The sequence below is a fragment of the Pseudonaja textilis genome, chromosome 1 (assembly GCF_049901715.1).
Source record: "Pseudonaja textilis isolate UNSWEBS1 chromosome 1, rPseTex1.2, whole genome shotgun sequence".
Lineage (NCBI taxonomy): Eukaryota > Metazoa > Chordata > Lepidosauria > Squamata > Elapidae > Pseudonaja > Pseudonaja textilis.
In genome coordinates this window covers 186,591,094-186,735,272 of record NC_141990.1, presented here as the reverse complement: position 1 = coordinate 186,735,272, position 144,179 = coordinate 186,591,094, and the positions used below count along the sequence as shown (strand labels likewise).

The 144,179-nt window shown below is 40.5% G+C and overlaps 2 long non-coding RNA genes across 2 annotated transcripts; both read left to right on the top strand.

Moving 5' to 3' along the window:
* Window positions 1–64,245: 64,245 nt before the first annotated feature.
* Window positions 64,246–113,683, top strand: LOC148127968 (uncharacterized). The gene is made up of 3 exons (XR_015740753.1): window positions 64,246–64,367; window positions 108,812–108,894; window positions 113,561–113,683. It is a non-coding gene; the product is annotated as an uncharacterized LOC148127968 (long non-coding RNA).
* Window positions 113,684–115,523: 1,840 nt separating this feature from the next.
* On the top strand, window positions 115,524–125,468 carry LOC148127967 (uncharacterized). Its single transcript, XR_015741254.1, has 3 exons — window positions 115,524–115,647; window positions 124,594–124,656; window positions 124,946–125,468. It is a non-coding gene; the product is annotated as an uncharacterized LOC148127967 (long non-coding RNA).
* The last annotated feature ends 18,711 nt before the right edge of the window (window positions 125,469–144,179 follow it).

Below are 144,179 nucleotides of genomic sequence, written 5' to 3'. Positions count from 1 at the left end.
TGAGGCAACTTTTATAAGTTAAGATGGTTGAGGTATCTAGTTCAGCGAGATAGGTGAGCGTGAGGTAGAGCTGCTATTTTGCTGGTGAGTAACTCCATTTTGGAAATATTTTCCTCAGCATTTTTTGCCTAGTACCTATTTCAATATTCTTTCAAGACCCAGCAAAACCTGTTTTATTTTCTAAGCTTTTCATTTCTGCAGCTTTACCCCTTGTTATTTTGATTTTCCCCCCATTGTTTATCAATTCCTAATAACTCTTGTGTGTGGTCAACCATTGGAACCTATAAATAAATTCTCTTGATAATATTTTATAGTGAACTGATTTGGAGAGAGATATAGAAACAGAGATATAAGATTCGTGCAATATGTATTGGAGCAAATGGTAAATATTAAATACATGCCTTAAAATTATGCCTTTATAAAGTTCTCATATTTGCACAGAAACAGCTTCAGGGAAACCAATAATCTGCAAACCAAAGTAGTCCTAAAATTCAAGAGGAAATAAAAAGAGGAAACCAAATGACTTTATGTCAATGAGATACTGATATCATTGACATAAAGCCATTTCGTTTTTCATGGCACATGAACTTTCAGGAAATCTAAACCATTAAAAAGAAATGTAACAATATTCCCTGTGAAAAAGTTATCCATTGAGGTCATAAAGGTCTTTCTTTACCGGGCTTTCTGTGGTTTTGACACCAACAGCAATAGATCTGTTGGTCACAGTAAGGAAGAGCCAACAGGTTTCCAATGGAGTCTTGAAACCTTGAAAGATTATGAAAATGAATCCCTTTTCAAAAGAAACCTATGATGGATGTCTGGCTTAGTTGTGATCACTCACAGGTCATCCCCTGCCTTTCTCGAAACTTTAACAAGAGGTTATTAAAGAAAATGCATTCATGGGGAAAGAAATCGGAAATGCATTTTCACTTCAGCAGAGATCAAATTGAAGCAACCCTCAGCCAGTCCCGGATCTTACATGTGCTTTGTGGTATCCTAAATGAGAACAACACCATTCCCTGCCACCTGGATCTCTCGGCAGTTGTCTAATGCCTCTGTTAAAATTCCGGTCAGCTTCTTCCAATCAAACCCTGGAAAGGAACAAGGTTCTCCAAATCCATGGGTAAAGTGGCAGTAAATTAGTGGCTTATGGATAAATATGTGCTCATCAGCACCCCGGTGGCAACAGTACAGAGATACAAACAAGCATTCCATTGGCACATTAACCCTTTCAACTCTCATCGGAAAGTTCTTCTAAATTTGACTTTTCTTTTCTATTTTTTAAAAAAAGAATACCAGGATGTGTGTGGAAGTAAAATAACGTCAATTTATTAATTTAAATGGCACTTTTGGTTACATAATGTTAACCGTAAACATAAGAAAATTAACAGTAATCACTCCTATGCATGCTCACTTTGGCTACTTCTTTTTAAAAAGACGTTTTCATAAGAAGAACCATCCCTAAGCATTCTGCCAATATTAATATAGTGGATACTTAGATGAGAGAGGAAAAAAAGGCAAAAATCACCCAGATCTCCTGCTTTTTTAATAGTTTTTTTAAACCAGAGTTTGACTTCAGATATAGAATATTTTAAATGGAAGACTCTCCACGTACTAAAAAGGAGCTGGACATTTTGCTTGCTTATGTTGTTTGTTGGGGAGAAAAACTTTCCAAGTTCATTCATCCAACTACTAGATAGGAATGTTTCCCCTGTTGTTGACTTTACTCATTCCCACTATCCAGAATTATTTGGGAAGCCTGCTTAAACAGATAAATTACAACTACCTTTTGATCTCAAGTACAGGAGCAGTGGAAGAGGCCTAGTTGGATATAAGTCATGGAATGAGGGTGACTTCCAAAGGCACTGAGGCTGAGCATTACTTCCACCAGCTCCAACCAAAATAGCCAATGGCTAGAGGGTTAAGTTCAGCAAGATCTGAAAGGTCAACAACTTCTTCACTTTAGTTCAGAACTCTCACCAAACATGTTCTTATTAGCAAATAATACATTTAATAGAAGAAACGCACATTGTACTCTATGCCAGGAAGAGTTCAGTATGGGGACCCATCTTTTCTTTAAAATAAATTAAAGAAAAATTTAAAGTGGTGGTGGAGCCAGTTTCATTCGGAACCCATTCCAACTCTTCTGAAAACCACCGTTGCATTTTTACACATAAACAACTACCATACTGCCTATGCTTTAGAGCCAGATGGAAATTTAGTGGGGCATGATGGAGAGCTGATTATGTTACGGGTAGTCGTTGACTGATGACCACAATTGAGCTCAAGATTTCTGTTGCTAAGTGAGACAGTTGTTGAGTGAATTTTACTCTATTTTATGACCTTCCTAACAACAGTGTTGTTAAGTGAGTCACTGCAGTTGTTCAGTTAGTAACATGGATGTTAAGTGAATCTGGCGTCCCCGTTTGCTTTGCTTGCCAAGTCCCCCAAAGTGATCACATGACACTGCATCTGTCATAAATATGAGTCAATTGTTAAGCATCTCCATTTTGATCACATGACCATAGGGATGCTGCAATGGTCATTTTACATGTGAAAAATGGTCATAAGTCACTTTTTTCAGTTCCTTTGTAACTTTGAAGGTCACTAAATGAACCGTTGTAAGTCAAGGACTCCCTGTATTTCACTCCCCATTGTCAAACTACCAAACCAAACACATCTTACTGAATGGAATGTTGACTTGGATTCATTATTTTTCACTGTTTTCCCTCAAAGAAGGCATGGAGGTCAAGGGATTTTATAAAGAGCATTTTCAGTAGACTCAATCGTAGCAATCCAGCTTGAATTTAATATTTCTAGCAAAATAATTTCATGCCGCTCAAAGTATGCTATTTTTAATAAGGAACATGCAGTCCAAATGGTGTTTTTTTCAGTTAGTGGGAACTTTTTTCTTTTTATAGCCGCTTAAAACAATTGAGGAGTGAGAGTAGGAATGTCAGTTAGAGAAGGAAGTATTCTATTTTCCTCATACTCTCCGATCCTAAGTTGGACAGCATCCTCAATTAGTTTTGAAGAACAAAAAACTAACAAAAATGGTGATAGTATTTATTCAAAGTAGTCTAGGAACTGGCCTATCTTCTGGCCATGGTTTTTTTTCTTTTTTCTTTGCAGTAATTCAGGATATAATTCCAATAAATAATCATAGTTTATTGTTGTTTTATAATAAAGACCAAGGCTGCCATCTATGTTTATGTTCTAAATCAGTATTTCTCAATCTTGGAAGAACTGATAGGAGAAATTTTGAGTATTTCAGAGAACTGGCCAATACCACCTCTGACTGGCCCCGCCCCATCTAGTCTCTGCCTCCTGAGTCCCAGCTGATCAGCTGGATCTTCTTTGGCTGCACTGCCCAGGAGAATCAGGTTAAAGCAGGTTAGTGGGGATGGAATGGAGATTTTACAGTATCCTTCCCCTGCCACACCCACCAAGCCACGCCCACAAAGCCACACCCACAGAACCAGTAGTGAACATTTTTGAATCCCACCTATTCTCAGAATTCCGCTGCCAGAGTTCTGGGAGTTGAAGTCCACCCATTTTCAAGTTGCCAAGGTCTTCCAAATCACCCTCAAAATCTATCCCAAAATGCCTTCTTGGAGTATCATTAAATTGTTCAGTATTCTCCAGGCATTTAACCGAGTAGATTTCAGATGATTCCTGAAACCATCAAACTCTGGAACTGCAAAAAGCACATCCTGCAAAACAAAATGAAATGTTTATTTGTATGCTTATCTTTCTCAAAGATTAAACTTGGTTTCTCTTAACTAAAATATGCTATTCCATTAACTGTACTGTTGTGGCACCAACAAAATTCACAATATGTAGATGTATTTGGTTGGGAGTTAATGGCTTGCAGCAAAAAGAAACAGGTTGCTCATAATGAGTTGCTATGGTTGCCTGAGGAACAATTGATTTCTTTTCCTCTCTCAGTTAACTATCTCTAAATTTTACGTGTATGGAAATTATTCTTTATTTGTCTCAACTGTTTCACTCAGCTTGCAGTGTTCAGTTTTCATCCTAAAGTCAATGTTCCAAGTAATATGCCCATTACAAACAGAACTGGGGCATATGGACATAATACTTTGAACATTGACACCTAATAAGGCAGAGTCCGTCATGAGTTCATGTTTTTCTCTCTCCTCTGTTTTCCCTGCTGCTCTTCTCTATATTTCATATACTTTGGATAATATGGTAAAGATTGAAGTCTCTGGGAATAGATTTGGTGTTTTCAGCCCCAGCAGCTGCACGGAATGCTGAATGCTAGCAAACACCACACCATATAGCTTCAACCATAACAACACAAGAGCACACAATAGATACAAACTCAAGGTTAACCGCACCAAGCTTGATTGCAAGAAATACGACTTCAGCAACAGAGTGATCAATGTCTGGAATACTCTACCCGACTCTGTAGTTTCTTCCCCAAACCCCAAAAACTTTAACCTTAGACTGTCTACTATTGACCTCACCCCTTTCCTAAGAGGTCTCTAGGGGGCGTGCATAAGCGCACCAACGTGCCTACCGTCCCTGTCCTATTGTTTCTTTTATTTTTCTTTTATTTTTCTTATATGTACCCATTTCATGTATTCATAACTATGTATACACTTATACTTATTATTTTGTAAACAATTGACAAATCAAATAAATAAATAAAATAAAATATACTTATTCACCAGAACAATAATCTGATTTATCTACAATGGAAAGGGAAGTGAATTGAATAGGGTTTATACTGTGCCTCAGTTTTGTAACTGAGGTTCACAAGAAGTTGGACAAGATACAGCTAGGGGTGGGCTTCAAAATTGTTTAGCAAAGGGTTCCCTGCCTGGTTGCTGGGTGGGCATGGCAATGGCGGGTGTGGCCTAATTGGCCTCCTGCATCATTGGGGGGTGGGGTGGCATTTTTGCCCTTCCCAGGCTCTGGAGGCTTTCTTAGAGCCTCTGGGAAGGTGAAAACACTCCAGAGGCTCTCTGGAAGCCGGAAATGGCCCCATTTCTGACCTTCCCGAATTTCCAGGAGACTGATTTTTTATCCTTCCAGAGCTTCCATGTGAGCCCTGCACTCACCTGTATCCAAAACAGGCCCTGTGGGGACTCTTGGGGTGAGGTGGGCAGGGCCAGCCAGGAGTGGGATTTGGGCATTGTTCAGACTGCACAGAATCCTAGCTAGGGGCTCTCCCAAACCCCTGTGAACCCCCAGCAGCCCACCCCTGGATACAACAATTGATAGGGAAGTATACATTTTGACTAAAATTCCCACATGGATAATAAAATAAATTCTGCTGTGTAGTATACTAACACAAATATTCTCTCTTTCTCTCTGATGGACTTGTATTCTACATGTCAACAGGTCTCATATGGGGGCCATTAACACTTGATTTAATTGAGACTAAAATGATAAAGCACTGAATTGTATTACTATTGTCTTGTTCTTCCCAATGTTAGATCTAGTTGTATACTAATTGTCAATATCTGGGAAGGCAATAAACACGGGAAGAGAGAGTAAGCAATTATGTTCTTCAGAAACTACCAATTCAGTAGGCATTATATACAGTGATATGATCCTAAACATTGATGCCCTCTGTCCACTTTTCTTTTTTTTTCATTTTCTCATAGCAAATAAAACCACCTCCCAAATCAGGGACTTTCAAATCAGCAGCCAGAGAAGAGAGATCAGTTGACTTTGGCAGAAGAAGAAGAAGAAGAAGAAGAAGAAGAAGAAGAAGAAGAAGAAGAAGAAGAAGAAGAAGAAGAAGAAGAAGAAGAAGAAGAAGAAGAAGAAGAAGAAGAAGAAGAAGAAGAAGAAGAAGAAGAAGAAGAAGAAGAAGAGGAGGAGGAGGAGGAGGAGGAGGAGGAGGAGGAGGAGGAGGAGGAGGAGGAGGAGGAGGAGGAAGAAGAGGAAGAAGAAGAAGAGGAAGGAGGAGAGGAAGAAGAAGAAGAAGAAGAAGAAGAAGAAGAAGAAGAAGAAGAAGAAGAAGAAGAAAGAAGAGAAGAGGAGGGGAGGAGGAGGAGGAGGAGGAGGAGGAGGAGGAGGAGGAGGAGGAGGAAGAGGAGGAAGAAGAAGAAGAAGAAGAAGAAGAAGAAGAAGAAGAAGAAGAAGAAGAAGAAGAAGAAGAAGCCTAAAATTTACTTAAGAATAGATGTCATTGTATAATGAAATCAAGTGGTTTTAGAAAAGAAATTTTTTTAAAAAAGTACACCTCGTGTAGGTGGTCCAGATTTCACTGATGTAAAACAAGCCTCCTTGCTGGAAACACATATTTGTAATCTTGCCATAGATAGCAATTAAAACATCTGTTGCTGGAAAGCAGGTGGTATAACACAGAGAAATGTCTCTGGAAGAAGAAAAGAAGGAAGGAAAGTATAATTATATACTTTTAATTTATATTTATAGTAAAACTTTGAAAGTGGCTTTGTATAATGAAAAGACATTTTTAGGTAAACACACATGGGTATAGTTTAACTTCCTGCTGGCACTATGAGAAAAGCTGTCTTAGATATGATCACCTGTCCATCCAATCTAATATTCTACCACACAATATTCAACATTTCCTACAAAAAAGCCAACAGCAAGGTATGATAATCACAATAGATGCTGCTCCCTGGTTAAGTCTTGTCAGAGACTGCCTGCCACTAAGCCTGAAGCTGTTTAGCTATCATGGCTCATAGCCACTGAGTTACCATATGGTAAGCCATCCAAATGAATGGATGGCTTCCATCCCATCCCCATTGCAATAAATTTCATGGATTTATGATACGACCTAACTTTCTGCAAAGACTTAACTGCTCTTTAGAAGGCCAGATCCTGAAGATGAAACTCAAATACTTTGGCCACCTAATGAGAAGGAAGGACTCACTGGAGAAGAGCCGGATGCTGGGAACGATTGAGGGCAATAGAAGAAGGGGACGACAGAGAATGAGGGGGCTGGATGGAGTCACTGAAGCAATAGGCGTGAGCTTAAATGGACTCAAGAAGATGGTAGAGGACAGGAAGGCCTGGAGGAACCTTGTCCATGAGGTCACAATGGGTCAGACATGACTTTGCAACTAATGACAACAACTTTCCGCAGGCCTCCCCAGGCAATAAGTTTGCAAGATTTTCCTCACATTGCCCCAATATTTTTTTCTTCTTTTAGGAAATTCTACACTTGTATACATGAGAACTTTTTGAAGCTATGATGTTGATTTACTCATTAAACCTTGTACGTACTCCTCGACTTACGTTTAGTGACCATTTAAAGTTAGAACAGCACTGAAAATGAGATGTATGACCATTGTTCACAGTTATGACCTTTGCAGCATCCCCATGGTCATGTGATCAAAATTCAGATGCTTGGCAAGTGGTTCATATTCATGATGGTTGCTGTGTCCCAAGGTCATGTGATCCTCTCTTGTGATCTTCAGACAAGCAAAATCAATGGGGAAGCCAGATTCACTTAAAAAACGAGTTACTAACTTATCAACTGCAGGGATTCACTTAACAGCTGTGGCAAGAACGGTGGTAACATGGGGCAAAACTCACTGAACCAATGTTTCACTCAGCAACAGAAATGGTGGGCTCAATTGTGGTCATAAGTCGAGGACTACCTGTATAAGTTCGTGCCATTTTAGACTTCAAAATCAAATCCTTACTTAGTCCCTCATATATTCATACAAGCAAGAGACTTTCTTTGATTTTTGTTTTAAATCATCCCTCTTGAGCTGTAAATGCCAGATTGCACACAAAAGTTAACGATTTTCTCTTCACTGAAATTAAAATATCTTTAATAATATTTCAAGGAAGAACAGCTTGTTCACATTTGATACGTATGGCAACCTAGCTGAAGATGCTGATTTACTGAAAACTTCCAGCAGTGGGGTCTATACACGTGACATACTGACAGTTGTGAATTCTTTTAAAATCGGTTTCTGTCTGTCATACCTATGTAGTTAGAAAATAACAAAGGGATAATAAAACTCAATTGTATATGCACAGTTTGAGATCTCTATTGACAGATCTTCACAGTGAAAGCTGCCATAAGAAAACCTGATTATGTAGCCCTCCGTTAAAAGATCTGAAAACCTTTCTTTTGTCTCTGCACTCTTACACAATTTCTATAATTCTCAGTCTCTTAAACAATTCTGAAGAGTGACAGAACCTCAATTGGTCCTCCTCTCATCAAATGATGGCAGTAGTGTTCAGGCGTTGACTATATAAGGAGAGAATTCCTACTGTTGCTTCTCTTAAAAATGCTATGCAGCTCCCTTTACAGTTTTGACGACTGCAACAAGTGGGGACCTGTATAGAAAAACAGGCTACAACACCTTCACACTGGGCAGGTCTGTATGGTGATTTAGGCCTATTGTGAAATCCTCCAACATTAGTCAGAAACGTGTAACAAGGAATGAGCAAGTTGAAAGATGAAATCAGATCCCAGAGAGCTGGTCTTTAGTCAAAATAACAAGCAATAAATAGAAACATCTATTTATTTTATTTATTTTTTTGATTTCTCAATCGTTTACAAGATAATAGGTATAAGTATATATATAATTATGAATACATGAAATGGATACATATAAGAAAAATAAAAAGAAACAAGAGGACAGGGACGGTAGACACGTTGGTGCGCTTATGCACGCCCCCTACAGACCTCTTAGGAAAGGGATGAGGTCAATAGTAGGCAGTCTAAGGTTAAAGTTTTTGGGGTTTGGGGACCACAGAGTCAAGTAGAGTATTCCAGACGTTGACCACTCTGTTGCTGATGTTGTATTTCCTGCAATCAAGTTTGGTGTGGTTAACCTTGAGTTTGTATCTATTGTTTGCTCTTGTGTTGTTACGGTTGAAGCTGAAGTATTCATTGACAGGTAAGTCATTGCAATGTATGATTTTATATACCATACTTAGATCAGACTGAAGATGGCATAATTCAAGGTTTTCTAGGTCTAGAATTTCAAGTCTGCTGGCATAAGGTATTCTACAACGAGTAGAGGAGTGGAGAACTCTTCTACTGAAATATTTCTGGACTTTCTCAACTGTGCTAATATCAAATACGTAATGTGGGTTCCAGACTGAGGAGCTGTATTCGAGTATTGGTCTAGCAAATGTTTTGTATGCTCTAGTTAATAGTGTGATATTACCAGAGAAAAAGCTACGTAGGATTAGGTTAACAACTCTTAATGCCTTTTTGGCTATGTAGTTACAGTGGGCTCTAGCACTTAGATCATTAGAGATGAGTATTCCAAGGTCCTTGACGGAGCTTGGATCATCAACAAGGTCTTGACTATTCACTTGACTATGTAGTTCAGGGTTGTCTAACTTGCGGCCCACAAGCTGGATGCGTCATGCATTGGCCATATCCACACCCAGTTTAGTGAAGGGGGAAAAAGTCCTGATACATCACATGATGTCATTGTGATGACATGAGTTTGACACCCCTGATCTAGTTACTGCTTGCTGTGTTTTCATTTTTTCCCCCTTCCATGAGATATTGAATGTGAATGACTCATTTCCCCAACCTGGTGCACTTCAGTTATATGACATCTACTTTCACATTTTAGAGTCAAAATGGCCAAGTATCTGGGGAGGGAGACTAGAACTTGTGAAGTAGATTCCTATTGCCAAACAAATCCTATTGTCCATTGTGCCTGCCCATCACCATTTCTACTGATTGCAATCATAGGAAGTGATGAGGATAGTCGGAGTTACGAGTGAAGGATTTGGAGGGCCTGCATTTGGCTTTCTTCGGAGAAGAGAAAGATGAACTGAACACTGATCACTGGATTCCAGAACAATGGAAAATACTTAACTTCTCAAAGCAAAGCAGAGAATTGTTTCCCCACTTAAATCAAAATGCATATTTAAATTATTTGGGCAAACCAAGAGGGAAAAAAAATCTTACAAATCCCTTTCCACATTTTCTGAGAGTAAAAATATAACCATAAAGAATGAAATCCTTTCAAGATACCCCAATAATTGTCTGAAACAATGGATTTTCTCAGTTAGCCTTTGGATCCCTGACTCCATACCTCCCTATGGACTGTGCTGACTCAGAGGAGATACTAAATAATAGAGATGCCTATTTGTAAAAGAGCAACTGTGTAAATATGGGGTGTGACTTGGCCACCATATGCATGAAAAGATCTAAGCAGGCTAGTGATATCCTAGAGGTGAACGTGATTGACAAAAGGCATACCTTTTTCAGATATGTATAATAAACAAACTGGTATCTGTGTTAACCAGCCTTTTGAGAAAGGCTCTAGATTTTTCTGCTCTCTACTGACCTAGAAGATACCCCACCACAATCGCTCCAATGGAAGGAACTTGCTCCAGACCTTGTTCTGCTAAGGGATTCTGGTGGGCAGGGTCAAGGAGAAGAGCCTACAGTATATATAACTGGATACCTAAGTCCAGTTTATACAGAGAGATTGAATCCTGTGATTAAGGTCCAACATACAACATCAAAATATGTTGGATAAGTTAACTTGAAATAAAGACAAAACAAAGCACAAAAGTCAGCAGTAGGCAAATAAAATAGGGCTTAATGACCAGAAGTACATAATTTGCTCTTTTTCCTTTACTCATCAGTTCACATTCATACTTCTCATGATAGCAAAATCTGTTTTCAAACATATATGAATAAAAAAAGTTTATCGATGGCTATAATCAAGGTGCTGTTTAATTAGAGAGTGAGGCTGGACAGCTCCTTAGGCGTCAACTTCAGGCATATTAAGATCATCAATGAAGTAAATTAATTTTTTTCATGCCTGGAGGAGCATAATTTCTGTGAGCTTTCTTTTCCAAGGAGCTTTCAAGAACACCTGCCAAGAGAATGGAAGATGCATGGGAATAATCACTGTGGTTCAGCTGTAGGAAGAGCTACGTGGGTCAAATAGGGCATGATTATCACATCAGCTCATTTATATACATTTCCACAAGATAATTACAAGCCTCCAAAGAGTGAAACACCCCAAAAGTACTTTAGGAAAATTATTTGATGCTTACAACTGGAATGGGGTAGAATGGCAGGTTTTAAAGATAGTCTGTCCATTGAGAAATGGCGATTTCCTCTCCAAAGAGTGTTCCTGTAACACCAGTTGAGGGGAAATAGCAATAGCAGTTGCAATAGCACTTAGACTTATATACAGCTTCATAGTGCTTTACAGTCCTCTCTAAGCAGTTTGCAGAGTCATCCTATTGCTCCCAACAATCTGGGTCCTCATTCTACCGACCTCAGAAGGATGGAAGGTTGAGTCAATCTTGAGCTGGTCAGGATCGAACTGCTGGCAGTCAGCAGAACTAGCCTGCAAAACTGCATTCTAACCACTATGCCATAATGGCTTCTTAGCCCTTAGTTAATGTGGTATGCTATGCTTTTGAAAGCATAAATCTTAGATTGCAGGTTCCACCCCCCACCAGCCCCCCAAGCAATATCTTTAGTTTCCTAAGAATGAACTCCTGGCTGAGTCTTCCACTTTTGGGGGTACAAGAGCTGATAACGTTAAAACAACCCTGTGGGGAATGTCTTTGCATCAGTTTCTTACTACCTGCTTTGTTAAAAAATGGTTTCAACCATGCTTTTGCCTTGTTAAGATTACTGCTTTCCAGTTAGTCTTGGCAAGAGTTAAGAGTAAGAGACTCGGTGGTGCAGTGGTTAGAGTGCAGTACTGCAAGGTACTTCTGCTGCAGCCAGCTGCCTGCAATTTGGCAGTTCGAATCTCACCAGGCTCAAGGTTGACTCAGTCTTCCATCCTTCAGAGGTGGGTAAAATGAGGACCCAGATTGTTGGGGGCAATATGCTGACTCTGTAAACTGCTTAGAGAGGGCTCTAAAGCACTCTAAAGCAGTATATAAGTGTCATGCCCCTGGTGGAGACTGACTCTGAGGAAGAGGAGGAACAGCCAACAGGGAGTGGAAGTGTGGCTCCAGAGGTGGTGGAGGAGGCTGGGGAAGGGCAGAGGCTGGCTGAGCAGTCAGAGGAGGACCCAGGCCCATCCCCTATCTATCCTAGGGCACGCAGGGAGGAGAGGATCAGGGAAAAATGTGGTCTACTCAGGAGGAGATGGCCATGATCCTCTTCATGGGTTGCAGGTGTAGATTTGCATAAGAGTTTGGACCTGCATGCTAACAGACGCTGGAGACAAATTAGTGTTTTATTCCTAAAGAAGGTTTATCTTGGTTGGCATTCTTCCAAAGGACTGTCCCTGGTTATCTTCCTGAAGTTGGCAATTATCTATCCTGGTCTGGATAAAGTTCCAGATAAAACTTTATTCAATGCGGTTTATTTTTGTTTTTTGTTTCATTATTAGCTGTTTGAATTTCAACTGTATTTCTTTCCTTTGGAATGTTATTTTGAAAATAGTTTACTCCTCCAGTGTGAACAATTAAACAGTGAAGCCAAGTTGAAGGCATTAAAGGACTTTTAGTTATGTTTTGGGTTTTGTTATATTTCTGATATACTCTGGGTCATCACAATAAGTCTAGGTGCTATTGCTATTGTTTATTGACAACTGCCTGGAGAAGTTCCTTCAGTTTACTTGGCAAGATTTATCAGGAGCAGTCATTGCCTTCTTCCTAGGGATGAAGGCCTGACCCTTAGGTTGGGGCCTAAGGTCACCCAGCTGGCTTTGTGCCTAAAGCAAGACTAGAACTCATGGTCTCTCAGTTTCTAGCCTGTCAAGCCACTATGCAGAACTGGTTGTTTTTAAAAAATTTTATCTGATCTTATTTGGTATGGGATTTTTTTTTTCAGGAGCAGATTTTTCATCAGGATTTTTTTTTAATGGGAGGAGTGGTCACTTAGGGCTATATGATCATGAGAAAAGCAGGACCAGAGATTTTGGGATTTTTTTAGCATAGTGGCAGGATCCATGTCTTTGATTTGTGTCTTTGACTGGAGAACCCTGAAACATAACAGATATTGTGTTATTGATGGGGACCTCCACAACTAAATATGTACTTTTACTCATCTGATAACTTGGTCAATGACTGTTGATATGATGAGCATTTTTCCAACTGTATTATTTCCCACCAAAATAGTTGACCAGGCCTTCTCCAAAAGGAAATTTACAAAATGCCTTAAGCAAATAGGTTTTAGCTGCATGAATCAACATGATCTGATCCTACAGCTGAGGCACAGAACTGTGTGAACTTTTGAGACAAGATAAAAGATAAATGTTGTACCTCTAAAAATGTACTTTCACAAATCTAAATCAATATATTGTTTTTAATGTCTCAATTCCAATGGCAGAAAGTAAATTTATACAATAAGATTAAACAAATGGAAACATGTAATGGTTACACAGATCTGATGCTTGTCACAATTTAATTTGTTATAACAATGAATGATTTTTGACATTGTAAAGTTCAGAAGCTAAGTAGCTGATTTAGCAAGATTACATTATAAAGCATTTGTAACTCATTGTGATAGAATACTGCATTTTGTTGTCACTTATAATCCAGTGAAATGTAAGATAAGTATTATTGCAATGTCTATATTCATATTTTCAAATATTAATGACATGCTATAAACTAAGTTACAGTGGTACTCTATATGATTATGTTGAATAATTTAACATGGACACAAATAATGAAAAATGATGTATCAGATTGCCTTTGCCAATAAACTGGATTGAAATTTCTATCCAAGGAGATCAGAATTAAAATTGGGAGTTTGAGTAAATATGGCAGCAATAGTATGATTCAGAGAAAAGCTCCTATTTCTTTTTAAAATGAACTTGCTTATAGGGTTTAATGTTTACCTCCCCAGGTAGTTCATTCACACCTCTGAAAACAGGTGCATCAATAGCAAAATGAAATATGAAGTAAGCTTGCGTAGGAGATAACACTAGAATCCGGTAGGCAAGAAAAAGAGATAGCTCTCTCTATAAATGGAAAAATAAAGTATAGCTCCATAATGGATTGTGATTTTTATAAGCCCTGGAAATACCTGAGGAGGCAGACAGAAAAATGTGCATTCCTGAAGTGAAAGGTACCTGCTGAATAATGAATGCAGCCCATTGCTTCAAATGAACATATTCTAGCTGTGTCTACAATGTTTGTATGAATGTTGTTAGAGAGTTGGATATGGTTCACATTTAGATGTGAATTCACAAGGTGTGCACTTGAAGAGACTCTAATGTGAATATAGGTAGTCTTTATTCTTTATTGGCCAAATGTGATTGGACACACAAGGAATTTGTCTTGGTGCAAATGTACATCAAAGTGTACATCAAAGAAAAGATACATTTGTCAAGAGTCAAGAATCATAAGGTACAACACTTAATAATAGTCATAGGGTACAATAAGCAATCAAATCATACTAGGAAACAGTCAATATAGATCATAAGGATGCAAGCAACAAAGTTACCTGTAGGTAGTCCTCAAATTATGACCACAATTTATCCCCAAATTTCTGTTGCTAAGCAAGACATTTGTTAAGTGAATTTTGCCTCATTTTACAACCTTTCTTGCCAAAGTTGTTAAGTGAATCACGGCAGTTGTTCAATTAGTAAATCAGTTACATGAAACTGGTTTCCTCATTGATTTTGCTTGTCAGAAGGTCTCAAAAGATGATCCCATGACCCCAGAACACAGTAACCATCATAAATATGAGTCAGTTGCCGAGCATCCAAATTTTTTTCATGTGACCATGGGGATGCTACAAAAATCATAAGTGTGAAAAACGGTCGTAACTCACTTTTTTCGGTGTTGTTGTAACTTCAAACAGTCATTCAATGAACTATATTTGGCCAAGGAGTACATGTGATGGAGTTTGGCTAAAAAGTGTGAAAAATGTGGGTATTAAGGAAAAGAGAGAACAACTGCATGTATTGGAGGGAAAAAGAGACACACAAGTGAATCCGCTTATAGAAAATTACTTGGGGGAAAAATGTATAAATATTGAAAAAGTGGACAAAAAGGCAGATATTCAGAGAATGTTTCAGGAATACGTATACCAGATTTTGTGGAGATGGTGCTGTGTGATAGAAAAATGGCACAGAATGAACTTAACCTCGGAAAAATGAGAACCTGAATGAAATTGAACTTGGCAGATATGCCTATCCTTAATGTGTACACAGTATGTGAATATATTTCTGCTCAAATTGCAAAAATAAAAGCATTGCTAAGAAATTTTAATCAAATGAGGACATTAATTAATTGTGACATTGGGTGCAGTTTCTACATGAGTGATTAATGGATATTGTATATAATGTTGGGTAGGTTAATTAACTTATCTTTGTTTAGTTTAACCAGTTGGAAAATGGGCATAATATTATTCCATTGTATCACAGGAATTAGGTGAGATTAGAGCTTTGGAACACCAAGTCACAAATTTCATTTAAGGAGAAAATATTTTACTGTGACATAAAATACAGGTGCATATGCAGACACACACATATACATATACATACATACATATACATACACACACACACATATATATATTAAGAAATGTATATTTATTTATTTATTTATTTATTTATTTATTTATTTCTGAGGTTTTTCTGAGATTGACTTTAAAAATACCAGAACTATCGCCAAAACTCAATACTTCAACAACAGAATAATCAGGGAAGCCATAGAGGTAGAAAAACGCCCACACAGCATGAATAAACGAGATGATACCTCCCGCCTACCAGCCAGTTGGAAACCCACCCTCATTAACAAACTAGTACCTAACATGAAGAATGACATCAGACCCACACCCACGAAGGCCACACAAGATGCTACCATCACACTTCCACGTAGAAAGCAGATTCACACCCACACAGATGATGAGACACGACCACGGACCAGAAGCTGTACCGCAGCTGCATCACTACCTGCTTCAAACCCCTCCGACCCATACATGAAGCGAACTGACACCCAACATGAAGATGTGGCACAACCACGAATGCGAAGCCAAACAACAGGATCACAGCTCAACCAGCTCAAATAACCCGACAATTAAGACTAATCCCCAGCCAATCAGAACAGCCAAGCCCCCCAAACCTGAACCAATGAGAACACACCCCCACCCAATCAGAACACAGCCAAGCCCCCACCCAGTCAAGCTGCACTCCCACTGGCAGTTAAAAAGAAAAAACAGCTCAAGCTCACATTACTCCAAGAAGCACAAAGCCGAAGACACAAGCCTGAAGATGACGAATGAGATTTCGTCGAAACGTCGCCAAAATACTTCTAATTTTACGCGGGAGAAAACCCGAATAACCAAAGATCCACATACAAATACCTGGTTGTGACCCAGTCCAACAAAATTAAAGCTGAATTTCTTGCAATTTTGGAATGCCTTTGAATGCTGTTTTGTTTATAATGTATTAAAATGTCTGACGTATAGCAGGGATCACCAACTTTTTGGACCTCAGGGATCACCAAACTCATAATTTTAAATCTCGTGGATTAGAGACCCTGGGAAAATCCCCAAAAAAGTCTGCAAGAAAATTCCCCACCCTGTTTTCCTACTGACCGATCATTCGTTATTTGGGATCACAGGATACTGTCTCCAGCTCCGTTCTCGGCAGGGGGTGGGGGGGAGACACTTTTGGCTTCATGCAAGGAAAGCAGCAGAAGCAGCAGAAGTCTTTCTTTCTCTCCCCCAAACTCTGCTAGAAATAAGTCTTTGTGAGACTTGTTGCGCTGGTGCAGCCTCTTGGAGCAGGATGCCTTGCAGGGTCCCAAAGAGTCATTTCTGGTGGAGTTTGGGGGAAAGAAAGAAAGACTTTTGTTGCTTTCCTTGTGTACAGCCAAAAGCAGAAGAAAGAAGTGGAAAGAAGCAGCCCAGTGGCCAGGCCAGGCCTGTGGGACAAGTGGGGCAAGTTCCCCCCTCCATCCTTTCCCCCCTCCCCTCACTACCTTATGTTGTTTGTAATGCAAACGATGCAAGCCTTGTGTTTCCATGGGTCATAAAGGCGGTGCACCCTTGTGTTCCCGCACAGCCTGGATTAATTGCTTTGGGGGATGCTTTGGGGGTGACATTTCTCTGCGGACCACCAAAATTTTCTCATGGACCAGCAGTGGTCCCCAGCCCACTGGTTGGTGACCACTAGCATATAGGATGTGAATAAGTAGGAATCACCAAGAAAGCTGAGAAGTTAGTAACATCCAAATGTATGCTACATAGTTTATATATGTTAGAGTTATATCTCATCTATCATGCCCCTGTCAGAATATGATTCTGAGGGCAAGGCCGAGCAGCTGACAAGGAGTGGGAGTATGGCTCCGTTGGCTATTGAAGAAACTGGGGAAGGGCAAAGGCCAGCTGGGCAGAGCAGGGGAGAGGTAGAGCAAGGCAGAGGGAATTCAGAGCCCCACCCAGCCCCACTGCTTCTTCATCCTAGGGCATGCAGGGAGGAATGGAGAAGGAAGTAACGTGAGTTGCATGGCTTACGGTGGGAGGAAAGGGCCTTGATTCCTTTGATTAGCTGCAGCTGGGAACACAGTATTTAAAAAGGGAAGCTGTGCACAGCAAAGTTGTTGGATTATCTGGTATTGTTGAGGCTTATCTGGGTTCCTGGCGTCTTCCCAACTGTGTGTGTTTTGCTGGGCTTTCAAGTCTGCAATTCCTTCTCCTGCCCTGTCAAATTAATTGCTGCAGCGTGGTTTGTGTGGATTTTTATTTAGAGTTTGTATGTACTTTGTTTTCGGATTGAATTTCCTCCACTTAAAGACTGTTCTTAGGAGAGTTTTTCTCCAGCTGAAGGTAACCTGAACATTGGGGGCAAAGTTGGAGGCATTAAAGGGACACTTCTTGCTTATTTGACTGTGTTGCCTTTGTGCCACGCCCCAGGTCATCACATCACTGTACCTCCAGAATTTCTAAGTGTACACATTAAAACTTCCTCTTTCAAGAACAGTCTGACTAGGTGAAAATCCCTCTGTGACTGAGATTCTATAACTTAACTACTGGATAACCATGATTATCAATTATGCTAGGAGAAATTTACAAATGGTAAACAGTTTAGATCAGGGGTTGCCAACCTTTTGGATCTCAGGGACCACCAAACTCATACTTTTAAATCCCGAGGACCACTAATACAATTTTTTTTAAAGCTAATATATTTAATATAATTTTTTTATGTTAAATATAAATTTAACATAATACAGAAGCCTGATGATGGCAGATGAGATTCTGCCGAAATGTTGCTACAACTTTAAAAGCACAACTACAATGACGTGGGAAAATACCCGAACAAAGCTGAATACCATACATGTAACTACCCGCAAAAACTTAACACTTACACACACACTTACTTATTTAATTGTAACAAAAATGTAAATGCTTAATGATAACAAAATAAAACGTTCCAGGCTGGAAGCCTCCCCTCACCTGGCACCTTCCAAAGAGAGAGAAGAGCGGGCGGTGTGTGTGTGTGTGTGTCTGAGCTGACGGGCTCTTAATAAAAAAGAATTGTAGATTCTTTTTTGTGCAAGGAGGTAGCTAGAACATATTTGAAAAATATTAGAAATTTGAATCTATCCTTATTTACCACAATTGACGCTGGTATGTGTTAGTCGTTGCCAATTTCTGAATTATTTTAGAAAGAGAACCAAGGAAGAGAATTTTTGATTAATCAGATCCATTTTTCTAGAATTTTTTGTGATTTACATTTCCAGATTGTTTTCTCCTCTGTCCTTCTTGCCTTTAAATTTTGATTTTACATTATTATAGCTAGTGTCTGTCTGTCTATGTATGTATGTATGTATGTATGTATGGTATATGATATACACACGTATATCATATACAAAACCAAATATGCAAGAAATAAATAAGAAACAAAGAAGCAAGTTAACCTTTTTGTACTTAGCAAAAGTTTAGATCTATTGAATTTACATCTAAGACATTGTAAGCTAACAGACTACAAATAAATAAGTCTATGTGAAAACAAAGAGCATTAATATTCATGCCATCCAAAGTCCCACTGCAATTTGCCATAAAATTGTAATAGCTCTCACAAAGGCAACTGAAAGCCATCGTGAAATGACCAAACTGCTCCAAGCCTGGTAATGATCATCAGACATTTGCAAGCCAAACAACACACTCCAAGTTCCTCAGAATGTTCAATATTGCAATGAAAAACTCCAACTGTAGTTCAAATATGTCTTCACTCTAAGTGTATTGGATCATTTACCTTAACAATGTGAACGTGTTCTCATTATCATGCTCAACTTGATTAGTGTATAGTCTAACATTTAAAAGTGCACTTCAGATGGAAGAATGTATGAATGCATGATTGGTTTCTAATAAATTGAGCAACCTCTTAATGAACTGTGAGGGATCTTACCAGAACCGGTGTACAGGCACAGAGAAAAGGGACATTTTATACACACGCGCACACACAAACACCCGCCACACCATTTTTGGTGTCCTGTGTTCTCCATTGTCTAACGTTGAACTAACTTCTTTGGATACTAGAGAGCAAAGAATCTACAATAGGTTTCCATACAGTACTGAGAATTGGAGGAAGGGTATATATTTAAAAAGATAAATTTATCTATCAACATTCTAGTGTTGTGTCTATCACCTATACAACTCTGCAGAGCTATGTAGGCAATAGACACAACAATAGAAAGTTGATGGTTTAAATGCATTTATTTCAAATTTCAAATTTATTTCAAATTTATTTCAAAATATTTTCTACTTAAAAGAAAAATTATCCTATGTTGGTCTATGACCTCTCTGCCTATATTTTAATACATAATAAAAGCACTTCACCCCTAAACCAAGACAAAGCAAAAAAAGTTATATGTTTAGAAAACAGTAGAAAACTCCAACATTCAGAGAAGCAACCTCTTTATGCAATGTTCTCACAGCACCCAAAATACTTATTATGATATTAGTTGGGTGGCCTCAGTTTGACTGCTCTGCAGGTGGATAGATTTTAACTCTCAGAATTATCAGCTAGTTGGCAAAATCTGGATTATTGTACAGAGTCTCAAGATTTTTGAAAGTTTAGTTTAGTTTACTTTAGCTTATTGTCACTGCACCTCATACAACGAAATTAAATGACATCTTCTTTGTACATTATAACTATAAAAATAAAACACAAACACACATCCTTAGCATTCTATACAATTGAATTGAAAACCCCTGATATTGGATTAATATTGCACTATAGAGTAGAATTCAATATAATTACTGCTCTGGAATAGAAGCTGTTTTCCAGCCTATTTGTCCTTGTTTATACACTGCTCAAAAAAATAAAGGGAATACAAAAATAAGACATCCTAGATCTGAATGAATGAAATATTCTTATTAAATACTTTGTTCATTACATAGTTGAATGTGCTGACAACAAAATCACACAAAAATTATCAACGGAAATCAAATTTAGCAACCCATGGAGGTCTGGATTTGGAGTTACACTCAAAATTAAAGTGGAAAAAAACACTACAGGCTGATCCAACTTTGATGTAATTTCCGTAAAACAAGTCAAAATGAGGCTCAGTAGTGTGTGTGGCCTCCACGTGCCTGTATGACCTCCCTACAATGCCTGGGCATGCTCCTGATGAGGTGGTGGATGGTCTCCTGAGGGATCTCCTCCCACACCTGGACTAAAGCATACCCCAACTCCTGGACAGTCTGTGGTGCAACGTGGCGTTGGTGGATGGAGCGAGACACGATGTCCCAGATGTGCTCAATTGGATTCAGGTCTGGGGAACGGGCGGGCCAGTCCATAGCATCAATGCCTTCATCTTGCAGGAACTGCTGACACACTCCAGCCACATGAGGTCTAGCATTGTCTTGCAATAGGAGGAACCCAGGGCCAACCGCACCAGCATATGGTCTCACAAGGGGTCTGAGGATCTCATCTCAGTACCTAATGGCAGTCAGGCTACCTCTGGCGAGCACATGGAGGGCTGTGCGGCCCTCTAAAGAAATGCCACCCTGCACCATTACTGACCCACTGCCAAACCGGTCATGCTGGAGGATGTTGCAGGCAGCAGAATGTTCTCCACAGCATCTCCAGACCCTGTCATGTCTGTCACATGTGCTCAGTGTGAACTTGCTTTCATCTGTGAAGAGCACAGGCCCCAGTGGCAAATTTGCCAATCTTGGTGTTCTCTGGCAAATGCCAAACATCTTGCACGGTGTTGGGCTGTAAGCACAACCCCCACCTGTGGACGTCGGGCCCTCATACCACCCTCATGGAGTCTGTTTCTGACCGTATGAGCAGCCACATGCACATTTGTGGCCCGCTGGAGGTCATTTTGCAGGGCTCTGGCAGTGCTCCTCCTGTCCCTCCTTGCACAAAGGCAGAGGTAGCGGTCCTGATGCTGGGTTGTTGCCCTCCTACGGCCTCCTCCACGTCTCCTGATGTATTGGCCTGTCTCCTGGTAGTGCCTCCATGCTCTGGACACTACGCTGACAGACACAGCTAACTGCCTATGCTTTCCACCTGTTGTCTATTCCATTTGCACAACAGCATGTGAAACTGATTGTCAATCAGTTTTGCTACCTAAGTGGACAGTTTGACTTCACAGAAGTGTGGTTGACTTGGAGTTACATTGTGTTGTTTAAGTGTTCCCTTTATTTTTTTGAGCAGTGTATTATCCTGTACCGTCTGCCAGATGGTAACAGTTCAAAAGAAAGGGTGCCCAAGACGAGATGGATCTTTAAGAATGTTTTGAACTTTCTTAAGGCTGCTGGAGCTATAAAGCTCCTCCAAAGAGGGAAGAGGGCAACCAATCATCCTCTGGGCAATGATGTTAACCCTCTGGAGCTCTGTCCTATCTGCCCCTGTGCAATTGATAAACCTACACATTTGCCAGATGTACCTTCTGTATCTATCATAGCATGCCACTCTTCACATCCATGAATTCAAGACCTTCAAAGTAACCACAGGTGTTTCTTCTGCACAACCCAAATATTTGAGCATTCTGAGGACCAGATATACCCTGGGCTGGGGTGCGATTCAGATTTTGTACCAACCGATTCTGTGGGTGTGACTAGGTGGGCATGACTAGGTGGGTGTGACCATGTGACTGGGTAGGCGTAGCTTCTAACTTTTGGCAAAAAAAACCACCCCATTTTTTGTGCCTTCTGGGCCTCAGGGAAGCCTCCTGGGGAGGCATTTTTGCTCCCAGGAAGCTTCCCTGGGGCTCAGGAAGAAAAAAAATAACTGAGCATGGGGGGGGGGCATGCAGCAACCTCCTGCACTCCATTCTGGGGCCTCCTGTGCCTCAGGGGAGCCTCCTGGGGGGGTGTTTTTGCTCCCAGGAGGCTTCTCTGGGGCTCAGGAAGGAAAAAAAATGGAGGGGACAGGGGGCCTCCATTTTTTCCCCTTCCTGGGCCTCAGGGAAGCCTCCTGGGTGAAGCAATAAGTAAGTGAGGGAATCCCGACACAGCTGATCATAGGAACAGCTGATCATTGGGAGGGAAAAAAATACCTTAAGGAGTGATTGGATGGGAAGAAGGCAGTCAGCTCAGGCATACGCGCAATGTTGCACATGCATACTAAGGACTGACTGGGTGGGGAAGGGAGGGAGGGCAGAGAGGGGTGGGGCCAGCCAGGGACATGATTTGTCGGTTCTCTGAACTGCGCAGAATCATAACAACCAGTTCTATAGAACCGGTTCGAACTGGTAGAATCCCACCCCTGATGGCTGAGGAGGTTCCTTTCAAGAAGCAAGTCAGGCACAGGGTGGGCATCTCCACAGACTGTATCTTTTTAATTCAGTTACTGAGCTGGGGTATAGCAGGGGGATAAAGGCAAAATGACCCTCACTATGCTTGCACTTGCAGGAAGGGTGGAGAATGCTTGGGTCACTAGGGGGTACTATTGTTGCACAGGAGAAGCAGATACTTAGAAGGAGGGGGAGAATTTAAGTGGAAGTTATGGTGCATTTGCCTTAACGGGTCAAGAATGCTCCTGATAGACTAAGAACAAAGGCAAGTTACATAACTATCTACCTAAGCTGTCATTCAATCTCAGACTATGACTTGAAGGGAGAACAGGAGAGATGAGGACTGGAGCATTTCTGTAGTCTTCTGGCTTTAGGCCAGCCCTGCAAAAAGCAGGCAGGATTCAACTGGGAGGCAAATGACAGGAGCCTTATTAAGACAATCGACACATTAATTTTAGGAACATTTTTGTGGTTATTTGACTGCAGGGAGCTTTTGCCCTTCCATTCATAAAAAAAAAACAAAAAGCAGTTTTACTTTCCGACACCTGCCTGGGCAGCCTTTTGCTTTTGAGGATCCAGAGTTATTCTTCTCAGGTTTCCAGAAGATGCTTTAATGATGCAGCAGCTCTGCTTTGTTCACAGAATGTTACTGTGGATCCGGACACCACTGTTGTTTTTTTTCCCCCTCTGGGGTAGCACTCCTGGAGTGTGGGTTGGCAGGCTATGGACTTCAGCTGGTGAGCCACAAGGAGGTTCCATCCTTGGGGGGTTTTGGGGGAACAATTTTTCGGTGGGACGTTAATATCAGGATGTCCTACCTTTAGGCTGGGTCCTGTTTATTAAACGTCCCTTCAGTCAAATTGATTTCCCGGGGGGGGGACCCCGCTGCCGGGTAGCAGCTAATTCTGGAGTATAGGTTAGAGTTTTTCTCACCACTTTACCACAATCTCTTAAAGAAAAAATACAAGGGCTTTTGACAGATTATATGAACTTTTACCTCAAAGACTGTAAAGTGACAAAATAGGTGGTAATCTAGGGTCAGTGTTTCCTCTGTTTCCTGAAGGCCTTGGGCTTTTGCTTAAAATCCCTTTTTCCATCCATCAGCTCAAGTTTTATGGTGGGAATAGTATATTGTTGTTGGCCTTCTGCTTCCTGACCTGCTTCTTATTGTGTGATATATTTTTACAGTTCCGTCTCCATTCAGGGTTTTGATTATGTCGGAGTGGCAGATTACTTTATTTGTGTTTTCTCCGCTTGGGGCACACAGTTGTAATACTGTAACCTACTCCAGAGTCAGTGTTCTTCTTACATAAGCAATTCATTGGAGATGCATTAGAGCCATTCTTCCACAGACAGATACGTTATTCAGTTAGCTTTTCATCTCTGCTGCAATATTTAAAATGTTTTCTTTCCCTTTTATAATACTTTGGTGGTAGCAGATGGGGCCCAGGTCTCCCACTTGGGGCCCCATGTTGATAATGGTATCATTATAAGCACAATCCCAGAATGGTGATGTGAGGGGCTAGTGGTGGCGGACCATTCCCAAACTCCATTCATTAGATGAATGTTCCAAACAACTCCAAGGGGGCAGTAGAGTAGTTTCTTCCCAAGAAGCCTAAACTCAATGTTAAATAGGGGACGGGGGTTTAAATTGGGAGCAAGGGTGGATGGATTGGAGGAGGAGGAGGAAGGGGAAAGGGAAGAGTAGGAGGAGGAGGAGGAGGAGGAGGAGGAGGAGGAGGAGGAGGAGGAGGAGGAGGAGAAGGAGAAGGAGAAGGAGAAGGAGAAGAAAAATCCTTTCTGGTTAATATACTGTATTCCATTTTAACATTTTCCTAAAATTATATAAAAGATACACATACACAGGTACAAGAGTAAAAACTACTTTTAAATAATAGGAATCCTACTCTAAAGAGTAAAAAAACATTTCTTTTCCATGCACTGGTTTTTAGCTCTGGAACAGCAGAAGTATTGATTGGACAACTTATAATATGGTGAGTGCTTTGGCTCATGTTCCATACTAGTGTACTGTAGAACAAAGCTTCTTCACTTTCTGGATGCTCCAGATGCACTGGGCTTTATAAGCAGTAAGAAAAATTGAAAAGACCATCCACCCTGCCTAACTCTATCCAATCTTTCTGTGGAGCTTTTTTATTTTATTTTTATGTTGTTATTCTTGTTGTTTGTCTGTATCAAGGGAAGGGTAAGCATTCAGTGAGACACCAATTCTTTGAGAGGAAATTTCCAAAAGTTACTCTCAGAAAAAAACATGAAAGAATTCTCTTTATCTCCATATGTCACCTTCTTTGAGATGTAAATTGACAGGGAATTAGAATGGCTAATAAGTGTACAGCTCTAGATTAGGGATAGAATAGAATAGAATAGAATAGAATAGAATAGAATAGAATAGAATAGAATAGAATAGAATAGAATAGAATAGCTTTATTGTCACTTTGAATGTATATTAATCGCCATACACTAAAATGAAATTACGTTGCATACAGCTAGCATACTTCATCTATAGATTCACCCTCTTTGTCTCTACTTCTTGATTCCAATTTAAAATAACCTTAAGGAGTTCCTTGCTCCAAGATGAAGACTAGATCAGTTACCACTAGCTGAAGCCCATTCATTTCAAAGCATATTAAATATAATCAGCTGTCTTTGCCTCTTGTTAATCTTTTCTGGACTCTGGACACAACTGCTAAATAAGAATAAACACAACTTTTCCCCAGTTTCAGGTATGGCAGAAATGCACCCTCTTTTCAGTTCAAATAGAATAGACTAAAAGAGCAGTAATGCTATATAGTGCTTATTAACAGTACAATATTGAAATGTTTAATCCATTTCAATGACCTCTGTTGTGAGGACAAAAACACAGCTGTTCTATTCCAGAACAATGGAAATAAGGGGGAAAAAACATTTTAATGAATGCATTCACTGTCGAAGGTATTTGCTGCCTTCATTATTTACTGCTTTCAAAAGTCAAGGAAGGCAAGATATATGTTGAGAAGAAAGCAAAACGTAGCCAGCAGTTTTCACTAGACTCTAGCTAGTCCCTTCCTACCTTTTGACTTTTTCTTTCTCTTTTCTTCTTCAAATGAGCTTTGCCAAAAACTACCCCAAACCTTCATGGGTTTTCTATAATATCCAAGGGAGAGGGGAGATGACAATGAATAATGTGGGGGAGGTGGAAACTGCCTTGAAAAAAACTAAATCGTACCAGGAAAAAAAAAATTGACATTTTAGATTTTAAATGTTACACAGTTTTTATAAAGCTTCAGTCAATTTATTTTATTTATTCTAATGAAGAGCATTACAACTGCTTTACTGCACTGAAGCAAAGCATCGATCACACCATTAATCACACCTTGTGAATAGTCACAAATCAAGTCCTAACAGCAAGCACTGAATCAGGAGCAATGAAGCATAAACTCCTTCACAATTTATGATCTCTCCAATTGCATCTTTTCAACCATTAAATTGCAAGATACCATAAATTTTTATCTTCTTCACTTCAGTCACATTATTGATTCTGCCTTGTGAAATATAGAATAGCTGTAAATTCCCGGCGATTGAATTAAATTTAGAGTCTCAACTTCAAGAAAAGAAACTGAACACACGGCCATGGCTGTTAATTTACACAGAGGAACAAATGATAGAAACATTAAAATTTAAATGGGCAGCAGGGATTTCTGAGAGCTATTATTCTGTCAATCGTGGCTCATGCCAACCTTGAGGGTTTTCTTTTAGCCAAATAAGAAATGGCAGGAAAACTCAATGGGATCAGAAGTGACTTCGTGTAAGGAAGGCGTCTTGGCATCAACTGTTTGCTTTATGAGCAAATGTCTCACTGCAAATAATTTGTTTACATTGACCCCCACCTAACACTGCTCACTTCAGTCGCAATTGCTTAGGAAAGATTTGATTCTCAATATACACACAAGTCATAAATTTGGTCTAAACCAGCCAGCGGTGATCGGACTTCAACCCCTGGACTTCATGCAGACTCTGAAAAACTTGGGTGCGGTCCACAGAAAACTTGTCCTAGTTGTCTCTCAATTCAATTGTTTTAAAGCAGGAGAAGAGGAAAATTAGTAAACATAAGGGGCTTGACTTTATTATTTAAGAATCTAAAATTAACTCCTCCCACCATTTAAAGGCAAAATGTGTCCCTTGAAAAACTTGCGTGACCTTCATTTCTGGCAGTGAGGAAGGGAGGAAAATATCGATCTGGTATAATCGTCCTTTTGAATGAATTGAAAAAGATAGGAGCTACATAAAAGGCATTCATCAGGAGTTATGTTTAGCATTTGGAAATTAAAATACAGTACTGTTGGGTTATAATATTAGAGGTTTGCATTATTTGGGGAATATATATGAAATATGAGTATTTTGGGTTCACACAAAGTAAAATTGGAACAACAAGAAGTAATAATATACTTCTCAAAATAGGTGAGGTGAATCTCAGAAAAGATATAACATGGACCTCCAGAGCCAGGGCAAAGTGTGGCAGCATTTTTTGTCAGGGAAAAGAAAAGTATTGGCACTTTTATATGGTCCATGCAGTGGTGGGATTCAGCCAGTTTGCACCACTTCCGGAGAACCGGTTGTTAATTTTCTGAGCAGTTTGGCAAGCTGGTTGTTGGAAGAAATCATTAGGGCAGAGAACCAGTTGTTAAATTATTTGAATCCCACCATTGGGTCCGTGGCATTGTCAGCATCATTCTTCTTCACCTTCATATTTTAAAAAAATCAGAGGGCCATCTCCCTATTTTCCATAATAACAGAAACAACTGCTTAGTCATGGTAAAATAAGTGACGTGGAAGACCTGCTGCCCCTTCAGCCTATATTTGTGTTCATTCTTTGACCATTTAATGTCTTCTTTTAATTATTCTAAGATGTATTAAAATAAAAAGCCTTTAATAAAGTCTTTCATCCAAACCTCCTGAGCAAACTCATCTGATTAAGGCAGGGGTGTCAAATTCTATGTTGTCATGGAGGTGTCATGCAATGTATCGGGACTTGCCCCTCCTTCGCTAAACTAGCCATGGGTGTGGCTAGCACATGATATATTCACCCCACAGACCAGGAGTTTGACAGCCCTGGATTAAGGTAAGGAAACAAGAAGTTTTGTGGATTGACAATTGGTTAGAAAATAGGAAACAAAGTAGGAATAAATGGACAGTTATCATACCAAGACATACCTGGATGTGCCTTAGGAGAACAGCTATGGGGGCCCTGGTTTTTAAATTTGTATGCAAGTTATTGGAGCAGGAAGCGGCCCTGTTTGTTGATTATTACCAATTTTTTTCATGGTAAAGTGGAGAAGATTGTACAAAACTTTCAAAGGATTTCTGCAAATGGGGTGAACAGCTTCCAAATGGCAAATCACTTCAATATAAAAAACTGTAAAATTATGCCTGGTTCCATAGATTCATGAGTTGCTAGAAACTTACCCATAAATGGATCTTGGCATCATAGTGGACAACTCAGTGAAAATCTCAACTCAATGTGCAACACAGAATGGAAAATGAGATGAGACTATGGTCTGATCCAGTACAGCTCTCGCTCTGAGAGAGAGAGAGAGAGAGAGAGAGATCCTGATGTTGGCTATAACCTTTATTCCACTCAAATTGTTCTGTGCTTTGGTCCATTCAGTAGATTTATCATTGCTTCCCCTTCCCTTAAATCCATTAATCATTCTAATTAGGAAAGTGCATGAACCAGGCAAAGAGGAACACTTAGATCTCTCATTGCTTTTAGCAGGAAAAAAAAGTTCAAAATGCAGTTAAATTTCTCACCTACATCTATCAACTTTCGGCCAAAGTAGTCCTTGGCTAAGATGCGAGAACCACCAAGAATTACAATAATTATTAGCTCCTTAGGGTTTTCCCCAGTTATTATTATTGAATTATTTGAAATACCAAAATAACCCTTGTAGCAAATATTGAATTGGAACAAATAGCTCTCAGAACATCCACAATCATATCTTTGAAAGAAAAGAACCTTATTTCTTGCAAGTCTGCCCTCGGTTACAATATAGCCAATAATTACCCAATCCAACTTTTCCTACAGGATCTATATACTGTGGGAGAAACATGCTAAGATTTGTTCAGAGGCAAACAGAAAGAGATCGCTGTGCTCATATTTCCTTCTCAACTTGTTACTTCAGAAAAGACTGTAATTAACTGTAAGTGCTACCTCATCTGCCCACATATCACCATTTTAATTTTTTTTAAACTGTCAGCCGTATCAATCATAACAAAATACTTCCTCTAAATAAAAATGGCCAGAAGCTCCAAGAAAGCAAACACATTTTCAGGAGAGAGTACATCAGCATACAATACAGACAACTTCAGTGTCTAAAGCACTTCATTAGCGTTGGGAGAAATATCCATTTGGTTCAGTTCCAAGCTGGGAGAAAGACACTGGAAACACTGGAAAGATGGTTTAATGATGAACAAAACCACCAAGCACGTATGATTCTGGATAGGTGACTTAAGAGTGAGGGGTTTTTATACCTTCTCTTGGGCTTTGAACTTGAGCTTCCTGTCCCTGCGCAAGAACATGTATTCTATTGGCTGTTGTAGGGGTCATAGCTGCCTCTTTAGGTTGTCTGAGCTCCCAGGTTTGATTGAAGTTTGGCAGATACCATGAAGGGGCTTGTTGGGAAATTCCTATTATGGCTGAGGGCTAATCCTAGTTTTGTTGGATCTTGGGTGAGGGAATTTGCTTATCAGTAGAGCTAGCTATCTCTTTATCTCTTAAGTGCTGACATCTGCTGTGGGCTATTTAAAAAGGTGAGAGCTACTTTCCAAGAGCATGTTTCTCCATTTCTCATCCAGGAAAATATATTCATTCTTTTTTTTAAATTTCTCAAAATAGTTCATTCTTCTAGAAGAGGGGTGGGTTTTTACATTAGATTACTTTGCACAGGTAGACCTCAGCTTACAGCATTTATTTATAGACCATTCAAAGTTACAATGGGATTGAAAAAAAGTGACTTACAACCAGTCCTCCCACTTACAACCATTGCAAACTTTGATCAAACTTTGGGCATTGGCACCCAGCCTGTATTTATAATGGTTGCAGCATCCCAGGGTCATGTGATCACCATTTGCGACCTCCCCAGCTGGTTTCTGACAAGCAAAGTCCATGGGGGAATCCAGCTTTGCTTAATGACTGCATGATTCTGGTCCCAACTATGGTTATAAATTGAGAATTACCTGTAGCTCAAAGGAAGCAAGAATCCTTTAGGACAGGGCTCTCCAACCTTGGCAACTTTGTGGACTTCAACTCCCAGAAATCCTCAGCTCCCAATTCTGGGAGTTGAAGTCCACAAGTCTTAAAGTTGCCAAGGTTGGAGAGCCCTGCTTTAGGAAGATCATTTTTCAGGACCCCTCTTAGGGCGAAGGCTTAGCCATGGGAGCTGCTACTTCAAGTGAGGACGTCTTGAGACCATCTTAAAAGTTAGCAATGAAATATATTTGTACGCTTGCCTGGCCAGATGCTGCTCATGGAACTAGGTAGGAAGAAATACATAATGCTTTATTTGGGATGACAAAACGTTCAGCAACTCCAAAGGACAAATAAAATCTTGGCTGTGGAGAGAGAGAATGTTGCCAATTTAAGGCTGCTTTTTCTCTTCCTTCCTTCTTTCCCTCTCCTTTTTATTGCAGAAAATTTCGCCCATCCCTTAAATCTGTTGTCACTTTGAGGACTCAATTATCTGGCCATTTAATCTGTTCTTTTATGCTGCCCTATCTTTTTTTTATTATCATATTTCTCCTTTGGATGCATATATACGTTTATGGTGATCATAGATTTGGTTTATCTTTCTTCCAAAGGGGTGTAATGTTCTGTTTTGCTTAGAACTATTACTGTTATAATAGAATGAAAAATGTCTATGGGGATTCTCAATCATCCAGGTCATGGTTGTCCCTAAGGTGCTTTTCAAAAGGCAACTGGACTTTCTTGGGGGAGGGGGTTTCTTTCTTTGAAAATGTTTCGCTTCTTATCTAAGAACTGGAGGTGCTTCTTGGATGAGAAGCGAAATGTTTGCAACGGAGGAAAAAACCAAGAAAGTCCAGTTGCCTTTTGAAGAGCAGCAGCAACTTGAGAACAAAGGGTGAAAAAAGAAAAACAGAGATACTGCTGTGGGAAGAGAGAAGTGGGAGCAGTGGGCATCTGAAATGGATTTCTCACCTTCAGCATCATCCAGGGGTGGGATTCTACCAGTTCTGTCCACCTCTGTAGAACCAGTAACTCTGAAAAGCAGCAAACAGAGAGCATACATAGAACTGGTTCTACGTCTGCTGCTGTTTTGGCCCACCCGCCCGCCTGGGCTCTTACCTGTCCTTTATTTCCTGCTTTTTCAACCTCCGCTGCTTTGTGCGGCACAGCTGCAGTTGAAAAAGCAGGGAAAAAGTGCTTTTTCAATTGCTGCGCACCTGCGCACAGCGCTGCTCAGCTGTCCAGGCAGCTAGATGACGATGATACACACACACACACACACACACACACGCAAAACGTAAAATCACTGAATCGATAGTTACACCGGTCAGATCTCACCCCTGGCATCATCCCACAGTTACTTGAGATGTGTCCAGCTGTAGTGCGTGAGACAGATGCACTACAGATGCAGAAGGACCACCCCGTGAATAATAGTAATGGGAAGAACCAGGGATGGGAGGAGGAGTGGAAGGAATTATTCTATGATAGCTTTTGCAGCAGTTGAACGCAGAGGAAGCACTCAATATTTGTTGCTCCTCCAAACTTAATGTGCTATTGTCCCACAATTCTCCAGGAAGGAATAACATTTGGATGTTTCACTTTACATGAGCAAAAATACTTTCTATTAGCTGAAAGCTCTGGCCAGCGGTATTCTTCAGCTCATTGTCTTGTTCCAGTATCAGGTTATATAAAAGCTGTGTTCAGGCATTGCCAAAGAGCACTGGATTCATGCATGAGTAGCAGGATATGATCTTCTCTACTCCTTCCTCCCTCCCTTCCTCCCTCCCTCTCTCCCTCCTTTTCTCTTCTGAGTAGTATGATAGGATCTCCTCTCCTCCTTTCCTCCCTTTCTCCCTCCCTCCCTCCTTTTCTTCCTTTCTCTTCCCAGCAGGGGGTAGGTAGCTGATTGGGGGAGGGAGCAAGGGATTACAGGAATGGCTAGGAAGCTGTCCAGGAACATTGAAAACGAGGATTGTGTGTCCAACAGTAGCACGGCAGCTGCGCCAAAGCAGCAGCAGCTCAGCAGCCCTGAAACAGCTACAATTTCCCAAATGTCATTCCCTCAGGAGTATTGGGTTACAGCATTCTGTAAATTAGCCCATTTGAGGTACTTTGGCTTAAAAATTGTTGCTCTGTGCTGCAATGTTTCAGCTAATTGAAGATTAGGTTAAATAAGATTATTGTCATATCAGGAGAAGACGAGACGGCCTAGAGGTCAGAGGTTCTCAGACTGGTCTTGTGGTGCGAGAGTCATAACCTTGCCCTGAACATCAAAGAGACCAAAGAATTGATTATAGACTTCAGATGATGCAAAGCAGAGCCTCTCCCACTATATATCAATGGAGATTGTGTGGAAAGAGTTCATAGTTTTAAATTTATAGGAACTCATATTTCCAACAACCTTACTTGGTCGGTCCACACTATGGCCACTGCAAAGAAGGCCCAACAGCACCTGCGCTTTCTGAGGCTGCTGAAAAAGAGTGGTCTGGGTGAGAAGTTGCTGGTTACTTTTTACCATTCTACCATCGAGAGCATTTTGGCATACTGTGATGCTCTGTAGTGGATAAGAAGATGCTCCAGAGAATTATAAACACAGCACAAAAAAATCATTGGTTGCTCTGTTTCTTCTTTGGAAGAGATTGCGAAGACCAGACTCCTCTCTAGAGCACTAAAAATCTCCCCAGACCGTTCTCATCCTGGTTATTCATATTTAGAACCGTTACCATCAGGGAGATGCTATAGGTGTCTTAAAATGAGGACTAATAGACTGAGAAACAGTTTCTTTTCCAAGGCAGTAGTTGCCTTGAATCAAACAATGCATATGTGATTTAGCCCTATGTATATAGTGGCATTTTTAAACTACCTAACTTACTATATGTTTTAGACAGGTTTTAGACTAGGCTTTTAATTATTATTATTATTTTAATTTTTAAATACTCTGTAGTGTGATTGTGATGTGGTGTTTGGGGCACTGTGCTGGAGTAGCTTTCAAATTTCATTGTATTTGTAGAATGCAATGACAGTAAAAGTATTCTATTCTACTCTATTACAGACATGAGACTTTTAGTAGTATATAGATTATGTATCTTGGCTTCTATGCGTGCTATATAACGTTGAAATCTCTGTATGTGAGTTTCCACTAAATATGAAACTAGTTCCTGAACAGTAATATAGTTGACTGATGTAGAAAACTTTGATGACCATGGAACCACATTTTCTAATGAGATGTCCTAGACATGATTTATATTTAGCACTTATATAGCCTAGTCAGTGGTGTTTTTTTTGTAGCACCAAGTAAGCCTATTGATAAGACTTATCGTGATCTTCAACACTTTCCCCAGCTATGATGTCTGATGTAATTCAGTGATATCTAATAAACAGAATTTGCATTAGCACATTTCTTTTTATAATATAATTTCCATTGCACTGTGTTTCTAGTATTGTAACACTGCCTGAATAATCAGTAACACTTCAACTTATAATGCATTCTATGTCCTCCATGATCTAGTCATAATTATCCAAAAATGTGCTGCTTCTATCACTACTAACTGTACTGGATTGGCCTACCTGAACATCTGGTTCAATTTCAATGCATAGAATTTTCTCATTTTGTAATTTTTTTTTCAGAGAGAGAGAGAGAAGGAGGGAGGGAGGGAGAGGGAGAGGGAGAGGGAGAGAGAGAGATTGTCTACTGGGAAGAAAATATTATTGTTTGCATTCCTTTGATCTGCCTTCTAATCCCATGCAGTAATCAATTCTCTGGAAAACAGATCAAAGGAATGTCCTTTAAAAAAACACACACAACAATCCGTTCTTAGGATGTGCATGAAATTCTCTATATTTGAATATTGGTCAATATTGCAGGTTTTAATGTAGGATTTCATTTAAAAACAAGCACACAAATGAAAATCCATGTGGTTATTTTTTCTTATTCACAACTTTCTCATACACAGAGTTATGTCTGGCCCTAAGGAAGGTGGCAAGCCTACTTCGAAAACCACTGTGAAGAAAGTTTCAGGGACTTGCTCAGAGTCAACACTGATTTAAAGGCACCAAAATCAAAACAAAAAAAACCCAAAACCCAAATACCACAAGCATTTATATTTAAGCAAACCAATTCAAAATACAATTTTAGACCTTTCTTCCTCCTGCCCCCACCAAAACTATTTAAAAAAAAAAAAAGCTTGGCTCCTCCTAATGCAAGGGGTTGTAATCTTTAAAAAGCGGGATAAATTTCTTCAGACTATTCAGTCAGAGTCTATAAGGCAGTTTATTAGTCCTGTCTGCAAATGCTCGCAACATCATGGCCATCATCCTGAAGTTTTCAGAACACAATCTGATGACACCCCTGCTGAGTAACATATTTGACAAACAACAGCCTGCATCCGATCGACACTGACAATTCCTATGATCCCCCATCCTAGTGGAAATTTGATGGCCACTGGGCTATCTACAGGCTATCTGCCGACTGACTCGGAGAAGAGAAAGGCACGTGGGGCATTATTTCCCAGCAAGAGTAGGATTTCGGCCTCCAGATCTAGAGCGGGAAAGTGATGAGCCAGGTGCTGTAGGTGAGGCGTGCTACTTATGACCTCAGGTGTTGCGATCTGACTGCGGCCATTTGGTATCCCATCTCATTCAAATACGGGCAGTAGTGGGAACGGGAACTTCCATTCAATGACTCTATGCAGAGGCCAGTAGCTCTCCTCCCCACTGTGCTTCTTGGTCCTTGGTCCTTGGTTAATACAGTGAAGGGAAGTTTGTCCTGTTGCACCTCAAAGAGGTCAAAGAATGTGGGTCTGGCCAGGGTGCAGATGCTTTGAGTGTCTATCTGCACGTATATTTTAATGGCATCTTCAGGGCGTCCTTTTGGGTACACTTTGGGAAGACACGAACAAGGGCATGGTGAGTCGGCGTGCAGTGCTGTGCAGTTGACACTCATCCTCAGTTTTGGTTGTGGTTTAGCAGTCTGCTGAGGAGCCCTGTCTGCTTCTGTGTTACATTGAGGCTCCTTGTCCGAAGGACAGTTACAAGATATCTGCGATGGCGGCTTGGCTTCTGGATGCAATGTGGTCGGGTGTTGGACACTATTGCATAAGTCACATTGCACCTTGGCTGTGCAGTACTTGGATGGATGTTTGGATTCACAAGACTTGTAGCAGTATTGGTACTCCCTTAGTAACTCTTCACTGGGTCAGTGATTTCGCTGCAAAGCCAGTGCAGCTGTTCAGCGAGTGACGAGTGTGGTGCATAGGACAAAACTGCATTCTCCTTGTGTTCAGAGATCTAAATTGGGTTGTATCTGATGAGTCCTCTCCCCAACTCTGTGTGGATGAGGAGTCGAGGTCGGTTTTATGGACAACCATGAAGGGTCTTTCCCTGGTAGTGTGCATAGGGCCTGAGGGTGATATATGGTCGCTGTTGTATCTTCTGTCATTAGGAGGGCTAACAGCTCTGAGTCCACGGGCCTGGTGTGTGTTGCACACTGTCGCCTGGTGGGCCATGAATTCTTCAAGAAGTGTGAAGGGAATAAAGCGGTGGCGACTCTTGGCCATGAAGGTGTCAGTCAACTGGAGCCACTTTTCAAGTAGTACCTGTGAAAGTTTTTGAACAATTTTGTTCTGCCTGTCAACGTGATCGAGACAGGCGAGTCCCAGTAAGTTGGGATCCCATTGTGTCATTCTCAGCTGGACAAGTATGTTAGCAAGGTCTATGATTCGGTGAGGCTTGTCGATAGGAATTTTAGGGAAACTGTTGAGGCTATCCAAGAGTGTTGCTTCTACATCCTCAGAAGCACCATAGAGTTCGTCAAGCCTTTTCCATAATAACCGTAGGGCAGTGGCTGGGTCGTCTAAGTGGGATGCCAAAAGTGCCCTCGGTATGTCGACAGATCTAGTACGGCCCTAGCCATGATATCCAGTGTCTGATTATTTCATCAGGGTTCAGGCGTGCCGCCTAAATGGGGTGCAGGAAAAGTTTCTTCCATACTAGATACTCGCTGCCTGGCTTGTCAGAGAACCTGCGAACTCTGTTGGTGTGCAAATTTAGCTTTCCACTCTGTATAGCCAAGTTTCTCCCGTAATCTTCAGCATTTGCTGAGTTGGGGGAAGGTATTGATGTAGAAGGTTCTTCCCCTGGATTCTCGTAGGGTGGGTTCAGGTTGTAAGTCAACGATGGGTTGTAATCTTCCTTCCAGTACTTACAGAGGATGGTGTTATCCCATACTGGGGACGATGGTCGAGCGCCACACTGCTGTGTAGGCTGAGAAAGATTACCTAGTGGTGTCTGGGAGCAGATTGGTATTGAGGTTGTGGCAGGAACACTGCTACCTGTGGATTGAGTGTGGCAATTGTCGTTGATGGCATGTCAACTCGTCAAGAAGTCGTTGTAGGCACAGGTGGGCTACGTTGCTCGGCCAGCAGGGCGTGAGACATTGCAGTAGGGTTGCTGGTGCTGGGAAGAGAATCTCAGACTGTAGTACGTACAACATCAGTTGGGGAAGGTTTACTGTTGGTAGGAAGTGAATCTTGTACTTTAGGTCGTACAATGTCAGTTGCATAACTGACGTGTAAAGTCTGTGGTTGAGATTTATCCCTGTGCTTCCCTGGTTGTGGGAGACTGCTAGGCAACTGAGGTGGTTCCATCTGCTCATTTCAAAGTGACTGCTGCTCATCCACGTAGGCCTTGACCCGTGTATCTGGGCTCTCTTCTCCCTACTTGTCGAGGTCGAAGTTGAGGGAGGCAGCGTTGGCTGCCTTCTACCATGCTGCGGCCCATGCTGTTTTCACTGCTGTCTCTCTTTGTCGTTCGAGTAACTTGACTTGGGCCTGAGTTTTGGCTATTTCTGCCTGTTTTGCCATTTCTGCTTGTTGATTGGCCAGAGCTTTGGCCATTTCTGCCTGTTATTTGGCCATTTCTGCTTGTTGATTGGCCATTTCAGTTTTCTGCCATATCACCTCTGTCGTAATACGTAAATCTGCCTCTGCTGCTGCAGCTTCAACTTGGGCTTCTACAGCTCTTTCAGTATAACTTGCTACTTTGGAGGCCCTAGATGCGCCACTGCAATGGAAGGATGCTCTGGAAAGATGGTGAGAGCTGGCAGCAAAGAATTGGCGTGAGACACTAGAACCTGCCTGTGAACTAGTCAATTTGGGATGGAACGTTTATTGGAAGTAAAAACCTACATTAACTGTACAGTGTACCTGTGTGCTGTGTGTGTATTATTCAACATTACTCTCACTACATCTCCCTGTATGCGCTCATTCTCCTAATGGGGAATTACCTCAACAACCTTTAACTTTTACCATGATGCCTTCGCTTAAGGGGGCAGCTCATAATTCCTAAGTAACTAACCAATTCCCATAGACTGGCTGGGACAGCACAATTACTAACTTTAAAAATCACTTAGAAACAAAACAAAAACAAACTATTTATACTTTGGAAAAGGAGGTTTATTTAAGTATGTGAATTATTTAAAGAAGAACCACTCTCAAAACTGGGCTGTTTAAAAGTCCTCACATTTCAGTTATTAGCATGTGGATGTGATTCACAACCATTTAGTTTAATTTCTGGATTATGTCTTTTTTTTTTGGTTCTGGGAGGAAAACTATTTGATCACAAGATCTCTAAAATCACAAAATCATCTAAAATGATTATAACTTTTATATATAACTTCTATGTTTATTCAGAAATGATCACGACATTTTAAAAAAGGAAAAAAAGAAGTTTGCAGAAACCTTTTATGTACAATAAACATTTGGCTGCTTTTTGCTGCAGTGACTTTAAGAAGATATTTTTGTACATTTCTGCATAGGCATAATATTTCACCTCTTATACAATCATCTGGGTATGAAATTATGAGAGGGTGGCATATGAATTTAATCAGTCAGTCAATCAATCAATAAAATGATAGTAAGGAGACTTTGGCAGCATAAAGGAGATGTACAATTTGCTTAATAGCAGGGACTTAGGAGAGGTCCACACACTCTGAACCACAATGGAAACACTGACTTCATGTTATCCTTGAAGGAAATGCTACTTCAAGATATGGGCTCCATTGTATAGTGTCAATTGAATGAAACAATACAGTCTCCACGTGCTACTCAACTAGCCCCACACATGTATAGAACCACAAACCAATCTTTATTTTTAAAAAAGTTTTATAATGTTTGTATTCAATAGACTGTTTCCTTACACCACTTATTGGTCCTGTTTGCATGATATGCATGTTTGGTTAGTGGTAACAAGTTAGTATGACTTGCAAACAGAAAACCCAGGGAGTTTGTTTAAAGTGATTCCTACTTCCCATAGGCAAGATTATTGGCTGTGGACTACTTCACTTTTTCTCTTCTGAAAATAAGATGATGCGCTAGAGAGGCCACATGAAAAAGCAGCCTCTCTAGGCATTCTACTTCTGCTATTCTTTTGGTTTTCACCCACTTACCCCAAAGAGTAATTACAGGTAGATATGGGAGCAGAAATTTGTAGGTGTAAGGTCTAATTTCTATTGGCATATTATTCTGTTCATGAAAGAGGGAATTACTAGATTGTCCAAAGCAGGTTACTGTGTTGGCAATAACTATTTATTATTCTCAGAGCCAGTTCAAATGTAGTTTGTCAGATTTTTCTCTATTGCATGCTATCTTAAAACGCTTGCTTATTCTGTATTCTTTTTGCCTTCAGTGAGATTTATGCGAATAACAGCATCAAGCTCTTCCAGAACTAAACTGTCACAGGATGTATGTCTGCCTTGTTTCTTGAATCACAAATGCTCAGGCCTGCTGTGATGATAATGAAGTCCCTTCACCACAGCTTGAGCACTCTCCAAATCACATCTCAGGAAGAGCATCAGACTTTAGTTCCTACCACAGTAGTTGGCTACCTGTATCATGTTGTTTTCTGAACTGGCGTGATGGTTTTTGACTTCCACCGGCCTTGCTCCAAGCAGTAAGGGACATATTTGTCAAAAAACATGCTTAAACTTGTTCTTTCAGGCTGTGTTTTGTGAATTTTGCTCCAGCGGGTGACAACAATAGCATCCCTTCCCTCTCTTCCCCCGCCCCTTAATGAATTTCTTTTCTTAAACACATTAAGAGGCAGGAGAATTATGAAAAAGACATGGTGGAGCAAGAAGGCTATTTCATAAATTAAAACGTGACTCTGGTTTTTTACACACACACACACAGACAGACACACACACCCTCTTCTGATCTTCTTCTTGGACTTGCATTGTTGTTAATGGACCAGTTTCAAGTGATTTAATTGCTTATTACTACAGTCAGGGGCATCTACATCAAGTTGAGATTTTATCAAAATGGTAATATTTTTATGTCATGTTTAAAAATTTCCCCAGCTTTTCCCCTCCTCTATTTCCTTTTTTGTTGTAGTTTTGTGTTTTAACTTTTTTATTTTTTTCCAACTTCATAACATTCTTTTTTTTAAAAATGACAACAATACTGTTGCATGGAAATTGTGATGCAAAAACATAAAGGAAGGAGTTTGTATTGCAACATGGCCGTGCACATTTTGGCATTTGAACCTCCTCCCCCCAAGGATACCAAGGGCTGCTGTCCTTAAAGTACTCTGTAAGTCACAGCATTTGGGTCACAACATCATTGCCTGCATGTCGTCAGGTTGGCATCATTACTGTTGCTCATGATGTTCATTAAACATTAATAAGTCTGAAAGATTCTAGTTGATTATCCTTTTCAATCTGACTTTTATTCCTAAGCTTTTATTTCTTACATCTGAACGCAGGTTCCATCTTCAACATCCTTTTTCACCAGTGTTCATCCCTAGGATCTAGAGCACCCTGAATAGAGTTAAATAATTCCTATAAATGTCATAGACAAGACCGCACAACAATCCTGGAAACAGGTCTTATGATAAGTCAGGCAACAGGTTCATCTAATCTAGAGATAAGAAATATCAGATTCCCTGGCCTTCCTGATTTGTTTTTGCTTTTTCATCGTTATTTTTAATTTTAAAAAAAGGAATAAATGGAAATCTGGTGTGCTGCAAGAAAGGCTCCAGCTATCAAGAGTCTGTTTATTTCTATAGCGAACACTTCTGTGGTCCAAACAGGTATTATGGTGCCCACATGTTAAATTTCGTTTGCTCCTCTCCCTCCCATTCATGTGTATGTCTTGTACACACAGTTCCACTTTTATCTTTTTCCTGGCTGTTCTGAATTTTGTTTCTTGACTCTTTTCTCTTTGGGGCAGATCCATTCTTTTCCAGATATCCCAAATGTTGATTCCTTTGCTGACTCCAAGCTGTCTACTAAAAGCCACATTATAGATTCCCTTAAACTCTAATTCTATTTACCTTAACATTTCTGATAATCCTCTTTCCTCTGATTCTGAGTTCTTCCAGTTACAGACTTTTGCAACAAAACCCTGCATTAACTTACTTTTCCTAATAATGTGATTGCCCCAATTTTCTTACTTTCAAAATCTAAAATTGCCAGTTGGGTTACACCTGTTTCTTCTCCACATATAGCTCATTGTCCAGAACTATTCATTGTTCCAGCTCAACTATAAACAATGTTGGTAGGGAATTTGTAGCCTTTGAGTTCAAACTCAACTACCATGACCCATTTTGTGGGATGCTGAGACATGCAGTACAGTGTTTTCTGAAACACATTGTTAAACTCTTTAACCTCGGGAGGGATAATCATTCAATGAAATCAGACCTATGCCTGAATTCCAAAAGAAATCTTCTCAGAACTCACATTATTTCAATGTTAATAAAAGTGTAATACAACAAAGCACAGGATATGTTAGGTCTGCATCAGTCAATTTTGACATTCTATGATAGTATTTATCACTCTGGTGTACAAAAGGAGTGCTGCAATTCATCCTTTATTGAGTACTTTAATTTAAAAGCAACAATAGAGCCCTGAGGATCTAGCAACAGGAAGTATTTTAGGAGTGGGCTAATAAAATCTGATTTAAAAGAGGTTTGGGTAAAATTAGGTCAAGTAAGTCTTTTCAATTTAAACAAAGCATCTCGGTTCTGGTAATTTGCTCACCTGTTGCTGTATCCATTGTAAAGAAAGGTTGGGGGTGCTGTCATGAATAAAGGAGACATTGTAATCAATGACAATTAATACAAAGAAATCATACAAAATTATTCTGCTTTCTGCTGCTCCCACTTCCATATCTGAAGCATGATCTTTTCACTTTTCCACAGTATTCATTTATAGAAACATTTCCTATATGTAAAAAGCTAAGTGGATATTAAGGAGACTAGATTAACATATAATTCAGCAACAAATGTTCTATTTTATTATTCCTTTTAAACTCAAACCTATCGCTGCACATTAGTCTAGTGTTCTATTCTTTTCTAGGATAAGAAAGATACATACAGCTAACAGTCGCATATTTTTAATCCAGTGAAGTCAGAGAAATATGATTGCTTTTCTTTTAATACTGTATGGGTTATATAGAAAACTCCCACTCTCACCCTTTTGCGGTGTTTTCTTTTGTTTCACAACAACTGTATTACAAACAGCTTTCTCCAAGCTGGTGCCCTCTTGAGGAATAGAGCTCTCACTGAGTTAAAGTAACCATGTACTATAGTTGAATTGTAATATAATACAGTACACAAGATGTTCACTGTGTCTAACATACTTGTAGAAAAAGTCAGCATTCAAAGCATTCAGAAGTTGTTGGTGTTCCTATACTGGAAATTTTTAAGAGGAAATTGGATGATCATTTGTCTGAAATGGTATAGGGTTTCCTGCCTGAGCCTGGGGTTGGACTAGAAGACCTCCAAAGTCCCTTCCAACTCTGTTGCTACATATAAACTCCAGGGATGTATCCCAATGTATGTAAAATCAGCAAGATCATCATCAGAAGGTCATGCCAGCTTTCCTGCTAAAGCAAGCAGGCACCTATATTGAAATATAAGAAATATAAGATGCTGGAGGCAGATGGTCACTTTAGTGACAATGGCAAAATCAGGGTCTTCACTGTGTGGGGGAGAAGATAATGGCAAACCACACCTGTATTTCACCAGGAAAATCACACGGATCGACCTTGTAAAACGAGTGACAATGTCATGCCCAATTACGACAGATGGCAGTCCACATTCGACTGAAGAAAACCTGAGGATCTTTCAGATTACTCATGGTGTTCATGAAAAAGCTAGAGAAAAGCCTTTGGGAGTCTAGTTGCTGATATTTTTCTGCAGGCAAGGAAAATCCCAAGCTGCAAAGACTGAAAAATCGTAGGAATATGGAACATAAGAAGCATGAATATGGGAAAGATCAACATAGTAAAAAGTGAAATGAATCAATTACACGTTGATGTTTTATGCATCAGGAAGTTGAAATGAATTGGAATTGGACACTTTCATATACAGTCGAAGAACGTACTGTTTATTACTCAGGACACAAAAGAAGAAACTCTGATGCTTTCATAGTCAAGATGGATACATCAAGGACAATAGCAGGTGTTATTCAGTCAATGACTAAATATTACTAATTAGACTTTAATATGATGATTACCCAAATGTACGTTCTAGCCATTGATGTTCCAATTCACAAGATTGTCAAATGTTTAAGCAGTTTCCATGCAAATGTTGTTATATCACCAGGAATTTATCATCTGGGATATATCACCTGGAGTTTATCAAGCAATATTGACTTTTTGTGCATGAGGCAGATACAAATAACTATTGCACAACATTGGGAAGGCAATTTCATATCTGACTTTGAGCAGTGGATTGTAGATATCTGCTGTTTTTCATGCTAACCTGGGGATGGGGGTAATTTGTTTGCACAGAGGGCACTGACCTTTCAGCAATTTGGTCAAACGTGAAGTGTGCTTTTTATGATTTGAAAAATTCACTTCAACAGTCCAACAGAAAAATTCTTTTTGGGGTCTATTGCAGTGGCCCTCAATCTTTTGGGCACCAAGGGCCGGTTCAGTGGAGAGAGGTTTTTCCACAGACTGGGGGAGGCGTGGTTTCATGTACTGCTTGCATCCCATGGATGGGGTTTCACTTATTTCCACATCCCAGTTTCTAGCACACCATGGCTCAGTGATGGCCCATGGACTGGGGGTTGGGGACCCCTGGTCTATTGAACTCAACAACCTAAAAACATTTTTTAAAGAGAGAGAGTACCTTTAAAGAAATATGTCTGCATAGGCTTTGAGTATGACCACTGATATTTACTTATTGGTTAGAGATTAATGTTATGATGAACAAGCGGAACTGCTGTAAGGTGAAAGAATTTTGTAGGAATGCCTGCTACGAGACAAAGTTTCTTTCTCCCCGTGCAAGACATTGCTCCATTGAAGTCATTATATAAAAAATATTAATTGATTAAGATATTATAACAAACATAACTTACCAGTTCCAGGTGTACTGACAGATCTTTAACAACCTGCTATCTTTAATGCCGGCAATATAGGAATACTAAAACAGGGACAATTTATGTATCCTTAGCTTCAACCGGTATGGCAAATTATACTCTTATTATTTATTTATTTGATTTATCAATCGCTTACAAGATAATAGGTATAAGGTATAGGTATAATAGGTATAGGTAGGTATAATACGTATGAATACAGGAAATAGGTACGAATAAATGGGGACAATAGGACAGGGATGGTAGGCACAATTGTGCACTTATGCACGCTTCCCCCTTCTCATTTTTTTTGTGCGCTTCATGAAAGAACAATTGCTTCTTTGGTTTATTTTTATTTTTCTTACCTCTTCTAGCATTTCTAGCAACAAAGTTGGTGTGTCAGACAATCGTAGTTCTTACTGCACAACGTATGCCATTTAAGCAGAAGAGAAGAGAAGTGGGGATGGGAATGGAATGCAATGGCAAATAGAAAGCCAATCCTAACCTTGGGAAAGATTTGAAAGGAGAAAAATATTGTTGTGTAGTACTTTGCAAAAACATTTGGTTATCACACTGCAACCTACTAGAAACATACTAAAAACAAAATACAGGCTTTCTTTAATATTTCCTTTTGGGGTTGCACTAAAAAAAAAAAAAGGAAAAATAACCCCGAGGCTTTTTCATTCTTCAGAAATGTGCAAACCTGTGTTATAGGAATGGCTAGTTAAATATTAATGTGTAAAAGCAAAAGGTTGGAGTGTGTTTATTTTGTACTGTGCTAAGAAGAGTTGGAAGTCAATGTTCCCCTTTTCTTTCTTTTTCTTTTTCCCCTTATATCTGACATCACCTTTCTCTGCTCTCTTTCCTTCCCTCAGTTTCCTATTTTTTCTTCTTCCTATGCAAAGGATAAATGATTAAAAAGAAAGAAACCTGCATGAGAGACCAGAAAAGCCGACTGTTATGAATCAATTTAAGATAGGGCATTCTTTCTTGGCGGCTTCTGTCATTCTCACATGAGAATCTTAAAGACAGGCGGATGTTTAAACCCAGGGAAACTAGGGCTTAAATTTAGCTCATGCCAATTCCTTTTTTTTCCTGTCTCAGCAGGTGGCAGCACCTGGCCATTGCTAATCTTTGGGGACTGAAAACTACGCAGAAGCAAAAAAAAAAAAAAAAAGGAAAAGCTGGCAGTAGTGCTAGGTCACCAGGGAATCTCTGGCTGGAGATAGACTGAGAAGGTAAAACACAACTTGCAAAGAAGGCAAGAAGGAACCATTTTGGTTCTGCTGCCAAGAAAAATGCATGAATTCCCTCGCTGTCTAGCTTGACTCAAGGCAATGATTGTCTTAAAAGACTTTTTTTTTTTTAACACGTAGGCTTACTGGCCAAAACTATTTAAAATCCATAAAGCTATTTTAATGTCCAGAAGGGCTTTAACCTAAAACTTTCATAAAGCTGCATTCCTAAATACATTTCTAGAGATGAAAATCCCAGGTAACATAATGAATGTGCCTAAGATTGCACTGCACTTATTTCATTGTTATTTATTTTGTAGTTTTGCTTTTCTCAAGCAGTTTTTAATGATACCGTTGCTTTAAGAAAGATTTGCCATCTTCTATGCACCTTAGTTTTTTTTTTAATTTTAAATTGCAAAGGAATTCCTTTGCAAATTGCATGAATTCCTATATGCATCAAACACAAAGGGTTAATGGTCTTGATTTCTGTTATCCTCAATAACATGCTTAGTATTTTGATTAAATATAATTACCATATGAGCAAATTTTTGGCACACAAGCCACGGGAACAAATAGTGACTTCTTTCCACTATGGAAGCTATTAAAATAGACAACAGGAATAAAATCTGGGTTTCATCGAGAGTTTCCCTTAAAATTAAATTATGAGAATAGGGAGAATGGGATGAAATAGACCACTGGCTTGGGGGATTGTCAAGGAGTGTACTGTTCACATTCTTGACCTTTGCTTCAGCAGTAACCTCAGAAATTCAGAATAGTTCTGCTTCTTCCAAGTGGAGAAAAACTATCTCCTTAATTCTATCTTCTTGAACTTTCCTTAGGACAAAACCCCTTCTGAGCTAGATTGTATGTCTATGTTGTGTCTTTATATTTGGTAGTATATCTCATAGGGGCGTGTGTGTGTGTGAGAGAGAGGGGGGGGGTATTCAGCAGGTTCTGACCAGTTCTGGAGGACTAGTAGCGCAAATTTTAAGTAGTCCATAGAACCGGCAAATGCCATCTGTAACTGGAGATTTTATAGTATCCTTCTCCTGCCGCGTCCACCAAGCCACGCCCACAGAACCGGTAGTAAAAAAATTTGAATCCTACCACTGGTGTGTGTGTGTGTTTGAGAGAGAGAGAGAGAGAGAGACAGAGACAGAGACAGAGAGGCAGAGGGAGAGGGAGAGAGACACAGACACAGACAGAGACAGAGAGAAAAGAGGGAGGGGGAGAGAGAGAGACAAACAGATGGAGAGAGACAGAGGGAGAGAGACAGAGAGAGGAAAAGAGAGAGAGGGAAGGTAGATAGATATTATATTTCTAACACATAAACAGAAACTAGTAATGTATGAAGAAAGATGTTGGAAGCTATATTCCCCATTCTATCCAATCACTCCATTCAGAATGAGTCACATGTTACATTTTCATGTAAATTTTCTTCAGGCTGCAAATAGAAGTTTTTTGGGGGGGAAATCATTCTAGTTGATCCAACTATAGATCTTTTTTCTATGGACATCCAACAATAGAAAAAAATGATGACTCATGCCCAGAAATGTAAGAAGTACGTATATGATCCCCAAGGACCTTCATCAAAACCTCCAGAAAAACTAACATGACTTTGTAATTACACAAAATAATAAACCATACTATAAAGCATAAAATGAACAGATATTATGAATTAATCACACTTAAGTAATTACAACCCATATGGCTTGTTAAACTCAATCTGTTACTTGCAGCCACCTATTAGATCCTGTAAATTCAAGGTTATAACAATTCGTTCCCCACTACCTCCAACTACTATGCAATCACATTATTTTGTGAAAGAGAAACTGTAAAACTCATTTTGGGAAAGGAGGAGCACTCAGTCTTTGCCTTTAACACATACAATAATTATTATTGTTTTTGCCTTCCATAACATGTGACATGAATATGTGCGAAATTTTCCATCACATTTAGGAAGAGTACAACATATGCAGGTGAATTTAAAAAAAAAAAAACAGCACAAGTGATGAGAAACCATATAATTTATCTTGGATAATCTTCCATATCACATTAATTAATAACTACTGGTCCCTACCATCATGAATGCAAGATCAGATTTAAGTAATGGGATAGTAAAGAACATAAAACAAATTTAATGCGGAATACAGATTAACACATGATCCCTACATTATCCCTAATATGTAGCTGTTAGTGAAATTGGGAATTGAAGAATTAAACCAAAGTTTCCCATTAAACAGATATATGATGATGTTATCAATTATATGTTCATTCTAAAGGCATAGAATGAAAACAGCAACAACAATATGGAGAGTTGTATTTGATAACTCCAAATCTACCACCACACTGAATGAGGTGGCCATTCAGGAGGCAGGTGCTAAAAGACAAATGTGGAAGTGAATTTGGAGTAGAGAGCTGTGCGTGCCACACACACTTCTCTTGACCCACTAAATTCACTTGTTAGCCTCAGATCTGTTGCAGGCAGGATGCTGGTGCATTGTTAGCTCTGAAGTAAGATTCCACTTTAAACCCAATTGAATGAGTAAATAAGCACAATCCAAGTGTCTTGGATGAGCACTAGAAAGAGCAAGAGTTAAAAACCAAGATTGGTTTGAATCCAGTTACAGGCATGAACAGATGAGTGGGGAGAAGACTTTGCTTCCAAAGCAGATATAGATTTTATGACTCAAAAATGGGGTAGGTTGTAACTTTGGGAATGATGGAAAAGAGGATCTCTCAAAATTGGGTGAAGGCACTATCTAGGACAGACGCTAAGAAAGAGAAAATGGAGGTTTAAATTTACTTCTGCCATCTTCACTACACACATCAAATCCAATCTCTTGCCTAAAAAAATCCTCACTGCAATACGTAGAACAGAATGGTTTGGTGTTAAAAAAGAATGCTCCATCATAACTGACCAGACATATATAAAAGATTTGTATGCTGAAAAATTCCAAGGGGTCCAAATTAGTTGAATAGCGTGTCCATTTTTAATAACTTACTCTAACATATGGTTTTGTCTTCCAGAGAATTTTGAGTATTGCAATTCTAAGCAATTGGAATAGGAACCTTTCAAGTTGAATTTTTGGGAAATTCACAGAAAATTATATATCTTTAATGAAATAAATGATGAAAAATTAAAGTGAAATTTAAGTAATGTGTGGTTATATTGTATGGATACAAGCAAGAGATTGCCTTTACAGAAATAGATTGACCTAATCATCTATGGAACCATATTTGTGTGTTTTAGAATAAAACATTTCTCTCTTGCTTTCAGACTCTTAAAATGTGGTCATCAGCAACTCAGCTATGAGAATAAAAACAAACCACTCTATCAGTGCATTCTAATGTAACAAGGTCACTTTGTCCTTGCATTGAAGTGTCCTTGAGTCATCTGAGGGGAGATACAATTATTAGACAGCCAATGATTGCCAAATCTTATCCATTAATTAAATAAAATCTAAGCAAATTTCCTGGAATCATCTCAAAGGAGATATACTGTAATTAGTAGATAGCTATTATTGTTTCTGCCTACTAATTAAATAATGGAAACAGACTTGCAAATGCAGTTATTGGGATTTTTTTTCTCCTCCATTATGATATGTATATAGTAATTTGTTTGGAAGAGTATCTGTTGATTCAAAATACTTGAAGGACACAGGCTTCAAGTTAGCCAGGGTTGGCAGGAGAGATAGTTAGGGAGGTTCTTCTGATTTTCTTCCCCAACCAAATTTTCTTGTGAGAAATTTTTCCCATGGAAATGAAATTTATACATCAATTTGGGTGGAGGCTGTACTGAAGAACTGGAGAACTTTGTATCCCATCCAGACATAGATCTGTGGCCTCCTCCTTCCCACATCTTCTTTTCCCACTTTCTGAGGTTGGTCAGCAACTTTTGGTGTTAGTAGGAGAACAGGATGGGAGTGAAATCCCAGTTGAGCAATGTGTGTTCGGGAAAAAAAACACTTGAATTTATTCCCCTTATGCTACACATAGTTTTTCTGTCTCTCTTTTTATTCTCTCTACCTATTTCTAAGCCAACTTCTGCTTTTTCCAATATTTCCCAGCCATTGCTTCTCAGGCTAAAATAGCAATAGCCCTTAGACTTATATACCGCTTCACAGTGCTTTACAGCCCTCTCTGAGTGGTTTACAGAGTCAGCCTGTTGCCCCCAACAATCCGGGCCCTCATTTTACCTACCTCAGAAGGATGGAAGGCTGAGTCAACCTTGAGCCTGGTCAGATTTGATCTGCCAAATTGCTGGCAGCCGGCAGGCAGCAGAATTAGCTCTTAGTACTGCACTCTAACCACTGTGCCACCGGGGCAAAATGCTTCTCTCTCTCCTCTTTCTCTTTTCCTTGTGCATTCGTGTCCTTCCCTTGATGCCCCACAGCTTTTTATATCTTTTTAAAATACCGAGTTTCATTACTTGCCTCTCTACTCTTTGAGACAAATCCCCTCCCTTCTACAGGTCTCCAATTCAGATTGCCTTATGAATTCTGTATGACAAGCGGCTTCCTAATAAAAGTCCTTTAATGCCTTCAACTTGGCTTCACTGTTTTATTGTTCACAGTGGAGGAGTAAACTATTTTCAAAATAACATTTCAAAGGCAAGAAACACAGTTCAAATTCAAAGAGCCGATAGCGAAGCAAAAACCAAAACCAAACCGCACTGAAAAAAGTTCCACAACAGACCAGGATAGATGATTGCCAACTTCAGGAAGATAACCAGGTACAGTCCATTGGAATAACGCCAATCAAGATAAACCTTCTTTACGAATAAAACACTAATTTGTCTCCGGCCTCTGTTAGCACGCAGGTCCAAACTCTTATGCAAATCTCACATCTGCAACCCATGAAGAGGATCCTCCAAAGTAGACCACGTTTGTTTTGTTTGAGCAATGAGAGGCTGAACCAGAGCATGAGTGCAACAATACTTTATTTTACAATAAAGGGCTGACCGTGCTTGCCAAGCCTGGAACTGGCTCGCAGCAATCAGCAACCGGTTGGACCCCGCAGCCTGCATTTATAGCTGGCTGCTGGGGAGAGCCAACCAATGGGAATGGGGGAATAACGCCCACGTAAAGTGAGTGGACCTGAGTGAGAACTCCTTGAGTCCTCAGGACATAACACCCCTTCCCCCAGATGCGAACATGCATAGTCCTTGAGGTAGACGGGGTTTGTGTTGGCGCCGGAACAGCGCAACTCGGGAACATTGTCTGTCTGTTCGGTACCAGCCTGTGATGGTCGAGCCGGCATAGTGTCGCCAACACTCTCTCTGGACTGGGCATCCTCGGGAAACACCGGGTTGGTTACTGGGGTCGAGCTCTCGTGGGTTGGATCAGGCTGGTCAACTCTCTGGGCGCTGTTGTCCGAGTTTGGGCTGACTGGGCGACCGCTGGTGCAGACTGGTCGCTGGAGTGCGATGTGGCTGGGCGGCGGATGAGGCGGCTCCCCTTCGACTGGAGACTCTGGACTCTTGTTGGCAAGGGTGCTGAGGCGCCTTCTAAGCTGGTCTATATGTCTCCTCCAGACGCGACCATCCTCCAGCCTGACTCTATACGATCTCGGCCCGGTGATGGCGATGACCTCGCCAGGAATCCAAAGTGGGTCCCCGGCGAAATTCCTTGCGAATATCGGTTCCTGTAACAAAAATTGTCTAACCCCGACATAGAAGCGAGGGAGAGTCAGGGCAGTATTGTGGGTGCAATCTGTCCAATACAGTCCTCAGGCGCCGGCCCATCAGAAGTTCCGCTGGGGACTTATTGGTGACTGCACAGGGGGTTGAGTGTTGGCTCATCAGGAACCGTGCGAGTTTGTGGTGCCAGTCATCCCTGCCAAACCTAGCGAGGGCCTCTTTGGTGGTCCTGATGGCCCTTTCAGCCAACCCATTACTGGCAGGGTGAAATGGGGCTGTGAAAATGTGGCGAATGCCCAGGTTGGCAGCAAAACGGCTGAATTCTACTGATGCGAACTGTGGGCCATTATCGGAGACAATGGAGTCGGGTAGTCCATGTGTAACGAACAGGCGTGTTAACACGTTGGTGATTGCTAGTGTGGTGGTCGTGGATAGCTGCGCCACGTCTATCCATTTGGAATAAGCGTCCACGACCACTAGGAACATCTTTCCATGCACGGGGCCTGCCAGATCGATATGGATTCTAGACCAAGGGCGTTGGCGCTCTCCCATCTGGTAGGGGTGGCGATAGGGGAGCAGGACGGGATTCCTGGCAAATGCTGCAGGAACTTACCCAATGACAATGTCCTCGTCTAGACCCGGCCACCACACGTAGCTGCGTGCTAACGCCTTCATTCTCACAATGCCGGGTGTCCTGGTGCAACGCTCCAGGACTCGGGTGCAGCGAGGTCGGAATGACCACTCGAGTGCCCCACAGTAGACAACCCTGCAAACTGGACAGCTCCTGCATGCGAGTCTTAAAGGGTGCGAATTTGTTATCGACGTTGCCTCCCGGCCACCCCCTCCTTACCCAGTCGAGCACCTGGGCGAGCGTTTGGTCTGCCTTGGTTTTAGCGGCGATGTCAAGGGCGGTGATGGGCAGGTCCAACTGGGTGATTTCAAAAATGGCGTTGACAGGAGCTGGGTCTTCAGCCGGAGCGGGTAAGGGGCAGCGACTGAGAGCGTCGGCGTGGGATAGAGTTTTGCCCGGGCGGTGAATAAGTTTGTATGAATAGGCCGCTAGGAAAAGTGTCCACCTTGTCATTCTAGGGGAAAGGACTTGAGGTGTCTGTTTGTCGCCGGCCAGTAGGCCCAGGAGGGGCTTATGGTCGGTGACCAGTTCAAGAAATGGCCAAAAGGAATTCGTGAAACTTTTTCACGGCTGCAACAGCTGCTAGGGCTTCCTTGTCTATTTGGCTGTAATTCGCTCCGTGGCCGAGAGCGTCCTGGAGAAAAAGGCGATGGGGGCCTCGGCGCCATTGGGGAGTCTGTGACTAAGGACCGCCCCAATTCCAAAAGGGGATGCGTCTGCTGCCAGTACTAAAGGAAGGTTGGGGTCGAATTGGATGAGCACTGCCTCTGACGTAAGTAGTGATTTGATGGCGTTAAACGCCTGGTCTTCTTTGTGCCCCCAGTGCCACGGTGACTTTTTGTCTAGTAATCTGTGTAGGGGTTCGGCTACTGAGGCTTTATGGGGCAAGAAGGATGCATAAAAGTTTAGGAGCCCCAAGAAAGCTTGTAGCTCCGTTTTGGAGGTCGGTGTGGGAGTTTCGTGGATCGCCCTAACCTTGGACTCCAGGGGTGAATGCCAGAGGCATCAATTTTATAACCCAGAAAGTCCACCTGTCTAGTGGCAATGGCACATTTTTCTTTTTTAACCTGAGGCCATGCTGTCTGAACCTCTCTAACACTGCTCGCACTCTCTGGAAGAGTTGGGGTCTGTCCTGGCCGAGACCAAGATGTCGTCAAGTAGGGTACTACACCAGGGAGGCCCTGTAAAATCCGCTCCATGAGGGACTGAAAAATACCGGGGCAACACTTACGCCAAATTGGAGACACTTGCATCGGAAGGCACCCCTGTGAGTGACGATGGTCTGAAGTTCCGCTTGTTTGGTTATCAACAGGGAACTGTTGATATGCTTGAGACATGTCCAATTTAGCAAAAATACTGCCCGGTTCGAATGTGTGCAATAAGTGCTGAATGACGGGCACAGGGTAGGCGCTAACTTGTAAATATTTATTGATTGTTGTCTTGTAGTCCGAGCAAATTCTCAGGCTACCATCTTTTTGAGGGGTGTGACAATGGGCGTCTCCCACTTGGCGAAATCTGTTGGCTCAATGACCCCTTGTTTTAGTAGTTTATCCAATTCAGCGTCTAGTTTTGGTCGAATAGCAAATGGAACTCTACGTGGTTTTAATCTGATTGGGACTGCCTGGGGGTCAACGGTGAACGAGATGGGGGTTCCATTATAACACCCCAGCTCCTCGCTGAACACATCTGCGTAGTCAGCGAATAAGGAGTCAGTGTCTGAGGTTGAGACAGCATGGACTCCTGTTAACCCTAGGCCGAGGTGGGGAAACCAATGGAGCCCCAATAAGGTGGGTAGATTGCCGTTAACTACCACTAGAGGTAGGTGGCCTTTAAAAGCTCTAAAACTGACAAAGAACTTGCCTCTGCCGATCACGGGAATGGCCTTCCCTGGTAGTCCTTCAGACCGAACTGGCATCTCTGAAGCCGGGTAGTAGATAGGCTGGGGTGGAGTCTCTTGAGGGTGTTCCACGAGATTATTGAGAGTGCTGACCCTGTGTCAACCTCCATGTGGCACGGTTTACCTTCTAGGGAAACGGAGAGAGAAATTTTACTAACAGTGTGGCAAGTACGCCTGGCAAGGCGGTGCGTGCGACAGTTTAATACTTGCCTCTGAGGTCCCGAGTGCGAGGACGGGGTCTGTGTGCAGCGCTTTGGGGGCTTGGCAGACTCTCGCAATGTGCCCCTCTTATGGCAGTTGTTGCAAACGGCTCCTTTAAACTTGCAGGTGGCCCTTTGATGTGATCCCCCACAGGCTAGGCACAGAGTGATGTGCTTGGGTGGACCGGTGTATTCTTGTTTGGCCCCTACCTGCGACCGTCTGTCATTGGTGAGGCGATGGACATCGTTCTCATCGTTGTGGGCTTCCTCCGCTTCCACCTCTTCGGAATGGACTGGGAACGATGCTAGCTTGGTGCTTGGGCCCTGAATTTCGGTGGCTGAGTTCGTTGCTAGCTCGGCTGCTAGGGCCTCCTCTACCGCTTGCGCGAGGTTGAGGTCTTTTTTAGCTAGCAGTCGCCTCTGTAGGTGGAGATCCTTGACCCCACAAACTAATTGATCGAGGAGCATGTCCTCCAGGTATGTTCCAAACCCGCAGTGCAGGGCTGCTGTTCTGAGGCGGCCATATATTGGTTGATGGTCTCCTTACTTGATTGCTTCCTCATTCGGAACGTGAACCTCCTGGCGATTTGTGAAGGCCTGGGAGCGTAGTGGTTTGTGAGGATCTCAAGCAACTCGGACCACGGAACGTTTTCAATTCTCTCGGCGCCACGAGTGCTGCAGCGGTATCGTAAGCGGTGGCTCCGCAGTAGATTAGGAAATAGGATTTTTCCGATGCTCTCCCGCATCCGCCAGGCCGACCGCATTGATGTAATGATTGAAATGGTTCTTATACGATTCCCACTTCTCTTCGTCTGGTTTAAACGCCGGGAATACTGGATTGGAACTCATGGTGCTGGAACGGCTGGGCTACCTGCGGAAAAAATCTCTCTGGGACTACGAGCGCTGTGAGTTACTAGTGATATCAGCTCTGGAGAGGTTTTTTGCTACCCTCTCTTTCTCTCTCTCTGGGTTACCACGTTGGCTGCTAGCCGTTGGAGGTGTCTTGATTCGCGCCAAAAAAGTGGGCGTTAGTGACTCTCTACAGCCCTGTGCTGTGATTCCTACCGGCTCGAAATTCAAATGACACCCGTTTGAATTTCGCGCCAAATGCAGAGCGGCTGCGGCTCAGCGCTTCACTTTCCCCGTAGCGGGGCTAACAAGCGGCTACAGACGCTTCTAACTATTTGACTCAGACCGCTTTCTCTGGCTGCAGATCTGCGTTTGCTCTTTTTGATCGCTCGTTTCGTTAGCTGACCGCTCTCTCTGGCTGCGGATCAGCGTTTCCCTTGTCGCCAGCCGATCGCTCTCTCTGGGCTGTGGATCGGTGGCTAGTGACTCAGCGGTTGCAAGGTGCTTCTGGTAGCCATCCCATCCTCGTCGCCAGTGTTTTGTTTGAGCAATGAGAGGCTGAACCAGAGCATGAGTGCAACAATACTTTATTTTACAATAAAGGGCTGACCGTGCTTGCCAAGCCTGGAACTGGCTCGCAGCAATCAGCAACCGGTTGGACCCCGCAGCCTGCATTTATAGCTGGCTGCTGGGGAGAGCCAACCAATGGGAATGGGGGAATAACGCCCACGTAAAGTGAGTGGACCTGAGTGAGAACTCCTTGAGTCCTCAGGACATAACAACGTTTTTCCCTGATCCTCTCCTCCCTGCGTGCCCTAGGATGGATAGGGGATGGGCCTGGGTCCGGCCTCTGCCCTTCCCCAGCCTCCTCCCCCACCTCTGGAGCCACACTTCCACTCCCTGTTGGCAGTTCCTCTTCTTCCTCAGAGTCAGTCTCCACCAGGAGCATGACAATACCCTTAGCACTCCTTGGTTTTAAAAAATATATATTAATAATTTAAATTATGGCATAGTAATTATAGTAATTGCTTCTGTGGAAAAGAGTATTATTGTTTTACCCTGATATGATTGAAATAAAAAATGTCTGATCCTATAAATCTGAAAATCCACAGGCATCAGCAAAAGGAAGCAATAATTCCATCTGCACTAAAATTCTATTTTAAAAAGCCTTAAAGCAGAAATGTGGATGCCTAGCACTGGAGGAAAATTATTCTGATTAATTTGGGTTTTTAAATACCCTTGATCTATCGTTATTTCTTTTTACCTGAAAAGATAACATTTTATTCCCTATTTAATGCTGTTTTATTCCCTATTTAATGCTGTTTAGAAGAATCCAGTTTCCTGTTATCACCCACTTCATCATTAACAGTTTGTTGTTTAGAAGTGAACAAAGACACTTCTGCAAGAGCAGCTGTGCAATATCTATTTTCTTTTAAAATTATTTTCAGCATTGCTGAACTAAGCTCAAACTGAGCCTCCTGTGCCTGTTTGTATTCATCTCTAACTCTCCCAAACCACCCTGCCCTTTGCAGCCTGCATTTCTCAGACTTGAATCATTCACAATAGCCTTCTTTCAGCTGGCAGAATCCCTTGCGAGTAAACACAGTTTAATCACTTTTCTGGGGAAATTGATGAGAAGCAGAAGAAAACACTGCATATTATAATGCAATGTAATTCCAGCTACCCAACTAGTTTGAAATGTGACCAGGATCTGCCAGATAATGAAAAGATGTCCCCCGTTTCCTTCCCCCCATTTATTTATTTATTTATTTATTTATTTATTTTGTCAAACACAATATAATAGAAATAAGGATAAACATAAGTTTAAATACAAGAAATAGGAACTAATAATTGGGGACAACAGGACAGGGACAGTAGGCACAATTGTGCGCTTATGCACGCCCCTTACAGACCTCTTAGGAACGGGGTGAGGTCAATAGAGGTTACTTTGAGGGTACAGGAGTGGGGGTTTGAGCAGGTGACACCAGAATCAGGTGAGTTCCAGACATTGAGCACTCGGTTGCTGAAATCATACTTCCTGCAATCAAGTTTGGAGTGGTTTACATTAAGTTTATATCTGTTGTGTGCTCTTGTGTTGTTGTGGTTAAGGCTGAAATATTCATTAACTGGTTAGACGTTGTAACATATGATTTTATGTTCTATGCTTAAGTCCAGTCTTAGCTGGCAATCTCAAGGTTGTCTAAGCCTAGAATCTCAAGTCTGGTGGTGTAGGGTATTCTGTTGCGAACAGAGGAAGGTAGTACTCTTCTTGTAAAATACTTCTGGACTCGCTCAGTTGTATTAATGCCTGATATACAGTGTGGATTCCAGACTGTGGATCTGTATTCAAGTAGCAAAGATTATGTATGACCTAGTTTGCAAATCAGTATTACCAGAAGAGAAGCTCGTTGTATAGGGCTTTCTTACTTAGACTGTGCAAAAGCACATGGACCAAGTAATTTAATTTACAAGAATGGATTCATACGCTCACACACCACTGCACAGACAATTCAAAGGAGAAAGGGGGATCTGGAACACATAGAGGTGTCCATGTAACCAGTGACTTCTTAAAGAAGCTCTTCACTGACTTAGGTAGCAGCTACATCCCAGGGGAATACAGATTAGATTTGTCTTCATAATTACTTATTTACTGGGGACCATTCTGTAGTAACCTATCTCACAGCCTTTTCATACCAACTACCTTTCTTGAAAGGACCCATTGAAATTGTGAAGTAAACTTTTTTTGCGGGGCGGGATATTGGTACAAAGAGCAGGTGCCATAGTAGAAACGGCCCTGTTCTAGATGATAATTTCTCACAGGAAATTATCTTCATCCCATGGGATGCAGAGCATGCTTCTTCTTCTGGATCTAATGGGGTGGGTAAACATCCTTGGGGAGAGACAATCCCATAACCCGGCCCCAAGCCATGGAGAGCTTTAAAGATGATTACCAGCACCTTGAATTGTACTCAGAAGCAGACCAAGACCAATAACTAGCTTAGAAAGTAGAAGTGTCACGTGTGCTAAATGACTAACACCCATAATTGCTCACATCACCAAATTTTGCGTCAGTTTTGCAACCTTCCAAATACTTTTTGAGGGCAGCCTCATGTAGAGTGTTTTCGAGTCCTAAAACATGAAGCTACCTGTCTTACTAGGGCTCAGCTCAAAGTTGTTGTTCCCCATCTAGACTTCAAAACCCTCCAGACACTGAGACAAGAAGATCAATTTTTCCTGTCAAATCAGGGTTCTTTTATACAAGACAGCAATTCTTTTAAATTCAGGTGTTGTTTTTTTCTCCCCAGATGAATATCTACAATCCTGACAGTATTTTTAATTGCATGAATCATAAAGAACCCATGCAGTTGACCAACATATTGTCATAGTTTGATTTCATAGCAATATAGGTTCTGGCACATAGGTTCGTGCAGTTAGGAGATGCTTCATTAATTAATCCATCCATCCATCCATCCATCCATCCATCCATCCATCCATTCATTCATAACAGCTCCGGTGGCCTAGAGGTGGAGCTCTTGCCTCATAATCAGGAGGCTGTGAGTTCAATCCTAGGTAAAGGCTAATATTTGGAATAGACTCTCCTGCTAGAGCAGAGAGTTGGACAAGACTCCAAGATCCCTTCCAACTCTGTTATTCTAGGAATTCATTCATAGGAAGCATGGTTGTGCAGTGGTTAGAATGCAGTACTGCAGCTAATGCAGCTCACTGCCAGGAGTTTGATTCTGATTGGCTCAAGGTTGACTCAGCTTTCTATCTTTCTGAGGTCAGTAAAATGAGGACCCAGATTGTTTGGGGGCAATACGCTGATTTTGAAAACTGCTTAGAGAGGGCTGCAAAAGCACTGTGAAGCAGTATATAAGTCTACGTGCTATTGCTATTCAATTATTTACTTTTGGAGATACAGGTACAGATGGAGGTGGGTGATTTATTAGAGTTTCCTTGGTTTGAGAGAGTTGATAGAGGTTTGGTTCTTCCACTTTAATTCCTTTGCTTCCCAACAGAAATGAGCAAGAAACTTTGGGAAATTTGCCTGAAATATATAGTAAAGAATTGAAATACTTGATTGTAAATGTATTAACAGAGGCTAGGATTATATTTGCTAAAAATTGAAAAAATGAGAAAATACCATCACAGGAGGAAATCATTAAGAAAATATTGAAATGTGCTGAAATGAGTAAATTGACATTTGAAATCAGAGAACAAGATGATAAACAATTTTATAAAATTTGGGATCTATTCTATCAATGGTTAGACAATAAAACATGGTAATGAAATATATAGATTCTTAGAAAATAGTAACTATATAAAGATGTATTCTTTTCTTATTATATCTACAAAATGATTGTAGAATAGATTTGAGATGATAATATAGTACTGTCATAAAACAAATTAAGTAAAATATGGATTATTTCATAAAACATAAATGAATAAAAATATAGTCAAATGATTGATTAACAATGATATTAAAGTATTTAGTATTTGATTGAAAATATGAGAATATACAATGCAATTGTAATTGAAGACTATGAAATGGAAGCAGAAAACAATTTGTAAACCAACCGACACACTGTATGTATATATATATGGAAGATGGCTTGATGTTTTTATGTTTTGTTTGTCTATGTTTGTCTTCAAAACCAATAAAAATTTAAAAAAGAAAGAAAGAAAGAAAGAAAGAAAGAAAGAAAGAAAGAAAGAAAGAAAGAAAGAAAGAAGAAGCTACATCATTGATGCTTCATGCTTGCTACCAAATGTTAAGCACTTGATTTGGAGAAGATCTGGAACCTGCCCTTAGAGCAGAGGAACAACCTGAAGGTGTGTTCAAGCAACTACATTGAAAAGGCTTCCAGAAACAACTGTTTTTTTTTTATGATTGACGGTTTTAATGCTTTTTTAAAAATGTTTTTATGTTGCAAACTGACCAGAGTAATTGAATATGAGATGAATGGCAAATAAATTTCATAATAAATAAAGAAATAAAAGCTTCTGAGAGATACAGGCATTCTTATCACAATCCTTAACTGCAACTAACCAAATAAAATCTCAGTGGTTATTTCTAGATTAAATGGACCATCATAAATGCCGCATGAGTTGAACTAATGTACCTGCCCATTGATCCCTCTTTTCTAAAGTGGTTTATAAAAAAGAAAACATACCCTAGCTTTTTACTTAGTTCTAATGAGGCTAGGATAGATAGCCCTCTGACAAATAACCTGAGGGGTTTTTTTAAAATCATATTTTTAATAAAAAGTGATAAGATACCCTCAGACTGGTGAGTACTAAATTTCAGCCAGCAGCTGCTAGGACCTTCTCCCATGTTGCTCTTCCCAAACTTTCACCTGGCTTGCCATGCAACCTGGAAATTACAATAATTGCAAAGACATTTTGAGGAGAAAGGATCAGCTTTATGCAATGGAGTAAATACCCAAAGCACTCATCTCACCAAGAAAGCACGGCGTGATTTTTGCCCCCTAAGTAGACATTAAAAAGGAACTAATAATTTACTGAGTTGTGGTCTATCTGGTCTTATTTGTTCCAAACTGCCTGGATTCAACACAATAAATACACATGGGAAAAGAAAAGATACTGTGAAATCCCCGACAGCTGACAAACAAACAGACAAACAAACAAAGACAAGAAACACCTGGATTTCCAAGAGGCCTCTTTGGTGTTAGTTGGTGGTGAAAGTACAATCTTGAAAACCGCCAGAGTAAATTCCCAGGCAGACTTCAAACCTGTCAATTAAGATCAGCCTCTCTGAAAATATGTCTCTCCCACATCCCACATCTGGACTGGCTTGCTTCTTCTCACATAAAACTCAACTCCTGCATCCCGCCTGCCTGCATCCCACAGATCATCTCATTCACATAAACAGCTGTGGGAAGCTATTCCCCTCCTAGAAGAATGAAATATTTTGAGAAATATTTTAAAAGGCAGGAAAAAAATATTTCCCCTAAAAGAGAATCACTCTGGAGCTGAAGGTCTTTTGTTTTGTAGATAGGATGGTCCAATTTTTCTCAATGGGCACAAAATATCTGCTGGGAGGAGGGACTTAAGGGAGACAGAAACTCAGAGCCCCAGCTCCCGCCTTCCAGCAGATATTTTGTGCCCATTGAGAAAGATTGAACCAGCCTATCTACAAAACAAAAGACCTTCAGCTCCAGAGTGATGGGATGAAGACATGACCCTTTAGGACATAATAGGATTAACCCACTACCATCTAGCAGCAGAGCTCACCATATTGCACGATCTCCTAAGGACATTGCATCAGCTCCAAACTTCAACCAAACTTGGGAGCTCAGACAACAGAGCCAGCTATGACCCCTATAACAGCCAATAGAATACATGTTCTTGCACAGGAACAGGAAGCTCAAGTTCAAAGCCCAAGAGAAGGTATAAAACCCCCTCACTCTCAATTCCATGTGGTCAGCTGCACCAGAACCCTGTGCATGATGCTTCTGCTTCATCATTAAACCATCTTTCCAATCAGCCTCCATGTTTCCAGTGTTTTTCTCCTGGCTTGGAACTGAACTAGCTGGATATTTCTTGCAATACAGTCTTATTTGTGGAACTCCTTTTTTGCAACATCCTGTCCCCACTGCCACCTTATGAAATTTACTCCCACAGTTTATGTTCTATTTATTATGTTCATTATAAATTGTGGAGCTGGATGCTTTCAAATAAATCCCCATACCCAAGGTACGCAGGTTATACATTGCCTTTTGATGACATTAGTTTTTCCCTAGGTCATAGTGCGAGCTTCTCTTCTCCACTGTTTCTTCAGCTTCATTGGAGAAATTTGTTGACATAGGAACTGACATCCAGCTTGGATAAATCTTTTTTGCTTTCATCTTTCATGATAGACTGGATGTTACTAGATCTTTCATCTTGCCCTCAATTCTCTTCTTCTCCCTCAGTCTTCTTGTTCATCCTTGAGTTTCATCTCCTTCACCTTTAAGATGAGTTGTGGTGACGCAGTGATTAGAATGTAGTATTGCAGGCTGACTCGGTCCACAGCCTGTAGTTTGACCCTGACAGGCTCAAGGTTGACTTAATCTTCCATCCTTCCGAGGTGGGTAAAATAAGGAGCCAGATTGTTGGGGACAATATGCCAATTCTGTAAACCTCTCAGAGAGTGTTGTAAAACACTATGGAGCAGTATATAAGTTTAAGTGCTATTGCTATTAAAATTAACCTTTGTCTGCTGAGATTTTTGACTTTCATAAAAGGATTTACATTAGTAGTTTTCTTCTAGATCATTTCCCATGATTTTCAAAGCTTGGGTTAATTATTACTATAAATCCACTGTCCTGATACTTTGCTAGTATATCTGTCCCCATTAGCTGCTGAAAGGTGGGAAACATTTGCCTTCACCTAATTGTAATGATCTTTTCTCCTCCTTAAATTTCTCAAGACGTTATCCCCCGTTCTCACATGTTCTCCCTGTACAGGTGAAACTTGAAAAATTAGAATATCATGCAAAAGTTCATTTATTTCAGTAATGCAACTTAAAAGGTGAAACTAATATATGAGATAGACTCATTACATGCAAAGCAAGACAGTTCAAGCCGTGATTTGTCATAATTGTGATGATTATGGCTTACAGCTCATGAAAACCCCAAATCCACAATCTCAGAAAATTAGAATATTACATGCAATCAATAAAACAAGGATTGTACATAGAACAACATCGGACCTCTGAAAAGTATAAGCATGTATATGTACTCAGTACTTGGTTTGGGCCCCTTTTGCAGGAATTACTGCCTCAATGCGGCATGGCGTGGAAGCTATCAGCCTGTGGCACTGCTGAGGTGTTATGGAAGACCAGGATGCTTCAGTAGCAGCCTTCAGCTCTTCTGCATTGTTCGGTCTCATGTCTCTCATCTTTCTCTTGGCAATGCCCCATAGATTCTCTATGGGATTCAGGTCCAGGCGAGTTTGCTGGCCAATCAAGCACAGTAATCCCACGGTCATTGAACCAGGTTTTGGTGCTTTTGGCAGTGTGGGCAGGTGCCAAGTCCTGCTGGAAAATGAAGTCAACATCCCCATAAAGCTCATCTGTGGAAGAAAACATGAAGTGCTCCAAAATCTCCTGGTAGACAGTTGCGTTGACCCTGGACTTTATGAAGCACAGTGGACCAACACCAGCAGATGACATGGCTCCCTAAATCAACACAGACTGTGGAAACTTCACACTGGACTTCCAGCATCTTGCAGTGTGTGCCTCTCCATTCTTCCTCCAGACTCTGGGTCCTTGGTTTTCAAATTAGATGCAAAAGTTGCTCTCATCAGAAAAGAGGACTTTGGACCACTGAGCAACAGACCAGTTCTGTTGTTCCTTAGCCCAGGTAAGATGCTTCTGACGTTGTTTGTTGTTCAGGAGCGGCTTGACAAGATGAATACGACATTTGAAGCCCATGTCCGGGATCCGTCTGTGTTTGGTGGCTCTTGATGCACTGACTCCAGCCTCAGTCAACTCCTTGTGAAAGTCCCCAATACTTTTGAATGGCCTTTTCCTGACAATCCTTTCCTGGCTGCGGTCATCCCTACTGCTTGTGCACCTTTTTCTTCCACACTTTTCCCTTCCACATAACTTTCTATTAATGTGCTTTGATACAGCACGTTGGGAACATCCAACTTCTTTTGCATTTACCTTTTGAGGCTTTCCCTCCTTATGGGGGGTGTCAATGATGGTTTTCTGGACAACTGTCAGGTCAGCAGTCTTTCCCATGATTGTGATTCCTACCGAACCTGACTGAGAGACCATTTAAAGGCTCAGGAACCCTTTGCAGGTGTTATGACTTCATTAGCTGATTAGAGTGGGACACTTTGAGCCTAGAATATTGAACCTTTTCACAATATTCTAATTTTCTGAGATTGTGGATTTGGGGTTTTCATGAGCTGTAAGCCATAATCATCTCAATTATGGTACATCATGGCTTGAACTATCTTGGTTTTTATGTAATGCGTCTATCTCATATATTAGGTTCACCTTTTAAATTGCATTACTGAAATAAATGAACTTTTGCACAATATTCTGATTTTTTGAGTTTCACCTGTATGTACATTGATCTTTTGGCTTATACTATGATATAATTAATCCTGCAACTTTCCACTCATTTGGCAAAGTTCACCCACTTATGCTTTCTTACATGGGGGTATATAATATGCAGAGAGAGAGAGAGCACTTTATTTCTAAAAGAAAATATTATCTAGCACTTTCTTTATAATGATAGAAAATGTCTCACACTATGATAAAAAGGGAAGAAAACAATTTTCTTATTTGAAAAGAAGTTTGAGCTGTTACTGTATTTCTTTTATACATTTTAGTTGTTGTTTTTGTTCTTCAATAACAGCCTATGAGAAAGATCCAAGACAATTGGTTTGTCTTCTTGTTTTTAAATAAAACATACTATGTTTTTCTTTGCAAATGTATACTGTAAAGCTGTTTAGGAAGAACTGTTATTTGCTGATAAATATAATAGAAGCAGGACAACAAATTAGTATTGTTCCTTCTTATCCATTAAGAGCTGGTGGAGATACAAAACCTGTGACAAACAATGAAGTACAGATAGTCCTTGACTCATGACCACAAAAGACCCCCAAATTTGGCTGTGTCTAAGTGAGACATTTGTCAAGTGAGTTTTGCCCCATTTTACAACCTTTCTTGATACTGTTAAGTGAATCACTGCAGTTGATAAGTTACCAACCTGGTTGTTAAGTGAATTTGCTTCCCTATTGTCTTTGCTTGTCAGAAAGTTGCAAAAAGTGATGGCATGACCCCTGGACACTGCAACAGTCATAAGTATGAGCCAGTTGCCAAGCATCTGAATTTTGATCACATAACTGCAAAGGTTGTAACTGTGAAAAATGGTCATAAGTCACTTTTTTCAGTGCCATTGTAACTGTGAACCAAGGATCTTCAAACTTGGGAATTTTAAGACTTGTGGACTTCAACTCCCAGAATTCCTGAGCTAAGATGACTGGAGGATGAATTCTGGGAGTTGAAGTCCACAAGTCTTAAAGCTGTCAAGTTTGAAGACTCCCACTGTGAATAAATGAATAAATGAACAATTGTAAGCCAAGGACTAACTGTATTAACTGAAGCAGGACAAAATGCCTAGTGTTGTTTCTTATCAGTTAAGACTGATGGAGATACAAAACCTTCAGCAAAACATGAAATAGAGATCTAATGATGGATTCTTGGATTCTTCCCTGTACAGTTCTTTATGATAGCTCTGGGCTTTGTATGATGCAATCCTTTTCCCCTTAGCTCAGAATGAAGCTCTTTACTCTGAAATTGTTTCTTTATGGCAGAGGTCTCCAAACTTAGCAACTTTAAGACTTGTGGACTTCAATGCTGGCTGGAGAATTCTGGGAGTTGAGGTCCACAAGTCTTAAAGTTGGTAAGTGTGAGAACCCCTGCTCTATGGTTTAAGGCAAAAAGGCCGAAACCCAAGACAGAAGATTTTCACTGAACGTCTGTAAAGATTCACAGTCATCCAGGTCATGATAGTCCCAAAGGTGCTTTTTCGGGAGGCCATTGGACTTTCTTGAAAAGACATTTCACTTCTCATCCAAGAAGCTTCTTCAGCTCTGACAAGATCGTGGGGAATGGTATCCTGTGGGACATTTTCATTGAAATGAATGTTTGGAGAAAGGACTTCCAGATGATACACCAGGTAAAGCAATGGGATAGGAGTGTGTGGGGGTGGGGGTGGGAGAGGGATGATATTGTACAAGAATCTTGATTGTGATTAGTTAAATAAGGGATCAGCTGGAAACTAAATAGGCAATATCACTGCTCCTGGAACAGAATGGTTTATGCTGCTACTATACGTTTCCTGTTTATACTCTGTAAAACTTAAGCAATTACTACCTCACCTACATGAACTATGTTTTTTCCATGTGACAAACCAATCCTGCTCATTCTCAGTATCCTCTGATTTGTCTCTCATTAGTGCAGGGGTCTTCAAACTTGACAACTTTAAGACTTGTGGACTTCAACTCCCAGAATTCCTCCTCCAGTCATGTTCGCTCAGGAATTCTGGGAGTTGAAGTCCACAAGTCTTAAACTTGCCAAGTTTGAAGACCCTTGAATTAATGCGGCATCCATATTTTCATGAAGCTCGGCCTGAAAATGATTCTTGACTCTTTCCAAGCTTATTTGGTGCCTTAAAAATCCTAACACCCCCCCCTCCCTTGCACACCGGGCTTCGTGTCAGGCTTCTCGTATCTCACATCCAGCAAGGAGCATTATCAGCATCACAATAGTGGGTTGGCAGCTGTGCTTCCTGGAACCTAGGAAAGTTCGTCCTGTGTTCAGCAGACACACCTTAGCTATGGTCTGCCATCTGCCTTGTTATCAGGCAAGCAGACAGCCGCGGGAGACAGAGACAGCTGTTTCCTACAATGCGGAAAACATCAGGACTCCCTTAAAGGCTTTGTGAGGGTAAACAGTTTCAGCAAAGGGTTGCAAATTTCCTTCTTCGATTGCTATTATGCGTTGCACTGACACAAAATAAGGTGTGTTCAGTAGGGATGGATTTTTTGCTCAGTGCAGTTCTAGAACAGTTATTTCTTTGTTTTAGCAGAATGCCCATTAAGGGGAGTAAGAAACTACTAATTTCTGGAACCAAGAGATCTTGGTAGATGCTGCAATGATATCTGCATTTAATTTATGTTGACAAGCAAAGAAACAAAGGCACCCGTTGTTCTTGCCTGTAACATATTAAGTTTCATGCAGTTTTATGTACTCCTGATATTAGAAAAATCTAGATAAACTTGTATTTTAAGAAAGGATGTTGTCACCAATTGTTGTCACCTTAACCAATACCATGCAAGTCTACTAAGAAGGCAAAATAGACAAAGGTACACATAGAGCTTGTGACCTGTGTGCACCATGTTTGTGTTTGTGCATCATATTTTCGAGCTCCATGTTGAACTATTAATGTGCTAGCACGTTTATTTCTTCATGAGTGAACAAATAATACCAATATTTATCTATTTCATATATAAAGCTACCCACAGTTATTTAGTTCATATATAAAGCAAGCCACCCACACCAACATTTATTTCATATATAAAGCCACCCATAATCTTTTTTTATAATTTTATTGTTGAACAACAAACAGAAAAAAAAACATTAAAAAGAATGAATGCGGTGCATATATAACAAAAAATACAAATTTACATATGTACATAAATATTAATCATCTTTGCTAGAGTTACTCCTTTCTTTTTTTAAACCAGTGGTAAAACTTCTCCCAAATTCTGTAATAATCAGAGTCAGTCTTAACTTTTAATTCTTGAGTTATTCTATCCATTTCAGCTCATGACCAAATTTTTCTAATTGTTTCCATCTCTTCTGGCATATCATTTCCTTTCCATCTCTGGGCAAGAGCTAGTCTCATGGCAGTGGTGACATGGATTATTAAATATATTATCTCTTTATTATATTTCCCCACATTGATTCCTAATAAGAAAATTTCAGGTCTGAACTCTATTTTAATTTTACACATCTCTTCTAACCAGTTTCTGATTTTCAGCCAATATGTTTGGGCTTTTTCACATTTCCACCATACATGGTAATATGTTCCAATTTCTTTACTGCATTTCAGCATTTAGGAGATAATTTTGGATAAATTTTTGCTAGTTTTGATGGCAGGATGTGCCATCGATAAAACATTTTTAGTAAATGTTCTTTATATGATACTGCCAGGGTAATTTTCCTATTTCTGTCCCATAAAATTTGCTAATCTTCCAAATTTATATCCAAAATCTTTCATCCAGGCCTGCATCGTTTCTTTCACCTTTTCTTCTTCCAATTTACATTCCAATAGTACTTGAAATTTTTTTAATCAATTTCTCGTCCGCTCCTAATAATATTTTATCTAATTCTGTTTTCCGTTTACTAATACACCATTCTTTCATATCTTTACTATACCTTGATTGTAATTGTAAGTAGGCCAAGCCACCCATAATCTTTGAGCTCCATGTTGAACTACTAATGTACTAATACTTTTATTTGCTCATAACACCAACATTTATTTATTTCATATATAAAACCACCCAAGCATAAAAAAGTAATTTGTCCAGTTTAGTCACTTCAGTTCCTGAATTAAAAGAATAACTAGGGCCAATTGTGTGAGTAATTCATTAAACCAAGCCTCCCTTACTTAAATCTCATGAAGTTTAGCTCCCTTAATCATTGTCAACTTTTTATCACAGAGATTCTACAGGCACATCATGATGTCTTCAAAAGAATTTTCTGAAATCTAATGACTTCTAAATTTACAGTTAGAGACCAGTTTTTTTTAAAGAATAAATTCCCAAAATAAGACAAAAACAAGGACAATATAGTGTAAATGTGGGATTTGCTGGAGAGTAATAAATAGCCATGCCTCACTGTAAGCCCTATAAGGCAGACCAGCCTAGGAAACCTGCAAGGCCTCATACAGACCTAGAGCTACTTTTATTAGAATAGTAGTAGTTAGATAATGTTACAGATTTAATGTGCTTCTTCCCTTCTTCTTTTATATTAATGAGAATTAGGTGGAGGGCCTCTGAGGTGTTTCACAAATCCCTTTCTTGGCTGGGCTCAAGTTTCATTTATTGTTGCCTTGGTAGAAAATCTTTCCTTTGTTCTTCAAGAACATCCTCTTTATTTAACATAGATACTAAGAAGAGCACCGATCTTTATCTCAATATTACCAAAAAGCATGAGCATCCATGTTCTGGAAAAGTTCTCCAAATTCTAAAGAAAATGTATGAAAGGATAAGCAAAAACATGAATTTTCCAGGTTTTCTTACATCTGACAGAAACTAACCACTATACTATGATACAATTTTCATACCCGCTATCAACTGTGAAAGTGGGAATCTCATAATTTGGAGACATTTTGCTATCTCAGGATCTGGATGATTTATTATTGAAGGAAGTATGAAATCTGTGTTATTATCAAAGAATTCTACAAGACAATATCAGGTCATCTGTTCATCAGCTGGCGCACAAGTGGGTCACACAGCAAAACAAGCAAATCTATAAACATTACAAGCAAATATGTAAGAAAATGGATGACGAAGTTTGTTCTTTGCTTGGGTTATTTAATAAACAGTGTGGTATATTTTGGGCAGTTGGTCCACCATCATCTATAAATCAAAATTTCATTACACATAGGAATAATTACAGTTCATATCATTTTTTTAAACCAGCAGGTGATGCCCATTGACCCAAATTTAATTTAATTTTAAATGGCAGAATCTGCATTAAAGCTAAATTTAGCAAGATCTTTGTATTTACACATGAGGCTTTCCAATATTGAAATGGTTTTTTTTAAAATTGAGAGTATTTTAGTAATTCAAAACTATGTCTACTTTTTAACATTTATGACATAGTGTGAAAACACATAGGCTTATCCATCATGTAAAAAAATTGTTAATCACTGCTGGCTGTTTCCATTAAGAACTGGAAATACCAAGGATTGAGCTAATGAGTTGGCCTTAAGGAACTGGGATTGACAATTACCTGCTAAGGTCTATCAAACAGCCAGGGAGCAAAATCCTGATCCTTTTCTATCTTAAGGCAACCCTAAAGAGAAAGACTCTCTTTAGTTTACCTCAGCTCCTAGTAATTTCATGGAATTATAATCATCCTGGGAACAAAATTGAAGTGGTCTTTTCAAGTTCCCCATCTAGCCTACAAGCCTGATATTCCCTTGGGGTTGGGGGGGGGGGGGGGGGGGGGGGGGGGGGGGGGGGGGGGGGGGGGGGGGGGGGGGGGGGGGGGGGGTTGGGGGGGGGGGGGGGGTGGGGGTGGGGGGGGGGGGTTGGGGGGGGCTTGGTTGGGGGGGGGGGGGGGGGGGGGGGGGGGGGGGGGGGGGGGGGGGGGGGGGGGGGGGGGGGGGGGGGGGGGGGGGGGGGGGGGGGGGGTGGGGGGGGGGGGGGGGGGGGGGGGGGGGGGGGGGGGGGGAGGGGGGGGGGTTGGGTTTTTTTTTGTGGTGGGGGGGGGTGTTTGGTTTTTGTGGTTTGTGTGATCCCTATACAAATATCAGCCAGATCCAATTGTACTTAGCTTTAAAAGAAGAGGTATGGTTGAATAGATACTGCCATCTAGCTAGGCCTTGGTGAGAAATAATAGTTTTATTTAATTCAAAAATTCTTACTAGAATGCTCCATAAATTAGTGACAACTGCTTCTGGCAATAATTAGCCCTTCAAAATTAGAAATGTCAAAGCAGTTAATAATCAGGGCATACTAATGCATCTATGAAAAGTTGTAATATTTTAAGAAAGATAAAAATCAGTGACTCACAACAGGCTTCTTCAAACTTTGCAGTGTCATAAATGCCAACATTTCACATAAGGTTGGCCTTTCTCATAACCCTGATACCACAAATTCAGAATCTTCTCTAAATCATACAATTTGCTAAAGCTAAATTGAAAATCTTCAGAAATATTGTGGCTGTGGAATGTAAAACTGATGGGGGAAAAACTTCCCTATTTTACAAAGGATGCCATAATGTGATGATGAAAACTTTTTAATATTAAACTTCATTTTTAATATTACTGATTTGTTAATTAAAACCATTTTAAAGAGACATCAGCTCCTTAATTTAATTTAAATCAATTTATTTAAGTATCAGCTGCGTTGCAAAATTCCCTGGTTTCACTTCTGCGAAGGCACAGTTGATAGAATTTTGTTTCAGAATCCTACTGAACTAAATAGGCATATAAAAATTGGGATTTTTGTTTCCATCCATAAGCCACAATAATACCGGCCAAGTTCTATTGTAAAGAATCAGTAGAAGTTAAATTCCTCACTAGGTGCACTTTCGGTACAATTGAAAATTTAGACTTAGTAATGTATTAAATTTATATATCGCCCATCTCACTATCGACTTTCCTCCTGCTGTGCCTGGACAAATTGAAGGTCTGCAAAACCTAGTCAGGATTCTACTTTTCTAATGCATGCGAAGACTTACATCTGATTAATAGGTTCCAGGTTTTTCTTTCCACTATAATAACTGAATAAGCAGTCCTTTCCAGGAAGAGTAGGAACAATGTAAATTTTTTAACTTAGCTTAATGAATACAAACATTTAATGACCATGTCATATGATCTAGGCCAAATCAGTTAGATAGCTCACTCAATTGACACTGGTTAATGACCAAAATACTTGGTAACGCTCCCATTCTTACACTTGAGAGGTGTTAGCTAGATGCCTTCATGTAAGCCACCTGCTAAAAACATGCTATGGAAAACAAGCAGTTTCTTCACTACCTTCTCCTTTTTGGGCGAGAATAAAGTGGGTAGATAATAATCACCACGTTAAGGAGCTGGTGAGAAGGCCTTCTTCTAAACAGTTTACTGCCGGTGCCTTATGCAAACTTGATCCTACAGCAAATATCCTGAGAGAAAAAGCATTTTCCAATTATCGTTCTCTTTAGGAAGGAATAATAACATCAGTTCTAGCAGCACTAATGTACCTTAAAAGCAGAAGGTGCCATAATACAAACTGCAATTTGTACGAGTTAAATTGCAAAGCCGTCTATAGTAATATCTGCTCACTTTTCATAGCAACATTTTGTAGATCCGGGACAGATCACAGAGAACCTGCTGTCTCTTTATAACCTACATTTTTAATAGGCCCTTTAAACATTTGGACATACATATACCCGCATTTAAATAGCATTCTTTTCAGCTGGTAAATGTAATTATCTACAATCTGAAGTCAAAGAAAAAGAATGGAAATTGACTGAATCAAAATATTCTGTCACCACGATACATAAGCAACCCAAGCATCTTTTCAACAAATGAAATTGTCCTTTATTTTATGCTTTTAGAAATACATTAGGGTAATTGCTCTGCAACAAATTACCTTCTGTGCTGTAAGCTTGACTACAACATCTTTAGCACGGACATCAATTGTGCAGATTGTCATGATCTTCTGACAATCTCCTGGGTGAGTTCCCCTACCAGCCTGTTTATAAGGGCGTTCAGTTGAGCAATATGTAAAATAATTATATTTCAATGGAGATATTACACTGAAAAGGAGAAGCCCGATTATGTGTCAAGTGCTAAATGGAACCGTTCTGGGAACAAGGCCTTCATATTGGTGCCTTTAATCAGTGTAAATAATTTTTTCAAACTAATCACAGTATTGCTGCCTCATAATCACAATTTGCTTGCTTAATAATAAACATATATTTTTCAGTACTGGCCACTATTTTTATTTAAAAATGAATTAAGGACTAGCATCTGGGTTTGTCTTCGGGTCCAATAAAACAGTATTATGAAGAATTCCAGGAGAAACACAAAGATAATGTCATAATCAGATAACACTAGAATAGCCCTGCGTTTTTTAAAATGTCTTTCTCCTCCACCCTCAAAGAAAGAAACTGGTGCTCAGCCATTATTTTGTTTTACATCTACTTAATGCACAATTGCCTGGCCTAGAGTTTACATTTTATATTCAAAATTAATGGAAACAGATTAATGAATTGAGGAGCAAGGGCTTGTGCAGAAATCCAACCGACTGTTCTGATGGATGCCAAATTTTGAGAGTTATAATGTGTTCAGACATATGTGTAAGGAGAGAGGTATAAGAAAATCCCATTGCTTTTTTCTGAAGGTCCAAACAACATTAAATGGCAAGGTTCATATAAATGTATGAGACTTATACAAATTTGTCATACATTTCTTTACGCATTTACTGTTGCATTTTTTATCCCATCATTATTATTTTTTGTCAAGACCGCATATAAACTAACTGTCGTGATTAAATAGGTTGCTTTTGAAGGACAGAAGGAAGATCCACTACCAAGGCAATGTCAGAAGAATGAGATGAGCCCACTCTAAGAAAGTGAAAATACCTCAAATAGACTCCTTTAAATTCTTATGCAAGACCTTCATAGGCTCCTGTTTATTATAGCTGCTGCTCCGATAAAAGTAGCTTTAGGTGTGCACCATGCCTGTTTTTTGTTTGTCTACCTAATAAGACCCCCTCCTACTGTTTCTGAAGGGTCTGGAGGCTGGGCAAGAACATACCCCATTCTTGTTGATATCCACAGCCTCCAAAAATCGCACAAGAATGGGGTGTGATTTTTGAAAATAGTTATTGGTGTTGATGAACAGTGCCATGTCATCAGGGTGTGTCACCTCTGACATGCATTTCAAAGCTTCGCTGTCATTGCACTAAGGATTTTTCACTGTATTGTCAGTCATGAGGCACATTATTAAAAGTTGATTTAAAATATTTTCTAATGCCAAATTAGGGAATTGCCTCTCAAAAGGTTGTGAAGTGAGATCCCCATAGTTGATAGCTTGGGTGAGGATCTGGCCTTCTAGTTCTTCTTCCACTAATATAGACAAATATCTTAAGATCAGTGCACTATATACTGTATATGTAAGAAAAAAGTCCCAAGGATGTTATGACTTAGTTCAAAACGCTTTCACGCATAAAACATGGGAATCCCAACACCTCCCTTAAATATCCTCAAACTAATTGGGGATAATGGGAATTGTAGCTGTAGACATCTTGAACTGAGGTTGGGGCTAAATTGGGAAAGCTGTCACAATCCTGAATTAGTTCCTAAGGAGAAGGCCTATGTGAACACAGGACTTTGTCATATATTATAGGCAGAAAAAGATACAGAATACAGGAGAGGTTACATTGCCACAAACTAACATCAAGAGCTATGCAGAGTATTTTTTAGATTAAGAAGCCAGATAGATAATTATTGAGCCCTATACATAATTAATAATGGAACCTTCTATTAAAGATATTGGATTTTAGCTTTGAAGGGCAAAAACCTAATTTCTCTTTCTATTTTGCCATAATTACTTTTGAGATGGGAAAATCCTGACCCTGGAAAGCCCCCGGGAAGAGGGTCTAGTGAGACAGGAAGAAGAGTAGTCAAATAATGCCGACCCAACTTATCCAGAAACAGGGATTTATTTGTTCGTTTGTTTATGAGAAGGGAACAAGTGCCTTTATACTATTGCCCTACTAGTTATTTAATTGCTGGGTTCTTGACTTATCAACCTGCTATAAATTCTTGCTACTATGGGTACCCATATTGGCCCCTTAGTTTCCATTGACATGTAATACACTAATTCGAGTCATCAATTTCAATCAGATCTAAGTTTGACTTACTTGGTCTGGATTCTACCCAGATACTTATAAACTACAATTATAATTCATTATTCAAGGATGATAATGATACAGCCTTGTAGATAAGTACATAAATTCAAATGTTGGATATTAAGCCCCTTTTGTTCTTAGTTTTTTTTCCTGAGAGATCTATTCAGCATTGTTTTAAAAATCTTTTTTTTAAAAAAAAAATCTCTTTTTAAGCTTATTTTGACAAAGCAAATGCTTGTTTGTACTTTTAAATCTTGATCAGTCCTTTTAGATGCTCTAAAGTCTAGTATCTTCCTGTGTCTTTGCCCTAATGGAAATACCCTGCAAGTGAACTCAGTATTTTCAGGCCCACTCAAATGGACATTCCTCCCACCATTAGGCTGTTCTGCCAGCAACTGACCTCAGTTAGAAAACACTCCCCATATTTACTCATCAGAATGCCCTGAAGTGGAACTTGCAACAACATTGAAGTAAAGCCAGGAATTAATTACATGCATATTAATTTTCCCAAGTAAGATTATTAGTAAAAGGTGGGACTTGCGATCCCCTTTGCAGAGTGATGTGCTTCTCTTTCACATCCCAGTCAGCCCTCTCCTCCATCACCACTTCTGTTCCTCTTCCCCACCTGTTTCTCCATCACTCTCCCAGCAGTCAGTCAGCATTTTTTGGTTGCCGACATATTTAGTCATTACTGAGTTGTTGGAGAGGAGTTCTCTCTGCACTCATTCCTGAACATCAAAAATAAAATGCATTCTCAATTTTATTGCATCCAAAGCAAACGGCTCTACTTCCACTAATGCATACTGAAGACAACTCCTCATTGAGCAAAACCTGGCAATAATTTGCCCCAGCAAATCATGCCTCAAAACGTTATTTAAGACCAGCTTTACCCTACCATGATATGGTTTTTGTAGTTAACTTGCAGTGTGAGGCACATACCATTCTCTAGGTCAGGAAAATCATTTACCTCTAGTGAGAGAATCCAGGAGTTTTTATTCTTTTGCACAACCCCAATAAGCATTGCGTCACAAATGAAGATGGCATGGATACCACCCAGGATGGAATGAATGCAAATCTTGGCCAGTCTCAGTATGCACTGTTTACAGTACAAATAGCAGGAATAATACTTTCTCCTTTCTCCCCTACAAATTACTTTTGTGGGATTTGGTTTCTTCTTGATACTTTAACTGTCTTGGATGTGGCCAAGGCAGCTTTTGCACAGCCAATATGTACACCAGTTGCAAAGTTTCCTGAATAATGACTTCCTGTGCTTAGTCATTCAACACCTGGACTGCTTCAATGTGCTCTATATGAGGCTACCCTTGAAGTCCATTTGAAAGCTTCAGCTGATGCAAAATGCAGCAACAAGAGCATTCTTTGGGGCCCTTAGGATGGCCCTTATGACATCTCTGCTCCATGAACTTCACCGGCTACCGGTCTGCTTTCAAGTACAGTTCAAGCAGAGGTGGGATTCAGCAGGTTCTGACCAGTTCTGGAGAACCGGTAGCAGAAATTTTGAGTAGTTCGGAGAAGCGGCAAATACCACCTCTGACTGGAGATTTTACAGTATCCTTCCCTTGCCAAACCCACCAAACCACGCCCACAGAACCGGTAATAAAATATTGAATCCCACCACTGAGTTCAATGCATTGGTTTTGAACTTTAAAGCTCTTAATGGCATAGATCAAAGCTACTAATACCTGCCTCATCTCACTAGGACAAGTATGACCTACTCATACCAGCAGAGAGGGCCCATTTCAGATTCCATTGGTCAAAGGACTCTGACTATTGGGATGCAGAAGAGGAGATTCTAGGGGTCAGATCCCCATCTTTCTATTTTTCTGCAAGAGCCTGAAGTCCTGGCTCTGCCAATTGGCCTGGGGATCAAATAGGAGAATTCCACCCTAGAGGTGGCTGCTAGATTGATGGCAGAGTCCACTTCCCTTCCCTCTTGTTGTTTGCTCTCTACCTATCCATCTTTTTGATTACATATTGATGCATTATTCTCGTTGTGTCCCTTTATCATTGTTTGTTTTATTGCTCTGTTCTTTTACTTCTGTTTACACTCCTTTTATTTTCTTCCTTTTTATTACTGTAAGCTGCTAAATAAATGAAGAAGGGAGAGGAGAGGAGAGGAGAGGATGAAGTAGAATGTCCTTTGCTGCTCAAGAGGGGGTCTAAATCACTATCTGCCTAGGATCATTTTATCTGGATAGAACAAGATGTTGATGACCCCTCTGATTATATGATCAGCTCCTCCACAGACAGGCTTTGAAATGCCATCATTCTTTAGAAATGCTTAGCTTTTATTGCAGCAATCCTGACTGCCAGCATCAAAACAAAAAAAAATAATAATAACGTGGATCACTCTAATAGCAAAGGAGATCTTCTGTGTGCGGGTTATATGTTGCAGGCTTTTAAAGCCACTTTTAGCTTCTTCCAAAGCTGTATGGGCATTGGCATTGCGGTATGTCTTTCACAGTTTTTATAGAAGCAAGTGCCCAGATTTCCCAGGGTTAAGTCAGTGAAAGTAAGCTGAGCTGACAGCTATCGTGCTTCTGCCTGCAGAGAGGCACTGGATACTATTTTATTTGCAGACTCAATAGCCTCTGCAGAAGTGTTTGCTTACTGGACATCCTGAGAGTTGAGTTCCAAAACCTCTGGGTAAAGGTTGAGCAAGCTGCTCTACTGCATGCCAACATGTCTCTGCATGACTGCTTTGCCATTTTGATACATTCAGCACTTATTTTCTTACCAGTGCAGGATAGTCTAGGCAAAAAAGTTATTGCCTTTGTGAATCTTGAAAGATCCATAGAAAGAAAGAAAGAAAGAAAGAAAGAAAGAAAGAAAGAAAGAAAGAAAGAAAGAAAGAAAGAAAGAAAGAAAGAAAGAAAGAAAGAAAGAAAGAAGGAAAGAAAGAAAGAAAGAAAGAAAGAAAGAAAGTGTTCTGGACTAGCAGGCTCGAAAGCCTGCAACTCTGATTGGCCCGCGAATAGCAGATCGTGGTTGGTCACCGCACACTGATTCGATTGGCTAGTAAATGGGCTGCCGCGATTGGCCCTTCCAAGAGCGGCAAACTCAAATCGCTTTCATTGGCTGCCTAGCTGCAGCCAGCCCTATATAAGGGGCTGCTGCGGCTGGGATTCTTCGCTCAGATCTGAAGTCACTAATAAAGAGCTGTTGTTGTTATCTGAGTCTTGCCTCCATTTCTGAACCATCCTCCCAGATCTAACACTGGCGATGAGGATGGGATTCGGAGGCAACGAAGTCTACTGGAATTGAGTTAGCTGAAGGAGCACGTGGCTGACAGAGCGCAACAACGGCAACATGGCCAGCAGAGCTATACCACCCGCCCCATTCGATCCAGCTAGCGAGGACTGGGACTCATATATGGACAGGTTTCAAATGTTCCTAGAGTCCAACAACCTAAAAGATGCCACGCCCAGCAAGAAACAAGCCATTTTTCTAACCCATTGTGGACCAGCCATTTTTAAGATGGCTAAAGCATTAGCGAAACCAGCTGAAGTTAAAACGATGGATTGGGACACCCTTGCTCCCATCCTGTGCAACCATTACGCCCCAGCCGTAACAACTCTCATTCGCAGACACGAGTTCTATCAGAGGGACCAGCGTGAAGGTGAGAGTGTTGGAGATTTCGTGGCAGACCTGAGGAACCTGGGCGGTTTATGTGGCTTCGCCAATCTCGAAGAAACCATGAGAGACCGAATCGTCCTTGGCCTTAGAAATCCAACTGTCCAGAGCAAGATCATGGCCAAGGGAGACATCTCACTTGCAGATTCCATAGCAGATGCCACCGCAGCTGAAGCCACTCGTAAATCAGCAGCACGAATGCACCGAACCAGCGGAACCAACCGCCAACCCACCAATGATGCTGGGAAACTTTCAGACAAGTACACATCGACCACCCATCATGAAGATGTCGAGTCATCCTCAGACAGTGAGGAGGAAGAAGTCCACAGACTCCGATCAGAACATGAGCAACGGGACCAGTGGGGTCATAAACCCAACTACCAATGCGCTGGATGCGGGGGAAACCATCCTCGATCCGAATGCAGATTCTTAGACACCATGTGTCGTTTTTGCAAAAAACGAGGGCATATTGCGAAAGTATGCAGAAACAAAAGAAATTCCAGTCCCAGACGGAGAGGAAGCAGCCCAAAAAGGAATGATGGCAACTCCACCACACAGAGGGACCGCCCTAGCAACCAGTGGAACCAGTACAGCAGACCCCGAAGGTTTAATGGCACGCCCAGACGAGAAGAGGCTCATCAAACCATCACCATCGGCCATGCTTCATCGCTAGATGCTAAAAAAATCCATGTAAAGGTCACCATCGAAAATAAACCTCGCATCATGGAAGTCGACTCTGCGTCCTCACTATCCATGGTATCCTGGAAAACGCTCAAGCAACTGATTCCCAACATCCGCCACCAAGACCTCAGCAGTCAGAGACTCATATTGAAAGATTATCAAGTTAACCGGATTCCAGTCGCAGGTACCCGCCATTTCCAGGTCTCTTTCAAAGGACATAATGCAATTCTACCACTCACCATTGTAGACAGAGACCGGCCAAGTCTAATGGGCCTTCAGTGGTTTACACCATTAGGAATCGAAATGGCTGCCATCCATCATACTGAAGACGATGACTGGGAGGCAGCCCTCGTCCACGATTTCCGAGAAGTGTTCAGCGAAAACTTAGGCAAGTACAAGGGGTCCCCTATTTCGTTTAATCTTCACCCCGACATTGCACCCATTCGCCTAAAGCCACGCTGAGTTCCTTTTGCTCTCAAATCCAAAATTGACGAGCAACTGGACAAATTAATTGCACAAGGCGTGTTAGAGCCCATTGACCACGCTCGATGGGAGACACCAATTGTCACCCCCATAAAGCCTGACGGGTCCTTGAGAATCTGTGGTGACTACAAGGCCACCCTCAATCACGCGCTGCAGCAGAGCGCCTATCTGGTACCAGTCGTTCAGCATCTCCTGCATTCACTTGGGGGTGGCAGAATATTCGCAAAATTAGATCTGGCCCAAGCGTATCAACAGCTGCCAGTTGATTCCGAAACTGCAGAAGCCCAAACTATAGTCACACATCATGGTGCATTCAAATGCAACAGGCTCCAGTTTGGAGTAAGCGTAGCCCCAGGCATCTTTCAAAGCCTGATGGAGAGACTATTACAAGGCATAAAAGGGGTCGTGCCCTATTTTGATGACGTACTAATAGCAGCCCCAACAAAAAGTCAATTAGAGAAACGCCTCAGAACAGTCCTACAAAGGTTCAAAGATGCTGGCCTCAAGGTTAAGAAGGAAAAGTGCCAGCTATGCACAGAAAGGGTGGAGTTTCTTGGCTACCTTCTTGACAAAGAACGAATCCACCCTACAGAAAAGAAATTGGCAGCTATCAAAAATGCCCCAAGACCCAAAAACAAAACTGACCTCCAAGCCTTCCTGGGACTTATTAACTTTTATAACATTTTCCTACCCCAGAAGGCAACTGTTGCTGAGCCCCTTCATAGACTACTCGATAAAAGGGCCTCCTGGATTTGGCGACGTCGGGAGGAACATGCCTTCCAGCAAGTAAAAGACCTCCTTACCTCTGATGCAGTGCTAATTCAATATAATGAGACACTCCCTTTGACTGTTACTTGTGATGCCTCACCATTTGGGGTGGGGGCCATCCTGAGCCACGTTCTACCAAACGGCTCAGAGGCACCAATTGCATTTTTTTCAAGAACTCTGTCAAAAACAGAAAGAAACTATAGCCACCTAGATAAGGAAGCCCTTGCTATTGTCTCTGCGATTAAAAGGTTTCATGAATATGTATATGGGAGACCATTTTCTAGTATCACGGATCATAAGCCATTACTTGGCATTCTGGCGGGCGACAAACCTACCCCACACATTCTCTCCCCCAGAATGACGCGATGGTCGGAATTCCTAGCTGCCTACGACTAAAATATCGCCCGGGGAAGTCTATTCCTCATGCTGATGCCTTGAGCCGCTCGCCACTACCCGAGCCACAGGAAGACCCAGCTCCCACGCTCCCAGTACTACAAATCGAGACAATTCCCTCACCTCCACTAACGGCCCAGGACATGGTCTTTGAAACCAAAAGAGACTCTTGTTTGGCACGAGTTCTTGGCTGGGTGGAGAGGGGATGGCCAGAATACGAACCCAAGGAAACCTTTAAGCCATTCAAAAACAGACAGACAGAACTTTTCTCACAAAGAGAGTGCGTTTTATGGGGAGACCGAGTTGTCATACCAACTAAACTACAAAAAAAAGTCCTGCAAATGCTACATGATGGACACCCAGGCATCGTGCATATGAAAGCACTGGCAAGAAGTTACGCCTGGTGGCCAGGTATGGACAAACAAATTGAATCCTGGGTCGCCTCTTGTAACAGATGCTAGGAAAACCACTCAGCCCCACCAAAAGCTCCACCAGCAGAATGGGAAACACCCAGGGGTCCTTGGTCACGCATTCATATTGACTTTGCGGGACCTACTAGAGGCCACACTTTCCTAATAACTGTAGATGCGTATTCTAACTGGCTCGAGGTCAATAAAATGAAAACAATCACTGCAGAGGCAGTCATCAAGAAATTGAACAGACTCTTTGCAACACACGGCCTACCTGATGTCCTGGTCTCTGACAATGGGCCCCAATTTACTGCCTTAGCCTTTGAACAATACCTAGCTGAACGGGGCATCCGACACGCACTCACATCGCCAGCTCATCCAGTGGCGAATGGTAGGGCTGAACGAATGGTTCAGTTCACAAAGAAAACCCTACAGAAAATGGAACAAGGTAATATCCACGATAAAGTCACTAGAATGCTGCTTCTTCAACACATCACACCTAACAGCATGACTAACAAGAGCCCAGCTGAACTCCTGATGGCCAGGAAACTCAGATCGCCTCTAGACCGCTTGCACCCTGCCTACACCCCGGAAAAGCCCCTGGGTTCCAGCAGCAAGCATCGCACCTTTAAGGTAGGAGACCTTGTATTTGCAAAAAAAATTCTGGGGATCCCCTCTGGATTCCTGCTCAAATAACTCAAGTCACGGGTCCCCGCTCCTACTGTCTACTGACCACTGATGGCAGAGCGTGGAAACGCCACATTGACCAGCTACGCTCCAGACTGACCACAACTTCCATCCCTGACCCCAGCCTCGACACCGGGGGGTGGGAGGGGAAGCCGTGAGCCTGGAAATAGAACCAACACCTGTTTATTCAGAACTAACACCGAGATCACCACACCATAGCTTGCAATGCTCACCAGCTGTAGTTGAACCTGGGCAGACAAACACTTCACCAAGAAGCAGCAGCCAAGCAGGTTCAGCGAGCCCGGGGAGCCATAGCAGTAGCAACGAAGCTGGGGACTCAATCACCCTGGGGGCATCAGAGGAGAGCCCCAACCATGGCACCGGTTCACCGTTCCTGCTAGATCCAACAAACAATCCATCTGAACCCGAATTTGAACATGGACAATTGGAATTGCGTAAGTCGGGTAGACAGGTCCGAAGACCTGCCTACCTGCGAGACTATATAACTCCACCCCTTAAATGGAACCGGGAGGGGTATTTCGGACTAGCAGGCTCGAAAGCCTGCAACTCTGATTGGCCCACGAATAGCAGATCGTGATTGGTCACTGCAGACTGATCCGATTGGCTAGTAAACGGGCTGCCGCAATTGGCCCTGCCAAGAGCGGCAAACTCAAATCGCTTTCATTGGCTACCTAACCGCAGCCAGCCCTATATAAGGGGCTGCTGCGGCTGGGATTCTTCGCTCAGATCTGAAGTCACTAATAAAGAGCTGTTGTTGCTATCTGAGTCTTGTCTCCGTTCTTGAACCATCCTCCCAGATCTGACAGGAAGAAAGAAAGAAAAAGAAAGTGTTAGTGTTTGGGGATAAACCCCCTAGCTGAGTGCACAGCAGCAGTCAAGCCAGGCAGCAAAATGAGAGAGAGGCTGGGCCCTAGAGTATACACACACTTGAGACAAAAACACTGTTTGTGGTTGTAAATAGATATTTAATTCACACAGAGTAAGAAGAGTCATTCAGTCCATATGTCAGTATCCAGTTTATCAATCCAGTTATCAAGTCCTTTAAACAGTAAATACAATGTCTTTATCTGCTTGTAATCTTCTTGTTCTGATACCTTCCTCTCAAGTACTAACGCTGAATCCACAGCTCACCAGTAAACAGTCCTTGTGTTCAGGTGAAATGGTATCTGGCACAGTAGCCTCCAAAGTAAGTAGATAGACGTTCCAACAACAGTAGGCAACAGACCAGGAACAGTAACCAGGTGCATCCAGAAGCCGGACTCAGACAGTTGCATCCAGAAGCCGGGCTCATACAGTTGCATCCAGAAGCCGGGCTCATACAGTTGCATCCAGAAGCCGGGCTACACGCTTCCTCCTACCTATATGGCTGCCTGCAACCGCACCCACAATGACATTGCAGTTTCTTGTGCTTAAAGCTACATAGCACTTAATCCTAGGTTTACATATTTATTCAACCCAAACCAGTTGGAGTATTCATATACCCAACATTCTCCCCTTTTGGGTGATATAAATATGTAATGCCTTCACAATCTGAACCCATATTTTTGACAACTCTGTAGATGCTTAATGGCACCTTGGGCTTTAGTAAAATGATCAGCTACATTGTCCTCCAACGTACAGTATTCCAGCTGTATCAATTTACTCTGTACAGATTCTCTTACATTAAGATACCTCAAATCTGTATGTTTACTTCTCGTTTTAACTGCAATACTAGTGGCCATTTTAATTGCTGCCTGATTATCTTCATGTACAACTATAGGGTAATTTACAGTTATACCCATATCCTTCAACATTTGTTTGTACATAATCAACTCAGTACACAATAAAGATAAACAGGAGAATTCTGCCTCCATAGTAGACAAACTTATATGCTGTTGCCTTATAGACTTCCAGCCTATTAATGTCTTACCCAGCATTATGGCTGTTCCTGAAGTCGACTTTCTAGTATCTCTATCTGCTGCAAAACTAGCATCTGCATAAGCACTCAATATGAGATCACCTTCTGGTTCTAAATACAGTGCATGGTGTAATGTACCTTTAAGATATCTTAGGATTCTTTTCAATGCTATCCAGTGACATTGAAGTGGGTCATTATTGTGCCGTGCCAGCTGATTAATACTAAAAGCAATATCTGGCCTTGACCAATTGCTAATATATGATAAGCTACCAATCAAGGATTGATACAGTTCCTTATCACTTTTGGGACTTTGTGTATCCATTTTGCAAATATCCTGACTCATTGGAGTCTTTACAGGCTTACAAAGTTCCATTTTATAATCCATTAGCAATTTAGATATCTTATCTTCTTGAGATATCCTAAACCCTTTCTGTGTTCTCAGTATATTTAAACCTAGATATCTCTTTATCTCACCTAATTGCTTGATTTTTACTTTCTTGGCTAATGATGATATTATTTCATTTGCTTCATCATTAGTCTTAGTTATCAGAGCAATATCATCAGTAAACAACAATAATAATGATATCTTCCCATTCTTTTCTCTCTTAAATAGACATGGGTCGGCTAAACCAGATTTAAATCCTATATTGGTCAGTTCCTTCACAATATACTGGTTCCATTCATAGCCCGATTGTTTAAGACCATAGAGGCTCTTTTTTAACAACCAACAATCATTATCATTATTATTGTCTCCTTTAAATCCATTAGGCCTTTTCATATACACAGTATGTCTTAGTGGAGCATGCAAGTAAGCAGTTTCACATCTAAATGGTTAACTATATATTTCTTGCTTGCTGCCCACACTAAGGCTGCCCTTAAAGTTGCTGCTTTCAGACTAGGTGCAAATACTTCATCATAGTCATTTGCACTTTGTCTAAAACCTTGGGCTACTAACCTTGCCTTATGGATTGTGTTTCCATCCTTATCTGTTTTTATTTTAAAAATCCATCTGCAGCCAATGGGTTTTTCATTACTAGGTAATCTCACATTTTCATATACCTTCATATCCTTCAGAGACTTCAATTCTTTATTAATTGCTGCATACCATTTTTCTTTCTCTTTAGAAGGATATCTTTTAATCTCATCCACAGTACTTGGGATTCTATTTTCCTGGCACACTGTGTTAGCCTGGTATCTATCAGGCGGTCTAGAAATACGTGTAGTCCTTCTGGGTATTACTGGGCTTGGTTGAGTTACTACCTGCTCCTCATCTTGCTGAGCTATTTCTTCCTTTTCTTCTTCTATGGGCACTATCTCTTCCTGTACTTCTCGCTTTACATTTTTCTTAAAGTTACAGGGATACTTAATGGGATTTCTGTATGATTCAATAATCACCTCGTTATTGCTATCCTGCTCTAACTTATCCCATCCTACGTGTTTCCAGAAATTGGGCATTGGCACCACATAACACTCTAGATGTGCCTTTCTCCCAAAATCTATATGCCCTATGGTTAGCTTGGTAACCAACGAAGAAAAAATTGTTTAGCTCTGTGTTGCCCTTTACGCCTGAGTTGTGTATGGATATGCACCCATGCTGGTGCACCAAAGTGTGCAGGTAACTCAAATCAGGCTTCCTGCCATGCCACATGGTGAATGGTATTTCACCAGTGGTTGAGTTAACCACATTATTTAATAAATGATTAGCACACATTGTGGCCTCCCCCCACAAAGAATCAGGTAACCCAGAATCAGTTAACATAGTACGGGTCATCGCCTGCAATGTTTGGCCTCTTCTCTCTATATATGCATTGTGCTGTGGTCTGTATGGTGCAGATCTCTTATGAGCTATTCCAGCTGCCTTTAATCTATTCTGGAATTTGCTATTGACAAATTCCGTGCCATTATCTGTCACCAAGGTTATCAGTTGCCGTTTGCTTTTCCTTTCTGCAAACTTTAACCAGTTGAAGAAGTGTTGATATGTTTCAGTTTTGCTTTTCATTAAGTAGCAAAACCCATATCTAGAGTAATGGTCCATAATGCTCAGTATATATCGAGCACCCCCCATACTGGGTTTCTTAGGACCAATAATGTCTGCAAATACTACTTCTAAAGGTTCTTTAGTTTTAAAACCATTTAGCCTATTTGCAGGCAATATTTTACTCTTATCTTCACAACAGACATTACAACGCAAATACTTATCACAGGGCTTTAACCTTATTCCTTCAGATAACTCAACTGTACGTTTTAGCATTTTAAAATTTACATGCCCCAAACGTCTATGCAATAAATGGATACATTCATCATGAGGCTTGGTATTGTTAAATACAGTTTGTGCCTCCCCTTTCTTACTATCATGTAAGACATATAATGCTCCATTTAAAGCTGCAGTTACCTTTTTGCCATCTCTTTCCAGTGTGCACTTATTATTTTTCATATCACAATTGCCAAACATGGCCAGTTCAAAGGATTTCTTTGGCTTCTTTAAATTCTGGCGTTTTCCTTTCTTGCAGAATCTTGCCAAATGTCCTCTGCCTCCACAATTAAAACACTTTTAATTGTGTATGCCGTTGAAGATAACTTCTCTTCTTCTGGGTGCTTTACCTTACACAGCTGGTTTCTCTCAAGCTTTGAAGATAATTTCTCTTCATTAGGCTTATCTTCCCTCAGCTGTTCACGGTCACTCCTTTCCTGGCTTCCTCTAATAACCTGCCGGTTATATCAGTTACTGATAAACTGTCTTTTGGCAATACTTCCAATGCAGTCACAAAATCATCATAGCTTCGATCCAGAGAAGACAGTATAATGTATACTTGTTGCAACTCATTAAATACAAGCTCTTTTTCTTGCAGTTGTTGAAAAATGCTTTTCATACAGTTTAAATGAGTCAACATGTCTCCATTTATCTCAAGATGTGTTCTAAACAGCTTCCGTGTAAGATTGATATGAGCTCCTACACTGTCTCGAACATAAATCCTTTTAAGACTATCCCAGCAGTCTGCAGCATTTTCCACTCCACGGATATGAATGAGTTGCTGGTCAGACAGGGTGAGACCTATGATGCACAAAGCCTGTTCATTCTTTCTTTCATAGTCCTGTATCAGTTTATAATCCTCTTCATCGTTAGGATTTAAGTTTGATACATCTGGTGGGTTTGTAATTATGTCCCACAAGCCTTCTCTTCGTAGCAGTAAACTACACTTCAGTGACCATGAAACATAGTTTGTTCCATCTAGTCTGGCTATCATGGACAGACTTGGCAAATTAACTTGTGCCATTGCTCTGCAGAAAAATAACTATTTAACAAACAGTTTGTCTTTACAGTAATGTGTAACTCTTGACCAAAACTCTCACTGGTATATCCTGGTTAGCTAGACTGTGCACACTGCTGGGCCCATAACCAATGTTAGTATTTGGGGATAAACCCCCTAGCTGAGTGCACAGCAGCAGTCAAGCCAGGCAGCAAAATGAGAGAGAGGCTGGGCCCTAGAGTATACACACACTTGAGACAAAAACACTGTTTGTGGTTGTAAATAGATATTTAATTCACACAGAGTAAGAAGAGTCATTCAGTCCATATGTCAGTATCCAGTTTATCAATCCAGTTATCAAGTCCTTTAAACAGTAAATACAATGTCTTTATCTGCTTGTAATCTTCTTGTTCTGATACCTTCCTCTCAAGTACTAACGCTGAATCCACAGCTCACCAGTAAACAGTCCTTGTGTTCAGGTGAAATGGTATCTGGCACAGTAGCCTCCAAAGTAAGTAGATAGACGTTCCAACAACAGTAGGCAACAGACCAGGAACAGTAACCAGGTGCATCCAGAAGCCGGACTCAGACAGTTGCATCCAGAAGCCGGGCTCAGACAGTTGCATCCAGAAGCGGGCTCATACAGTTGCATCCAGAAGCCGGGGCTATTACGCTTTCCCCTCCTACCTATATGGCTGCCTGCAACCGCACCCACAATGACATTGCAGTTTCTTGTGCTTAAAGCTACATAGCACTTAATCCTAGGTTTACATATTTATTCAACCCAAACCAGTTGGAGTATTCATATACCCAACAGAAAGAAAGAAAGAAAGAAAGAAAGAAAGAAAGAAAGAAAGAAAGAAAGAAAGAAAGAAAGAAAGAAAGAAAGAAAGAAAGAAAGAAAGAAAGCCTTGCATTTTCTCTCCTTTTATTACTACTCATGAATAGTCTTTCCAATCCCTTAAATACCCGCCACTTTCTCCTTTTGTCTGTCTAGGATGTCTCCATCTGGGCTAATCTCTTCCTTTCATCTTTGTCCTAACTATGCCTCCCTCTGAACTTCTTTATACAATGTGCAGCTTCTGCATGGTATTCTGAGGCAGCTCCTGTAGAACATATGGCAGTAACCTACCCACGAGGTGGCAAGGACATCAGTTATTGCCACTGAGGCTAGGAAGGCTCACAAGTGGTATCCCAGTGGGGGAAAAAATTCTCCCATCACAGTTTCCATCTACCTATCCAGCAGCAGCCAATATTCAATTTATAATCTATATTTGGTCCAAGAACTCAAGTCAATTCACACAGCCTTTCCTTCTCAAATTATTCATCGCTATAACCACCCTATGGGCTGGAAGATAGTGATTGGCCCAAAATCACCTCCAGAGTTTCCCAGAGTAAAGCTGGCCATTAACCTGGACCTGCCTGATTGTAGTCTGATATCTTAGTCTAACTTTCATAGAGGGTTTGGAAACAATTGTTAATTGGTAGATACAAAACTGTTTTTAAAGTAGATTGCAGTAGACCTATGAGGTTATTTCATTCACTGTGTTATTTAGTTGATAGTACCTGTTCCTTTACTTTGTAATTAATTAAATTACTTGGTTTTGTAATTTAAATTACAAATTTGTCTAGAGATCTTTTTTGCTCTGTTGACAGTCATAAATATATCAAATGTGCTGAGAAACGTTTGCAATTCCTCCTATTTGAAGAAGCTCACATCATTTGTTAAATGTTTTAGATACTTTATACTTGTTTACTATTTATACTTTTATTTGATATATTTCATTCCAATGGTCATGTAATCATCTTGAAGCAGTTATAAAGCAAAAGGGAATCTGGGAGCGAAATATGTGAAGCTACATAATGGTGAAAGAAAGAGACCATGTATATGCTCAGAAATGTTATCTTTCAGTGTACTGCTTAGACAGTTCGACAACTGCACACTAACTAGGTCCCTGGAAAAAGCAATACTGAAGCCTGAGGCATGTGTAAGGATGCCTCAGCATCACACATAAAGAGGACTTTATTTTTAAAAACATTTTCCTCAGTTTAACCTGAAAATCAGGAATCTCCATCCCACGAGTCTGAATTATTTCATTTTAACTATAATTTCAAGGATGTTAACATCAAGCGCAGGAAATCAGGAGTCAAGTTGGTTCAAACAAATATAGATTTACTGCATGTTAACAAGAACCTGAACTACTAATGGTCAAAGAAAATTGGTGGTAGAGTCAATGGAATTCAAGGTGGGCTGGATTTAGATCTCCTGTGAGCATGAATGGACTCAAGAGTGATGACATATTTGACTCCTCCCTCAGGCTCAGCCAGGTCATCTCCTACAATTTATTTCCATAAAATTTGCCTAAACTATAGCATATCCAACCAGTATCACCTCAATGTACCATATTTCAAAACATTCCAAGTTGGTAAAATATAAAAATGCAAACTCTATATTTGATCTGAGAGTAGTTGCTCCGTGTTAGACTTAGAAAGAAATTGGACATAATAGGAGATAAAAAGGATACAAACGTCATTCGCAGTTTGGTGAAGTGAGCTTTAAATGATCAGATTCATCCAGAATACATTACCAAGAAACATTGAATTGTTATCTTTAGACAGCCTTTTCTAAGAGTTTACAATTTCTCAGTTCAGTGAAGCTTGCGACTAGCTTGTTATCGGAACAAAAAAGGAAAAATCATCCAGTTCACAGCACAGAACTGAGCTCACCTCAAAAAGTACACATTTTTTTTCTGATAACAGACACTTCATTGGACTGTAGAAAAGCCACTTCATGCTTCAAAGTAGAGGCAATCTTTTTAAAGATTCTTGCACTTTTCAGGTAATTCCTAACAATGTACAAACAGACATTTTGGTTGGTTGGTTGGCACATCATCAAGCCAGCAAGCTTTCACTTAGAAAAGATTGAACATATGTCTTTCTTTCTTTCTTTCTTTCTTTCTTTCTTTCTTTCTTTCTTTCTTTCTTTCTTTCTTTCTTTCTTTCTTTCTTTCTCTCTCCGTCTTTCTTTCCCTCTCTTTCTCCCTCTCCCCTTCTCCTCTCCTCTTTTAATAAGAGTTTTTAAATACTTTTTATTCTCCCCAATTATGAACTCATCATGGTTCATATTTTTTAAAAAAGCATTGTACAATATGTTTATTCAAGTACTCCACTTGAAAACGAGTGCAACATTTTCATCAGTAGTAGAATAACATTTTGTGTATCTTTCTATCTTTCATTTTATGAATAGAATCTTTCTATTCTTTTGCAACCCCCACTACTGCCATATCCATATCCAGCATTCTCTAGCAGTTCCATTGGCCCTGAGAAGGAGATTCTGGAGTCATGAAGAAGCTGGCTGAATAAGCAGAGAAATAAACAATAGTTTTTTAATAGGAGGAGCAGAGATGTGACTATTTAAGCAAGTCTCCTCGCATGCAGTCAAAACACCTCTTAAGCTGATTTATTTTTTTTCTAACGAGATTGTAGTTTTTATTCCACTACTCAGGGTTTTTTAAAATCGTTTTATATTATTCTTTATGTCTTTCCGTTAGCATTCTTTTTTTAATTACTCTTGTGAGCCATTTTGAGAGTTTTGCTAAACTGCAAGGCATCATAAAAACGTATTAAATCAATGCATAAGCACGTTCAAATGGGTGCTTCCCTCATTATGTTAGAACAGGAATGTTTGCCGAAGTCAATAATGTTTCAGAAGGTGAAAAAGTCTTAAAGGAAGGAATGTATACTACAGAGAACTGTTTCCATATCAGACGTCTGCAGGTTGGTTTTTTGAGATTAATTTCTCTCCAACTTTGAAATTCCAGCTATTGATTTTCCTTTTGTTCTGGCAATTGCACTTAAAGTGCAATAAAACATTTACTTCCTCATGAAGGTTTCTTGAAGAAAATGTTGCTGGTCCTGCAAGGGCTGAGTGAGATAGATTAGAGTATAGAAAACACACCAGCAAGCCAATTAACAGGAGATTTTGTCATCATTTCAGACCTTTCCAGTCCTAAGCTTTTCTTCAACTTAGCATCCATAAACCTTGCTTATGTCAAGTGGATGACCTTGTACATCTCTACAGTGTATTTTGGATAATACTGATCATTATATTTTAAATAGTATTCCTGGATTGGGATTGGGTAAAGCAGTAAGCCTCCTCAAATCCTGCTATGATGTCATATAGTGAATGATGGTGTTCCTGGGAAGGATGAGAGAAGAATGCCATAAAAGTATCCCAAGAATATGCCAAGATTACATATCAAACAGGATTACCTCTGGAGGATTGCTAAAGGTTTTAACAGATTCAGCAGATAATCAGAGTTGGAAGAGACCTTGTAGGTCATCTAATCCAACCCCCTGGAGAGACCCTACACCATTTCTGACAAATGGCAGTCCAATCTCTTCTTGAAAGTCTCAAGGGATGGCGCTCCCACAACTTCCGAGGGCAAGCTGTTCCATTGGTTGATTGTTCTCACTGTCAGAAAGTCAGAAAGTTTCTCCTTATTTCCAGGTTAAATCTCTCCTTGTTCAGTTTCCATCCATTATTCCTTGTCTGGCCTACAGTCGCTTTAGAAAATAACTTGACCCCTTCCGCCCTGTGGCAGCCCTGCAAATATTGGAAGACCGCTATCATGTCTTTCCTGGTCCTTCTCTTTACTAGACTAGCCAAGCCCAGTTCCTGTAACCGTTCATTGTATGTTTTAGTCTCCAGTCCCCTAATCATCCTGGTTGCTCTTCTCTGAAGTTCAAATCAGATGCATGCTGAATAACCAAGATTGATTGGTTGATTGGTTGAGATTTCATATTTCTAAACTGCCTAGCTCCCTCAAAAAGGGGCTCTATATAATATAATATAACTAGTAAGTAGAACTAGGTAGAAAAATTAAAATTAAAAATCAAATTAGGGTTAACAATTTTAAACTACTAGAATAATGACTAACATCCAAAGATTATCAAAAAGAAGTCAATGTGTGTTTCAACTGATTATTCAAAGGAGTTCAGAGATGACAACCATGTCAAGCTTAGGAAAATGGGAATCCCAGAACAACTCACTGTCCTCATGCGAAACCCATACACAGGTTAAGAAGCTACAATTCAAATGGAACATGGCAAAATAGATTGGTTCCAGGTTTGTAAAGGAGTTGGACAAGGATATATACTCTTTCTCATTCATTCATTCATTCATTCATTCATTTCATTCATTCATTCATTCAACCTATACTGTGAATAAAATTTTGAGGGAAGCTGGATTGGAAGAAGTAGCGAATGGTTTTGAAATTGGAAGAAGAAACAATAACCTGCACTATACTTATGACACAATTGCCCTGATAGTTAAAAGTGAAAAAGAACTGCAAGCCCCAATACTAAAAGCCAAAGACTACAGTAAAAATGTGGGGCTAAAATTAAATACGAAGATCAACTAAATGACAACAGATGTAGCAATTGACAATGAAAGTATTGAAGTGGTAGATAACTTATGGTGTCAGAGAGAATACTGTGGGCAGCCAAGAAAATAAACAAATGGATCAAAGTTTTAGTTTAGTTTACTTCATTGTCATTGCACCTTGAACAACGAAATCAAACACCATCTTCAGTGCACATCATGACCATGACCATAAAAATAAACACAAACACACATCCTTCACCCCAGGATTGGGATTCAGTTTTTTTAACAATCGGTTCTGTGGGCGTGGCTTAGTTGGTGGGTGTGGCTTGGTGGTCGTGTGACTGGGTGGTCGTGGCCAACTCGACATCACTCGTGTCAAGGGCCGCTTCTCCTTGCCTGGCCTCTCATGATAGTGGGAATGCTGCAATGGTCATAAGTGTGGAAAATGGTCATAAGTCACTTTTTTCAGTGCCATTGTAACTTTGAATGGTCACTAAATGAACTGTTGTAAGTCAAGGATTACCTGTACAAAAATACAAAAAGCTTCTTTGCTTGCAAAAAGCTGCCCTAAACACCAATCTTTAGATTAAAAATACCTGCAAGCCAGAGTTACAAATCATGCAGGGTGCCAGAGCACTTTGAGGAATGAAAATAGTTAAAATGCAGTGATAACTATCAAGCAGCCAACTCTTGCTCATAAAGTGAAACCCTTTAGTAGAGAGGTCATTTAAGCTCTCCAGAAAAAGCACACCCAGGAAAAGCAATCCTTAGATCCATTTGCACCGCTTAAAGCTGGTCTCACTCACCTCACAAGATATCCTAAGGAAATCATCCAGATTTAAGGAAAGGTCACATGCCCACCAGAAAGGCAATAAAAAAATCAGTGCCACCTTGCATCCTGCCTCTTGGAAGTATACCCCAAAAGGACAGTGCCAGATAGTACTAAAGCAGTGAGGAAGATCCCCTCCCCAGATAGAAAAAGAAACCATGAGGCAGGAAAATATTCAAACACAACACAAATAATTAAATCACAACAGTAGCTGTTGCTTGCTGAAGCTGAATAGGGAAAATTATCCCAACAACAAACACAGGATTAAACTTACCAAGCACATAATTAACCTTCACCAAAAACCAGTTTTAGACCAAAATTCAGAAAGAGTATGTAAACTCACATTTGAATGTCAATCTTTCTAGCTAGCCAAGAAGCCTTGCTGAATGTCACTCATCTTGGTTCCCTGTCACTAAAAGCTTTGCTTCATTATTCAATTATTTCTTCAAAGTGCTGATTGTCCAGGGAAGTATTTCTTCCCAACAGCAGTGTAAAAATCTTAAAACAACCCTTCCCCTTTAAGAAAGCCAAGCCCCAAAGCTCCGGAGACAGTAAGTCTAGGCTGTCTGCCAAGAATGTAATAAGGGTGGAAAAAAACAAAAGGCGATTGTTTCTAACTAACTGCTTAGAAAGTTAACAAGAGGTTCTATAGAACAGGATAGAACCGGTAGAATTCCACCCTGCTTCACACTCCACACATTGAACTGAAAACCTCTGACACCGCACCAACATTACACTCTACAGCAGAATTCAAAAGAGCTACTGCCCTGGGATAGAAGCTGTTTTTCAGCCTATCTGTCCTTGTTTTTATTATTCTGTACCGTCTGCCAAATGGTAATAGTTCAAAAAAAGGGTTCCCAAGATGAGATGGATCTTTGAGAATGTTTTGAGTTTTCTTAAGGCAGCGGGAGCTATAAAGCTCTTCCAAAGAGGGGAGAGGGCAACCAATAATCTTTTGGGCAATGACATTAACCCTCTGGAGTGCTTTCCTGTCTGCCACTGGGCAATTGGCAAACCACACAGAGGTACAGTAAGTTAAAATACTCTCTGTGGTGCAGCAGTAGAAGGTCACCAGCAGTTTTTCATTCAGTTGTTGTTTTCTGAGAAGTCTCAGGTAGTGTAATCTCTGCTGGGCCCTTTTGACCAGGGCTGCAATGTGAGCACCCCAGGTCAGGTCCTCTTTTATGGTAACACCCAGAAACTTAAAACTAGCCACTTCCTCCACTCAGTCTCCATTGATAAGCAAGGGCTCAATGTCTGATCTGTTCCGTCTATAATCCACTATAAGCTCCTTGGTCTTATTGGTGTTGAGGACCAAGTTATTGTCTCCACACCACGAAAGCAACCGGTCCACCTCATCTCGATAGGCAGACTCATTACTCCCACAGATGAGTCCCACCACTGTTGTACCATCTGCAAATTTAGCAATAGTATTACTAGCGTGAGTGGGAATGCAGTCATGCACATAAAGAGTATAGAGTAAGGGACTCAACACACAACCCTGTGGTGTACCAATGTTAAGAATAAGGGCCGAAGAGGTATGATTACCTAAACTGACCCTCTGTGAGCGGCCAGACAGGAAATCCATAATCCAAAGAGCAAATCAGTTGAATATTCTCAGTCAAGGTGTAAATGACCAGGCTTATATTATTGTATTTGGACACATTATGCAATTACTTAGCTCTTTTGCGAAGTTTACAATGGTGGGAAAGGAAGGAAGGAAAAAGCGAAAGATGATGACCCACATCAAGGTGGATGGACTCAAGTATAGCAGTGATCAGTGTACCACTGGAAGACCCAATGGGTTGGTCTGGGAACAGATCACCCTGGAGAAAATCTATCTATCTGGTTGGAAAGAGTTGATGCTGACTTGATGGCATGTAATCAGTCAGGGAATTGAAAACACTTATAATTTGGGGAGTGACAATAAGTGTGGGCAGCGTCACGGTTATGAATTCACCAACAAACTCTTTTTTTATTTGCAGGAAAAATTGATTGTTTCTTTTTCCAAAACGGCAAATCTATTTTAGAATTTTCATTAATTTAAGATTCACTTTTGAGCTTATCTTTAGACGAGAACTCTACCATAATTAGATGCCTACTTCTGCTCAAACATAAGTTCAATGAGATCTCTAGTTTAAAATTAGGTAATATCACATAGATAAGAATTTTTTTATTGGCAGAAGAGTTAGGGAAAGATGTATGTTGGCACTACTACTGTTCAAACTATGTATCAATTCTCTTAAGACCAAGATAAGTAATCTGACTCAATGTCCTCCTAAACTGAAGGACTGACATATTGCAGTCCTCCTGCAATGCGGATGATGCTTTGCTGTTATCTAAGGCCCCCATGGGTCTAAAGCACACATTGAGTGCTTTAACCATATATTGTGGTGCAGAAGCACTCAAAATTAATTATGCAAACCTAGAGTATTAGTATTTGCTAAGTGCTCTAAAATCCATGCCTGGCAATTGAATAAGCACCCAACTGAACAAGTCAAAATCTCCAAGCATTTGGGAATAATGTTTCATGCTACCATGAATGCAAGACCCATAGAGTGTATGTTGTCCAAAATGCAAAAAAAATGAGAAACAGCACTGCTTTTACTATACTTGAGATGCATTATTCAACCGTGCTACACTTAAAATATTTTTCAGCTAAAATGCGAGCACAAGTTTTGTTCAGAACAGGTTGGGCCCGTGTGGCACTTTCAATCCTTTACCAAGGATGCAATGTAAATTCTTAAGGAACATATTTCAAATACCATGATGTGTTTCTAATGTGGATTCATGCCATGAAGCTGGCTGGGCTGACCAAAAATAAAACCAAAAATAAAACTTGCTATTTGGACATACATCCTCCCTTACTGGTCAACGTTATTTTCCCCCTCTGAGAAGGATAGGATATTGCATGAAAAACTGAAGTGCTACGATTTCTCACTTGATGCATTTCTGATGATGGATATGGTTAGGCAGATAGATCAGTGCACCAAGTCTTTTGACACTCAATTCGACTCTTCCACACAGATACGCTGTTGAGCAAACATTCACCTTTTTTTCCAAGGAAGCTAGATAACGATGCAAAATAACTATTCCCCAATCCCGAAGAGGCCAACCCTGGCAGTATTTCATACCATCCCAACTGCTGTTTCCTGTGGGGAAATTATGGGATACCTCATTTGAGCAGAGTGTGCCCCTGAGGTAAAAATGTTGCTGAAACATTAGCTTTGCTCCATTACAAAGCAGAAATGCTTCTTATGTCCCATTTGGTCAGATTTCCAGTTCACCCTGATCTGGTGGTGTGTTGGGGCCAGCTCAAGCCAACTTGGGAGAGCCAACTGTTATGTTTGGGGGAATTTTATGTGCCAGTTCAAAGCAGAACTGAACCACAAACACTTGGCATGCTGATCAGCTGTTTGGGGGTGGGCAGTGGGGCAGTGGCAATGGAGCCAGCAGAGATGCTTATTATTTATTGAGCAATACAACATTATCCAGATCCAGATTTCATAGTTGTTACTATAGTGTGATTTTATTTCACTAAGACTAAACACATTCTGTCTCACCGTTTCTTGCTTTCACCTGGTCAATTCTGTTTCAAATGGATAAACAAAAATAACAAGTCTAGACCAGCGGTCGCCAACAGTGGGCCATGAGAAAATTTTGGTAGGCCGCAGAGAAATCTCACCCCCAGAGCACCCCCACAAAGCAATTAATCCAGGCTGCGCAGAAACACAAGGCTGCTCAGCCCACATGGCCCACAGGAACTCTCCTTGCCCACTCACTCCTTACCCGGCAAACTTGTCTGCTAAGTTGCTATTTTTCCTTTTTCTGGCCATCATCTGTTCTGCTGTGCCGTGAGATTTAGATTAGCTAGGAAGCAGAAAATGGTTGGATTTCTTGCTTTCTAGCTAGTCTTTAGCACAGCTGAACCTCCCTTAGGACTGAAGATTTGCTTGCAAGCAAATTCAGTGCAGACTCACGGCAAGCAAATTTGAGAGACTGAGCTAGCCGATGGCAGATAGATAGATCACTGAATGATTCTGTGAGCAACTCAATCTGCCTGTTTTGCCTGATTTGGGATAAAAGTTGCTCTTTTTTTAAAATAAAAATTTCAATATTTACACGCATGGTGTGTTGTGAGTTAATGTTATGAGTTTGCTTGCAAGCAAGTTTTATGTGACAGACTGAGCTAGCCAATGGCAGATAGATTTCTGAATGAAACTGTGATTCTGTGAGCAACTAAATCTGCCTGCCTGCTTTGCCTGATTTTGGGTAAACGTTGCTCTTTTTTTATAAAAAATAAATAAATATTTATATAATTTTTTATAATATTTACATACCAGACATGCCCAGCCAGTCACATGATCACCAAGCCACACTCACAAATTAGGCCATGCCCACAGAACTGGTTAGTGGTCCCTGGGATCTAAAATTATGGGTTTGGTGGTCCCTGAGGTCCAAAAGGTTGGTGACCCCTGGTCTAGACTATGCATCTTTGAACCTAATGACCTACAAATATCTTGGGCTTACCAATCCCAGAATTGTCTTTAGCTGTAGTGGCTGGAAATTGGCCCTGAAATAAATAACAGAATAACAGAGTTGGAAGGGACCTTGGAGGTCTTCTAGTCCAAACCCTGCTCAACCTTTACACCATTTCAGACCAATAGTTGTGCAATCTCTTCTTAAAAACTTTCAGTGTTGGAGCACCCACAATATCTGGAGGCAGGGCATTTCACTGATTAATTGTTCTGTGAGGCAATTTCTCCTTAATTCTAGTTTGCTTCTCTCCTTGATTAGTTTCCATCCCAGGGGTGGGATTCTACTGGTTTGGACCAGTTTAGTAGAACCGGTTATTATGATTCTCTGTAGTTCAGAGAACCAGTAAATTGGGCCTCTGGCTGGACCCGCCCCTCTCTGCCCACTTCTCTGCTACCTGCCCAGTCAGTCCTTATCGCACATGCGCGACATCATGCTCATGCACGTGACACTGCTGCCTGCAGCCTGCTTTTGCACGCCCACCAGGCCAGCCATTGCTGCCTGCCTTCCATTGCGGCCCTGCCTGAACCGATCTCCCTGAATGAGTGAGGCTCTGCAACCACCAGTCGCCTTTCCCCCCACTTGCCTTTTGCCGCTGCTGCTACTCGCCTTTCCCTCCCACACTTGCTATTTGCCACCACCACTGGTCACCTTTCCCCACCACTTGCCTTCCGCCAGGGAACACATGGAGAGGCTCGTGTAGGCTCCAGCCAGGTTAGCATCTGCTTCTCTCACCTGCTGCTCTAGCCAGGAAAGCAAGCGAGTTTCCCAGCACAGTGAAACGCTTGCAAGTTCCCCTCCCATTGGAAGTGGCTCCCGTGCAGCAGAGAAGCAGCCAGGTTGAATCCTGCTTCTCTCTGCTGTTTGGGAGCAATTTCTGATGGGAGGGGGACTTGCAAGCATTTCACTGTGCCAGAAAAAACTCTCTTGCTCTCCTAGAAAGAGCAGGAGGAAGGAACACGTGGAGAGGCTTGTGTCAGCAAGTCACCCCTTGATCGAGTTCGAGACAGCTGATGGCAGCTGTGGGGAGCAGAGCCTGACGGCAGCTGTGGGAAACCCTGATGCACCATGTTCCGGACTAGCAGGCTCGAAAGCCTGCAAACCTGATTGGCCCGCTGATAGCCGATCATGATTGGTCGGCATAGACTGATGCGATTGGCCAGTAAATGGGCTGCAGCGATTGGCCCTGCCAAGAGCGGCAAACTCAAATCACCTTCATTGGCTGCCTAGCCGCAGCCAGCCCTATATAAGGGGCTGCTGCAGCTGGGATTAGTTGCTCAGATCTGAAGTCACTAATAAAGAGCTATTGTTGCTATCTGAGTCTTGCCTCCGTTTCTGAACCATCCTCCCAGATCTAACACACCATATGTGTGGCCACATGGATGGCCAGTGGGGGAACTGGTCTCAGAAGCCTCGCCGCTGGCGGAATTGCCATTACCTTCTTTGCTGTCATTGCTATTGCCACCTCATTACCTCTGCATCCCCCACCCTCCACAGGTATGGCAGATGTGGCGCACTTCACAAATGAGGAGGGGATGAATATGGGGAGATGCGCGACTTCTCTCTGTGCTGAGTTGCTCTCGCCAGTGACTCCAGACTGTTTTACCCAGGTAAGACTAGATTATCAAGGAAGAGAAAATAACATGCAACTGGTGCCTAGCAAAATTTAGTAATACTGCAGATTGGCTGTTTACATTGAAATCAGGTGCAAGATAGTGATAGTAGGTAAATTATTGGGCAGTTTATTTCAGAAGGCTGATCTTAGAAAGCTAAACAGGATCAAACCAGGTAAGTACTTGGCTGGGAAGCCAACACAAAATAAGTTGTGGGGAGGAATGGAGTTGGGAAGGAAAGAAGGAAGATAGGATAAGATAACTTTAATTGTCTTTTTTTTTACTGTAAGTATACTGGCACATTTTAATAGTGAAATATATATCCATATCCATACACATACATAACACACATATACACATGCTACACACACATATAATCATTGCCCATTTTGAATACATAATGGAAAGGAAGAAAGAGTATTGGATACATATGCACAAATGAAAAAAATGCAAAGAAATAGGATTATCAAAAATAGCTTCCGGTTATAGATAGGAGAGAGAAAGAGAGATAAGAAACAGAGAGAGGGAGAAAGAGAAAGAGAGAGAGAGAGAGATGAGAAGGAAAGAGGGAGGAAGAGACAGACAGAGAGAGATATCTTTTTTAAAAGAAAATAGAAAAATGGCTCTTTGAGTGTTTAAGGTTGCAGACCCCTGGGTTAAGCAAACACCATGGTCATTCAATGAACCTTGTGGTCATTAAGCAAACACTGGTTGTTAAACAAGTCCATTTTCCCCAATTGGCATTTTAAACTGGAAACCAGAAGGAATTGTTGGAAATTGGCAAAAAACAGAAAATCTCAGTCACAAGACTGTGTGGGATGTTGCAATTGGTCATAAGAGTGTGTGTGTGTGTATGTCGCTGTTAAAACACCAAAAACAGGTCAAGGAGCTCTGAGGAGGTCAGTTGTAAATTAGAACACTTGCTAAGCAACTGGCCATTAAGTGAGGACCACTTATATTTGGTTTGCCAGTCACATGGCCACCTAGCCATACCCACCCCAGTCACAGGACCTCCTAGCCATACCCACCCAGTCACACGACCTCCTAGCCACACCCACCCCAGTCACATGACCTCCTAGCCACACCCAGCCAGTCACATGACCACCAAGCCACACCCAGTCAGCAAGCCATGCCCACCCAGTCACATGACCATCAAGCCACACCCACAAATTGGACCACATCCACAGAAATTTGTATCCCACCCCTGTTCCATCCATTGTTTTTTGTCCTGCCTTCAGGTGCTTTGGAGAATAGCTTGACTCCCTCTTTTTTGTAGCAGCCCCTGAGATATTGGAATGCTGCTATCATGTCACTCCTCGTCCTTCTTTTCATTAAACTAGACATAGGCAATTCCTGCAACTGTTCATATGTTTTAGCCTGTTTTTCTCTGCACTCTTTATAGAATCTCAGCATCTTTTTTATACTATGGCAACCAAAACTGGATGCAATATTCCAAGTGTGGCCTCACCAAGCAGGGGTGGGATTCTGCAAGTTCGCACCTATTTGCTAGAACCGGTTGTTAACATTCTAAGCAGTTCAAAGAACTGCATGTTAGAAGAAATTACTGGCCTAATCCTTTAAGGAAGGCAGGAAGGAAACGTTCTGGTGTTGCTTATAGGAACTGCCTCTCCATTAACCCTTATTACATTCTTGGCAAGACTAGACTTCCTGTCTCAGGAACGTCTCTGGAGTTTTTTTCCCCTCCTTTGCTGGTACTTTGCTTGTGTGGAGTGACCATTCAAAGTTACAATGGCACTGAAAAAAGTGACTTATGACCGTTTTTCACACTTACGACTGTTGCAGCATCCCCACAGTCGTGAGAGGCCAGGCGAGGAGATGCGTGCCTCGATGTGACTGATATTGAGTTGGCCACACCCAGCCAATAACATGACCACCAAGCCACGTCCACCCAGTCACATGACCACCAAGACACGCCCACCACCTAAGGCACACCCACAGAACCAGTTGTTAAACATTTTGAATCCCACCCCTGTTAATAAGGCATTATAAAGTGGTACCAAACACCTCATGTGATCTTGATTCTGGAAACAGCTCTAGTGTAAAATGCTCAGACATTTTGGGGGGATGATTTGCATTATGTATTCTCATGCAAATTGACACCACACTATTTCTAAGACAGAAACCTTCCACCTACTAGGATCTTGAGTCAAGCAAGGTTACCTAAGGAGGAACCACACTTATAATCAACCATGCAAAGCAGCCTTGAAATGGTATCCTAAATTGTATCAAGGAGCACAATTTCTGGGAACTAAGTCAGAATACTTGCCCTTGAAATGGGATGCAAAATTTGTCATTCACTTGGCTGAGAATTTAATGTACACAAACCAATCTACTGACAATGAGCTCATAAATAAAGCTCCAAAGACATTTCTGTATATAAATTGCTCCTCAAAAAACACTGTTTCCATAGTCCAAAATATATTTTCCAATGAGTATTTAATAGTAAATGAGAATTTAGATCTGAATAAAAATAAGCCAATCAAGTTGATAATCTTTCAAGTTTTATACCAAGCGTGAAGTGGTCTTGTTTCTCGAAGGAGGAAAAAAAAATATGCAAGGAGGAAAAGAGGAAATAGGAGGGGGACCCAACAGCTTTAAGTGCAAAACTAGGTGCAATGATATTGCTACATTTCGCTGCAAGTTTTAGAAGCAAGATTCTAAACAGATGAGCATATTGTTTATCCCAGCACATTTTTAAATAGAAAATAAAGCACCTTAACAAAATTCTCCTAGGCGCTATCAAAGGTGGAGGAGTGAAAAAAAGTTTCCAAATGTCTTTGTCATTTTTCTATAACTTCCTAATTGTTTTTCCCTTCCAAAAATACACAGTGAAAAAGAACTAGGTCTTCGAGGGAGGGAGGGAATTCCAAAATCGCAAGAAGGGAGGGGGAGAAATCCTACAAATTAACCAAATAGTAACATTGTGCATGACAGACAGTGTCTACAAAGGTGGGGTCAAAAGATGGCAGGTGTCACGTTGCAATAAAGCCCATCCCTTTGGTACATTAATAAGAAGGGCGAGTCTTCAGTTAACAAAGCTGGGACAACTGTTATGTCCTGAGGACTCTTGGAGTTCTCACTCAGGTCCAGTCCCTTTGCGTGGCCTTTCCCCTTCACCCATTGGTTGAGTTCTTCCCAGCAGCCAGCTATAAAAGCAGGCTGGGTCCAACCAGTTGCTGATTGCTGCGAGCCAGTTCCAGGTGTGGCAAGCACGGTCAGCCCTTTATTGTTATAATAAAGTACTTGTTGCACTCATGCTCTGGTCCAGCCTCTCATTGCCCAAACTTAACACTGGCGACAAGGATGGGATGGCTACCAGAAGCACCATGCAACCGCTGAGTCACTAGCCGCCGATCCGCAGCCAGAGAGAGAGCGATCGGGCGGCAGAGCAACGCTGATCCGCAGCCAGAGAGAGCGGTCAGCACACAAAAAGAGCAAACAAAAAGAGCAAACGCTGATCCGCCGACAGAGAAAGCGGTCAGTAAGCGAAGAGAAGCGAACGCTGATCCGCAGCCAGAGAAAGCGGTCAGGTTCGAAAGTTAGAAGCGTCTGTAGCCACTTGTTAGCCCAGCTACTGGGAAAGTGAAGCGCTGCGAGCCGCAGCCGCTCTGTATCAGGCGCGAAATTCAAACGGTTGTCATTTGAATTACAAACCTAAGAGACACAGCACAGCGCTGTAGCGAAGTCACTGACGCCCACACTGGCACGAATCTGGACGCCGCCAACGGCTAACAGCTAACGGGTTAACCCAGAGAGAAAGAGAGAGGATAGCGAAAAGCCTCTCCGGAGCTGAAATCACTTGCATACCACGAGCGCTAAAACTTTGCCCGCTGTCCCAGAGAGATTTTTTCCACAGGTAGCTCAGCCGGTCCCAGCACCATGAGTTCCAATCCAGTATTCCCGGCGCTCAAACCAGAAGAAGAGAAGTGGGAATCGATAAGAACCGCTTCAATCATTACATCGATGCGGTCGGCCTGGCGGATGCGGAGAGCATCGGAAAAATCCTATTTCCTAATCTACTGCGGAGCCACCGTCTCACGATACTGCCGCAGCGCCGTGGCTCCAAGGGAGTTGAAAAATGTTCCGTGGTCTGAGTTGCTTGAGATCCTCACTAACCACTATGCTCCCAGGCCCTCACAGATCGCCAGGAGGTTCACTTTCCGTATGAGGAAGCAATCGAGTACAGAGACCATCAATCAATATATGGCCGCTCTCAGAACAGCTGCACTGCATTGCGGGTTTGGAACCTACCTGGAGGACATGCTCTCGATCAATTAGTCTGCGGGGTCAAGGACCTCCACCTGCAGAGGCGCCTTCTCGCAAAAAGACCTCAACCTCGCACAAGCAGTCGAGGAGGCCTTGGCAGCCGAGCTGGCAACGAACTCAGCCACCGAAATACAGGGCCCAAGTGCCAAGCTGACATCACTCCCAGTCCACTCCGAGGAGGTGGTAGCAGAGGAAACCCTCAGCGAGGAAAACGACGCTCCACCGCCTCTCCAACGACAGACGGCCGCAGGTAGGGGCCAAACAAGAAAACACCGGTCCACCCAAGCACATCACCTTGTGCCTAGCCTGTCGGGATCGCATCAAAGGGCCACCTGCAAGTTTAAAGGAGCCACCTGCAACAACTGCCATAAAGGGGGCACATCGCAAGAGTCTGCCAAGCCCCCAAAGCGCAGCACAAAGACACCCTCCTCGCACTCGGGGCCGCAGAGGCAAGTATTAAACTGTCGCATGCACCGCCTTGCCAAGCGCACTTGCCACACTGTTAGTAAAATTTCTCTCTCCGCTTCCCTAGAAGGTAAACCGTGCCATGGAGGCTGGACACAGGGTCAGCGCTCTCAATAATCTCATGGAACACCCTCAAGAGACTCCACCCCAGCCTATCTACTAGCCGGCTTCAAAGATGCCAGTTTGGCCTGAAGGACTACCAGGGGAAGACCATTCCTGTGATCGGCAGAGGCAAGTTCCTTGTCAGTTTTAGAACTTTTAAAGGTCACCTACCTCTAGTGGTAGTTAACGGCAATCTACCCACCTTATTGGGGCTCAATTGGTTTCCCCACCTCGGCCTAGGGCTAACAGGAGTCCATGCTGTCTCAACCTTGGACACTGACTCCTTATTCGCTGATTACGCAGATGTGTTCAGCGAGGAGCTGGGGTGTTATAACGGAACCCCATCTCATTCTCAGTTGACCCCCAGGCAGTCCCAATCAGACTAAAACCGCGTAGGGTCCCATTTGCTATTCGGCCAAAACTAGACGCTGAATTGGATAAGCTATTAAAACAAGGGGTCATTGAGCCAACAGATTTCGCCAAGTGGGAGACGCCATTGTCACACCCTCAAAAAGACGGTAGCCTGAGAATTTGCTCGACTACAAGACAACAATCAATAAATATTTACAAGTTAGCGCTTACCCTGTGCCCGCTATTCAGCATTTATTGCACACATTCGAGCCAGGCAGCATTTTTGCTAAATTGACATGTCTCAAGCATATCAGCAGTTCCCTGTTGATAACCAAACAGCGGAACTCCAGACCATTGTCACTCACAGGGTGCCTTCCGATGCAAGCGCCTCCAATTTGGCGAAGTGTTGCCCCAGGTATTTTTCAATCCTCATGGAGCGGATTTTACAGGGCCTCCCTGGTGTAGTACCCTACTCGACGACATCTTGGTCTCGGCCAGGGACAGACCCCAACTCTTCCAGAGAGTGCGAGCAGTGTTAGAGAGGTTCAGACAGCATGGCCTCAAGTTGAAAAAAGAAAATGTGCCATTGCCACTAGACAGGTGGACTTTCTGGGTTATAAAATTGACGCCTCTGGCATTCACCCCTGGAGTCCAAGGTTAAGGCAATCCACGAGGCCCCACTCCAACCTCCAAAACTGAGCTACAGGCTTTCTTGGGGCTGCTGAACTTTACGCATCCTTCTTGCCCCATAAAGCCTCAGTAGCCGAACCCCTACACAGATTACTGGATAAAAAGTCACCTTGGCACTGGGGGCAATAAAGAAGACCAGGCGTTTAACGCCGTCAAATCACTACTCACGCCGGAGGCGGTGCTTATCCACCCGACCCTAACCTTCCTTTAGTACTGGCAGCAGACGCATCCCCTTTTGGAATTGGGGCGGTCCTAGTCACAGACTTCCCAATGGCGCCGAGGCTCCCATCGCTTTTTCTCAAGGACGCCTCTACCACGGAGCGCAATTACAGCCAGATCGACAAGGAAGCCCTAGCAGTTGCTGCGGCCGTGAAAAAATTTCACGAATTTCTTTTTGGCCATTTTTTCGAACTGGTTACTGACCACAAGCCCTCCTGGGCCTACTGGCCGGGACAAACAGACCCCTCAAGTCCTTTCCCTAGGATGACAAGGTGGACACTCTTCCTAGCAGCCTACTCCTACAAACTTATACACCGCCCGGGCAAAACACTGTCCCACGCCGACGCTCTCAGTCGCTGCCCCTTACTCCGCTCCGGCTGAAGACCCCGCTCCTGTCAACGCTATTTTCGAGGTCACCCAGTTGGACCTGCCCATCACTGCCCTTGACATTGCTGCTAAAACCAAGGCAGACCAAACGCCGCCCAGGTGCTCGACTGGGTGAGGAGGGGTGGCCGGGAGGCAACATTGAAAACAAATTCACACCCTTTAAGACTCGCATGCAGGAGCTGTCCAGTTTGCAGGGTTGCTCTACTATGGGGCACTCGAGTGGTCATCCCGACCTCGCTGCACTCCGAGTCCTGGAGGCGTTGCACCAGGGACACCCTGGCATCGTGAGAATGAAGGCATTAGCACGCAGCCACGTGTGGTGGCCGGGTCTCGACGAGGACATTGTCAATTGGGTAAGTTCCTGCAACATCTGTCAGGAATCCCGCCCTGCTCCCCCATTGCCACCCCTACCAGATGGGAGAGTGCCAGCGCCCCTTGGTCTAGAATTCATATCGATCTGGCCGCCCTTGCATGAGAAGATGTTCCTAGTGGTCGTGGACGCCTACTCCAAATGGATTGACGTAGCGCAGCTATCCACGACCACCACACTAGCAATCACCAACGCTTTAACACGCCTGTTCGTAACGCACGGACTACCCGACTCCATTGTCTCCGACAATGGCCCACAGTTCGCATCGACCGAGTTCAGCCGTTTCACTGCCAACCTGGGTATCCGCCACATTTTCACAGCCCCATTTCATCCTGCCAGTAATGGGTTGGCTGAAAGAGCCGTCAGGACCACTAAAGAAGCCCTCGCCAGGTTCAGCAGGGATGACTGGCACCACAAACTCTCGCGGTTCCTGATGAGCCAGCACTCAACCCCTTGTGCAGTCACCAATAAGTCCCCAGCGGAGCTCCTGATGGGCCGGCACCTGAGGACTGTATTGGACAGACTTCACCCACAATACTGCCTGACTCTCCCCTCGCTTCCTCATCGGGGGTTAGACATTTTATTTTACAGGAGCCAGTATTCGCAGGAACTTCGCTGGGGACCCACTATGGATTCCGGCGAGGTCATAGCCATCACCGGGCCGAGGTCGTATAGGGTCAGGCTGGAGGATGGCCGCGTCTGGAGGAGGCACATAGACCAACCGCGGAGGCGCCTCAGCACCCTTGCCAGCAGGGATCCAGAGTCACCAGACGAAGGGGGACCTCCTCATCCGCCTCACAGCCACATCGTGCCCAACGACCGGTTCGCACCAACAGTCGCTCCCGACAGCCCGAACTCGGACAACAGCGCCCAGAGGGTTGACCAGCCCGATCCAGTCCACGGAGCTCGTCCCCAGTAACCAACCCCGGGTCCCGGAATGCCCGAGCCGAAGAGCGCGTGGTGACACTCTGCCGGCTCTGCCATCCCAGACTGACACTGAACGGACAGACAATGTTCCAGAGCTGCGCCGTTGCCCGGCGCCAACACAAGCCCCCTGCCTACCTCAAGGACTATGCATGTTCGCATCTGGGGGAAGGGTGTTATGTCCTGAGGACTCTGGAGTTCTCACTCAGGTCCAGTCCCTTTGCGTGGCTGACCTTTCCCTTCACCCATTGGTTGGTTCTTCCCAGCAGCCAGCTACAAAAGCAGGCTGCGGGTCCAACCAGTTGCTGATTGCTGCGAGCCAGTTCCAGGCGTGGCAAGCACGGTCAGCCCTTTATTGTTATAATAAAGTACTTGTTGCACTCATGCTCTGGTCCAGCCTCTCATTGCCCAAACTTAACAACAACCATTTCATCTCTCGGATTTCCCTCACGGCACTTCCAATTATACAATGCAAGCTTCAAAGGTGATTTGAAAAAAAAATGTTTTGGACCCTGCACAATTTGCAGAATCTCTGTTATGCATTAAAAGAGGCTAGTATTTTTCATGCCCTCCCCACCCGCTCCCAAATGGATAAATGAATTTAAAGCAGGGGGCGGGGTTTGAACCCGCAGCACTATTTTTGCTTTGTTTTTTTAATGTTATTTTATTTAAAAGCGTAAAAAATGACACAAACCAGTAAAGAGTAAAAATAGAGAAGGAAAGAAGAAAAAGAAAGCAAAGGTGTAGAAAGAAAGAATGAAATGAAACAGCAGAAGTTTCTGTTGTAGTAAATATAAATACCATTAGAAAGTTATCTCTTATTCTAGGATTACAAAAGAAATTACCCATTTTTTCCTCATCATCAAAACCATAAATCATAAGTTTATATTCTTCCTTTTTGCAAAGATGCTCATAAAGGGGTTTCCAGTTATTAACAAGTGTGGCTGTTGTCTTTCAACAATCAAGGAAGTAAGTACCTTGGGACCAGAGGTGGTATCCAGCAAGTTCTGACCAGTTCTGGAGAACCGGCAGCGGAAATTTTGAGTAGTTCAGAGAACCAGAAAATCCCACCTCTGACTGGAGATTTTACAGGATCCTTTCCCCTGCCACGCCCACCAAGCTACGCCCACAGAACCGGTAGTAAAAAAATCGAATCCCACCAGAGCTTGGGACAGTTTCCAAATGTAAGATTTTGCATGACCTGAAGCTTACATCTGTTCAGCTTTGCCACATAATCTTGGCGGTAGCTAGAAGAGAAAACCCAGCTCAGAGGGAATAAGTTTGCTTCTTGGCCTTATATTAGGTGACAAAATGGGTTACACCTGTCAAACATCGATTTGAAGGCATGTCAGAAAATATTCATCTCTATGAAAACAACTTTAGCTGCAAAAATGAGTCCTTGGTCCAAGGTAGACATTTTTGTGACTCTCAGGACACCCCCAGATCATGACTTAGGCAGGAAAAAAAAAACATCTGATTTTAGATGGCATATATTATCATTTTGGATCAAAAGGGGGCGTGGAATGGGTTTTGCAAGGAATAGAAGCTGTAAACTGCTCCAGAATCCTTCCAAGGTCACCACTACAGCGTCACTAAGTCCCCTGCATACTTTGGAGGCCAAAATAAATACAAGTGTAGCATGTGGTTCATCCCAGCAATATGGCAAAGGCTGTTCTTTATGTTTTAGACATAAAGAACCAGAAGAAAAAACAAGAAATGCCTTAAAAAGACCGAGTTAGCAACAGCAAAGAAGACTGAAATAGATCACCCATTCCTGCACATTCTAATGAGATCTGTTATAATTCTAATTTCTAGATAGAAATATATAAATCCTTAGGAAGATAACTCTGAATTTAATACAATCCTCAACCTCCTTGAAATGGAAGATTAGATAGGGAAAAAAATCTATAATTTTGCAGCAATCCCATTACGGATGTTAAAGATTTAAAAAAGCACTGACCTGATCACTGGTCACAGATAATCATGAAGTGGCCCATTATTTCAAGAGATCTCCTTTCATTTGCTCAGCCAATCCTTTTTCTGTTTCATAGGTGAACTAATTCCAAAATGATTATAACAAATAAAGCAAGTTTTTTCAGATGTCTTCATTGGCAACACTACATAATATTGTATTATTGTACAGTATATGACCCACCCAAATGTTATCCCCACTGTGTGCAATTAACATATTTCCAGCATTCAGACCCAAGTAACAGTTGTTTATATATAGACAGGCAATTTCTTCTTAGTTCTATATAGTGGTCATTACTGTAACAAGTTGCTATATATATATAGCAACTTGTTACAGTAATGACCACTATATAGAACTAAGAAGAAATTGCCTGTCAGTTAGAACAATTCATTAGTGGAAAACTTGCCTCTACAAGTTGTGAATGCTTCAACATTGGAAGAGATTGGTCAAGAAGAGATTGGTCAACCATTTGTCTGAAATGGTATAGAGTTTCCTGCCTGAGGAATGGGTTGAACTAGAACAGTGGTCACCAACCAGTAGCCTGGGGACCACTGGTGGTCTGCAAGAAAATTTTGGTGGTCCACAGAGAAATGTCACCCCCAAAGCAAACCCCCCCCCCAAAAGCAATTAATCCAGGCTGTGTGGGAACACAAGGCTTGCATCATTTGCATTGCGAACAACACAAGGTAGTGACGGGAGGGGGGAAAGGGGGGGGACTTGCTTCACTCACCCCATGCACCTCACTGAGCCACCAGGCTGCTTCTTTCCACTTCTTTCTTCTTCTGCTTTTGGCTGCACGCAAGGAAAGCAGAAAAAGTCTTTCTTTCTCTCTCCCAAACTTTGCCAGAAATGAGTCTTTGGGACCCTGCAAGGCATCCTGCTCCAAGAGGCTGTGCCGTGCAACAAGTCTCACAAAGACTCATTTCTGATGGAGTTTGGGGGAGAGAAAGAAAGACTTCTGCTGCTTCTGCTGCTTTCCTTGCATGAAGCCAAAAGTCTCTCTCTCTCTCTCTCATCCCTTGAGAACAGAGCTGGAGATGGTATCCTGCGATCCCAAATAAAGAATGATTGATCGGTAGGAAAATGGGGTGGGGAATTTTCCTGCAGACTTTTGGGGGGATTTTCCCAGGGTCTCTGGCCCACGGGATTTAAAATTATGAGTTTGGTAGTCCCCAAGGTCCAAAAGGTTGGCGACCCCTGGACTAAAAGATTTCCAATGTCCCTTCCAACTCTGTTATTCTATTCTATTCTATTCTATTCTATTCTATTCTATTCTATTCTATTCTATTCTATTCTATTCTATTCTATTCTATTCTATTCTATTCCATTCTATTCTAAAATGGTTCTCCTAACATCCCTATCATCTATTGCTTCTCTATCAACCTGGTGCCCGCCACATGAGTTGGCTTACACTCCCAAATTTGTCAGTTAAGTAACACCTGCCAGAATTCCTATCCTGATAGAAAGTCTTAGTTATGATATGAAGTCTGGCATCTTATGACTGACAAATTGGTTTTGTTACAATATTCCCAAAATGTGATATTTTAATTTGACTGTACCAGACATGGATGTTAACAGTGAGCGCCTACACCTAACAATCTCTTCATGTGCAGGTCTCAGTGTAAGCTTTGATCAAATGCGATGATGATTCCAACACACATGGAGGACCATATGAGGAGGCTTCTGTTCTGCTGAGGTACATTTTGAGTCATAATCATTAGAGGACCATGTTAGGAACAAAGCTATGATTCTATGTCAAGGTTTTGCTATTAGTTTTAACTTCATGTTCTTGTTTCTACCATACTATTAAAGTTGTAGAGCATGAGAATTAGTAGAATGCATAATATTCAAAAATGTATTTCAAAGATATTAAATTAAGGTATCTTTGGGTGTCACACTGAAGCAATTGTTCCTTAAAGATCCAATTCCAGTCCAATCCATTTTTAAAAATAATTTCAGTGTGGACATTTTAAAAGCTTATACCAACATCAAACCAGCTATAAAAATTCTGATTTTATGCAATGTTTTGTAAATGTTAATACTGAGGCATTAGACATTATAAGAACACTTGGCTTTTAAGTGCATAAATAATGAAAATATTTTAACAGGACCCAACATCATTCATTAAAACTGCTTTTATTGTTTAAAATAATTGCAAAGTGTCTTCTTTTTAAAATGAGGTGGCTGTGAAGAGTAAGTCTGAAGTTTATAATCTCTACATGTAATTCCCATTTTTTCAGCACAGAGAAATCACCCACAGGGAACAAACTGTTTCATAAAGCTGATTTTATCATCCATCCATCCCTGCATTTCTTAAAGTTGTTTTGATATGTCTGACTACTATCAGTGACTGAGTGCACTCTGCCCATTGTTTCTTTAGTGATTTCCTTCAGTGTTTCCATCTGATCACATCCTGCTAAAAGTGAAAATAAAACTATGGCATAAACTGAACTGGTGATTTAATTTATGCTGTGGGAAAATGTTGAAATTTGATCAGGAAGCAAGGAAGCAACAAATTAACCTCTTGGTTACTACCCCACCCCCCAAAAAACCCTCACAAAGCAGAGATGGCTTAATTCTATTAGAAAATACATATCAAGAGGCCACATTGCAAATCTTGTTAACAACTTAAGATTTCTCCCAAAGAATCTGTTGTCAGGCAATTTCAGAGACGACTGCTCCAACAACATGAAATACTGTTGCCATAGCAAGGTGCTCTTAAATAGAAACAGAAAGAACAAATCTGAAGGAGAAAAAAAAAACGATGCCATGTTTCAGGAGGTGAATGAATGAGACGAGTGAGTGGGAAGCTTACCATTAACACAACATTCAATAATATTGAAAATCATAATACCATTTAATGTGCAGTACCAAATCCGCACAAAAATTGGTTGTGTTGTCTAATAAGGAGATTAGCTGGATGAATGACGCCTGCAGTCTGAGATGGATTGGGACAATTTGAGATATGGTATATCTACCACAGGAGTAGGGAAACTTGGCTCTTCTATCACTTATGGACTTCAACTCCCAGAATTCCTGAGTGAGCCATAAAAGTTTCCCCATCCCTGGCCTACTGGTTTTTCAGTTGTGGGGAAATCAATTTTTGACTTGAATGGGACTGCTTAATATACAAATGTATTGTCCTACATTTGTATATTAAACAGTCCCATTCAAGTCAAAAACTTTATGGCTGACTCAGGAATTCTGGGAGTTGAAGTCCATAAGTGATAGAAGAGCCAAGTTTCCCTACCCCTGATCTACCATGAGGCAGAGGAGATGGTGTTAACCTTCTCTGTCCTGACTTAAAAGCCTCCATAATATTAGTTACCTACACCAAAAAAGAAAGAAAGAAAGAAAGAAAGAAAGAAAGAAAGAAAGAAAGAAAGAAAGAAAGAAAGAAAGAAAGAAAGAAAGAAAGAAGAAGGAAGGAAGGAAGGAAGGAAGGAAAGAAGGAAGGAAGGAAGGAAGGAAGGAAGGAAGGAAGGAAGGAAAGAAAGAAAGAAAGAAAGAAAGAAAGAAAGAAAGAAAGAAAGAAAGAAAGAAAGAAAGAACACTGCTTGTATATACACTGTATGGTGGAGGAAAAATAGATCAGAAAATGATACAGTATCTCCCAGAAGTGAGTACACCCCCTCACATTTTGTAAATATTTGTAAATACTCACTTTTGTTGCCAGGGGTTTAGACATTAATGGCTGGGTGTTGTGTTATTTTGAGGGGACAGTACATTTACACTGTTATACAGGCTATATACCCACTACTTTACATTGTAGCCAAGTGCCATTTCTTCACTGTTCTCACATGAAAAGATATATTTAAATATGTACAAAATGTGAGGGGGTGTACTCACTTCTGGGAGATACAGTAGGTCACATCTGAGTGACCTTTGCATCTGGAGGATCTTTAAGGACCCCAACCAACATGTCCTGGATGGTGATAAGATATTGAAGGTAGAGTAGGAAACAGACACAGTGCAAAGGAATTGTGGGAAGCTCAGAATGGACAAAATAAAACAAAACATCCTGAGGAGCTGTTTGCATTACAATAATGACACAAGTCTGTTGCCGCAGGAATGTTCCGTTTTGAAATTTGACTTTCTTTAAAAAAAATTAAAAAAACTATATAAATTTGAAAAGCTACTCTGTTGCTCCTGGGGATATTTTTTGCAGGGACCTGTGATTTATTGGTTCAAGTACATCCTTGGGTATGTAAACTGACCAGGTGACTTTGAGGGAGCCATTCTCTCTCTGCCCAATCTATTACAAATGTTGCAGAGAAATATAGTTGAAGGGTTCCTCTGAATGCTGTCTTCAGCTCCAGGGAGAAAGGCAGGAATCATTTAATCTACATAAAAGTCTACACAGTTGTCCCCTGAATTAACTATAATATTCTTTTCTCCGTTTCTTGAATTATCCCATATACCCGACACAATTTTCTTTAATATCAAGGTACAGTAGGAAGGAGATAGCTGACATTCTTGTACAAAGAATGTTACTCGCTGTACAAGGCAAGGACCTGAACTGATTTCGTATTATCCTTCTGAAGATTGCTTAAATATTTTTTTCATGCAAGTTCCCTGATTCGTTCAAGATATCGCTTCCTGTTTAAAGCTTGTATTTTATGAAGTAAAACAAAAAGTTGTATTAGAAAGTTTTGATTTTTTTTAAAAAAGTGGTATTTTTTTAAAGTTTAGTACTTTGAAGGGGAAAAAAGGGTGGAGAAAAGGGGGGGGTTTCCCCCTCTTTTTCCCAGTAAGGTCAAAAAATTTAAAAGAATTTTGTAAATAAAAATGGTAACAGTTCACAAAGATTACTATGTGTAAATAGAAATACACATTTCCATAGCAAGGAAGATAAAGCAGGAATTGTTAAATTCATTATTTTATTCAAAGAGGAAAATATGTGGGGGGGGGGGGGGGGGGGGGTTTGGGGGGGGGGGGGGTGGGGGGGGGTGGTTTGGGGGGGGGTTTGGTGGGGTGTGTTTTTTTTTTTTTTTTTTTTTTTTTTTTTTTTTTTTTGTGGTCTTCTTTTTTTTCTTTTTCTTTCCCCTCTCCGTTTTTTTGGGTTTTTTCTTATTTGGATATCACTTCTGGAATTTGTGCTCATGTAGAAAAAAATGAAATTTTGACCTTGGTTTTGTTGATTAGAAAGATTTGGTTCTTTCTAATGGCTAGTTACATATTAATGTGTAAGAGCAAAAGGTTGAGGTTGGAGTGTGTTTGTCTTGTACTGTGCTAGGAAAAGTTGGAAGTCAGTGCCCCCTTTTCTTTCTTTTTCTCTTTCCCCTCATATCTCACATCTCCTTTTCCCAACTCCCTTTCCCTCCCTTTAATTTCCTTTTTTTTTCTTTGTATTTTATATAATAAAATAAAAATGAGAAACTTGGGGAAAAAATAGATATTCCTTCCATTTTTCATTTCATCAAATCAGTGTATCAAAAGCATCCTTTTCCTATATGCTGTTAGCTTTGCTTCTTCAGTCGGACTTGTCTTCCATATTTAATTATGACTGATTGACTGTATTCCATTAAGTCAATGTCAACTCTTAGCAAGCATATAGATAGATTTCTTCCCTGATGATATGTGCCAGGCATGGGCTGTTGGGGGCTTGCAGGGGCTTGGGAGAGCCCCTAGCTAAGAGTCTGCAGGGCTCAGAGAACCCCCAATAACCTCAGAAAGACAAGTAGCAAGGGAAAGCTCTTAATAGGCTTAATTGAACTTCTGGGCATTCAGCTAAGAGCATTTCACACCTTGTAAAAGTGTTTCAAACTAGATAAACAATCCACTCAGCGCTTGTGAGGGAGAGCCATTGAGAAAATCAGATGACATAGCCACTAGCCTCCGAGGGGATTAATTCCCAAATAATAAGAATCACGTAACTCATCAGAAACTCCACCAAGACTCCAAGATCCCTCTCACAGTCACTGCTATTAAGCCTGGTTTCACCCAGTCTTTTATTTAAGTATTAAATGCATGAAATAATAAACAATTTTTGGTATATATCTTTTTTTAGGTAATTAAGGCAAAGAAGTGATGTCAAGTTGGCCACACCCACCCAGTCACATGACCCCCTGGTCACATGCCCACCCAATCACATGACCACCTGGTCACATGTCCACCCAGCCACGCCCACCCAGCCACTCATTAGGGCAGAGAGCCCCTTGCTAAAGAAATTGAAGCCCACCCCTGGGTCTGTCCCCAACATGGTCCTTCATATCTTCCAACAGTACACAAAACACCACTGTAACTGAGTTCTGCTGCTGATTGGCCTCATCATCTCTTTCCTTCCATCTTTAATCTTTGGCTATGTTGCCAGGTAATTCAATTTAAAATATACTAAAATGCTTTATTTTCTTCTCCCCAAGGAGGAAAAGGAAGAAGAGCAGGAGGATTCAGAACTAGTGGGATGAGCATTTCCTGAACTATTAATGTTGTAATGAATGATTCATCAAGATACCTTTTGACCAAAGGCTGAATCATTCCTTTTGAAGAGAAGTACAGAGATGTCCTTCAGTTTTGCAAGAGCTTGTTAGAAGATCCATTAAGAGATGGAACTCTTTTTGCTGAGAACTCAGTCCTAGGAAAGGAGGGATGTGGCAAAGAAAGTAAAATTAACCCCATCTTGATTTTGCTTGGTATAAGAGGCGGAAGAAGGAGAATCAGACAGCTTTCAAGATTTTGTTATTATTGAGGTAGGATTATTATTCAGAAAGTGATGACTCTTAGTGACTCCAGATATAGATTTTCTCCACTTTTTTCTCTGTTTCTATACCCTACACATTAAAGTACGTTCCTGCAGTCCTTGCTGTGTCTATTTCCTAACATATTGTGAAGGGCTTGCATCATTCAATAAAAGAAGCGGAACTCTATACATTTAAATAAGTTGCATAAATTTAAATAATTGTATTTTAACAAAAAGATTGGTTATCTATGTTCACATGAACTGAAAAACCAGTATGATTAGAGCAGGGGTGTCAAACTCAAGGTCCATGGTGCTTAGATCTGGCCCATGGGGGCCACCCTGCAGTCAGTGAAGGTCTGCCCAGAGAGGCAGAGGATTGCAGGAGTTTCGCAGCTGAAAACTGAGCTTTGGAGCCTGTTTTCGCTGGCAGAGCGATCTGGCCACAGGTGCCCCTGACACAAGTAACCTCAAGCTGGCCATACCCCCCCGGCCCCCCAAGGTCAAACACAACCCTAAAGCAGCCCTCAATGAAATCGAGTTTGACACCCCTGGATTAGAGAGTGCCAACATATGCAACAAATGCTTGGATACTTGGGTGGATGAGTGCATGGATGCATAGGTGCATGGATGCATGGATACACTTATGCTGACTTTAGACAGAAACTATCATTCATTTCCTTTGGCCAGATCACACAGTATCATGAATTACAATCTGAAACAAGTTAATACTCCCATATAATGTTATTGTCAAGCCTTCTCTGGTCATTATTAAGACATATTAAGGGAATGGAAGCTATGGCAATTGGAGCCACTGCAGTGTCCCTATGGATGCTGGCTACATTCTCCTAAGATAAGTCAGGAGGTTTGAGTTCAATTTGCATTTCAATTAGCTTGAACAAGAGTTGGATCTCACACAATTTAGAATTTAAAATCAGCTTAATAGGATGAGTTTTATGTGACATGGTTTTACTCAGAAAAAGAATCCATTTTGGGTGTTGCTATTTGACACATCAAGAGGTAGAAGATGCTGGAAATGGGACCTCTTTATGCAGTTGCCCCTGGCTCTTATATTTGGTATTTTTTTCCTGCTTGGCTATAACACAGGGCTCTCCAGACTTGGCAACTTTAAGACTTGTGGACTTCAACTCCCAGAATTCTTAAAGTTTTTGGAGACCTCTGCTATAACCCAAAAGGCAAGATAAAAGATAATACAGAAATTAATTAACTGTTTACAATGCATATTTTTGCTATCTTGTTCCTGATTGATGTGTATATGATTTAGGTTTGTGGCACCATGAGAATTTTAGGATTTATTTGTAAGATTTTTGTCTCTTTTATTCTTTTTATTATTTATATTGCTGTTGTATATTTCCTACTGAGTATGCATATTTATTTTGTGATGCTGGTCTACAACTAGTAAACTTCAATTATCTTACACACATTAAAGGCTTCCTGCCTCTTACTTTGCCAACCAAATAAAGCAGGACAACTCAGCAGCCTTCAATATATTGCTGCCATTCGCAACTGGAAATGTGTGGTGACCTCTGCAAGTTCTCACAATATAAAGCAGCTTTCCCCAGATGAGCTAAGAAGATTACAACTCCCAGAATTCCCAGTTCCAGGAATTGCTGAGCCAGCTTCTTTAGAGACTGACAGGCAAGAAAGGCTGTTCTAGATTTTACAGGAGGAAAAAAAAAAAAGGAGAGCTCAAAAATATTCATCTTCCAGGAGGTTGCAAAAAAATACTTTGGATTCAATGTTTGCAATGAAGTAAGGCCCTAATTCACCCTTTTTAAAATTGGGATATGCTCTAGATCAGGGGTGTCCAACCTTTCACCTTCCCTGGGCCACATTAGAAGATGAAAATTTGGTTTGGGCCACACATAAAACAAAATAACAGTAACGATACCTGATCATCCAAAAAAACCATAGAAAACATAGTTAACATATTAAATTTATTTGGAAATGAAGTTAGTGAGATGTATTTATTATTTATTAAAAATTATTTATTTTTTATCACGGTTTTTTTATCACGGTTTATTTTCCGCCAAATTTTGCCGGGGGGGGAAAGCTCGCCGCCTCGCGCCTACCTCTCCTCCTGCAAATGGCCCGGCTGGATGAGGCAGGACTGGAAGGCAGAAGCAGCGGCGGCGGCGGGGCAGAAGCAGCAGCAGGGGCAGAGCGGCGGCAGCAACAGCAGGACGTGGCGCTCTGATGGCGCCCGCCTTTTTTGTTGCTGCTTGGCCTGGCGCTTGCCTCACCCTGCCTCACGCCTGCCTCTCCTCCTCCTCCTCACTGGCTCTGGCACGAAGGTTGGGGTGGGCACTGGGCCGCAATACGAGGCAATCTGGGCCGCATGCGGCCCCTGGGCCGCGGGTTGGACAAGCCTGCTCTAGATGCTATCTTTAAGCATAAAACAGTCTGACTGTTTAGTTTGGCTTACTTTTTAATGCAAAATACCTAGTTATTTTGTTATTTTGAATTGCCACCTGAAGCAAATCTCAGTTACCATTCAAAATATGCACTTCTCCCATTTTGGTATTACATTTTTTCCAGTTTTTAAAAGAATGTACAGATATTACACATTAGGGGACAAGGGTATACGAAACTCCATAAAGTCATGAAAACAATTCTTCAGATATATGTTACATGAGGCAAAATGGCACGTTAGGAAAAACTTGTTAATACATTTTTAAAAACTGAAAGTGATTTAGAAATGGGAGAAATTCAACTTAAGGCCAGGGGGAAAAAATGACAAAACGATTGAAGCTTAGTTGACCTTTCTACGTGAGTTTTCCTAAATCTCATAAGTCTCCCACTTGGTGTGAATCTTCCTCCTGGTGTTTTTATTGAAGGAATTTGAGAGGATGAGAGGGCTTGTGCTTCTCTCCCCGTGTTCTTTTCTTCAGTACCTTTTGAGAAAAGGGATATATGAAGACCCTAAATGTAGTGGAAGTGCTTGGTCTTCCGCCCTCTTTGTAACTTGAACACTGCTATTTGGCTGTCAGCTGGACCGCACACTAATTCAACAGAGAAAAGAGGGCCCATTGTATTCAAAAGAAACACAAATGCGTGCAGTAAGACTGAAATACAAGATTAAGTACAAACTACAATATAACAACCATTCAGCTGACAAAATAATTAGGAGAAATAGCTGTGCGCTCTTTGCTTTTGCTTTAGGGTATTTGAAGACACAAACAGATTACTGCAGTTATGTCAATTTTCTTCCATTTCTTTATATTCACACACATCTTTCATAAAGAATCACTTTTATTTACCTTGAAAAGAGTTTCTCTCTGGGAATACAATTGCATGGCACCTTCGGATACATTTGGATGTTTTAAAACATGGAGGCATTTCACTTTTCCGAGTATGGCTGAGAGAAGGTGTAAATGATTTGGTTATGCTTCCAGAATTGCCTTCAAAATGGCCTTGCTTTCCAGATGAACCATTCTTCTCTTTCTGGAAGAAACCTCCAATAGCATCATTGTTTTGGATGTCACCTAGATATTCCATTTACCTGACCAACCTTACCACCTCTGCCATATATACATTTAACTTGGATTACAGGTTCCATTTTTCTGAACAGGCACATACATATGCCATGAATGCACAGTACCAAAACTGTTGAAATCAAGAGGGTGAGGGTTGTCCTCTATGGCCATTGCTACAGCTCACCTTGGGTGTTCATAGTTCTGCATGCAATCTTCCTGTTTAGGTTTACTACAATTGCACCCACTGTCTTTCCAATCGTGTTCAATTATGTTAATTTCAACTATGTTGATGTTCTGTCAGATATACTTTGGGAGTGGGGAGATTGAATTCTTGAATTAATAGCATAAAGTAGGCTTGTCCAACCCGCGGCCCTCGTAATGTGGCCCAGTACCCACCCCAACCTTCATGCAAGAGGACGAGCCAGCGAGGAGGAGGAGGAGAGGCAGGCGCGAGGCGGGGCGAGGCGAGTGCCATGCCAAGCAGCAACAGAAAAGGCGGGCGCCATCAGAGCGCTCCTCGTGCTGAGGCAGCCGCAGCCGCAGCCCAAGAGTCCCGCTCCACCACCTCCTGATGTTGCCGCCGCCGCCGCTGCTGCCACTGGAGCTGTTGTACCGGCTTCTGCCCCCGCCACCACCGCCGCCACTGCTGCTGCACTGAGCATCCCGGTCCTCGCCTTCCAGTCCTGCCGCATCCAGCCAGGCCATTTGCAGGAGGAGAGGTAGGCGCGAGGCGGGCAAGATTTCTTCCCCCCCCCCGCATTCCTTTCTCCCTGGTTGACTATTTTTTATGATAGCTTATGAAAAAAATGTTTTCTATGGTTTTTTGGGATGATCAGGTGTTATGTCTCCTCTTGGAAATTCAAACGAACAAACACAAAGCAGCCGTTACACAAACAAATCAAACTGTAGGAAATAACAAGATAACCGGCTGGCAAAAACTGTTAGGACTCCCCTTCAAAATTCAAACAAACAGAGATCTCTTTGCAGTAACGTCCTCATTCAAAATAGACATTTTGTTTCTGGCAAAAGGCACCAGCTCAGCTGTGTCCTTTTATACCCATTAAGGCAATGTGCTAATTAACTGGCTTGCCCTTCAGATTAACGTTTCCTGGTTCTGACGTCAATCCACGATCTAACAGTCATCAGATTCAAAATTCCTAACAGGACCGATCCTTCCAATCACAACAATCAGGTATTGTTACTGTTATTTTATTTTATGTGCAGCCCAAACCAAATTTTCATCTTCTAATGTGGCCCAGGGAAGGTGAAAGGTTGGACAAGCCTGGCATAAAGCTAGACAAAGGGCTCATCCTTATATCCCAATTGCCATTGTTCATAATGACTGGTCTAGGTGTTTCTTGGGGATATATCCTCACAACAATTCTATCTTTTCCCAGCCTGCAACTGAAGCAAGTGAGTCTTGCTTTAGGTAGAAATACTGTAGTATTTTTCCAGTTACTAATGAGCCACAGTGATGCAGTGGTTGTTAGGGTGTAGTACTGCAGACTCCTTCTGCTGCCTGCCGGCTGCCTGCAATTTGGCAGTTCAAATCGCACCATGTTCAAGGTTGACTCAGCCTTCCATCCTTCCAAGGTGAGTAAAATGAGAACCCAAACTGTTGGGGGCAATATGCTGACTCTGTAAACTGTGTAGAGAGGGCTGTAAAGCACTGTAAAGTAGTATATAAGTCTAAGTGCTATTGCTATTGCTGTGCAAGAAGATCTCCCATGTAGACATCCTAGAGTGCACAGATAAGGATCCTTCAGAAGTTGGCAATCAACAAGGTTCAACTTGACTAGGCCCACAAGGGACAGTCATTCCCATTTGGTCACTGAACTATGAGCCCCATGGCCAATTGTAAGTATAAGTATAAGATGTACTGGAAGATTCATTCTGGTGATGTCCATGGGTGGTGAAGCTATTTAGAGATGGGAATATTGAGTTCATGTAACATTCAATGGAGGTCTATCAGGAGGCCAATATTTCCATTGTCAATACAATGAAATCAAATTACCTCAGCAAGTTTCATGGATTTACATAATTTGAGCTGGGGTCTCAAAGAAACAAGTTATTTACCTTCAACCATACTGTAGTATTTCTTTTCTAGGTCCTGCAAATCACACAATGTTCTTTAAAGAAGTTCTACCCTTAAAACCTCTGTGATTTTCAGCACCTACAACTAGAGAAACAGCTTTCCCAGCATCAAAACTTTAATGGTTTGGGATTGACAAGCGAAAAATGACTCACTGCTGGCAGGGAAACCAACAATTACTCTTGAATTCCTTCACAGGATAATCCAGCATAAACCCTACCAGTGCCTATCTGGGTTGTGATATTGCTTGCTTGTCCAAAGGGGACAAAGCTTGTGCAGCAAAGTCGCAGTGCGATACTGTTTTTGTTGTTCTAATAAAAGTGGCAAGTTTCCATGAATGCCACTGCTTCAGTCTCAGTTATATTATCTGGCTAACTATTTCATTGTTCAGATGAAAAAGACCATAGATTGCATTGCAGGCATTTCTATGTCTCAACATTTACCATGAGTATTTCATTTTTGAATATGCATTAATTAAGAAGAAAATATTTCTTAGATTTCCAAAACTCATCAATCAACCATGAATGCTGATATTTTCTGGAAAGAAACTAGGGACAGGATATATCCTGTTTTTTATTTTTAGTTTTATAAATATGGTTTTACATTGTGTAAGCCGCCTCGAGTTGCCATGGGAGAACAGGCGGCAAAATAAATTAAATAAATAAATATCCACTATATTCACATCCATACTTATACCTATGCAAGCAAGCACCATGTAGACACACATGAATCACAGATAGGAACCAATGTGCTGTACTTATTATATTTTTTCACCAGCCTGATGAGATTCCACTTGTCATATTCACTTGGCCATAGCATTTACTTAAGGGCTTTTGGCTCATCATACTATCAAGCTGTGCTGAGAATAAAATTGGACTGAAGGAAAGACAAAAGTGAGAAACTTTGATTCTCAGGAGGAAAGGATATAAATGGAAAATATAACTAGATAAATGAAATGCTGAATAAAAAGGAAATGTGAAGTAAATATGAGAGAATGATAAAAAGCACAGTGACAGTTCTACCAAAACAAATTATGAGTTGTGAAGAATTGTTTCTCGGCGGGTTAAGTTGGACATTGGAAAAAAGAGCCAAACATTCTACAGGGAACAGATGAGAGAAGGTGCTGGACCAAAAGCTCTAGCTGGAGGTTTTGAAACATCCACCCTCAAGCACATAGAGAAGGGAAGAAGTGGCAAAAGTCAGCTCCTATTATTTATACTTAGTCTGATCAATCTGGAGGCCCCTTTCTACTTAGTCTTTCCTAGGTTCTATTGAAGGAACCTCTGAATTATAAGTGCAACTCATGGAGACTGAGATTCATCTCAATCAGATTTACCTACATCCTCCAGTTCTCATTCTCCAGATTTATTGTTTAAAAGATCATAGTAAAGAACAGATTAACTACCGGGATTACCTTGTTATTAAAACTAACTTGAAATAATCCATCATTGTCATATTCGAGACCTGGTAGACTGAAATGTGACACACACGCACCCAAAGGAAACATAGATCTTGCACTCCTAGCTATATATTTTTTTTGTTGTTGTTGATAATTTTATCTTACAATTGCAATATTTTTCAAGTTCTGGAAGACCAAAACAGTTTCCTCTGCCTGCAGAATTAGGAAGAGAAAGAAATAATTTTCCTTTCAATGCCACTTTAGAGGACACATTGGAAGGTGCTTTGGGAAGTGGTTTAAGCCTTATTGTACAACGTGATAGCAATACTTACCGATGAGTGATGTGCCTAAAATGTGTTCTATGGTTCATCAGCCTCTCTCATAACTCCCGAGACCATTTTAAATTGCCTGCAGCCACTGGCATGTTTTTATGAAGTGCTTTGCCTCCTTTCCTTAACTTAAATAAACAGAAACTGTTATGATGATGAACTGTCAATGCACCACACTAAAACCAGCAATAAAATTCAAGGATGCTCCCTTTGGAGATGAATGCAAAAGTTACCTGCTGAAATAGGCTTAGGCTGCAAATCTAAGCATAGTTGCTTAGAATTTAATTCCACTGAAATAAATGTACACTGTAGCTTGTTTCCAGACACCGGCTCAAGGAACCAGTCATTTGGAAATCCAGTTTTATTTTAAAAGGGGAAAAAAGAACCCTAGACTTCTGTTGAAATAGTTGTTAAACCTTCATCTGTACTTAGTACAAGAAGGGAAATAACACTGCAATTTATTGCATTTTGGTAGAAAGAACAGACGCTTTCAAAGTTAAAATTGTTTTAAGACACCTACAACTGTCAATGGATATGCAATGAACCCAGAAAGAAACTTTAAAGATGGATGCTCTTGAAAGGAAGTTTGAGAACCTGGCCTTATATATTCAAATTAGGAGGTGAGGTAACTCTCTAGATTTTTCAGGCCTACCTCCTGGTTACCTAATCTCTCTGTCCCAAGAGCTCTATCCAATGGTAGGATTCAAAAAATTTTTGTACCAGTTCTGTGGTTGTGACTTGGTGGTCATAGCAGGGGACAGATACTGCAAAATCTCTAGTCAGAGGTGATATTTGCCAGTTCTCTGAACTACTCAAAATTTCCACTACTGGTTCTCCAGAACTGGTCAGAACCTGCTGAATACCACCTCTGCTCTATCACCTCAAAACTTTCTTCATCTGTCATTTTTCATCTGTCATTTTTCATCTGTATGCTCTTCCTTTCATGCCTGGAAATTTGTCAGCTGATCTGCTTTGTCGCCAGCCAAGTCAAGGGTCCCTGTTTTTACCCATGCATCCTCATCCAGCTTGTTCATATAGCCACATTACTGTTTATGGTTTCAGACAAGAATTTTATATAACTCCATTTCAAAATGCTGAACCGGGAATGTTTTATATGCAAAGTAGATGTTCTCCAGATGAATGTCAACTCTTCTGTTTTATAGAAGCTCCTTCTTACCATGTTCTGTATTAAAGCTGCAAGACACTGCCATTAAATATTCTTCAGTTACTCTACTTCTACCAATGAGATCAATGATTGTTGCACCATGATTGGGGAGTGGGGGGAAATGTAAACTGCTTATACCAGTAGTTAAATATTTCTAATTCCATGATTAGAAGAATTGGTTTTTATTGTCTTCCTCTGTCTATGATGTCTGACCATCCAGGGATAAGATGGAATCAGGGTTAGGGAACGATGGCCCTTTGATGACTTGTGGATTTCAACTCCCAGTATTCCTGAGCCAACCATGCTAACTCAGGAATTCTAGGAGTTGAAGTCCACAAGTCATAAAGAGGCTATCACTCCCCACCTCTGCTCTAAATTCTTTAAGGTTCTTGCATGTTATTACTATATGTGAAGGTTCTTGTGTGAGACTTTAAGAGTTCTGTCACTGCTTTGTCAACACTAAAGAACTTGTTACATTTGATATCTCTGGGAATGCATGTAAATTTTCCTCCTCTGGGTATTTGGTGAAGATTGTAGGGTTCAGAATCACTACTGCAAAGTACAGATTAATCTATTCAAGACCAAATTGTAAGTCAGACATGAAAAATTAAAGCAAGAATTCTAAAAATTAACAGGACCTTGGAGAGTTCCAAATGAATAGAGCTGAGGGTGAAAGGCCTATACCCAAATTTGATTAAATAAATAAATAAATCTTGTGATATACATCCTTCTGTAAATCATTGAAATAGTGGTTCCCCATAAATGAGATTGCAAAAGATGTTTCATCAAAACTCTAAGGAGACATATTGAGTAAAATTGAAGATGAATATTACTTTTTTTTTTACCCAGTGTCAAAGACGTGTTAGGCAAGAATATATTTTAAAAAATTCATTGTTAAATCTGCTTTTCAAGTTTGTGTTTAAAAACAAAGCAGTACTAATCTCGACTTAACAAAAACAGCTATTCATCAGGGAGAAAATAAAATTAATGTCTCCATAAATAAGTAAATAATGTGCTATAATAAGTTAGAATGCCAAAATCTGTTACCTACTTGATTGATTGTTTGATTGTCAAAGATTAGTTGGAATAGATAATTTCATCATCAAACCCTGAAAGGAGAACGGGGGCATTTGGATAAAAGGGCAATATGTGACAGCCCTCCCCAGACATTTCCCAAATACCTGCAAAACCTTTGAAGAAATTACATTAAAAAAATAAAAGAACAATAGCATATATGACAGTTCTCATCTCAACTTTAAAAAAAATGCACTTTAAGTGATTTGATAAAACTAAAAATAGATATAATAATTTTACTGTACTTTTTACTTTGCCAAAATATAATATAAATAGTTTAATCATTATTTCAGATAAAAATGCTGCTTGAGTTTTAAGTGGGATTACATTTTACATCTGAATTCATGTATTTATATTCCTATATTCCATTTATCAGATGGAGGCAGAGGTTTAATTAAATGTTAAAAGAATAAGATTTTTAATTATTTAGTGTTTTCTTGGAGAGTTTTAAAAATACAGATTAATATTACAACCCAGAGATAATGCTGGCATTAATTTAGCAGTAGTAACATGAGTAGTCTGCATTGATAACTCAGACTTATAGAGGGTGTCTGATTCTAATGAAATAATAGTAGAAAATAGAGAATTAATGTGCAGGTTGGGAAAATTGACTTATTAAACTTATATGCCACCCATCTTATCACACAACTGTTCCTTAATAGTTTACTTCTGACCACTACTTGTTTTTGATGGCCTATTTTGCTGACTCTTTCAACTACCTGAGTGCTAAAATGAAAGCATACAATTTGGATATAAATTAGCAATAGCAATAGCACCTAGATTTATATATTGCTTCACAGTGCTTTATAAGCGGTTTACAGAGTCAGCATATTGCCCCCAACAACCTAGGCCCTCATTTTACCCACCTCAGAAGACTGGAAGGCTGAGTCAACCTTGAGCCTGGTGTGATTCAATCTGCTAAACTCCAGGCAGCGGCAATCAACAGAAGTAGCCTGCAGTACTGCATTCTAACCACGGCACCACCGTGGCTCTTTGTGTCTCAGACCTTTGTGTCTTTCTTCTCATTAGAGGACTTATTGGTGTTGTGCACAGAACTTTGATTTGACAGATGATCTAATCACAAATGTCAGTTCCCTTCAGATAAGCAGTGATGGTCCCCAGAAATCATAACTCTTGTCACCTCTTGTTTTGTCATGTTTCAGGAAATGCCCAGGTAAGAGACAATTTGTTCTTTGAAGATCCAGAGACAATGAACACACCAATGGGTAAGGAGTTATATTAATAACTTTAACAGGCAGGGATAAACAGAAACATAAAAGCATAATATATCAAGCAAGAAGATTAATAACTTTCTCTTCAGCTGTTGAGATATCCAGTAACAACAGCAGAAAGACCTCAAAGTGCCAGCATGCACAACACTAAGTGCTCAAGTCTATGCCAAAGTTCAAAGCTCAAAGGTCAACACTAAGGTTTTTAGTAAAGCCTGGACATGATCCCATGCTAATGAGCCTGCAGGACCTGACCTTGACCTTGGTGTATTTGTTCATCATCCAGGTTGACAGCACTCTGGGATGGGAAGAAGAGTCTGAGATAAGCGGGGGCTCTGAGTGAAGATAAACTGTGTGAAGATCTCCACCACCACTACCAAGAGTGAAAAACAGGAAGATTAGCTCAGAATCAACTCCAAACTTCAAGCATGTTCTTAATATGAAGGAGAAATCTAAATATGTCATTAAACACCTCAAAATATAATGATCTTCTGCAATGCCACTACAGCCCTTCACACCTCACCCTGCCTAGAAGAATGGGTCATTATTGGCACTGGTAATGTAAGAGGATTTACTGATTTCTATACAATTGTTTGGCAAATTCCAAACACCATTCTGCAGCAGTGTTGTAACCTCATAGCCGACCTACTCTAAGGTCTAAACCTACTCAAAGGGTTGAACTAAATAAGATGTATGAATTATGGATATATCTCTGAGCTTTTACATTTTTACAAATAGCTACCATGGCAAGGAAAAATCTAATCTGGGAATAGGGCACAGGAGATACGTGTGTGTTTTTGAAATGTTTGTGCTCTGTTCCATATTCCTAAAATAAATGAATATCTATATCCATATCCATATCCTATATCCATATCCATATCCATATCCATATCTATATCTATATCTATATCTATCTATCTATCTATCTATCTATCTATCTATCTATCTATCTATCTATCTATGTGGTATTCAGCTTTGTTCGGGTATTTTCCCATATCATTATAGTTGTGCTTTTAAAGTTGACGAACACTATACAGAAGCCTGATGATGGCAGATGAGATTCTGCCAAAACGTTGCTACAACTTTAAAAGCACAACTATAATGATGTGGGAAAATACCCGAACAAAGCTAAATACCATACATATAAATACCCGTGAAAACTTAAGAAAACAATATATATATATGTATGTATGTATGTATGTATGTATGTATGTATGTATGTATATGTGTGTGTGTATATATATATATATTTTTCATTCATTCCTCAATATTTTTTTTCCCTGTAATCAAAGCATATTTGCAAATGTGAGTGTTCATGAAAAGGAATTGCCACTGCAGGCATGGTGGTCAGTTGCTGGTTTTCACTGGGAACATAGAGTGTTTATTCATTGCTTCCCCAGCCCTTTCCCAAAATAAACATTTTTGAGAAAGTAAATATCTCTGACATCATGTACCACATCATGCACACTTAGTCTGAGGGACCATCTACAGGTTGTCTTCTATTTCAGGACCATTGTGCTATTTATTCATTAGGCCCATGTTCTTCCCAAGGTCCATGAACTTTGAGTAGCACGAATAATATGAAGTTAAGGAACACGCTATTCAAAAAAACAAATGGAAAGGCATTGAGGACAAATTCAAACAATGGATTCAAATAGTTTACAGCTAGTGATGCTTTTCCTCCATAGGATAGTTCCTGTATTTGAATACAAACAGCAGTGGGTTCTCCCGGGGAATGGAGCAAAATACCCCATAACAACTCACTCAATACTATTATGAACTCTCTACACACACATGCTGGCAGCCCAAATTACAGCATTTTATTATATTGCATCTTTGTGGTGTATTTTATTTATCCCTGTTGTATCTTCCCATTTTAGGCATCAATTCATCCCTCTACCTGGATCTCCCTGCTGTTTGTCCTTCTAGAAAACTGTTATGTGCTTTATAGAGTTAGCCTTACTGAATCTATAAAATTGTCAATCTGGATTGATAAAAAGACTGAAATATAAGTCCTCAACTAACCCCTCCAAGTACTGCTTTATTACTTTATTTTGGGTATTATTTTATTACCTATTGGCTTTTGTGATTGCTCATCTTAGAACCACAACTTGGGGCAGCTTACAACTGAAATATAAAATCAAACATTATATAAAGAGATAAAAACAGGAAAAAAAACTGCTGCTACAACCAATCTCCTTTGATGCAATCAATACCACTGTCTTCCAACTCCAATTTCCCCCCATTCACACCAATAATTAGGGAAAGAGGTAGCTCTTCCAGAAGATTAAAAGGGCAGAGACATTATGGATTTCAAGGGGAAGGATATTCCATAGGGCAGAGGCTGTGATGGGAAAAGCATCCTTCCAAGGTCCTACTAGATGAAAACACTTAAGAGAAGGAATCTAGAGGATGCTGATCTGATCTGGTGAGACAGATAGATACAGGGTGCAGGGTGTGTGTGTGTGTGTGTGTGTGTGTGTGTGTGTATGTAGCCCCCGTGTGACCTGTTTTTGGCCTAGATGGCCTCCTGAAGCACTTTGCCAGCCAAAACGGGGCACAAGGGGTGTGTGCGTGGCCCCCACATGGCCTGTTTTTGGCCTAGATGCCCCGTGAAGCAATCTGCAGGCCAAAATGGGCCACATGGAGTGGGGGGCCAACACACACCCCATTTTGGCTGCCAGAGGCACCGCGGGCCGGTCCTTTGCTATTTCTGGGCTGGCACTGTGGGCCAGATTTAAGCATCCTTTGGGCCGGATTGGGCCTGTGGGCCTTGAGTTTGACACTCCAGTTTTACAGGTACTAGCTTGGCTTTAAAGACAACATTACCACTTCTGTCAACAACCTTAAATATCTGACATACGAGGGCAACCAAGATAATACAAGGACATGCGATTATGTTAGGGGTAACATTACAGGTAGTCCTCGACTTACAACAGTTCATTTAGTGATGCTTCAAAGGTTTTTTTTTTTATAAATGTTATTGTTTTTTAAGACAAACCTAGACAAACAAAACATAAAAACATCAAGCCATCTTCGATATGTATATATTCAGTGTGTCGGTTGGTTTACAAATTGTTTTGTGCTTCCACTTCGTAGTCTTCAATTACAATTACATTGTATATATTCTCATATTGTCAGTCAAATACTAAGTACATTAATATAATAGTTAATCAATCATTTGACTATACTATTATTCATTCATGTTTTATGAGATAATCCATATTTTACTTAATTTGTTTTATGACAACTCATATTATCATCTCAAATCTATCCTACAATCAGTTTGTAGATGTAATAAGAAAAGAATACATCTTTATATATTCATTATTTTCTAAAAATCTACATATTTCGTTACTATGTTTTATTGTCTAACCATTGATAGAACAGATCCCAAAATTTATAAAATTGTTTATCATCTTGTTCTCTGATTTCAAATGTCAATCTACTCATTTCAGCACATTCCAATATTTTCTGAATAATTTCCTCCTCCGATGGTATTTTCTCATTTTTCCAGTTTCTGCCAAATGCAATCCTAGCTACTGTTAATACATTTACAATCAGATATTTCAATTCTTTCCTCTATATTTCAGGTAAAATTCCCAATAAAAATATCCCTGGTTTCAAGTCTATATGCTTTTTTGTCATTTTTTCCAACCATGTGTGGATTTTAGCCCATTATTTTTTGGCATCGCACAAGTCTACCACATATGGTAATATGAGCCAGGTGTCTGATGACATTTCCAACATTTTTCAGATTTGTTCTTGAACATTCTTGCTATTCTTGTTGGGGGGAAATGCCACCTGTAAAACATCTTATACAAATTTTCTTTATATGCTGTTGACATTGTCATTTTATAATTTTGAGACCACAATTTTTGCCATTTCTCTAGATCAATCCCATATCCAAAATTCTTCCCACAAGCAATCATTGTTTCTTTAACTTGTTCTTCTAGTTTAGTTTCTAATAAATATCCATACAATTTTTTAATCACCTTTTCATCAGTACCTGTCAAAATCTTATCTAAATCAGTCAGTTTATCATAAAAACCTTCTGTTTTAAAATCTTTATCATACCTTGAATGTATTTGCGCATATGAAAACCAATTCATCTTTATACCTTGTTCCTCTAATTTTTGCATAGATTTAAGTTCACCCTTTTCATTCAATATTTCACTATATCTAACTGTTTGTTCCTTTTTATATATTATAGGCTAGGAAAATGCTTCAATAGTCAATAGCCAGACTGGAATTTTCAAATAGCATTGCCTTTTAGTCTTCTCCCAGTTTAACCACAGAGACTCCTGTATATAATGTCTTCTAAAATATCCCTGTGTTTTAGTTCCTTTATACCATAAAAAAGCATGCCACCCCAACAACAGATCATGTCCTTCTAATGTCAACAATCTAGCATTTCTTAATGTTAGCCACTCCTTAACCCACATCAAATTTGCAGCTTGGTAATACAACTTCCAATTAGGCAAACCAAATCCTCCTCTTATTCTAGCATCTTGCAAAAGTTTTAATTTTATTCTCGCTTTCTTACTTTGCCATATATATTTCAACACAATTTTATTTAAATCTTCAAAATAATCTTTTCCAAGCCTAACTGGAATTGTTTGGAACCAATATAAAATTCTGGGTAATATATTCATCTTGATTGTTGATATTCTCCCTATTAATGACAGTTGTAAATTTTCCCATTTCGCCAAATCTAGCACAATCTGCTGCTTAAGTTTAATATAGTTATTCTCTTTTAGTGTACAACATCTTGCTGTCAAATATATCCCCAAGTACTTAATCTTATTCATGACCTGAATTTTCAATAGATCTGCCAGTTCTTCCTTTTGTCTTGATAACATATTCTTTGTCAAAATCTTTGTTTTGTCTATTTATTTTCAAACCAGCTGCCTTCCCATATACCTCTATCTTTTCTATCAATTTTAATGCTGTTTCTAGTGGGTCTTCTAAGATGAAAACCAGATCATCTGTGAATGCTTGCAACTTAAATTCTTCCATTTTAATTTTCATCCCTTTTATATCCTTTTCTTCTCTAATATTTCTGTTTAACACTTCCAAGGTTAACACAAACAACAAAGGTGACAGTGTCTTGTTCCTTTTCTTATATCAGTAGAGTCTGTCATTTCTCCCTCAATCATTACCTTTGCCGTTTGGTTATGATATATAGCTTCTATTGCTTGGATAAATTTTTTAGCAAAGCGCATCTGTTCCATCTGTAATAACATGAATCGCAAATTCACATTATCAAATGCCTTCTGTGCATCTAAAAAAAGCCATTTGTTTTTCAGGATGTGCCTCATAGTATTCCAAAGTGTCCAAGATTACTTTCATATTAACTTTGATTTGTCTCTTTGGCAGAAATCCATTTTGATCAGGGTGGATAAAATTATTTAGGTATTTTTTAAGTCTTTCTGCCAATATTGAAGCAAAAATTTTATAATCTGCGTTTAGTAAAGAAATAGGTCTATAGTTCTTGATTTGTAATGGGTCGGCCTCCTCTTTTGGGACAAGTGTAATATAAGCTTCTGACCATGATTTGGGTATCTTCTTCTTTAACATAACTTCATTCATAACTTCTAACAATGGAAGGTTCAATGATTTTTGTAGTGTTTTGTAGAATTCTGCCGGTAGTCCACCGAGGCCTGGTGCCTTTCCATTGTTTTGCTTCTTAAGTGCTTCAGTTAACTCCATCATCGTTATATTACTTTCTAACATTATTTCAATCTCTTTAGGTATCTGGGATAGGTTAGCATTCTGTAAGTACTATTTAACACTTTCCTCGTCAATATTCTCTTGTGTGTATAGTTTCCCTTAGTAGTCTCGTATAATTTCCTTTTTCTGTTTATTTCCATAACAAACTTGGCCTTGATCATCTATTAATTGCAATATTTTCCTTGATTCTTTCTCCTTTCTCAGTTTATATGCCAACCATCTACCTGGTTTTTTGCATCTTCAAAATAGTTCTATTTCGCACCTCTGATTTTCTGTGCTAGTTCTTCTTTTTCCATTAGTCCCATTTTATGTTTAATTATATCCATTTTTAACTTTTTCTGTGGCATTTTCTGTAACTCTTTTTCAAGTCCTTTATACTCATCCTCTAATGCCTTAGAGGCTAGTCTTTTCGTGGTATTTCTTTTCCTTGTATAATCTATTATCAAGCCTCTAGCATATGCCTTCATTGTATCATTATTTTCTCTAAAGAAAAAAGGCAGTTCTTTCTCCATCCTCTGTGTGAAGTCTTTTTCTTTTAGTATAGTATTATTTAACATCCATCTAGATCTTCTTTATCTTTTCCATTTAATCGTCATTGGATTGTGATCTGCCCAAGTACTTGTTGCAATATTTATTTCTTGGATATTAGCTAACAATTCTGTTAACATCCATATCATGTCTATTCTGGACCATGATAAATGTCTGTTTGAATAGAAGGTGTATTGTTTAGTCTTAGCATTTCTTTCTCCCCATGTATCTTTTAAATTTATTTCATCTATCATTTTAAAAAAGGATTTAGGGAGAGTCTTTCTGTTTTGCTTTGTTGTTTTCTGTACTGTATAGTCCAATTTATTGTCTACAATTCCATTAAAGTCTCCCATCATAACTATATTAGCATAGTCCAGTTCGATTATTTTTATATGTAATTTTCTATAAAATTCTTCTTGATTGTCATTTGGGGCATAGATTGCAATCAGGAGTGTTTTCATATTATTGTCCATTGCTTCCACCATTAATAATCTTCCATCATCATCGGTATAAATCAATTTCACTGGGATAATATCTTTAATATATAAAACCACGCCTCTTTTCTTGCTTTGTGTCAAAGAACTAAATATTTTCCCTAATTTTGGCTGTATCAACAGTTGTTCATGTTGCTTTTTGATATGCACTTCTTGTAGGCAGTTTATATCAAATTTTAATTTCTCTAATTTATGGAAAGTTTTCCTTCTTTTAACAGCTGAGTTAAGTCCATTTATATTAATTGTAATCAGTTTTTTCTCTTCCATGGTTATATTTTGTAGGTAGGTTTAGCAGCTCTCATAGATCTTGGTTCACGTTGTTCTTTAACTTCCACCTTTCCACCTAGTGCACCTTCTTCTTTTTCAGTCACTATTTGGCAATCCTCTTGGAATTCAATTAGTGACATTTCTTTTTCTGTCTCCACCTCTTTCCCTCCAAAATATTCTTTATAAAATAATTCAGCTTTCTCAATTGAATCAGTTCTATGTCTCTGTTCTTGCCATGTGAACATTAAACCTTCTGGAATCAGCCATCTATAATTCACCTCTTTTTTAAGCAGAATTTTAGTCAGAAATCGGTATTCTCTTCTCATCTCCCTCACTCTTCTGGGTACTTGTTTCAGGACCACAATCTCCTTATCTTTATATTTCAATGTTTTCTCTTTTGCCACTTGCAATATTTGCATTTTAATGGCTTTCTTTGTAAATATGATGTGAACTTCTCTTGGTAAGCTATTTCTCATTGCATATCTTGTGAAGACTCGGTAAACCTCATCTATTCCATCCATCATCTTCTCTTTGGTTATTTCCAAAGCTTCAGCCAAAATTTCTATCATTATCTCAGCTAGGTTTTGTCTCTTTTCTTCCTCTATGTTTTGGAATCTGAGATAAAATTCTGATCTGTCCATCTGTCTTATCGTCTTTTTTTCAACACCAGACTTCCGATACTGATAGAAACCCAGAAGAGCACCTGCAATAATACTCTCCCATGCTCTTCCCTCTATCTTATCAAACAGGCTCAAAGTCCTTGAAAAAAAGTCTCCAATCTTTCTCAGCTTTGTCTGGTCAAGAGAAAAAAAAAGAGATAGAATATTTCCAAGCCTCTAGTTGGCAGTGTTACAAAGTTTCTTCTGCTTTCACTTTCCCCCTCCTTTTCCAAACAAGATATAATAAAAATTAATTAAAAAGGGGAAAAGATATTTAAAAAGATGACTAGAAGGGAGTCTCTAGCCTAAAATATTATAAAGTCAAAAAGAAGAGAAAAAATAGGTAGGAAAAAAAAACCAGTCCAGTTGCAAAATATAAAATCATATATAAAAAATCCAGCAAAGAGAAAAAAAAATAGGACTTTGATGTCCTGTTTAAAGATCGCCGCTCAGTCACTTTTGTCTAAAAGTTTACAGATTCTTTCTTTTCCTTAGGGTGTTCTTTCAAATCTTAAAGTAAAGAAAAAATTCTCACCAAACTGGCACACTTTCTCTTTCCGTTCTCTTCCGTTTCGGAGCTGTCCCAACTTCAGCAGCTTTAATGGCTGCCTCTTTGCTGCCGGCAAAAGGAGCTTCTCCTGGATCTACCAGGGACTTTGCGGTATCCCTGGGATTGACAGGATGCGCTCTTTACATTCACCATCTCTTCGGGACGGTTTTGATCCGTTTGGACCGTCCAGGAGCAAAGATATCTGCAGCGATCTCAGACCTCTGAGATTGCATGCCGTATCATCGCGACGCCAGCTCTGCCCTCCCCCTGTGATGCTTCAAAGTTACAACTGCACTAAAACAAAGTGACATGACTATTGTTCACACTTGTAACCACTGCACATCCCCATGGTCACATGATTTGCATTCAGTTATTTGACAACTAGTTCGTATTTCTGACAGTTATGATGTCCCCAGCTCCTTTGGCAACCTTCTGACAAGCGAAGTCAATGGGGAGGCCAGTTTCACTTTAACAACTGCAGTTATTCGCTTAACAAATGTGGCAAGAAAAGTCATAAAATGGGACAAAATTCACTTAACAAATTTCTCACATAGCAACATAAATTCTGAGCTCAATTGTGGTTGTAACCTATACAGCAGTGTTCCAATATCTAAGGGGCCACCACAAAGAAGAGCGTGTCAACCTATTATCCAAAGCAGCTGAAAACAGGACAAAAAGCAAAGGATGAAAACTAATCAAGGAAAACTAAAGAGAAATTAACTGATAGAACAATTAATCATTGGAATAGCTTTCCTCCTGAAGTTGTAGATGCTCCAACACTGGAGGTTTCTAAGAAGAAATTGGACAACTATTTGTCTGAAATGATATAGGGCAGAGGTCTCCAAACTTGGCAACTTTCAGACTTGTGGACTTCAAATCCCAGAATTCTCCAAACCAGTAGGGAGTTGAAGTCCACAAGTCTTAAAGTTGCCAAGTTTGGAGACCTCTGCCCTATATGTACAACAGTGGTAGGAATAAAAAAAAATTACTACCGGTTTGGTGGGTGTGGCTTGGTGGGCATGGAGGGAAAGGTTACCGCAAAATCCCCATTCCCTCCCCACCTCACTAACCTGCTTTCCAGCTCCATTCTCCTGTGAAGGGCAACCAAAGAAGACCCAGCCGATCAGCTGGGACTTGGGAGGCAGAGAAGAGATGTGGGCGGGGCCAGTCAGAGGTGGTATTTGCTGGTTCTCCGAACTACTCAAAATTTCTGCTACCAGTTCTCCACAACTGGTCAGAACCTGCTGAATCCCACCTCTGATGTACAAGCTAAATCTTATAGAGAAGTTGCTGCAGAGATCAGAAAAGACCAATATGGATTTGTGTGAGTCATGCTTCTTGTTATATGAAAAGAACTTCCTGCTATTTTATCAAACCTCAGCCATAACTGATGCCCATGAAGGCATCGGCACAGCTGCAGAACCTGTATGTATGATGCACAGAGGCCACAACAAAGAAGAACCAGGGATTTCACACTTCTGACAACCTATTTCTAATACAGTTTTGTTGTTTGCTGCAATCTGACCAAAATATAACCTTTATGATACATTTTAAATATCCTGATTCTCTTATTTGTCTTCTTTCCCTTTTTCTGTAGGGCACTATGAAGATGTAATTTTCTCACTTCTCTTTTCCTACTTTCTCCCCATTGCTCTGCTTCTTCTCCAGTACATATGTCAAGTCTCTTTGTCCTGCCTTCTTGATTTCATGATACATTTATTTCTATGTTTATTGTATTTGCTTGGATGTTTTCTCACAGAGCTGATGGTAAATCTCTCCTGACTCAGTAGGAAACTATTCTTCACCACAATTACACCTGCTGTTGGCCTTTTCATTTTCCTTCAGCTTTTGATGAAATTGTATTTTCTGAAACCCTATGAATTTTGTCGCCGATTCTTACCTAACTCATCAATTCAGCCATCTCCTTTCTCCCTCCCATCTCTCTTTTCTATCAACGTTTCCATTTTGTAAGGTATTTTCCTAATTTTCTCAGATAATGCTGTTCTCTGATACTTTATATTTGGTTTCCTCCACTATAAAGATTGCAAATTGTCACTTGACTTTATATTTTAAAAGATTTTGCAAAAGATCCAGCCATACAGATCATACAGTGACTGAAATAACCCCCATTGACCATAATGGGATTTGTGCAGTTCAACCCTATGCAACTCTTGAAGAATAGAAGGCTTCGTGGTTTCAGGTTATTTCCCCTCTTTTAACACTCCAAATCTCTTCTTCATAACTCAAAAGTGCAGGCTCTATTTCCTTCTGATTTTGTTTGAAAAAGTCAAAAATATGGACCCCATAGCTGGATACAATCGACAGGACAGAATGTTGAATTTAGATATGACAGCCTAGTCTTAAATCTAGTGGAGCGATGAACTCACTGAATGATCATGGGCAAATCATCCAGTTTCAAACTATCCTCATATGCAAAATGAGTATTCCCAAGGAGCTCTTATAGTTTACAAAATGTTATTTATATCCAAGAGCCCATTTTCAGTCATCTATTCTAAAAGCTAAACTTTTGCTGCTCCTTCAGTGTCTCTCTTCTTATAATTGATTGATTTAGATCATTCCTAGGTTGCCCCTATCTGTTATGACTCTAGATAGTTTTCGACATACAACATAAAAAAATTAAGATAAAGAATTACATATTCAAAAAGAAGGTTAAAAAACAGCCATTCAAAAGACGAAAGCATCATTCTTCTGTTCTAATTCCCTGGAATGATTTCCTCACCTTTTTCTGAACTTCATCCAGACAATCAGGATTCTTTAAGTGTGACCAGACACAAGGTAAAGCCTGAACAAAGCAGAATCGAGTGGAATCCATGAATTGGAAACCATACAGTGAAATTTCAATGTAACAGCTCAATCATGGGATGGAAATTCAGTTGCTCCCACTTGACCATTACATTTTTGTTACCTTATATCATCTGCATTATTGCATAATGGCATCATACTTAGAGAGTGCTGTAAAGCACTATGAGGTGGTATATAAGTCTAAATGCTATTCCTATTATTCAAATAATGTAAATTGTCTCAAAGGATATAAAACAAATAATGTTAAAGTAAAGTAAGCCTAACTATCTCATCTGCATTATTTCAGATCCAATGGAGCTTCTGACAGAAATTGGGTTTATTGCATGTAAGGTCCATTAAATGGTATTTAGATACAGGATCTATTAGATCTATTAAATCTATTAAATTAAGGTTTCATTGTTCTCTTGGAATTACATTTACTGTTTTTGCCGCCATGTCATGCTGTTGGCTCATATTCACTTTGCAATCAATCTCTATTTGAAGCTATTTATGACCACGCAGGAAACACGGCCAAGTGAACTCATTCTGTTCTATTGTAATATTACATCAACAGAACCTTGCAATCTGAAAGTACATTTCTGCTCCCATCCCTTTTATAGCCCAAGAAAATAGGGAGAGTCTTTTCTGAGCTGCTTGGCCCTCTACATTTCTGTGCCATCTAAGTTAAAAGCTAATCTGATTGTTCTTTTGACTGCATTTCTTTGCTGGTCTCCCAAGGCCATTCTCATAAACCATTACAATCATTTTCATATGTATCATAACCAAGTCAAATGCTACCACCCTATACCTATTAGAGCCCTGGTGGCGCAGTGGTTAGAATGCAGCATTGCAGGCTAATTCTGCTGACTGCTGGCTACCAGCAGTTCGACAGTTAAATTCTCACCGGGTCAAGGCTGACTCAGCCTTCCATCCTTCCAAGGTGGTTAAAATGAGGACCCAGATTATTTGCGGCAATATGCTAACTCTATAAACCACTTAGAGAGGGCTGTAAAGCGCTGTGAATCAATATACAAGTCTAAGTGCTATTGCTATTAATCTTAGTTCGGCTTCCTAACTGAAGAATCAGTTTAATTTAAAGATAATATTAAAAAAGAATAGGAATGCTGCTACATTTACCATACATATAAATAGAAAAATCTTTTAAAAGTCTAAAGGCCTCATATTCTAATATTGAAATAGTATTTTCCTCAAAAGAAAGGAATATAAAAAGGAAACTGGAACATGATGTCAGGATTATTTGCAAGCAATATAGAGAGACAAAGATCAAAATGAAATAAAGGAACATAAATCTTAGCAGAAGAAAAACAAACAGGCAAAAAGAGATGGATAACCAATAGATAAAAACACTTGAGACTAATTTGAAATCAGATGGGAAGTTGGATAACATTATGGCACAGTTGGCATTAAACTAGGTTAAAAGAAGATAATTGCAGAAAAGCTCGATGCATTCTTTGCATTTGCTTTCATTGTGCAGTTGTGAGGCTCTGAGTTGGAGATTTTTTCTCCAGAATCTGAAAAACATAGGTAACTAGAGATAAGTTGCATGCCTAACAGATTAAACAAGCAAATTAAATTATCCAACCTCAGACAATATCCATTAAGGGCTTCAAATTTTTAAAAGGTGTAATTTATTTCTAAGAGAGTCAACTATCTCCAAGGTATAATGAAGTTCCAAGGTTTTTTTTAATGGACATTAGAGAAACATTACAGCTTAATGAAGAGTTTGGGTAATTGGTGGATAGTATTTAAAATAAAATAATTAAACATAATTGAGTGTCTCATGCTAAAGAAAACCAACATAGTATCTGCAAATAAAGTTTTGTCTCACAAACTTGGTTGTTTTTTTCATTTTTGTTTTTAGGGATAGCAATAACTCAGCAAGTAAGAGTTATTCAAAAGAGAACACATTTTGAAATTTTCAAAAGCTTGTTCCAAAGTTCCTTGTCAGATGCACATTGAAACTATCAAACAGATGAGATATGTGAACATTTAAAGTACAAAATATGTGCGTTTGTTTGTTTGCGTAAACATGCACGCACACACATACACTGAAACCAGTGGCAATAAGTTGATAATGATTAATTTGTCCTTTTTATTTGAATGAGAGTAACGTTCATCTGGAATTTAATTTACTTGCAGTTCTAATTCATAAATACGTTTTTTTGTGAAATTGCCTTCAAGTCTATGGGCTTTTAAAACACATGGTTTAGTAATGTTCCCAGCCAGTTTTCAAAATTGCTAATCTGTTGAATATATTTTGTGTAATTAGATAGAATTTTTCCTTCAAGATACATCAAACTCTTCCCCCTCTAATTTGAGAAAGTCAACAGTTGATATAAAATCTCTTTCAAGTTAAAAATAGTAAGGAACTCTTTATTTCCATACATCAGCAGAATTCCCTGCAGGCTGTTTTGTTTTTTAACATTCTGCAGATCAAAGTTAATAGCGGTTACACTAACATTTAAAAAAGAGAAATAAGCATGCAAGTATATTTAAAAGTTAATAGCAAACTCTTTCTGAATAGCAAATCAAATGAAGAATAGAGTTGGAAAAGCACGTCAAAAGTTGGGTGGACAAGGAAAGGGCAACATGTGAGCCATGGTAGTGCTGTGGTTAGAATGTAGTATTGCAGGCTAATTCTGCCAACTGCTAGCAGTTCAATCCTGTTTGTCTCAAGGTTGACTCAGCCTTCCATCCTTCTGAGGTCAGTAAAATGGAGACTCAGATTGTTGGGAGCAATAGGCTGCCTCTGTCAACTGCATAGAGAGTGCTATAAAGCTCTATGAAGCAGTATACAAGTCTAAGTGCTATTGCTATTTGGGAGGTTGCAACTCAACTTCCCACCTTTCTGAAGGTTCAGAGGTCATATTCTGGGGTTTCATTCTGGCGTATGTATTCTGGGGTTTCAAAAATGACCAAAACACTGTTGTTCATTTTTAGGGAGGAGTCACCAGTGGGGATGGGATTGGGAAGATTTCCAGAAGTAAATATTCCCATTCTCTTCCTTAAAACTTCCCCCTCCCCCCATGAATCAGATTCATGCCCCACAGAACTCTTGCTACAACTAATGAAACATTACAATCTTTTCGTTAGCGGAATAGATAGATGATCAAGAATATAGTAAGGCATTTATTTCATTTTGGACTCCTTGGGCTGATTCTGCAACTTGGACCACCAAAGAGGGTATAATTAAATACTAGCCAGAATCAACCCTCAATGTCAAATGGCAAGTGTCCATTTTTAAATGCTTTAATCAAAAAAAAAACATATAACTTGCTAACTGAGACATGTAAAGTATGTTTTCCCATCCCTGTCAATTATAAGATTGCAAACTCCGGTAGCAGGATAACAATTCCATTGGGGAAGCAGTGATATCTTGGAATGGGTCCAGGTTAGACAGATGGCACAGGAAAGGGGGGGTTAATGAGACATATAATATTGGAGGAACTGTGTTCTTCTCGGTAACAACGTGGTCCTTGATAGAAATAAATACCTTGAACATTGAAAAAAAGAATGAGATCGGCAAAAAAGGATATCAGGTCAATTTTGTTTGAAAATTAATTCTGTTATTCTTAATTTAAGGGAAATGCAAGCTTCTGCTTTCTATTGAATTGGTATAAAGCCTGACTCTAGCCCAGCTTCTCTTCTGCTTTTGCAACCCGGTTTGAAAGTGGAGGAATCTTTTTGTTTTGCAATCAGAGCTCCGCTGCTTTGTTCTTGTTTTGTCCTCAAAATAAGTTACAGATGCATAATGGGTTTCTGTGGCGGAGCCCCTCTCCAAACAGTAATTGGCCATCTCTTTGGGGGACTTTATCTCAGTTGGCTCAGTAAGTGGGGAGGGGAGTGAGGGTTATGTACCCCACAGCCATCGATTGATGACCTTTGACCTAGAGAATGTATCATACATTAATTCTACTCAACAAGAGAGACATTTGGGAGCACATGGTTGGAGTGTTTTAAATGCATAAAACTCAAGAACTATGATCGGGAAACATTTTTCTAAGCGTGTCTGTCTAGATAGACAAAAATAAATGGACAATGGGTCTGGCTCACACCAATATGATTCAGGCCCCCATAGAAGACTTCAGAGCAGTGAATCACACACTGTATACGCCTGTCATAGGATCTTGGTATGCTTTGAGGCATCTGTATAAGGCTAGGCTACAAATAACCAATTGAGTTGCTTTATAATTTATTCCATTGTATATCCTGCTTTTCCCCTCAGCCTTCAAGGCAGTGTACATGGGATTTTCCCTCTTGTTATTTGCTAAGCAACATGTTGAACCCACAAGCTTCTGTTCCCACCTTTAAGGGATGGCTTCTATAGATTAGTGGTGTTTTGTTTTGCGTTTTTTAAAATAAGTTTTAAGAAGTTTACAGAAAGTTTACAGAGTTCACACAGAAAGGATAACATAAGCAAAGAGAGCCAATTTGGTGTAGTAGTTAGGGCACCAGGCAAGAAACCAGGAGATTATGAGTTCTAATCACACCATGGACCTGATGCCAGTTGGGTGGTCTTAGCCCAGTCACTCTCAGTCCCAGGAAGCAGACAAGGACAAATCACTTCCAAAAAACCTTGCAAGAAAATGGCAGAGACTGGTTCAGGAAGTTACCAGAAGTCAATATGTGGCTATGAATTTTGTTTTACACTGTCTTTTTAATGGTCTTATACATATTGGTTTTCTGTTTTTATGCTGTTTTTTATTGTGAGCCACTCAGTCTTTTTCAGTGATGGGTAGCTATATAAATTAGTAGATAGATGAGATAGATAGATAGATAGATAGATAGATAGATAGATAGATAGATAGATAGATAGATAGATAGATGATAGACAGATGAGAGACAGACAAGACACAGACAGAAAGACAGACAGACAGACAAAGGGCACAAAAATATAGAAGGGGATATAAGAAAATAATGAATTAAGCTAGCTGAAAATAGGAAGAACTGCTCAAAATTAATCAATAAGACCCTAAGATACAATTGACATTGCATCTGGAGATGGGGAGCTAAAAAAAAGTAATGAGTTAAGAAATTGGGCAAGAGAAGATACTGTAATGTTAAAAAGTCATTCTTCTCCGTGGACCAACTAGATCATTATAAGAATTTAAATCTGAAACAGTTGAAAAGATTGATGGAAATTTTCAGAAATTAGAAGGTATCGCTTGTCTATCCTAAATGCACATCATCTGAAACAAGTTATTTGCTCTAGTTATTTGTATTGATGCTTGTTCTATCACTCAGGAACTTTTACCACAGTTTTAAAAACTACCATTTGGGGGGGCACAGCTGATTTATTATTTCTGTAAGCTAAACTATATCTGAACAAGCCATATATATATGCACATATGTGTATGCATGCATTATTTCAATTGGCCTAAATTAATCCTTTGTTGGATAATAGCCTGTTCACTGCAGGTTGTGAACTGCAGCATTGATTTTACACATTGAAGGTGTAGCACATAGGTGTAGCTCAAGAGATACCAACTTTTCAAGTTCTCAGTGTAATTCTGAAAGTAGAGTCACTGGATCAGATAACTATTCTGCCTAAGGGAGGACTAGAATCTGGATCTCCCTATTCCTATTCCAGCACATTAACATTATACCACACTTACTCTTATTTTATGTATGGATACATATATGAACATATATTAAACATATGAATATGGGTATGTGTGTCAGCGTGTGTCTAAATACACATGTATATGAAGAGTCCTTGTAAAGGGGACTTAAACTGCTGGATTTCATCTTTTCAAAAATGGGGAACTAACAACTATTTTGGTGTCTTCTAGAAAATCTAATCCTATTTCTATATTGTATTGGACAGAGTTTGTTTATTTTGCAAGATCCAATCTGAGTTGTTCACCAGGACCAAAGATTTATTATTTCAAGCTTGTTCTGGAAATTTCTCTCCCTCTCTAGAATATGTGCACTGGATTGTTCTACATGTTATATTTATACGGTGCCTGATTGTGTGTAGCTTTGTTTATTTTCAGTCTATTTCAAACTCTAAGACTGCAAACTGCACAAATACAATTTGGACATGAGTCACAGATTTTCTTCCAGAATATTATTAGTGACATTTAATACAGCTTATTTCAGATAGTGATTATTGGGTTTGGGGTTTGTGATAAATACATGAAAACCTGCATGAAAAAGAAAAGAATCTTTGTAGAGTTACACAACTAAATAACTACTAAATAACCACTGTAACTACATAGCCAAAAAGGCATTAAGAGTTGTTAACCTAATCCTACGTAGCTTTTTCTCTGGTAATATCACACTACTAACAAGAGCATGCAAAACATTGCTAGACCAATACTCAAATACAGCTCATCAGCCTGGAACCCACATTACGTATCTGATACTAACACAGTTGAGAAAGTCCAGAAATATTTCACAAGAATTCTCCACTCCTCTACTCGTTGTAGAATACCTTATGCCACCAGACTTGAAATTCTAGACCTAGAAAACCTAGAACTACACTGCCTTCAGTCCAATCTAAGTATAGTATATAAAATCATACATTGCAATGACTTACCTGTCAATGAATACTTCAGCTTCAACCATAACAACACAAGAGCAAACAATAGATACAAACTCAAGGTTAACCGCACCAAACTTGATTGCAGGAAATACGACTTCAGCAACAGAGTGGTCAATGTCTGGAATACTCTACCTGACTCTGTGGTTTCTTCCCCAAACCCCAAAAACTTTAACCTTAGACTGTCTACTATTGACCTCATCCCTTTCCTAAGAGATCTGTAGGGGGCGTGCATAAGTGCACCAACGTGCCTACCGTCCCTGTCCTATTGTTTCTTTTTATTTTTCTTATATGCATCCATTTCATGTATCCATAACTATGTTTATACTTATACCTGTTATAATTGCTTGACAAAATAAATAAATAAATAAAAATAAACTAAATAATGATACTAAAAAAGAGAACTGTATGCAAAATAACTTCCTCCTTACCTTGTCTTTTTTCCTCTTTTCATATATGTATTAAATTTGCTGAGCCACTTAATCAAACAAACCACATTTTAACTATTCAGCAAAATATTTGCTGGCTGATGGTATATATCTGCACATACAGCAAGTATTGGCAAGATGGTTCAAAGATGAGGCAGCTCTATCAGCATTCTTTATAATGAGCTCTTCTTTATACCACTGACACCTCAAAATAATTTAAGAAGCTTCAAGTAGATCATATCAATGTTAGCCTGTGTCATACTTTGTGTTAAAATGCAGAAAAGCAAAACCCGCATAAGGCAACTTCAAATAAATTCAACAATCGGAAGCATAATGAAAGATTTGATGTTACCTGGATGATATAAACAAGAATTTGGTCAAGTAACCGACATGGGAACTTTTCAAGTTTATAGCCAGATTGGGAGGTACCTAGGTGAACCTCAGAAGATATGAGCTGGAAGACTTTCATACCCTACTGAACTCCATCTTCACAGTGGAGGAAGGAAAGGCTAAACAAATTGCCATTTGTAGACATAATCAACAGACAGGAAGATGGCAGCCTAGAAACCATCATATAGCGCAAGAATACCAACACTTACATATTCTGAGGTTCAACAGTAAACATCCATTGTGAGCCCAAAAAGAGTTGCCTCAGAACACTATGCGGCAGGGAGAGAACACTCTCTAGTACCCAGCAAGCAAAACAACTGAAGAGCAAGTACCTACATGGGCCTGGGACACATATATTAAACTTCATTCACAATAGAAATATTTCTCAATAAGGAATTTAGTAAGAATTTATCTACAATTAATAGCGGTATGGGAGATTTCATTCCATCCCATATAACCTTGATGGCGAACCTATGGCACGCATGCCACAGGTTGCACGCAGAGCCATTTGTGCCGGCATGCGAGCCACAGGCAAACTTACCTCACTGTGCATGTGCGTGCCTCACAGCTGATTTCCAGCTGGCTTGAGGCCTTTTTTGGCCTTCCAGAGGCTTGAAAAAAGCCTCTGCAGGTCAAATTGGTCTGTTTCATCACTTCCTGTTAATACCGGAAATGACGAAACGGGCCTATTCAGCTTGCAGGTGCTTTTTTCAAGCCTCTGGAAGGTGGAAAAAGGCCTCAAACCAGCCAAAAATCAGCTGTGAGGCGCAGTGCAGGTAAGGGGGTGGGGGGATTGCACACGCATTTGCAGGGGGTATGGGGGTGCATGCATTGCCTTCTGGGTGCTGGCACGAGCACCAGCACGCACACAATTTTTGGCACAGGAGCTCAAAAAGGTTAGCCACCACTGCCATATAATGCTGTACTTGTATTTGAGGAGCTGAAGAGAACTGACATATATTATTTGATTGCTGTCTGTATGGTGGGGGGGGAGATAAGTACCTTGATACATACATTAAATGTATGGCCCAGTGGGAGGCCCATATTAAACAACATACCTCATGTGTGGCCAGAATTTGAAAATGACAATTAATACAGCAGTTT